The sequence below is a fragment of the Triturus cristatus genome, chromosome 6, assembly GCF_964204655.1.
Source record: "Triturus cristatus chromosome 6, aTriCri1.1, whole genome shotgun sequence".
NCBI classification, from domain to species: domain Eukaryota; kingdom Metazoa; phylum Chordata; class Amphibia; order Caudata; family Salamandridae; genus Triturus; species Triturus cristatus.
The window spans coordinates 1,206,298,231-1,206,442,409 of record NC_140589.1 but is presented as its reverse complement, the minus strand read 5'-3'; positions in this window follow the sequence as shown (position 1 = coordinate 1,206,442,409).

Genomic DNA, 144,179 nt, shown 5'->3' with positions numbered 1-144,179 from the left:
CAGCCAGACTCGACCTGGATCTCCCTAGATGAACAGACATCATCCCTTACCTCAGGGAACTCGACTGGCTCTCTCTACAGAAAAGGTGCTTGGTATCAAGCTCCTGGCCCAAGGCCCTACACAACTGCGGACCTGTCTACTTGTACCACCACCTGAATTTCCATCAGCCCACCAGACATCTCAGCTCCGTTTCCGTCTCTAACCTTCAACCCCACAACTGACATTGCAGATGCAGAGCTTGCTTCTTTTCTTACCTAGCAATAATGACATGGAATGAGCTACCTCTTTATCTCTGGACATTCCCATCTCTTCCAGAGTTCTGAAAGTCCCTGAAGACTTGGCTATTCGTCTACTCAACTGGACCCTGCCATTGCCTGTATACCCTCACAGGTGACAACAAGTGCTCTACAAATCTACTGATTGATTGATGCTGAGAGGCAGTATGGAGTGAATGCCTGTTGTTCTTGGCAACACATTTGAAGGGAATCTATGTCTAGCTAATACGAGGAACATCAAAGTCAAGATTTTTGTACACCTCTATGAATATTTGTTGTTTTTGTTATATAGTAGTCAGTGAAAGAGTGTTCTTAGAAATAAACATCACCCAAAAAATATCTTCTATGGATGGTATCAAATTCTCAAGATTTTCATATTCAGCTGTTGTTCAAGTGGATGGACACTTTTTTTGATTAATATAATTATTATAATTCTCTCTGAAATACTGAAAGTGGATCAGCTAGTCCAAGGCAGTAGAATGGTCACAATACGTATTCTTATTTACCTGTGTTCCATGTTCAGTGAAGGTGTGGAAGCCAGCAATTGCAATAGGCTATTTGGCCTTCCTATAGTGGTGAGATAGGAGGTCTAGTGCTAATAGATGAATTCCCCACATGCTCAGTGGTAAAAGCTCTTATTTGCCTGTTCTTCTTGTCATATCCCCTCACATACACAATAGTCAATTAATGTGCTATGCTCTCAGCACATTTCATTAACTAAAGTCAACACACTTTGCAGTGGGCAACAGTGGATAATACCTTACAATCAGCTCTAGATGAGCACTCTCGGGACACTCTTAATCTTTAGTGAAAACATGCATATGGGCAGTGAGATCAGAGTGCAATTACAAAAAAGTATAAAGATGCAGGAGTGTAGTGCCAATAAATAGCACACACTGACTAGCCAGGCTGATGTTTAGGAAAAGGTGCCTCATTCTGCACATGTCAAGATAATCTTCACCTTTCTCTGCAAAAGTATGTGACTTTCATTAATCTTACAAGTTTACATTTGTTGTTTTGAATTAGTGCATTTCACTAGGATCCACCTCTTTCCATTGGCTATTAACCTGTCCACTCCCTTACATCCTATCAAGGTGAACATGCATCCTCGCTGTTATTTTACTTTACACATATTTGCGTGTATTATTTGTCTGACAGAAAAATACTTCATGCAGTTTATTTATACTCATGGAATGCAAACTAGCCAAATACACTGCTCTGACATTGGAGATCTTTAAAGCCTTTGAACTTATAGAGGATACCATGGCAGAAGATATGACTTTACAGCTAAATAATACTGTCATCTCCTACTTCACATGATTTACTAGGCACTAGGTTGCTGGCAACACACTCTGAGTGATCATGGTCCTACTTAAAGTTGGGTGGCACTGAAAAGTTTGTTGAGAGTCTTTCATTGTGGTCATGGAAGGAGAGTTTGGTGTGGATAGTGAAAGTGGGCCTGAAAGTATGTTTTGTCTAATGCACTTTTTACCTTTACAGGAGCCACAGTCGTTCCCCACAGACACAAGAATGAGAGAGAGCCGAAGCCTCCTACCTTATTCTGGCGAAAGGGTGAGACAGGACATCAAAGGCCACCATGTTTTGAGCATTTCCTTCACCATGTGTTTGAGCATTTCCTTCACCATGTGTTTGAGCATTTCCTTCACCATGTGTTTGAGCATTTCCTTTCTCTCAGTACTTTTGATCTGTTGGTTTCTATCAATGTGTTGTCGACAAAACCAGACATTTCTTGCCACCTCTCCCTCTCTAGAACTAGGTACACAAGCTTCTCTGTCATACATTGTCTTATCTTACTGCCTCATCCTTCAATGGATTTTACCCAACAGTGCTTTTGACAATAAAGTTTCCTAACGTTTGTTAATTTCAAATGAATGCTGTTTCATCAAGACTAATAAAGGCTAATAATTGATTCTTTAAATAGATTACTATTTACAATGTATATTTATCAAGACAGTGTAGTTTATGCCACAGTGCTATACACATAGCCAAAATGTATGAGGAAGATTTTGTGTGAATCACTGCTGTTGCACGATCTTCTGAATATCTTAAAAATTCTAAGCAAACCTATGAAACGGTTTATCTCATCACCACCAGAAAGCAAGCTTTCTCTTATTGAAGTAGACCCAGACTGATGGCTTGTACAAACTGTGCAAAAGTAAATATGGGCTTTCCCTGGCTTTGTATAAATGCATATTTAATGACGGCACACATCTTAATATCATTCACAAGTGGAAATATTGAGTCTTTTACATATATTTTGCAAATAATTCTAGAAGAATTATGATGCCTTTTATGATACAAAATTTGCAATACAACATTTTCAGGAGTCCAAGCAGTTACTTCGATGGCCTCTGCCAGAGCCACCAAACTCTTTGGACTCCTTAATGTTAACACCAGGACATGGTATTGAAAGACTAGAAAAATGTGCCATGGACTAGATTGGTAGGAAATTCGAGAATCAAGATTGCATTGAAGTACCAGAGAAGAAGCTCATACCAGTGTTGAAGCTTAGCACCCAAAGCTGCTATGGCACTTTATGTCAAGAATACCCAGCATTCTCCAAGGACTATCGTAATGCCAGAGATCACGGATGCCCAAAACATGCCAGGATTTATTGTCCCAGGGCCGTCATGTTACTAGGGGAAGGCATTGTACCGTATCTGACCAAAAGTTGACAAGAAAAAGTACCATTATGGGAGAGAGTATTTTACCGTGGGTGGGCAATATGAATCCTCTAATGGAAGTAACAAATTGTCAAGAATCATCAACACCAGTGCCTCCGACAGATCGTTTTTTCCCCCATGCTATAAATTCTAGCTGTAGAAACACTTTTTTAACGATTTGCTATTCAGGCAGCATGTTTCTTTCATCTACTGAAAAAGAACCCAGAAAAAGGCAAATGTAAATAAGCAGAATTAATTTGCAAAAAATAAAAACACATATTCATACACAAGCATGCACACTCACACACATGCACACTATAATGTGCAATGAAATCCACAAGGAAAACAAGTAGAAAATATAATATATAACTTATTCTCCAGTTGTGGGCATCTTTCTCCAGCACTGGAGCATCGCCCTACTGACATAGAAAGTACAATGGTCCTTTGAAGGTTCTTGAACTGTTCAGCACCACATTTGAATTGCTCATCCATTCTGTAGATTAGGGTCTTGTAAATGGTTGACAAAAATTGGTCCACTAAACTATAAAGAAAATAAGCAAAACCCTTAATTTCCTCCAGCATTCCTTGCATCTCTCTGAATGGCATATACCAAAATACTTAAATCTGCCACCATGGATTGATTGATCTCATGGGTCAAAAGAAAGATTCGACCAGGAGTAATACCAGATCACTTTCTCCATAGACTTATTGGTCTATTTGAACTGCCTTTAATGGCTTCTCCATCTAATGCATACAGAATGCTCCATTCCATTGATATTCAACAAAAGAATATGAAGATGCTGGTCAGGACCACACCCCTGGCAAAACCTGGACATTCTTGATCGAACAACCAGCACACCCTGAAAGAGAACAACAGCACAGAATCATTCTTAGTCCCAACTTTACCATCCACAACCATAAGGCCTCATTTTTTTCCAACAACCTGAACAAAAATTGCAACGAAAAAGTCAGTATAACGACAAAAGTGACCCACAGCTTTCCCCCAACCCTATCCCTTACATGCAAGGCCCAGAAAAAGGGATGACCACCCCCTTGCCAAAAGAATACCACTAGCACTGCAGTAGACATGAGTACATAAACTCCCCACCCCCTGGAGCACCCCAGACCAAGGATGGATGTGGGAAAAAGAACAAAAGGGGCAGGGCAGGCCAGAGACCACCCGAGACACCCGCCCAAAGGACCCAAAATATTTCCCCCAACAGCCATAATCAATAAATAAAGAACCCTCATGAAACCTTCATGAAATCAAATCTAGGTGTCAGCTGACCCTGCAGACCTAAAGCTTCCATTAGCAAATAGAAATAAAAAAAAGAAAAGAGGGAAGGCATACCCAAGAGACTGAATAAACCACTCTATAACAACCGATAAGGAAAAAGAATCATGAAGAAAACGACAAAACAGAATCAGCCAGATCCATTAGTCTCCTTATTTCCCCCACTGACTTGGTCAAGAACTCCTCAACCTCAGGCTGTTCAAAACATGAATACATTTGCTCCTCATATTGGATGCACAGGATTGCAGGTTCCAGTAATGAAACCGAAGCTCTAAGCTTTTGTAGTGCTGTGATATGCGCTCTCAGCTGCCAACGCCAAACTACAGTCTAAAGAGAGAAATCTGATCAAACAAAAAAGTCCACTACAGCTGCTTTCACTGGTAATCTTGGCTGAGCAACCCTGTTTATCTCCTAACTCTTCTCTTTGTGCTGCTGCGAGCTCCTTCATCTATTGTAGTGCACAGGCTACCAGCGCCATAGGCATTGGTTGTGCCTGATCAAGATGCCTCCACTTTTGGGAAGCCTTACCCTCTTACAAGTATTAGAGGTAGAAGGGGAATCCTTCTCACTCAAGAAAAAGCACTTTTCCACTGAAAGGGTGTCCCTCTTCCTCTTTGCAAGTGCAGCGCCAACTGCTTCTCTCACCAAAGACCCAAGTTCCTCCTCCAGAAATTTCTTCATCGAATCCCCCACTAGATCAAAAGTAGGGTGAACCTGGGTGTTGGAGGCCTCCTTTATAATCCCTTATGTTAAAACCAGGCTGACAACAATATAAAACTTGTGGGCAATATAAAAGGGATGTACCCTTTAGGGTCAATATAAATATAAGTTGTTAGCCAAAATCTCTACTTCTTTCAGCTTTCCAGAAAACTGTATCTTAATCAGGCCAATAGGGGGAGCTCAGGCACTGCTGTGGCTTCGGTTGACAAATTGAGCTCCCTAGGGGCTCTAAATCAACACAATTATACTACAGGAAAGAGGACAAAAAAGCACTGCTGATTGCTTGTTACAATGTATTCTCTTAAAATACGAGTGGTTGTCTGGCAACACGCCGTGCTTGCGCGTGCTGCCAAGCAACTTCAAAGTCAAACAAATGAAGACTTTTAGATGAGCTTCAACATGGTTGCCTGGCAATGTGTTCTTGCTGTTGGGTCGCTGCAAGGCAACCTGCTCAAAATCTCCAATTGAGGATGTCTAGGCTTCTTTCCTATTCAAATACTTGTGCAATGGCTGACCCATAGCTACTGCAATCGCACCCTTCCCAAAGCAGGGGAAAGCGAAGGTGTGAGATCGCTGTGGGCCGGTGATTGCGCTGAGGAGCAAGTTGGTGTTACCACTTGAATGCCCGCACTGAAATAGAAGCAGTCTGACTACCGGTGTAGAAGCCAATTGGGGACCAAGAAGCTGAATGTTGCAGGATGGGCACTCATGTTACACTAATATACCTATCCAAAGGACCAGTGGTCTTTCCAGCAGGTATTGACACAAGTCAAGCATGTAATGACACAATATTTAAAAAAGGTTAAACTCAATTCCCTAAAAACTTACCAGGACCAACTATAAATTGAACGGCAATCCCACGCTATGACTAAAGACTAGATATGATGTTTAACAACAATCAATAAGTAGCAACAGACAAAGAAATAGCAGAAGTACTTATCTGTAATGAAGCAGCGAATAAAAGAGGATGGTGACTGTGTCTCCTTGACATACATATTGTCTGACCATTCTATTGCTTTATGATGTATTATTGTCCTTTAAAGGGCTGAATGTTGGGGATGCAATAAAACGTTATTGCATAATGGTATCTGTCGGTCTTGTAATGACATCAGCCACCTGCACGCTCCCCTATTTAACACCTCAATTGCCACAGCCACCTTCCGCAAAGACTAACAACATGCAAAAGTCAACCCCCTACTAAAGAAACCATTGGCAGATCCTTTTGAATTCCACAACTGACAACCGATCTCCCTGCACACATTCCCAGCCTAAGTATTAGAAAAAGCCATCAACCAGCAACTCTACTCACATCTGGAATGGAACCAAATACTCGACTCCACCCAATCTGGATTCAGCAGCAACCACAACACCAAGACAGCCCTCATGGTGGCTATTGAAGACGTACGAGCCCTAGTTGACTGAGGAGAGACTTTGGCTCTGATCCTTCCGGACCTCTCGGCAGCTTATGAGATGGCTCCCACCGCACATTCATCACAAGGCTGCACACCAGAGGCATCCAAGGAGCTGCTCTCAGATGGATCGCCTCTCCTCAACGGAAGAATGCAAAAAGTAATTCTACCTTTCTCCTTCGAACCCAAGGAAATCATCTGTGGAGTACCATTAGGATCCTTGCCCATCCCCACCCTCTTTTTTATTTTTTTTACTTTTCATTGTAAATATAAACTGGCACAAGTGCAGCAAACAGTACACAGAAACATTATATCCAGACTTCTGTGGTTTTTCAGTAATTGGCACAGTGTGATCACATATATCGTAGCAGTAGACAACTTCCCATCCATTAAGTTCCCGCCTCCCCGTCATCTCCATCTTCAGGTTCCCCCTCCGCCCGCATCTCAGGAGGCTTGCAGATATATCCCCTGAATTTATTCCAGACCCCCCAAACTCTGCTCCACTTCTTAGGACATCCTCGATGGATGAAAACTGCCTTTTCGGCCATCATAGCAGTATCTAGATCCCCACACCATGCAGTGAGTGTTGGTGATTCTCCCGCACACCACTTTTGTGCGATGTTGCGCTTCGCTATCATTATCCCCAGTGTGGCCCACTCCTGTGTTGGGCGCGTAAGATCGTTTGGCTCCCACACATTTAGCAAGGATCTCTTGGGTTCCGGCGTTAATGACACCTCTACCGTCTGTGATATGGTCCTCATTACTTTTACCCAGTACTCCCTGATCTTTGCACACTCCCACACCATATGAAAGAATTTACCTTCCTCCCCACAGCGTCTCAGGCAGTACGGGTGCGGCGCTGACCCTATTTTGTGAAGAGTGTGTCTCGTGTAGTAGGTTCTGTGTAGAATTTTAAGCTGTACTAATTTAAGTCTAGAGGGTATTCCCACCACCCGCGGGGAGGCCAGTGCCTTCCGCCATTCAGAATTATCGAAGTCGCCCAAGTCCCGGGACCACTTTTCCCTGAGCGCCACATGTGGTTTGGGTAAATTGTTTACTAATTTTCGGTAGGTAAAGGAGGTCGCCCGCTTCGGCATGTAGTCTGTCAGCAGCCTATCCTCCAGGGGGGTAGCCTCCGGAACCTCAGTGCCAGACGGCAAGACCGCCTGCAATGCATGTTTTATTTGCAGGTACCGAAAGAGTTCTGATGGTGCTAATTCACACTGCGTTTGAAGGCGCTCAAAGGGTATCACCTCCCCCTTGTGCCACATGTCCCCCACCGTGGATATACCAATTGCGTCCTATTTGTCAAAGCCTTTGTACTGACTTAGGCTGCCCAAACGTTGTGTATCCCACAGAGGGGTAAGTTGGGTTATCGTTCCCTTCCAGCCCAGTTTAGCGTGAGCTTCATGCCATTGGTCGACCGTCTGTTTGGTGGTCCAATCACCGCCGGTTTACGCCTTCTGTTATATAGTGCGGACACCATGCCCTCAATCCCCAGTCCATGCCTATCTGCCTTGAAAGCGGGATTTGCCTGCGGAGCGTGCATCCACTGATAAATTACTTTCAGTTGGGCCGCCCAGTACTATAGTTTTATGTCGGGGAGTGCAATGCCTCCGTCATACCACCCTTTAGTCAGTTTGCGCTGTGCTATGCACGCCGGCTTGTTCCCCCATAACAGACCAGAGACCTGGGCCGCTATCTTTTTGAAATAGTCAGATGGCACGGGGTATGGTGTATTTTCCAAAGCGTACAGGAACCGAGGCAGCGCCATCATTTTAAATAGCGCCGCCTTCCCTAGCAGCGTCAAAGGCAATATCCCCCAATGAGTTGCATCCCTTTTTAAACGCTCCAGGGGAGGCAAAAGATTTATTTTTATAAAGTCACCCGGGTCAGTCGTGACATAAATACCCAGATACTTAAAGGCGTCACCAGAGATCTGTAGAGGGCAATCCCCTGGGAGTTGCGGCGGTGGGCCCCGAAGCACAAAGAGTATCGATTTGGACCAGTTTATAGTGTACCCAGACGCTCGACCGAACTGGTCACATATATTCAGGAGCACTAGAATGGATCGTCAGGGGGAGGTCAGTTACAATAGAACATTGTCCGCATATAACGAGATGCGGTCTTCCCAGCCGTCCGTCCACCTAAAACCCCAGATCATTGGTTCCCACCCGACCCATGCTGCTATCGGCTCCAAGACAAGAGCAAATAACAACGGTGACAGGGGGCAGCACTGGCGTGTGCCCCGGGACAGCTGGAAGTCATGGGATATGTGACCATTAGCCGTCACGTGTGCCAGTGGTTTTGCATACAGGAGACGCACCCATGCGCAGAACTTTGGGCCAAAGCCCAAGTGTGTCAGCACAGCGAACAAGAAAGGCCACTCCACCATATCAAACGCCATACGGGCGTCCAGTGATAGAAGAACGGCTGGCTCTTGAAGATATGGTATGCAGGCTATCACTCCGTGCAGGCGCCTCAGGTTCAATGCCGTGTTTCTACTGGGCATAAAGCCGGACTGGTCCAGGTGAATTAGGTTTGTGAGGTGCGGGGTCAGCCTGATCGCGAGAAGCTTTGCAAGAATTTTGGCCTCAGCATTGATTAAAGAAATGGGACGATAGGAGGTGCAGTCTTCCGGGGGCTTCCCAGGCTTTGGGATCGCCACCACCGTGGCCAAACGCTGATCCGGCGGGAGCTCACCTATTTGTAAGCAGTCACAGTACATATTGAGCAGGTGTGGGGCCACCGTCCCCGCCAGCCTTTTATAAAGCTCTATGGGTATACCATTTGGCCCCAATGCTTTCCCGGATTGTAAGGCACCAATTTCCACCTGCAGCTCATCAGTGGTAAGGTCCGCATACAGTGTAAGGGCCGCCTCCGGTGTAAGCTTGGGCATTGCTATATCTTTTATATAAGTCAGCGCCTCTTCCACGGACATATCAGAGAGCGACGCGTAAACCTGTTGAAAGTGTTGCGATAACATTTGCACTATAGCGAGCGGATCGGTCACTGTTAGATTATCCCTTGTGCAAAGCTGTGCTATCCACTTTCTGTCTAGCTCCCTTTTATCGAGCCATCTCAGAAGCTTCCCGGCTTTATCGCCGGTCTCATATATCTTATGTCTCGTAGCCGTGAGTCGGAGATGAGTCATCTCCGTGAGATACTCCCTATGCTGTTTTTGTTGAAGGTGCAAGCGCCGGGCTGCGGCCGGAGTTGGGTTGTGCGAGTGTTGGGTGTCAGCCTTCTGCAATTCTAATTCAATAGTAGTGAGCTCTTGCTGCCGTTCACGCCTATATCCCGTAATAGAGGCGATGGCCTGCACCCTCAGCACGGTCTTATATGCCTCCCACAGGTTGGTCAGGGAGTGGACCGACGAGACATTTTCCTGGAAGTAATGTTGTGTTGTGGTGACCACAGTTTTCAGGATCCTGGGAACCTCCAGGTATCCAGGGAGTATGGGGAAAATTCTCTTCCGCCCCTTTTGATAGTATGTGTATGTTAAAAAAATTGGGGAGTGGTCAGAAATGCCCCTAGGTCTAATTTCAATCTTGTCCACATTTTTCAAACTATCTGGGGATGCAAGAAAGTAGTCTATTCTGGATAAGCTGTTATGCACCCCAGAGTGAAAAGTGAATTGTCGCGCCATGGGGTGGCGGTACCGCCATACGTCCCCCAGCCTCAATGCATCCATAAAGCTCCCTAGTTGGATACCCTCCTAGTCTGCTCCCTCGCAGGGTGTCTGTCTAGTGTCCCATCCACCGTGGCATTGAAGTCTCCCCCTATTAATAGCTCTCCCGCCGGGAGGCCGAGGAGGAAATCGCTGAGTGCTGGGAGTGTGACTGCATGCAATGCCGGGGGAACGTAAACTGACACAATATTGATAGGGTGTACTTCCCACTGACCGATGGTAGCCGCAAAGCGACCGCCCCTGTCCGTTGTCGTTCTATGTATTATGAGTGGTGACTCTTTTCGCACTAGAATACCCACTCCTCTGGAGCCTGTTGTGAATTCTGAGTGGGCTACCATCCTGAACCCCCACCTGTCCAATGCCCGACAGGCGGTACCAGTGAGGTGCGTCTCCTGCAATAGGACCACCGCCGGGGAGCATCGCTTAAGATATTGTAGGACTAAACCTCTTTTAATTTTGTCCCCCAGGTCATGTACGTTCCACGTAACTAGCGACAGGGTGGCCATCTGTGTGTTGGGGACCTGCTCTCGCTCAGAGGTCTGTGAATTTGGTGTTGCCACTACTGATAGCGTGTGTATTGAGGGTATCGAGTTCACCTGAACTGTGCCACTGCCACCCCGTGTCTGGGAAAGTGTTGCATACTAGTGCCTGCGTGGTGCATGCTAACAAAAAAAAACAGAACCAGAACAACAATCCCATTCCCTCCGCCCCCTCTCTGCCTCCCTGCTCGACGGATTTAAAACTACTCGCCACCCCAACATTGCAGAGCGCTTAGTACCCAATCCCTGTAACAGTACTTGCGGTTCGGGGGTGAGAAGTCCGGGGAACACTGCAGCCTCCCCCCTCCTTGAAGAACATTATTCACTTGAGTCTCGCCGCAGCCTCACAGCTAGTCCCATGGCTGCAGGCCTCGGCCGACCCCCCTGCTGTTAAAGGCAGTCCCGGCAAACGTGTGCCGCCTGGCAGCGCGTCTTTTTCTTCCTTATTGGTAGCCCTTGGATACATCCCGGAAGGCCGGCGTCGTCAATTAGTGCCTTGCCCCATTTGGTCAGTCTTTAGCATCCGACTCTTGTGCGCTGTCGTCGTCCTGTTCTTGACTGTGTTCCCCGGGGTTCTCCTCCGTCCGGATCCGTCCCTCCGTCACCATCCCTCGAGCCAGTCATGGGCCTTGTCCGGAGTATCAAAAAAACAGGTTTTTCCCTCCGCCATCACATGCAGCTTTGCCGGAAATATCATGGAGTAAGGAACTTCTCTGCTCCGAAGTTCATTTTTTACCTCTAGGAAGCTCCTGCGGCGTTTGGTAACCACCGCTGGTGCCCACCGTCGACTGTACGTCACTTTAGCCGTCCTTTCTGCCTCCGGGGCTTTATCCAGCGCCTCCCTGCGGTCCGGTAAATCTTTTGCGTAGGCATACTTGTCCAGTTTGCCCTGGGCGGCCGTGCGCGGGCCCCTGCCCCCCATTTATGGCTGGCCGGTAATCGCCGCCGCCAGTCACTGGAGGTTCCCTCCACGCGCGGCCTGTCGGTTTTCACACCGCGCAAGTTTTGTGATTAATATAATTATTATAATTTTATCTGGAATACGGAAAATGGATCAGCTAGTCCAAGGCAGTAGAATAGTCACAATAAGTATTCTTATTTACCTGTGTTCCATGTTCAGGGAAGGTGTGGAAGCCAGCAGTTGCAATAGGCTATTTGGCCTTCCTATAGTGGTGAGATAGGAGGTCTAGTGCTAATAGATGAATTCCCCACATGCTCAGTGGTAAAAGCTCTTATTTGCCTGTTCTCCTTGTCATATCCCCTCACATACACAATAGCCAATTAATGTGCTATGCTCTCAGCACATTGCATTAACTAATGTCAACACACTTTGCAGTGGGCACCGGTGGATAATACCTTACAATCAGCTCTAGATGAGAACTCTCGGGACACTCTTAATCATTAGTGAAAACACGTAGTTGGGCAGTGAGTTCAGAGTGCAATTCCAAAAAAGTATAAAGATGCAGGAGTGCAGTGCCAATAAATAGCACACACTGCATTTCCAGGCTGATATTTAGGAAAACGTGCCTCATTCTGCACATGTCAAGATAATCTTCACCTTTCTCTGCAAAATGATGTGACTTTCATTAATCTTACAAGTTTACGTTTGTTGTTTTTTATTAGTGCATTTCACTAGGATCCACCTCTTTCCATTGGCTATTAACCTGTCCACTCCCATACATCCTAACAAGGTGAACATGCATCCTCGCTGGTATTTCACTTTAAACATATTTGCATGTATTATTTGTCTGCCAGAACAATACCTCATGCAGTCTATTTATACTCATGGAATGTCTATAGGCAAACTAGTCAAATACACTGCTCTGACATTGGAGATCTTTAAAGCCTTTGAACTTATATAGGATACCAACGCTAAAGATATGACTTTACAGCTAAATAATACTGTCATATCCTACTTCACATGATTAACTAGGCACTAAGTTGCTGGCAACAAACTCTGTGTGATCATGGTCCTACTTAAAGCTGGGTGCCACTGAAATGTTTGTTGAGAGTCTATCATTGTGCTCATGGAAGTTGAGTTTGGTGTAGATAGTGAAAGTGGGCCTGAAAGTATGTTTTGTCTAATGCACATTTTACCTTTACAGCAGTCACAGTGGTTCCCCACAGACACAATAATGAGAGAGAGCCGAAGCCTTCTACCTTATTCTGGCGAAAGGGTGAGACATGACATCAAAGGCCACCATGTTTTGAGCATTTCCTTCACCATGTGTTTGAGCATTTCCTTCACCATTTGTTTCAGCACTTCCTTTCTCTCAGTGCTTTTGATCTTTTGGTTTCTATAAATGTGTTGTCGACAAAACCAGTCATTTCTTGCCACCTCTCCCTCTCTAGAACTAGCTACACAAGCTGCTCTATCATACATTGTCTTATCTTACTGCCTCATCCTTCAATGGATTTTACCCAACAGTGATTACAGCTTTGAGTTTTGACAATAAAGTTTCCGAACGTTTGTTAATTTCAAATGAATGCTGTTTCATCAAGACTAATAAAGGCTAATAATTGATTCTTTAAATAGATGACTATTTGCAATGTATATTTCCCAAGAAAGCGTAGCTTATGTCACATATGTCCTCATTAGTGGAGGATGGAGTTGGCCTTAATCTTTGCTGAAGTCATTTTTTGATTCTTTGCAGCTTCCTGTAAGCCTTTCTAGAGACTACATGAGACAGATGAGTTTTACATTGATTTTGAACATCCCACATCATTTTGCTGGAAGAGCATGGGTAAGTGAAAAAGTATTTGGGTCTTTCAGAACCCTCCATGCATGTTCTCTAACATTGGATCCACTATACATTTTATTTCCAACACCCTGTTTCCAATCCATAACTAACCTGACAAAGCCTCTAAACAAACCTTTTCCTAGTATTTCTCACCAACCAATAAGACCTCTAAACCTTAGACCATCTTCTTAGTATCTCCACTTGTTGCATTGTCATTAAGCCCACGTCACTAGTCCCCTATGCTTCTTTTCTGGCAAATTCTTCCCCTTTCCTCTTCTTCCCCTTATGTCTGGATTAGGCGTCAATCTTCTTTCAGCATCCCCATTTCATTCTCTGGCACTTCCTCCCTTACCTACCCAACCTACAAATAAAGTGTAAATAAGATCAATAGCTATAGATCTTCATACACATTGGATATATTTTGGCTCTCTAGTTTCAACCACATCCATGTTTCTACATTTATAATGCACATGTCTCCCATACAATTCATGAGATTGCATCAGGTTGATAAACTTGGCATTTAAAGGAGCATGTGATCACCTTCTAAAACGCGAGAGCTGCTAAACACTTTGATGAAGGTTTTTTATTTTGGGCATGGTGTTTTGTGAATAATGGAAGAGGGCCCTTGGAGTACGTTTTGCCTCATGCCATTTTTACCACTTCACAAAATTCACCGGTGTTTGTACTGAGGAAGCCCGTTTTGAGAGCACCATTAGGAGTGTTAAAATTGAAAACAAAGATTAAATCAGTTGTTAGTCATCGTCTGTTTCCACCTTTCAACCTGGTTTTATGACGGAGGTCATTGTAGAGAAAACCACTCGCCAACTAATAGGAATATGAAGGCACACCGCACGAATAATCGATCTGCAATGCAGGTTGTGCATTGTCCAAAAAATCACATTTAAAATGAACAACAATCCTTCATTTATCTAAAGAGCAACTAACTCAAAGAATTCCAGTCACGGCCCTGAGGAGAAGCCCCTGATTAAAAGGGCTTTCGAAACGCGTTGGCACCTTGTTCACCAACAGGGGACTATGGGTTTGAAATAATGCAGCAACTGAAGAAAGTAATTTAGAATAGGTTGTATATAAAATATATCCCCTTTGGGTGGTTGCCCTGAACCATAGGCTTGGGCAGCTGTTGTTGATCTCTGCTTACGACTGGTAGCAGTGTATATTTGTATATATTTGTGATTACATGTCAATGTTGAACAGTCATTGGATGTTTTTTCTGTGTAATGTGGATTTTTGTTGACATAACAAAAATATTTAAAAATTGATATGATTAAATCATTGGATCATTATATTTAATAGTTTGGTCTTGCAGTGATTGATAGTGTTTGAATGTCCAGCTAGCTTTTTTCTCTTTTGTGAGTCTTAATATTGACCAAGTCTAGCTGAATGGTATAGGGTCCACCCCGTTCCTGATATATTTTTGCCACTTCAGCAGCCACGCTGGCCCACCCCAGAGGCAATGATGAGGCAGAATAATAATTTGCTTCTTTGCTCTGGCGAAAGGGTACGTAAGACAGGATTTTAAAAGTCCACCACGTTTTTGAGTATTTTATTTTGTCTCAGTACATTTGATCTATTTGGCTTCTGCAATGGTGGATGGTCTACAAAGCCAATCTCATCCCTTGCCCTATCCCCCCGTCTAAAGCAAAACTCTGCAATCTCTTCTTTACAGCATCCAAATCTTAATGGTCTAGGGGTTTTGTAATGACTTTTTGTGAAGGTTTATCAATGGCAAATGAATGCTGTTTTTGCAAGGATTAATAAAGGCCACCAATTAATTTGTTACTTAAATTAATATTTACAATGCACAATTTGCAAGACCGTCCGCCTCTCATCCTTTCTTTCACTCCTCCAGACTATCCCATACTCCCTTCACATCCCTTTTCTGCACCTACGTAAACATATTTATCAAATCATAACCACTTTTCAAGGTGAGCTTGCAACTATTCTGCCATTGATACACAGATTATATTTACTTTTACTTCCTAAATCTGCAGAATGTGTATACACACAGCCCCATTTACAAGTGCCTAAGACCTCATCTGACACTTGTACTGTTTACAATTCATTACAAAATAGTGGTAAAAGCACTTATTTGCCTGTTCTCCTTGTCATATCCCCTCAAATACACAATAGTCAATTAATGTGCTATGCTCTCAGCACATTTCATTAACTAATTTCAACACACTTTGCAGTGGGCAACGGTGGATAATACCTTACAATCAGCTCTAGATGAGAACTCTCGGGACACTCTTAATCATTAGTGAAAACAGGTATATGGGCAGTGAGTTCAGAGTGCAATTGCAAAAAAGTATAAAGATGCAGGAGTGTAGTGCCAATAAATAGCACACACTGCATAGCCAGGCTGGTATTTAGGAAAACGTGCCTCATTCTGCACATGTCAAGATAATCTTCACCATTCACTGCAAATTGATGTGACTTTCATTAATCTTACAAGTTTACGTTTGTTGGTTTGAATTAGTGCATTTCACTAGGATCCACCTCTTTCCATTGGCTATTAACCTGTCCACTCCCATACATCCTAACAAGGTGAACATGCATCCTCGCTGGTATTTTACTTTAAACATATTTGCGTGTAATATTTGTCTGCCAGAAAAATACCTCATGCAGTCTATTTAAACTTATGGAATGTCAATAGGCAAACTAGTCAAATACACTGCTCTGACATTGGAGATCTTTAAAGCCTTTGAACTTATATAGGATACCAACGCTGAAGATATGACTTTACAGCTAAATAATACTGTCATCTCCTACTTCACATGATTTACTAGGCACTAGGTTGCTGGCAACAAACTCTGTGTGATCATGGTCCTACTTAAAGCTGGGTGCCACTGAAATGTTTGTTGAGAGTCTTTCATTGTGGTCATGGAAGGAGAGTTTGGTGTAGATAGTGAAAGTGGGCCTGAAAGTATGTTTTGTCTAATGCACATTTTACCTTTACAGCAGCCACAGTGGTTCCCCACAGACACAATAATGAGAGAGAGCCGAAGCCTTCTACCTTATTCTGGCGAAAGGGTGAGACAGGGCATCAAAGGCCACCATGTTTTGAGCATTTCCTTCACCATGTGTTTGAGCATTTCCTTCACCATGTGCATTTCCTTCACCATGTGTTTGAGTATTTCCTTTCTCTCAGTACTTTTGATCTTTTGGTTTCTATCAATGTGTTGTCGACAAAACCAGTCATTTCTTGGCACCTCTCCCTCTCTAGAACTAGCTACACAAGCTGCTCGATAATGCATTGTCTTATCTTACTGCCTCATCGTTCAATGGATTTTACCCAACAGTGATTACAGCTTTGAGTTTTGACAATAAAGTTTCCGAACGTTTGTTAATTTCAAATGAATGCTGTTTCATCAAGACTAATAAAGGCTAATAATTGATTCTTTAAATAGATGACTATTTACAATGTATATTTCCCAAGAAAGCGTAGTTTATGTCACATATGTCCTCATTAGTGGAGGATGGAGTTGGCCTTAATCTTTGCTGAAGTCATTTTTTGATTCTTTGCAGCTTCCTGTAAGCCTTTCTAGAGACTACATGAGACAGATGAGTTTTACATTGATTTTGAACATCCCACATCATATTGCTGGAAGAGCATGGGTAAGTGAAAAATTATTTGGGTCTTTCAGTACCCTCCATGCATGTTCTCTAACATTGGATCCACTATACATTTTATTTCCAACACCCTGTTCCCAATCCATAACTAACCTGACAAAGACTCTAAACAAACCTTTTCCTAGCATTTCTCACCAACCAATAAGACCTCTAAACCTTAGACCATCTTCTTAGTATCTCCACGTGTTGCATTGTCATTAAGCCCACGTCACTAGTCCCCTATGCTTCTTTCTGGCAAATTCTTTCCCTTTCCTCTTCTTCCCCTTATGTCTGGATTAGGCGTCAATCCTCTTTCAGCATCCCCATTTCATTCTCTGGCACTTCCTGCCTTACCTACCCAACCTTCAAATAAAGTGTAAATAAGTTCAATAGCTATAGATCTTCATACACATTGGATATATTTTGGCTCTCTAGTTTCAACCACATCCATGTTTCTACATTTATATGCACATGTCTCCCATACAATTCACGAGATTGCATCAGGTTGATAAACTTGGCATTTAAAGGAGCATGTGGTCCCCTTCTAAAACGTGAGAGCTGCTAAACACTTTGATGAAGGTTTTTTTTATGGTCAGGGTGTTTTGTGGATAATGGAAGAGGCCCTTGGAGTACGTTTTGCCTCATGCCATTTTTACCACTTCACAAAATTCACCGGTGTTGGTACTGACGAAGCCCGTTTTGAGAGCACCATTAGGAGTGTTAAAATTGAAAACAAAGATTAAATCAGTTGTTAGTTATCGTCTGTTTCCGCCTTTCAACCTGGTTTTATGACGGAGGTCATTGTAAAGAAAACCACTCGCCAACTAATAGGAATATGAAGGCACACCGCACAAGTAATCGATCTGCAATGCAGGTTGTGCTTTGTCCAAAAAATCACATTTAAAATGAACAACAATCCTTCATTTATCTAAAGAGCTTCTAACTCAAAGAATTCCAGTCACGGCCCTGAGGAGAAGCCCCTGATTAAAAGGGCTTTCGAAACGCGTTGGCACCTTGTTCACCAACAGGGGACTATGTGTTTGAAATAATGCAGCAACTGAAGAAATTAATTTAGAATAGGTTGTATATAAACTATATCCCCTTTGGGTGGTTGCCCTGAACCATAGGCTTGGGCAGCTGTTGTTGATCTCTGCTTACGACTGGTAGCAGTGTATATTTGTATATATTTGTGATTACATGTCAATGTTGAACAGTCATTGGATGTTTTTTTCTGTGTAATGTGGATATTTGTTGACATAACAAAAATATTTAAATATTGATATGATTAAATCATTGGATCATTATATTTAATAGTTTGGTCTTGCAGTGATTGATAGTGTTTGAATGTCCAGCTAGCTTTTTTCTCTTTTGTGAATCTTTATATTGACCAAGTCTAGCTGGATGGTATAGGGTCCACCCCGTTCCTTATATATTTTTACCACTTCAGCAGCCACGCTGGCCCAGTCCAGAGGCAATGATGAGGCAGAATAATAGATTGCTGCTTTGCTCTGGTGAAAGGGGACGTAAGACAGGATTTTAAAAGTCCACCACGTTTTTGAGTATTTTCTTTGTCTCAGTACATTTTATCTAGTTGGCTTCTGCAATGGTGGATGGTCTACAAAGCCAATCTCATCCCTTGCCCTATCCCCCCGTCTAAAGCAAAACTCTGCAATCTCTTCTTTACAGCATCCAAATCTTAATGGTCTAGGGGTTTTGTAATTACTTTTTGTGAAGGTTTATTAATGGCAAATGAATGCTGTTTTTGCAAGGATTAATAAAGGCCACCAATTAATTCTTTACATAAATGAATATTTACAATGCACAATTTGCAAGACCGTCCGCCTCCCATTAGGTCTCGCTGGTGTTGCAGCGCGAAGCGCTGCCGCCAACGAGAACTATTGTTGCCGTGATGCCTCTCAAGGGAGACAGACCAGGGCACGCGCAGTGATCGGAGTCTGTGGACGTGCTTGTGCAGACGCGCTCACACAGACACACGCGCGCGCACACACCCCGCCGCTGCCGACCCCCCTCACCGCAACCTCCGATCGGCTGTTTTATCAAATTTTCCTTTTGTCACTTTTAAGATTTCTTCCATCAGCTGTTTCCCCGTCAAACGACTGCGTTAACAGGGCACGCGTAACAAAATTATTGGCGGACTAATGGCACTCTCTCAGGCAAAGGCTGTGCCTACGGCGCATGCGCACGACTTTGTTACATGCACCTCGGTTCCCGTGATCAATTACAGTAATGCCGCTTGGATCTCGGTACTCACGGAGAATCTCCCTGTTTGGCCCACTCATCTTCCACTCGCGATCACTGCCGCCACGATCGGGGCACGCTACCCTAGATAGGGCACACCACTGCTGCCTGCTTCGCTGTCAATACTCCCATGAAGAACCAACTACTCCATCCCGCTCGCCGTTTGTACACACCCCGCCCACACTGCACATTCATTGGTCGGATGAAAACCAGTGGACGCATTTTCGGCTGTTCTATTGGACATGGCCTTTGACAAGCACATCTTTACTGCCAATCAAAGCGATAACCTCATTGCACACGGAAAAACAAGCAAACTACATCCTTATTGGTAGTGCAGCAAAACAAATCACATGCGCATTCCCCAAAGAGTGTCCTTTTGGCTCACTACTGCAGTGATTAGTCACAAGCAGCCACGAGCTGTGAGATGTCATTAGTGAGGGCTAATGACGTACACGGAAGCAGATGGATCCTCTCTTAGCAGCAGTCGCGTTAAGAACAGAAAGCACACCGGCTAGGAAAGGTGACATTCCAAATGCGGGAATTGGTAAATAATAGAACACGAGGGTGCAATTTTGAGGTCTCCCCGATCTGCTCCTTTCAAACCTCCAAGGTAAACGTTCCATGTAGCCAGTATGGTTTTCCCTTTAGACTCCTCACGGTAGCTCCCATTTTCGTGTATTCTAGTTCCATTTATGTAGCGCTTACTACCCTTTATGCGACGTTAAAGCATTTGCTTTTCTTCATTTCCTTATATTTCTTGCTGTCGTTACTATCTTGTTGGTTACCCTCTCTTCATCCGTCCACTGGTTGGGGGTGATTTTTACCATGTTGTCACTTGTTTATTTTACCCAGCTACCAAAAAAGCTACTAGTAAACCAATCTGTCCCACAGTCACCAATGAGCGTTCACCCTAACAGCCGACTGGTTTGGGACCGGCTGACGAAGGCCCTACAGCCTTTGGAATTCGAAGGGAAATAAAATGACGCTAGAGATGTTGGAAGGATAAAAAGGCAATAGGTCTCGCAATTATCCGAGTTTGAGCTATTGGCATTGTAAATGACAATGCCTTTTTTGTTTTGTTATGCTTTTTAAAACCTAAATAAAATGCGTTGTCATTTACAAAGCCAATAACCTAAGCTTGCATAAATGCGAGACCTATTGCATTGCAAATGCTTGTCCTTTCTTTCACTCCTCCAGACTATCCCATACTCCCTTCATATCCCGTTTCTGCACCTACGTAAACATATTTATCAAATCATAACCACTTTTCAAGGTGAGCTTGCAACTCTTCTGCCATTGATACACAGATTATATTTACTTTTACTTGCTAAATCTGCAGAATGTGTATACCCACAGCCCCATTTACAAGTGCCTAAGACGTCATCTGACACTTGTACTGTTTACAATCCATTACAAAATAGTGGTAACAGCTCTTATTTGCCTATTCTCCTTGTCATATCCCCTCACATACACAATAGTCAATTAATGTGCTATGCTCTCAGCACATTGCATTAACTAATGTCAACACACGTTGCAGTGGGCAACAGTGGATAATACCTTACAATCAGCTCTAGATGAGAACTCTCGGGACACTCTTAATCATTAGTGAAAACACGCATATGGGCAGTGAGTTCAGAGTGCAATTGCAAAAAAGTATAAAGATGCAGGAGTGTAGTGCCAATAAATAGCACACACTGCATAGCCAGGCTGATATTTAGGAAAACGTGCCTCATTCTGCACATGTCAAGATAATCTTCACCTTTCTCTGCAAAATGATGTGACTTTCATTAATCTTACAAGTTTACGTTTGTTGTTTTGAATTAGTGCATTTCACTAGGATCCACCTCTTTCCATTGGCTATTAACCTGTCCACTCCCATACATCCTAACAAGGTAAACATGCATCCTCGCTGGTATTTTACTTTAAACATATTTGCGTGTAATATTTGTCTGCCAGAAAAATACCTCATGCAGTCTATTTATACTCATGGAATGTCAATAGGCAAATTAGTCAAATACAGTGCTCTGACATTGGAGATCTTTAAAGCCTTTGAACTTATATAGGATACCAACGCTGAAGATATGACTTTACAGCTTAATAATACTATCATCTCCTACTTCACATGATTTACTAGGCACTAGGTTGCTGGCAACAAACTCTGTGTGATCATGGTCCTACTTAAAGCTGGGTGCCACTTAAATGTTTGTTGAGAGTCTTTCATTGTGGTCATGGAAGGAGAGTTTGGTGTAGATAGTGAAAGTGGGCCTGAAAGTATGTTTTGTCTAATGCACTTTTTACCTTTCCAGCAGTCACAGTGGTTCCCCACAGACACAATAATGAGAGAGAGCCGAAGCCTTCTACCTTATTCTGGCGAAAGGGTGAGACATGACATCAAAGGCCACCATGTTTTGAGCATTTCCTTCACCATGTGTTTGAGCATTTCCTTCACCATTTGTTTCAGCACTTCCTTTCTCTCAGTGCTTTTGATCTTTTGGTTTCTATAAATGTGTTGTCGACAAAACCAGTCATTTCTTGCCACCTCTCCCTCTCTAGGACTAGCTACACAAGCTGCTCGATCATACATTGTCTTATCTTACTGCCTCATCGTTCAATGGATTTTACCCAACAGTGATTACAGCTTTAAGTTTTGACAATAAAGTTTCCGAACGTTTGTTAATTTCAAATGAATGCTGTTTCATCAAGACTAATAAAGGCTAATAATTGATTCTTTAAATAGATGACTATTTACAATGTATATTTCCCAAGAAAGCGTAGTTTATGTCTCATATGTCCTCATTAGTGGAGGATGGAGTTGGCCTTAATCTTTGCTGAAGTCATGTTTTGATTCTTTGCAGCTTCCTGTAAGCCTTTCTAGAGACTACATGAGACAGACGAGTTTTACATTGATTTTGAACATCCCACATCATATTGCTGGAAGAGCATGGGTAAGTGAAAAAGTATTTGGGTCTTTCAGTAGCCTCCATGCATGTTCTCTAACATTGGATCCACTATACATTTTATTTCCAACACCCTGTTCCCAATCCATAACTAACCTGACAAAGCCTCTAAACAAACCTTTTCCTAGCATTTCTCACCAACCAATAAGACCTCTAAACCTTAGACCATCTTCTTAGTATCTCCACTTGTTGCATTGTCATTAAGCCCACGTCACTAGTCCCCTATGCTTCTTTTCTGGCAAATTCTTCCCCTTTCCTCTTCTTCCCCTTATGTCTGGATTAGGCGTCAATCTTCTTTCAGCATCCCCATTTCATTCTCTGGCACTTCCTCCCTTACCTACCCAACCTACAAATAAAGTTTAAATAAGTTCAATAGCTATAGATCTTCATACACATTGGACATATTTTGGCTCTCTAGTTTCAACCACATCCAGGTTTCTACATTTATATGCACATGTCTCCCATACAATTCATGAGATTGCATCAGGTTGATAAACTTGGCATTTAAAGGAGCATGTGATCACCTTCTAAAACGCGAGAGCTGCTAAACACTTTGATGAAGGTTTTTTATTTTGGGCATGGTGTTTTGTGGATAATGGAAGAGGCCCTTGGAGTACGTTTTGCCTCATGCCATTTTTACCACTTCACAAAATTCACCGGTGTTGGTACTGACGAAGCCCGTTTTGAGAGCACCATTAGGAGTGTTAAAATTGAAAACAAAGATTAAATCAGTTGTTAGTCATCGTCTGTTTCCGCCTTTCAACCTGGTTTTATGACGGAGGTCATTGTAAAGAAAACCACTTGCCAACTAATAGGAATATGAAGGCCCACCGCACGAGTAATCGATCTGCAATGCAGGTTGTGCATTGTCCAAAAAATCACATTTAAAATGAACAACAATCCTTCATTTATCTTAAGAGCTTCTAACTCAAAGTATTCCAGTCACGGCCCTGAGGAGAAGCCCCTGATTAAAAGGGCTTTCGAAACGCGTTGGCACCTTGTTCACCAACAGGGGACTATGTGTTTGAAATAATGCAGCAACTGAAGAAATTAATTTAGAATAGGTTGTATATAAAATATATCCCCTTTGGGTGGTTGCCCTGAACCATAGGCTTGGGCAGCTGTTGTTGATCTCTGCTTACGACTGGTAGCAGTGATTATTTGTATATATTTGTGATTACATGTCAATGTTGAACAGTCATTGGATGTTATTTTCTGTGTAATATGGATTTTTGTTGACATAACAAAAATATTTAAATATTGATATGATTAAATCATTGGATCATTATATTTAATAGTTTGGTCTTGCAGTGATTGATAGTGTTTGAATGTCCAGCTAGCTTTTTTCTCTTTTGTGAATCTTAATATTGACCAAGTCTAGCTGGATGGTATAGGGTCCACCCCGTTCCTTATACATTTTTACCACTTCAGCAGCCAGGCTGGCCCACCCCAGAGGCAATGATGAGGCAGAATAGCAGATTGTTGCTTTGCTCTGGCGAAAGGGTACGTAAGACAGGATTTTAAAAGTCCACCACGTTTTTGAGTATTTTATTTTGTCTCAGTACATTTGATCTAGTTGGCTTCTGCAATGGTGGATGGTCTACAAAGCCAATCTCATCCCTTGCCCTATCCCCCCGTCTAAAGCAAAACTGTGCAATCTCTTCTTTACAGCATCCAAATCTAAATGGTCTAGGGGTTTTGTAATTATCAAATCATAACCACTTTTCAAGGTGAGCTTGCAACTATTTTATAGCGATTTATTGGATTTAGAATATTTACTTTTTTCGACTCTCCTCTTAACTTTTTTCCCCTGTACAGAACTGTACACAGTTTGGCGTGGAGGACCGTACCTTGCCAAATTTGTTGCAGGGTTTAAGGTCTTTGTGAAATCTGAAAAAGCCTTTTCAATGGAGCATTTGTCTAAACCATAACCACATAGTGGTGACTGCATTGTGTGCTATAGATGTGTGTTATATATATATATATATTCACTGAAAAAACCATAGGTTTCACACATGTTATAGTTAGCGGAAATTTTACTGATAAAAAACCAATGAAATTCCCCCGTTATAGTTAGTGCAGGCAACTATAACTCACGCGACCGCAATCCTCTGCTGATGCTAATACTGTATTTAGACACTTATTTGCCCATGTCTTCTTCCATACATTTTTACCTATACATATATTACAAATATTTTTTTTTCATAAAGACACATATGTCATCAGCAGAAGATTGCGGTCGCGTGAGTTATAGTTGCCTGCACTAACTATAACGGGGGAATTTCATTGGTTTTTTATCAGTAAAATTTCCGCTAACTATAACATGTGTGAAACCTATGGTTTTTTCAGTGAATTTGCAAGGTTTTTTAAATGCTAATTCCTAACTATAACGTGTGTTTAACCTATGGTTTTTTCAGTGAATTTGTACGGTTTTTTAAATGCTATGTTACTTTACGCCATTCGTGGCGTGCGCGCCCACTTAACGCAGTTCGTTCCGTGCGCGCACGGTGCGCTTCGCGCACCGTGCGCGCACTTTACGCAGTTAGTGCCGTGCACGCACGGTGGGCACGCGGTGCGATGACAAAGCAAGAAAGCACGTCAACAAATCTGTTTCTGCTTTCCTCCGTGACTATGGTATGGGTGCCATTTACCACAACAACTTGCGTTATGACATGCAAGACATTTATAGAGGAGATGGTGTGCACTTCAATGATGAAGGGAACAGAGTCTTCCTCTTGAACCTTAGACTCTGCATCGGTACTTACTTGTAGGTACCACTAAAAAATCATTTCATAAACACAACGGCTCTTTTTAGAGCCCCCTAATATCTAAACACTTAAATCTGATTTTCATTTTTTTTTTTTTTTTTTTCTACCGTACGCTTACCGTAAGCTTACCGTACGCGTACCCCGTGATTTTTTTTAAAATCAATAAATGTTTTTTTTGTACTTTTCTGTCCTTCTTTGACCCCCTTACAAATGTTAGGGGGTCTGTAACTCTCCTCATTGCCCCCTTTCCTTGTTTTCACTCTTTTTTTTCAGAGTGAAATACACAAAATGGCAGCCGCCGCTTCCTGGTTTCGGCCGATTCGAATGTTTACTAAGATCTAAGAGCCAATCAGAATCGCGCTCGCGCACGCCACCGTACGCTTACGGTAAGCGTACGGTAAGCGTACCGTAAGCGGGCTCAGATATATATATTGATTTAAAGGCTATTTTCTCAGAATCTACTGAACAGATTTACACCAAACCTACAAAAGGCACTTCCTTGACCTAGGGACTACCTCTCTGCCAAATTTTGAGTAATTCTGTTCAGCCGTTCGGGCTGTAGCTCGTTCTAAAGGTCCTATGGAAAAATGCATGGGAAAAACGCGTTTTGGGACCCCCCTTTTATCTCAGCCCCCGCTTGACGGATCCCCCCGAGACTTTCAGGGTAGGAGCGGAGCGTAGCGCCCCACCTATTTTGAGAAATTCGCGAGGATTCGTCGACCGGCGCCAAAGTTATTCAAAATAGAATGTTGAGGTTTTCCTATGGAAACGTGGTCCTAACTATAACTACCTACTGGCGACCGCCAGTAGGTAATATATATATATATATTACCTACTGGCGACCGCCAGTAGGTAATATATATATATATATTACCTACTGGCGGTCGCCAGTAGGTAGTTATAGTTAGGACCACGTTTCCATAGGAAAACCTCAACATTCTATTTTGAATAACTTTGGCGCCGGTCGACGAATCCTCGCGAATTTCTCAAAATAGGTGGGGCGCTACGCTCCGCTCCTACCCTGAAAGTCTCGGGGGGATCCGTCAAGCGGGGGCTGAGATAAAAGGGGGGTCCCAAAACGCGTTTTTCCCATGCATTTTTCCATAGGACCTTTAGAACGAGCTACAGCCCGAACGGCTGAACAGAATTACTCAAAATTTGGCAGAGAGGTAGTCCCTAGGTCAAGGAAGTGCTTTTTGTAGGTTTGGTGTAAATCTGTTCAGTAGAGTCTGAGAAAATAGCCTTTAAATCAATATATATATCTGAGCCCGCTTACGGTACGCTTACCGTACGCTTACGGTAAGCGTACGGTGGCGTGCGCGAGCGCGATTCTGATTGGCTCTTAGATCTTAGTAAACATTCGAATCGGCCGAAACCAGGAAGCGGCGGCTGCCATTTTGTGTATTTCACTCAGAAAAAAAAGAGTGAAAACAAGAAAAGGGGGCAATGAGGAGAGTTACAGACCCCCTTACATTTGTGAGGGGGTCAAAGAAGGACTGTAAAGTACAAAGAAAACATTTATTGATTTTAAAAAAAAACACGGGGTACGCGTACGGTAAGCTTACGGTAAGCGTACGGTAGAAAAAAAAAAAAAAAAAAAAAATTAAAATCAGATTTAAGTGTTTAGATATTAGGGGGCTCTAAAAAGAGCCGTTGTGTTTATGAAATGATTTTTTTCTGTTCCCTTCATCATTGAAGTGCACACCATCTCCTCTATAAATGTCTTGCATGTCATAACGCAAGTTGTTGTGGTAAATGGCACCCATACCATAGTCACGGAGGAAAGCAGAAACAGATTTGTTGACGTGCTTTCTTGCTTTGTCATCGCACCGCGTGCCCACCGTGCGTGCACGGCACTAACTGCGTAAAGTGGGCGCGCGGTGCGCGAAGCGCACCGCGTGCTCACTGTGCGCGCACGGTGCGCAAAGCGCACCGTGCGCGCACGGAACGAACTGCGTTAAGTGAGCGCGCACGCCACGAATGGCGTAAAGTAACTTAGCATTTAAAAAACCGTACAAATTCACAGAAAAAACCATAGGTTTCACACACGTTATAGTTAGGAATTAGCATTTAAAAAACCTTGCAAATTCACTGAAAAAACCATAGGTTTCACACATGTTATAGTTAGCGGAAATTTTACTGATAAAAAACCAATGAAATTCCCCCGTTATAGTTAGTGCAGGCAACTATAACTCACGCGACCGCAATCTTCTGCTGATGACATATGTGTCTTTATGAAAAAAAAATATTTGTAATATATGTATAGCTAAAAATGTATGGAAGAAGACATGGGCAAATAAGTGTCTAAATACAGTATTAGCATCAGCAGAGGATTGCGGTCGCGTGAGTTATAGTTGCCTGCACTAACTATAACGGGGGAATTTCATTGGTTTTTTATCAGTAAAATTTCCGCTAACTATAACATGTGTGAAACCTATGGTTTTTTCAGTGAATATATATATATATACAGGTAAAAACAATTTCCTATTCTAACGTCATGTTATTATCTTACTACTTATCCAAGATCATCCAATATTGGGGTCTATAGACTGATCCGAGAGGGGTTGTAATAATGTTTAGTGCGGTCAGCTTCTGAAGTCTTTTTTGCCTAATGACTGTTTTTGGTATCTTTCGCAGCTACCCAATTGTCCTGCCACTGGTGTAATGGTGCATGAGATCATCCAAATGGTTACACTTATACATCAAACTGCTGGTAGAGAAATGGTAGGTGAGACGGGAGGCTACTAATTGAGTTGGAACCATGTCTCGAATGTTTCCCTTGTCCTCCCATGCTAGCTATGAAGAAATGGCCACTAGTGTAGTTATTTAGCATGACACCCAACATTCACCTCTTCCTTGTCTTTCTAATAATGCCTTATTATGGGACACATTTTTCAAACAACAATCTTTCCAGTGACCTTGCAGTACTTTCTACCTGAACATAATATTTGGTACTTGATTGCTTGTTTATTCAACAACATAGTTATTTCCATTTCACCTGCAGCAGTGCCCCAAACGATAGAAATCTGTGTTGGATACGATACGCTTCTAAGAATTCCATTTTCCCTTGAACTCCATGTTGGCTGTTTTAAATGTTCCTGTCCCTAGTGACACCACATATAAGGGGACAAATGGGATGCCATGTTTGGCCTGGTGATATCTTACCCTCTAGGATACTCTGACAACATGGCAATACCTTGAAAGTCCTAGTCCTACCTTTAGCATCTACGTTATAGATATCTCAACAAACATAAATAGAATTATTTAAGAATATCCTAAAGAACATGTTTAGCCAATCCCTCTCAGCCACATTCTGGTTTTATTTTATATGGCAGACCCATCAGACCGTGCCACTTTTCAATATGTCAAGGATACCCAGAATTCTCCAAGGACTATCGTAATGCCATAGATCACGGATGCCAAAAACATGCCAGGATTTATTTTCCCAGGGCCGTGATGTTACTAGGGGAAGGCATTATACCATATCTGACCAAAATTTAGCAAGAAAAATTACCATTATGGGAGAGACAGTATTTTACCGTGGGTGGGCAATATGAATCTTCTAATGGAAGTAACAAATTGCCAAGAATCATCAACACCAGTGCCTCCGACAGATCGTTTTTTTCCCCCATGCTATAAAGTCTAGCTGTGGAAACACATTTTTTAACGATATGCTATTCAGGCACAATGTTTCTTTCATCTACTGAAAAAGAACCCCAAAAAAGGCAAATGTAAGTAAGCAGAATTAATTTGCAAAAAACTAAAAACACATATTCATACACAAACATGCACACTCACACACATGCACACTATAATGTACAATGAAATCCACAAGTAGAAAAAATATAATTCATTCTCCATTTGCGGACATCTTTCTCCAGCAATGGAGCATCACCCTACTGACATAGATAGTACAATGGTCATTTGAAGGTTCTTGAACTGTTCAGCACCACATTTGAATTGCTCATCTATTCTGTAGATTAGGGTCTTGTAAATGGTTGACAAAAGTTGGTCCACTAAACTATAAAGAAAATAAGCAAAACCCTTCATTCCCTCCAGCATTCCTTGCATCTCTTTGAATGGCATATACCAAAATACTTAAATCTGCCGCCATGGATTGATTGATCTCATGGGTCAAAAGAAAGGTTCATCCAGGAGTAATACCAGATCACTTTCTTCATAGACTTATTGGTCTATTTGAACTGCCTTTAATGGCTTCTCCATCTAATGCATACTGAATGCTCCATTCCATTGATATTCCACAAAAGAATATGAAGATGCTGGTCAGGACCACACTCCCTGACAAAACCTGGACATTCTTGATCGAACAACCAGCACACCCTGAATGAGAACAACAGCACACAATCGTTCTTAGTCCCAACTTTACCCTCCACAACCGTAAGGCCTCATTTTTTTCCAGCAACCTGAACGAAAATTGCAACGGAAAAGTCAGTATAACGACAAAAGTGACCCACAGCTTTCCTCCAATCCTACCCTTCCATGCAAGGCCCAGAAAAAGGGATGACCACCCCCTTGCCAAAAGAATACCACCAGCACTGCAGTAGACATGAGTACATAAACTCCCCTCCTCCTGCAGCACCCCAGACTGAGGATGGATGTGGGAAAAAGAACAAAAGGGGCAGGGCAGGCCGGAGACCACCTGAGACACCCGCCCAAAAGACCCAAAATATTTCCCCCCACAGCCATAATCAATAAATAAAGAACCCTCATGAAACCTTCATGAAATCAAATCTAGGTGTCAGCTGACCCTGCAGACCTAAAGCTTCCATTAGCAAAGAGAAATAAAAAAAGAAATGAGGGAAGGCATACCCAAGAGACTGAATAAAACACTCTATAACAACCTATAAGGAAAAAGAATCAAGAAGAAAAAGTCAAAACAGAATCAGCCAGATCCATTAGTCTCCTTATTTCCCCCCACTATCTTGGTCAAGAGCTCCTCCACCTCAGGCTGTTCAAAACATGAATACATTTGCTCCTCATATTGGATGCACAGGATTGCAGGCTCCAGTAATGAAACCGAAGCTCTAAGCCTTTGTAGTGGCGGGATATGCTCTCTCAGCTGCCAACGCCGAACTACAGTCTAATGAGAGAAATCTGATAAAACAAAACAGTCCACTACAGCTGCTTTCACTGGTAATCTTGGATGAGCAACCCTGTTTATCTCCTAACTCTTCTCTTTGTGCTGCTGCAAGCTCCTTCATCTATTGTAGTGCACAGGCTACCAGCGCCATAGGCATTGGTTGTGCCTGATCAAGATGCCTCCACTTTTGGGAAACCTTACCCCTCTTACAAGTATTAGAGGTAGAAGGGGAATCCTCCTCACAAAAGAAAATGTACTTTTCCTCTGATACAGTGTCCCTCTTCCTCTTTACAAGTGCAGCGCCAAATGCTTCTCTCACCAAAGACCTAATTTCCTCCTCCAGAAATTTCTTAATTGAATCCCCCACTAGATCAAAATCAGGGCGAACCTGGGTGTTGGAGGCCTCCTTTATAATCCCTTATGTTAAAACCAGGCTGACAACAATATAAAACCTGTGGGCAATATAAAAGGGATGTACCCGTTAGGGTCAATATGAATATAAGTTGTTAACCAAAATCTCTACTTCAGTCAGCTTTCCAGAAAAATGTACCTTAATCAGGCCAATAGGGGGAGCTCAGGCACTGCTGTGGCTTTGTTTGACAAAATGAGCTCTCTAGAAGGGCTCTAAATCAATATAATTATACTACAGGAAAAAGGAGAAAAAAGCACTGCTGATTACTTGTTACAATGTATACTCTTAAAATACGAGTGGTTTTCTGGAGACACGCCGTGCTTGCGCATGCTGCCAAGCAACTTCAAAGTCAAACAAAAGAGGACTTTTAGATGAGGTTCAACATGGTTGCCTGGCAATGTGTTCTCGCTGATGGGTCGCTGCAAGGCAACCTGCCCCAAATCTCCAATTGAGGATGTCTAGGCCTCTTTCCTATTCAAATACTTGTGCAATGGCAGACCCGCAGCTACTGCAATTGCACCCTTCCCAAAGCAGGGGAAAGCAAAGGTGTGAGATCGCTGTGGGCCGGTGATCGCACTGAGGAGCAAGTGGGTGTTGCCACTTGAAAGCCTGCACTGAAATAGAAGCAGTCTGACTATTGGTGTAGAAGCCGATCGGATACCAAGAAGCTGGATGTTGCAGAGTGGGCACTCGTGTTACACTAATATAACCATCCAAAGGACCAGTGGTCTTTCCAGAAGGTATTGACACAAGTCAAGCAGGTAATGACACAATATTAAACAAAGGTTAAACTCAATTCCCTAAAAACTTACCAGGACCAAATATAAATTGGAATGGCAATCCCGTGATATGACTAAAGACTAGATATGATCTTTAACAACAATCAATAAGTAGAAACAGACAAAGAAATAGCAGAAGTACTTCTCTGTAATGGAGCAGCGAATGAAAGAGGATGATGACTGTGTCTCCTGGACATACATATTGTCTGACCATTCTATTGCTTTATGATGTATTATTGTTCTTTAAAGGGCTGAATGTTGGGGAAGCAATAAAACGTTATTGCTTAATGGTATCTGTCGGTCTTGTAATGACATCAGCCACCTACACGCTCCCTTATTTAACACCTCAATTGCCACAGCCACCTTCCGCAAAGACTAAAAACATGCAAAAGTCAACCCCCTACTAAAGAAACCATTGGCAGATCCTAGTGAATTCCACAACTGACAACCGATCTCCCTGCACACATTCCTAGCCTAAGTATTAGTAAAAGCCATCAACCAATAACTCTCCTCACATCTTGAATGGAACCTTATACTCGACTCCACGCAATCTGGATTCAGCAGCAACCACAACACCAAGACAGCCCTCATGGCGGCTACTGACTACATCAGAGCCCTACTTGACTGAGGAGAGACTGCGGCTCTGATCCTCCTGGCCCTCTCGGCAGCCTACGAGGAGGCTCCCACCACACACTCATCACAAAGCTGCACACCAGAGGCATCCAAGGAGCTGCTCTCAGATGGTGCCTCTCCTTACCAGAAGAAAGCAAAAAGTAATTCTACCCTTCTCCTTCGAACCCAAGGAAATCATCTGTGGAGTACCCATAGGATCCTTGCTCATCCCCACCCTCTTTAACACTTATATGACACCTCTGTCCAGCATCACCCAAACCCATGGACTGGCAGCATATCCTGCACCGATGACACACAACTCATCCTCTCCCTGGCAGAAGACACCACCAAGACCAACTTCCACAACTGTGTTACAGATTTTGCCAGTTGGATGAAAGACAACGGCCTGAAGCTCAACACGGCGCGACAGAGGTACTCTTAACTCAGACCCCCACCAAGCAACAAACCCACTACAGACAATTACAGAACACAGCAGCCAGATTCGCCATGGATCTCCCTTGATGAACAGACATCATCCCTTAGAACTCGACTGGCTCTCTCTACAGGAAATATGCTGGGTATCAAGCTCCTGGCCCAACCATACAAGGCCCTACACAACTGCAGAGCTGCCTACTTGAACCACCGCCTGAACTTCCATCAGCCCACCAGACATCTCAGCTCCGCTTCCGTCTCTAACCTTCACCCCCGCAACTGACATTGCAAATGCAGACGTTGCTCCTTCTCTCACCTAGCAATGATGGCATGGAATGAGATACCTCTATATCTCTGGACATTCCCATCTCTTCCAGAGTTCTGAAAGTCCCTGCAGACTTGGCTATTTGTCTACTCACTGGACCCTGCCATTGCCTGTATACCTTCAAAGGTACCAAGAAGTGCTCTACAAATCCTCTGATTGATTGATCCTGAGAGGCAGTATGGAGTGAATGCCTGTTGTTCGTGGCAACACATTTGAAGGGAATCTATGTCTAGCTAATATGAGGAACATCAAAGTAAAGATTTTTGGACACCCTGTATGAATGTTTGTTGTTTTTGTTATTTAGTATAGTCAGTGAAAGAGTGTTCTTAGAAATAAACTTCACCAAAAATATATTTTCTATGCATGGTTTCAAATTCTCAAGATTTTCATATTCAGCTATTGTTCCAGTGGATGGACACTTTTTTGATTAATATAATTATTATAATTTTCTCTGGAATACTGAAAGTGGATCAGCTAGTCCAAGGCAGTAGAATGGTCACAATAAGTATTCTTATTTACTTGTGTTCCATGTTCAGTGAAGGTGTGGAAGCCAGCAGTCGCAATAGGCTATTTGGCCTTCCTATAGTGGTGAGATAGGAGGTCTAGTGCTAATAGATGAATTCCCCACATGCTCAGTGGTAAAAGCTCTTATTTGCCTGTTCTCCTTGTCATATCCCCTCACATACACAATAGTCAATTAATGTGCTATGCTCTCAGCACATTGCATTAACTAATGCCAACACACTTTGCAGTGGGCAACAGTAGATAATACCTTACAATCAGCTCTAGATGAGAACTCTCAGGACACTCTTAATCATTAGTGAAAACACGCATATGGGCAGTGAGTTCAGAGTGCAATTGCAAAAAAGTATAAAGATGCAGGAGCGTAGTGCCAATAAATAGCACACACTGAATAGCCAGGCTGATGTTTAGGAAAACGTGTCTCACTTTGCACATGTCAAGATAATCTTAACCTTTCTCTGGAAAATTATGTGTCTTTCATTAATCTTGCAAGTTTAAGTTTGTTGTTTAGAATTAGTGCATTTCACTAGGATCCACCTCTTTCCATTGGCTATTAACCTGTCCACTCTCCTACATCCTATCAAGGTGAACATGCATCCTCGTTGGTATTTCACTTTAAACATATTTGCGTGTATTATTTGTCTGCCAGAAAAATACTTCATGCAGTCTATTTATACTCATGGAATGTCTATGGGCAAACTAGTCAAATACACTGCTCTAACATTGGAGATCTTTAAAGCCTCTGAACTTATAAAGGATACCATGGCTGAAGATATGACTTCACAGCTAAATAATACTGTCATCTCCTAGACACTAGGTTTGCTGGCAACAAACTCTGTGTGATCATGGTCCTATTTAAGTTGGGTGCCACTGAAAAGTTTGTTGAGAGTCTTTCATTGTGGTCATGGAAGGAGAGTTTGGTGCGGATAGTGAAAGTGGGCCTGAAAGTATGTTTTGTCTAATGCACTTTTTACATTTCATCATCATCATCATTAAACTTTATTTCGGCTCCAAAGGCCATAAAAGCAACATAAATTATCACAATCCACAGTTAAAAGTATTAAAATAACCAAATCAGTTCACAGTTATACGATGTTACATAGACGTTCATGCAAAAACATAAGGGGAAAAAAAAAAATATATATATTTTTTTTCCCCTTTCCTTTTTTTTCTTTTTAGACCAGGAGGTTAATTACAAAATTTCCTACGTTTTGTCCACATAGCATTAAAAAACCGGGAAACTGCAAAAACTATTGTGGGTTGGGTGTCGTACTTCAAAATTCTCATAGCTTTTTCGCACTCTCTAAATCCCAGGTTGTTGCATATGGGCTTAACCCAACGTTTTCTTTGCAGGTGGTATGTGGGTAAGTAGAAGAAGAAAACATGCTTTTCATCCTCCAGTCTATAGCCACAGGCCGGGCAGGCAATAGTGTTATTAGCAGCCCACCTAGAGGTGAGCGATCTGAGCGGTAGACTGCCCATTCTCAGTTGGCAGTAGAGCTTCCTAGCAGCCGGGGGACTAACCAGATCTAGAAATTCCTCTCTCCTATAGGTATCTTTGATTAGTAGGAATTCAGCCGTCAGCCTACCCATATCAGAACATTCATGGAGACGCGAGAGATGATAGTTTCTGAACTGTTCGGCCAGATTTGCTTTTGATAAGGCCGGACAAGAGACCTCCGGAGAGGTCCATAATTCAGGAAGGCCAATCTTGGTACAGGTGTCCCTAACAAATCTCAACCAAGGAATATTCTTACTCTTCATTTGGGGCCAAACCCCCTGGAATTCCTCCCGATAAAAACCCAGCTCTTCGTTAGACCAAAGTCTCTTCCAATATATCAGTGGGCGCAATGTTACCACCTGTTCCATGGGCAACAGCCCACAGTCCAATCTAATAGGGATCAACGGGGAGCTAGAGGGTAAACCCAACAAATTCCTCACAAAAGAGTTTTCAGTTCCTATCATACTGTTTATTCTGGAGTGACCCCATAATTCTGCTCCATAGGTGGAGGCCACTCTTGCTTGGGTCCTGTAGATTTCTATTGCTGGTGCCACTGGTTTTGATACCGAGCCTCTAAATACTTGGGAAATTCCCCCAGTGGTTTGGGCAAGTTTTAGCAGAGAGTTAGCAATTTGTCCCCCACAAACGAAATTTTCTTGTACTATAATCCCCAGATATCCGAACGTTGACACCCGCTCAAGGTGGACGCCATTCAGAACTGGGTTTGGCCTTGTGTGCTTGGGGGGGTTGAGGATCATGAATTTAGTTTTAGCTAAATTGATCTCCAAACCTCTTTCCGCACAAAAATCCACAAAGCCATCCAGGATGCGCTGGATGCCAGTTGACGTTCGCGACAACAACAAAGTGTCGTCGGCGAACATCAATGCTGGCACCATACCCGTTGCAAGTATTGGCGCGTCTGTATCCCTGATACCTTTCAGATGTTTGATGAGCCCATTGATGTATAAACAGAAAAGCGTGGGTGCCAACACGCATCCCTGACGGACTCCACGATTAACAGGGAAGCGGGGGGACAGCTCTCCATGCTTTCCACATCTGACCTGGGCGAAGTTTTTCGTATGGAGTCTACTCACAATGCCCAGAAGATATGAGGGGACGTTAAGCGCCCGGAGAACCTTCCACAGATTTTCTCGCGGTACCAGATCAAATGCCGACCTCAGGTCGACGAAGATGAGATAGAGGCTGCCACCCTCTAACTTCGCAGTCTTCCAATATATAACCTGAAGTCGGAAAATCTGGTCGACAGTGGAAGTTCCCTTCCTAAAACCCGCTTGTAGGGGACTTAAGATGTTGTTGTCTGACTCCCAGGTCTGTAGTCTATCCAGTATTATACGTCCAAACAGCTTCTGTGTGATATCAATTAAGCTGATGGGCCTATAATTCGAGGGTTGTAGGGGACATCCTTTCTTGAATATTGGTACGATCTCCGCACCTAACCAAGACTCTGGGAGTTCCGCGCCCACCAGAATTGAATTAAATAGGGCGCATAGATACGGGGCCCAGATCTTTGGTTCCGAACGATAAAGATCGCCAGGGATTCTATCCAGTCCCGGTGCTTTGTTAGGTGACAACAGTTGTATGGCAGTTTCCACCTCCTTTATCGTTACCGCCGTAACATCTACGGCTCGACAACCAAGATTAGAATGTGAGGTGTATATAGGTAATGCGTTAACATTAGAGCTGGAGTAGAGGCCCCCAAAATGGGCTTCCCATGCCGCTGGGGCTATGTTAGGGAATAAGATCGGTCCTGCATCTTTTCTACCCTTACTGACGATGGTCCAGAAGCCCTTAAAATCCTTGGCCTGCAGGGTTAATCTTAGCTCCTCCCATGTGTCAGCCTCCCAAGCCTTTCTGGCCCTTTCTAAGGTTTGTTTGTACCGTACCCTCAATATTTTGATCCTGTCTTTGTCCAGGGCCTTAATGGCCGTTAGCAGGTCACTCTTCGACTTCCTGCACTCAGCAGAATACCACAATTGCTTTTTCGGCAGATGGGGCCTCTCATTCCCAGTTGAGCAAAACACCTTCGAGAGATCAGTTACTAACTGTAGGTGGATACCCGTGGGCCCGATTTCCTGTTCTGTGTAAGTTCGATTAGGGCCTGCCTCAGACATTCCAATGATATGGGGTAGGGCCAGGCTATAAATCTCTGACAATTTGCTTGGGCTGACTGCAATGCGGAGCCATCTTACCCTTCGTCCATTATTGTGCAGGATGAGAGGTTCTGCTATGGGAGATATCGATGTATCGTAGCTGCTCATGTCCCAGCTACCTGATTTGAATGTCACAACCAAAGCGTTGTGATCGCTATCAGCCCGTTCTGACACCCTGAAATCGAGCACCTTGTCCCATGATCTAGTTTCAATAAGAATGTAATCTAAAATAGAAGTTTGTCCAACTCTATTAAAGGTAGCTCGTCCTGGTCTATCAGAATCAAATCTCCCATTGCATGCCCTTAAGGATAAGGAAAGAGTAAGTGCGGAAATCTGAAGAACCAGAGGGGTCCAGGCTTTGACCTTGGGAATCATAGGGTTAGGAATGTTTCGATGTTCATTTTCGGCGGTTGGATCGTCTAGGACCGACACGCTAAGTGGTTCATATTGACAATTAAAATCGCCACCCACTATCAAAGAATGTCCGGGATCCAAAGACAAAATGAATTTATTTAACTGCTCAAGGACATTGGATTCCCGGCCACCCATAGAAGGTCTGGAATAAACATTCAAGAGAGCCAGATGGATGTTATTGGGCAACTCAAGTAAGATACATTGAATGTCATCTGAGTTGGTCTGGAGTTGCCTTGCAGAGGCACCCAGGTGAATAGCAACCCAGGTAGAAAGACCCCCAGATGGTCTGCCCCTGCCACTAGTTACTGCTAGTGTGTTAAATGATACAAAGCCTACCCTTCTAGGGCCCATGTCTCTTGCATTAGGCAGACGTCAAAATTATCTTTGAAGGTGCCCCAGTCTTCACATATCAATTTACTCTTGAGGCCTGCCACATTCCATGAAAGCAAGGTGGGACTCGGCTTTGGTTTGCTAGTAGCCTTTGAACTTATATAGGATACCAACGCTGAAGATATGACTTTACAGCTAAATAATACTGTCATCTCCTACTTCACATGATTTACTAGGCACTAGGTTGCTGGCAACAAACTCTGTGTGATCATGGTCCTACTTAAAGCTGGGTGCCACTGAAATGTTTGTTGAGAGACTTTCATTGTGGACATGGAAGGAGAGTTTGGTGTAGATAGTGAAAGTGGGACTGGAAGTATGTTTTGTCTAATGCACTTTTTACATTTACAGCAGCCACAGTGGTTCCCCACAGACACAAGAATGAGAGAGAGCCGAAGCCTCCGACCTTATTCTGGAGAAAGGGTGAGACAGGACATAAAAGGCCACCATGTTTTGAGCATTTCCTTCACCATGTGTTTGAGCATTTCCTTCACCATGTGCTTGAGTATTTCCTTCACCATGTGTTTCTGCATTTCCTTCACCATGTGCTTGAGCATTTCCTTCGCCATGTGTTTCAGCATTTCCTTTCTCTCAGTGCTTTTGATCTATTGGTTTCTATCAATGTGTTGTCGACAAAACCAGTCATTTCTTGCCACCTGTCCCTCTCTAGAACTAGCTACACAAGCTGCTCATACATTGTATTATCTTATTGTCTTATCTTACTGCCTCATCCTTCAGTGGCTTTTACCCAACAGAGATTACATCTTTGAGTTTTGACAATAAAGTTTCCCAACGTTTGCTAATTTCAAATGAATGCTGTTTCATCAAGACTAATAAAGGCTAATAATTGATTCTTTAAATAGATGACTATTTACAGTGTACATTTATCAAGACAGCGTAGTTTATGCCACAGTACTATATACACATAGCCAAAATGTATGAGGAAGATTTTGTGTGAATCACTGCTGTTGCACGATCTTCTGAATAACTTATAAATTCTAAGCAAACCTGTTTATCTCATCACCACCAGAAAGCAAGCTTTCTCTTATTGAAGTAGACCCAGACTGATGGCTTGTACAAAATGTGCAAAAGTAAATATGGACTTTCCCTGGCTTTGTAAATGCATATTTAATGACGGCACACATCCTAATGTCATTCACAAGGGGAAATATTGAGTCTTTTACATATATTTTGCAAATAAGTCTAGGAGAATTATGATGCCTTTTACGATACAAAATTTGCAATACAACGTTTTCAAGAATCCACGCAGTTACTTCGATGGCCCCTGCCAGAGCCACCAAACTTTTTGGACTCCTTAATGTTAACACCAGGACATGGTATTAAAAAAACCAGAAAAATGTGCCATGGACTAGATTGGTAGGAAGTTCAAGAATCAAGATTGCATTGAAATACCAGAGAAGAAGCTCATACCAGTGGTGAAGCTTAGCACCCAAAGCTGCAATGTAAATAGGACTACTCTGCCAGAGTAACTTTTAATGCATGATAAATATTCCTCTGTACATAGGAAGCCTCCTCCAGCTGTGCTGACCTAGGCCCAGTCACTCCATGAACTTGTGGAATCCTGCAAACTTCATAAGATGTCGCTGGACTACCAAAGTTTTACGGGAGTACTAGAGACCTGTTAGGAAACAAGACCCATGGGCACAGCATGCAATGTGCATCTAGTCTGTCATCTTTTGAAAACATTTAGATTATCATACTCAGAAGACTCTAGTGACTGTTGCAACTTCACACATTCTAGATAAACATTCCAGTGCAAGTGAACACCTGACATTAGATTCTTTCTGCCTCCTTAGATCACACCTCTAGGATTCCCAAGACGGGATGTTGACTCATCAAAACCGTCAAAACTAAAAAGGTTTACATGGCCTTCATTATTTCCCAGGGAAGTTTTCCAAAGATGTATTTTGAACAGAGGGATACACAACCCAAAAGAAAGGGCCATATTCTGTGAATATTTGTCTTGCCGCTGTACCCCATGTACCCAGGCATTTACAAATATATCTATATATACATATCAATATATACATATATAAATGTGTGCATGTGTATAACTTGATGATATACACATATTACACATATATATATTCAAGGACTGCAGATGTGCAGAATAAAAACGCTATACTTATTTATATATACTTACATTCTCAATATTTGGTTAATGTTTATTTTATAACATGGTAGTACAATATTAATAATTTTATATCCTCACATACAAAGCTGTGGGCAGAGCGGGAATGTGAGCCTCATTAGTGGAGGATGGAGTTGGCCTTAATCTTTGCTGAAGTCATTTTTTGATTCTTTGCAGCTTCCTGTATGCCTTTCTAGAGACTACATGAGACAGATGAGTTTTACATTGATTTTGAACATCCCACATCATATTGCTGGAAGAGCATGGGTAAGTGAAAAAGTATTTGGGTCTTTCAGTACCCTACATATATGTTCTCTAACATTGGATCCACTATAAATTTCATTTCTAACAACCTGTTCCCAATCCATTACTAACTTGACCAGCCTCTAAACAAACCTTTCCTAGCATTTCTCATCCACTAATAAGACCTCTAAACATTAGACAATCTTCTTAGTATCTCCACTTGTTGCATTGTCATTAATCCCACGTCACTAGTCCCCTAAGCTTCTTTTCTGGCAAATTCTTCCCCCTTTCCTCTTCTTTCCCTTATATCTGGATTAGACGTCACTCTTCTTTCAGCATCCCCATTTCATTCTCTTGCACTTCCTCCCTTACCTACCCAACCTACAAATAAAGTGTAAATAAGTTCAATAGCAATAGATCTTCATACACATTGGATATATTTTGGCTTTCTAGTTTCAACCACATCCATATTCCTACATTTACATGCACATGCCTCCCATACAATTCATGAGATTGCATCAGGTTGATAAACTTGGCATTTAAAGGCACATTTGATCACCTTCTAATTCGCGGGAGCTGCTAAACACTTTGATGAAGCTTTTTTATTTTGGGCATGGTGTTGTGTGGATAATGGAAGTGGCCCTTAGAGTACGTTTTGCCTCATGCCATTTTTTACCTCTTCAGCAGCCACGGTGGCCCACCACAGAGGTGATACTCATCCAAGATCATCCAAGATTGGGGTCTGTAGACTGATCCGAGAGGAGAGGGGTTGTAATAATGTTTAGTGCGGTCAGCTTCTGAAGTCTTTTTTGACTAATGACTATTTTTGGTATCTTTCGCAGCTACCCAATTGTCCTGCCACAGGTGTAATGGTACATGGGATCATCCAAATGGTTACACTTATACATCATACTACTGGGAGAGAAATGGTAGGTGAGAGGGGATGCTAGTATATGAATTGGAACCATGTCTTCAATGTTTCCCTTGTCCGCCCATGCTAGCTATGAAGAAATGGCCTCTAGTGTAGTTATTTAGCATGACACCTAACATTCACCTCTTCCTTGTCTTTCTAATAATGCCTTATTATGGGACACATTTTTCAAACAACATTTTATTTCCAGTGACCTTGCAGTACTTTCTACCTGAAAAATAATATTTGGCTTGATTGCTTGATTATTCAACAACATAGTTATTGTCATATCACCTGCAGCAGTGCCCCAAACTATAGAAATTTGCGTTGGATACGATAAGCTTCTAAGAATTCCGTTTTCCCTTGAACTCCATGCTGGCTGTTTTAAAAGTTCCTGTCCCTAGTGACACCACATTTAAGGGGACAAATGGGATGCCATGTTTGTCCTGGTAATATTTCACTCTCTAGGTTAACAAACATAAAATAGAAATATTTAAGAATATCCTAAAGAACATGTTTAGCCAATCCCTCTCAGCCACATTCTGGTTTCATTTTCTATGGCAGACCCATCAGACCATGGCACATTTTAATATGCCAAGAATACCCAGCATTCTCTAAGGACTATCGTAATGCCAGAGATCACGGATGACCAAAACATGCCAGGATTTATTGTCCCAAGGCCGTCATGTTACTAGGGGAAGGCATTATACCATGTCTGACCACAAGTTGACAAGAAATATTTCCATTATGGGAGAGACAGTATTTTACCGTGGGTGGGCAATGGGAATCCTCTAATGGAAATAACAAATTGCCAAGAATCATCAACACCAGTGCCTCCAGCCGATTGGTTTTTTCCTCCATGCTATAAATTCTAGCTGTAGAAACACTTTTTTAACCATTTGCTATTCAGGCAGCATGTTTCTTTCATCTACTGAAAAAGAACCCAAAAAAAGGCAAATGTAAATAAGCAGAATTAATTTGCAAATAAAAACACATATTTAATACACAAGAATGCACACTCATACACATGCACACATTAAAGTACAATGAAAACTACAAGGAAAACAAGTAGAAAATATATAACTTATTCTCCAGTTGTGGGCATCTGTCTCCAACAATGGAGCATCGCCCTACTGACATAGAAAGTACAATGGTCCTTTGAAGGTTCATGAACTGTTCAGCACCACATTTGAATTTCTCATCTATTCTGTAGATTAGGGTCTTGTAAATGGTTGACAAAAATTGGTCCACTATACTATAAAGAAAATAAGCAAACCCCTTCATTCCCTCCAGCATACCGTGCATCTCTCTGAATGGCATGTACCAAAATACTAAAATCTACCGCCATGGATTGGTTGATCTCAAGGGTCAAAAAAAAGATTCGACCAAGAGTAATACCAGATCACTTTCTCCATAGACGTATTGATCTATTTGAACTGCCTTTAATGGCTTCTCCATCTAATGCATACTAAATGCTCCATTCCATTGATATTCCACAAAAGAATATGAAGATGCTGGCCAGGACCACACCCCTGGCAAAACCAGGACATTCTTGATCAAACAACCATCCCACCCTGAAAGAGAACAACAGCATAGAATCATTCTTAGTCCCAACTTTACTGTCCACAACCATAAGGCCTCATTTTTTTCCAGCAACCTGACCAAAAATTGCAACGAAAACGTCAGTATAAAGACAAAAGTGACCCACAGCTTTCCCCCAACCCTATCCCTTCCATGCAAGGCTCAGAAACAGGGCTGACGACCCCATTGCCAAAAGAATACCACTAGCACTGTAGTAGACATGAGTACATAAACTCCCCTCCCCCTGGAGCACCCCAGACTGAGGATGGATGTGGGAAAAAGAACAAAAGGGGCAGGGCAGGCCAGAGACCACCCGAGACATCCGCCCAAAGGCCCAAAATGTTTTCCCCCCACAGCCATAATCAATAAATAAAGAACCCTCATGAAACCTTCATGAAATCAAATCTAGGTGTCAGCTGACCCTGCAGACCTAAAGCTTCCATTAGCAAGGAGAAATTAAAAAAAACTCTATACTTATTTATATATACTTATATTCTAAATATTTGGTTAATGTTTATTTTATAACATGGTAGTACAATATTAATAATTTTATATCCTCACATACAAAGCTGTGGGCAGAGCGGGAATGTGAGCCTCATTAGCGGAGGATGGAGTTGGCCTTAATCTTTGCTGAAGTCCTTTTTTGATTCTTTGCAGCTTCCTGTATGCCTTTCTAGAGACTACATGAGACAGATGAGTTTGACCTTGATTTTGAACATCCCACATCATATTGCTGGAAGAGCATGGGTGAGTGAAAAGTCCCCTAAGCTTCTTTTCTGTCAATTTCTTCCCCCTTTCCTCTTCTTTCCCTTATGTCTGGATTAGACGTCAATCGTCTTTCAGCATCCCCATTTCATTCTCTGGCACTTCCTCCCTTACCTACCCAACCTACAAATAAAGTGTAAATAAGTTCAATAGCTATAGATCTTCATACACATTGGATATATTTTGGCTGTCTAGTTTCAACCACATCCATATTCCTACATTTATATGCACATGCCTCCCATACAATTCATGAGATTGCATCAGGTTGATAAACTTGGCATTTAAAGGAGCATGTGATCACCTTCTAAAACGCGGGAGCTGCTAAACACTTTAATGAAGGTTTTTTATTTTGGGCATGGTGTTGTGTGGATAATGGAAGTGGGCCTTGGAGTACATTTTGCCTCATGCCATTTCTACCACTTCAGCAGCCACGCTGGCCCACCACAGAGGCAATGATGAGGCAGAACAACAGACTGCTACTTTCCTCTGGCGAAACAGGATTTTAACGTCCACCACGTTTTTGAATATTTTCTTTGTCTCAGTACATTTTATCTAGTTGGCTTCTGCAATGGTGGATGGTCTACAAAGCCAATCTCATCCCTTGCCCTATCCCCCCGTCTAAAGCAAAACTGTGCAATTTCTTCTTTACAGCATCCAAATCTTAATGGTCTAGGGGTTTTGTAATTACTTTTCTGGAAGGTTTATCAATGGCAAATGAATGCTGTTTTTGCACGGATTAATAAAGGCCACCAATCAACTCTTTACATAAATGAATATTTACAATGCACAATTTGCAAGACCATCCGCCTCTCATCCTTTCTTTCACTCCTCCAGACTATCCTATACTCCTTTAAAATCCCTTTTTTGCACCTACGCAGAGTAAACGTATTTGTCAAATCATAACCACTTTTCAAGGTGAGCTTGCAACTATTCTGCCATTGATACACAGAATATATTTACTTTTACCTGCAAGATCTGCAGAATGTGTATACCCACAGCCCCATTTACAAGTGCCTAAGACCTCATCTGACACTTGTACTGTTCGCAATCCATTACAAAATAAAAGTAGTCCCTTTTTGCCCTGCAGATGCCTCTTAACTTTTTGCTGTTTTCAGTAAATATTGACGTCACATTTGACAAAACAGGCACACCATAGCTGTCAGTCCAGTGGGCAGAGGCAATCCTATTTCAGATGCAAACTCATTGTTTGATGTTTGCAGAGGACTTGCCCACTCACCCTTTTTGGTATATGACATCACCAGAACCCCTCTATAGCATATTGGACCATATTATATGTTACCTTTTATGTATTGCTTATTTTACATATTTACGTTGGGGTAATTAACTTGAAAGACATGGATTTCAAACAGACAAATGTTTATTTGCAATATTAAGTACAATATTGGATTATACTGTTTAGTTTCCTGCAGTGAAATAAAAAGTAATGCTTGATCATGCTGAACCACAAATTGTAGAAAAAACACTGTTAGTAAACACATTCTTCTTGTATGAGTAAGCTGTTCTCTCAAAGGGTCAGCTAACAATGACATTTATTGGATTTAGAATATTTACTTTTTTCGACTCTCCTCTTAACTTTTTTCCCCTATACAGAACTGTACACAGTTTGGCGTTTTGGACCGTACCTTGCCAATTTTGTTGCAGGGTTTAAGGTCTTGGTGAGATCCGAAAAAGCCTTTTCAATGGAGCATTTGTCTAAACCATAACTACATAATGGTGACTCCATTGTGTGCTATAGATCTGTGTGAGTGTATATATTTATATACAGGTAAACACAATTCCCTATTCTAACGTCCTGTTATTATCTTTTTACTCATCCAAGATCATCCAAGATTGGGGTCTGTAGACTGATCCGAGAGGAGAGGGTTTGTAATAATGTTTAGTGCGGTCAGCTTCTGAAGTCTTTTTTGCCTAATGACAATTTTAGGTATCTTTCGCAGCTACCCAATTGGCCTGCCACAGGTGTAATGGTGCATGGGATCATCCAAATGGTTACACTTATACATCATATTGCTGGGAGAGAAATGGTAGGTGAGAGAGGATGCTAGTATTTGAATTGGAATCATATCTTGAATGTTTTCCTTGTGCTCCCATGCTAGCTATGAAGAAATGGCCTCTAGTGTAGTTATTTAGCATGACACCTAACATTCACCTCTTCCTTGTCTTTCTAATAATGTCTTATTATGGGACACATTTTTCAAACAACATTTTTTCCAGTGACCTTGCAGTACTTTCTACCTGAAACATAATATTTGGCTTGACTGCTTGATTATTCAACAAGATAGTTATTGTCATATCACCTGCAGCAGTGCCCCAAACGATAGAAATTTGCGTTGGATACGATAAGCTTCTAAGAATTCCGTGTTGCCTTGAACTCCGTGTTGGCTGTTTTAAGTGTTCCTGTCCCTAGTGACACCACATATAAGGGGACAAATGGGATGCCATGTTTGTCCTGGTAATATTTTACCCTCTAGGAAACTCTGACAACATGGCAATACCTGCAAAGTCCTAGTTCTACCTTTAATATCTACGTTATAGATATCTTAACAAACATGAAATGGAAATATTTAAGAATATCCTAAAGAACATGTTTAGCCAATCCCTCTCAGCCACATTCTGGTTTCATTTTTTGTGGCAGACCCATCAGACCATGGCACTTTTTAATATGTCAAGAATACCCATCATTCTCTAAGGACTATCGTAATGCCAGAGATCACGGATTCCCAAAACATGCCAGGATTTGTTGTCCCAAGCCCGTCATGTTATTAGGGAAAGGCATTAAACCATGTCTGACCACAAGTTGACAAGAAATATTACCATTGTCAGAGAGACAGTAATTTACCGTGGGTGGGCAATGTGAATCCTCTAATAGAAGTAACAAATTGCCAAGAATCATCAACACCAGTGCCTCCGACAGATTGGTCTTTTCACCATGCTATAAATTCTAGCTGTAGAAACACTTTTTTAACCAGTTGCTATTCAGGCAGCATGTGTCTTTCCTCTACTGAAAAAGAACCCAAAAAAGGCAAATGTAAATAAGCAGAATTAATTTGCAAAAAATAAAAACACATATTCATACACAAGCATGCACACTAACACACATTAAAGTACAATGAAATCCACAAGAAAAACAAGTAGAAAATATATAACTTATTCTCCAGTTGTGGGCATCTTTCTCCAACAATGGAGCATCGCCCTACTGACATAAAAAGTACAATGGTCCTTTGAAGGTTCTTGAACTGTTCAGCGCCACATTTGATTTGCTCATCTATTCTGTAGATTAGGGTCTTGTAAATGGCTGACAAAAATCTATAAAGAAATAAGCAAAACCCTTAATTCCCTCCAGCATTCCTTGCATCTCTCTGAATGGCATGTACCAAAATACTTGAATCTGCTGCCATGGATTGGTTGATCTCATGGGTCAAAAGAAAAATTCGACCAGGGGTAATACCAGATCACTTTCTCCATAGACTTATTGGTCTATTTGAACTGCCTTTAAGGGCTTCTCCAGCTAATGCATACAGAATGCTCCATGAAGAATCCTTAAGGATAACAGTAATTGTACTGGGGGTTCTGATTCTGCATTCTGGGACTGCAAAGTGATAACCTTTGCCCTCTGCATGATTTGCAACTTGTAGCTTTAGTAACATCTCCCTTGAAGGTACTGCTTTGAAGGGCAAAGGTCAACATTGGTGTGTTATATCTAGATGATATGGGATTCTCTTCTAATGTTAAGATCTATTCAAAGTGAGTGACTCCATAAATATTAGTGATGCCAATAGCATTCCAAGTAAATGCTATTCTATCTGCTATTCCACATAATGTCATTAAGACTACTTTGATGATTATGTAGCCATTCCTTACTTAAGTTGAGTGATTTGGGAAGTATGGTCTAGTGATAGGAGAGGGATCATTTGTGGAGGGCAGAGATGGCGGTTACTGAAGGTGGGCCTTGTACTGGGTTGTGCCTGGCTCTCTTTTTTGTGGATTTACAGCTAACAGCCTGGCCATTCCAAAACTGGAATATACAGTGGAGCAGCTCTCTGATGTTCAGTGCCATACTGTACAATGCTGAGGGAGACTGGGTAAGTAAGAGGGGATGTCAGTGGAGGGAATATTCATCCATTTTTGTGTTTCCTTTATCCTCCATGGATGTATTTCTCTTACATGGTATTTGTGTGAGACACATTTAAAGCTGAAATCTGAAGGAAAGTTGTCCAATTTAGAATATGCAATTCAGGATGCTGAGCTCCGCTATGATGACATTTCTTCATGTTAAGCATTCAGGAAGTAAAGTGCTGCCACAACAATTTAGAGAAACGCAGAAATAATGAGATGCTTTGATGAGCGAAAAGTCCTGTAGCAGAATAGCCATTCACATCTTTACTATGCATATGCGAAGAGTGGCAAGATGCATGCTCTTCATAAATTAAAAAACAAGCAGGAATTAACTATTTTAACTCAAAATAAATATATATTATTCTCATGTGAAAAAACATGTCTTCTAAGCCGGGCAAAGAGGCCTAGGATGACCAGTTTACAGAGCTTCTTTTTTGGGCAGCGCATCTGTATTCTGTCTGATTACTGGTGATACCACATCAGTTGTAAGTAAAAAAACTCTGAATAACTATGAAAAGCAACTGATCCATCGTAAACAAAAGCAAGAAATGTCAATTTTATTCTCTAAAATACTTCAACCTAATTATATTTAAAATTATTAAGATGATCTGTCATAACTGGCAGGCTATAAGGAGCACTTTCAACTTTCCTTGCTTCTCTAAAAATACAATGTGAGCCAATCATAATCTACCAACACATGTGCCATAATTGTCCATTTTAGCATTTCATTTTAAGTCAGGATGTGTTTTTACAGAATTTCAAAATGGATTACAATGCTATTTTCATTTCTCAACCACTAGATACTGACATTTTTTTCAAATAGATGAGAAATCCATTATTGTCCTTCTTTAACAAATTAACTGGGTGTCACTGACTTTGAAGTTTCCAACACTGACCCTCAAAATATTGGCATTAACTGGTCTACAGAAAGGAGCACATTTAGGAATGGCAGCAAAGCTAACCAACTTATATCTTCGATGTTCAATTTCCTATGCTGGACATGCTTAATTTTTTTTATATCCCAATTTGTCAGGATAAACAAAAGAGTGAAGAGACAAAGAATTGTGATCCGATATAACCCTAGGGTTAAAGGAGATACCAAGGGGCTTATTAAGAGTCTGGCAATCTAAGGGCCGCCAATCTCCGGGGGTGCAGCAGTCTTCCGACCGCCCTATTACAATTAGGATGGTCGGACCGCCAATGCCCCGCAGCAGCCACCAGCTGTTCCCTGGCAGCGTTCCGTGATCCTGAGGCCGCAATATAGGTGGTTCTCGAAGAGGAGTTTAGCCCACGACTACTAAAAGAGGAGTCTATCCATGGGTTAGGGACGATGTTGAAGTCCCCGCAAATAATCAATAGTTCTGACCATTGATGTACCTCAGAAAGCAGACTATTAGAGATGACAGGATCATCAGTATTGGCCCCATAGAGTACACATGGCATAATGCATAATTGGCCCCCATTGACTGTTGCTATGAACTATCGTCCACCCACATCTGTACAGTGGTTGATGAGTGTCTAGTTATGATACTGAACCAGTAGGGCAATCCCTCTCTGAGATAAGTGAAACAAGCTGAGCATAGTACTTGATACTAGATATCATCCAGAAGAGAGGCCTGTTTTTTCAAGGTAGTGTAGCACTTCTTTAATTAATGTTCGCTTATAAGATAGCTACATTCCATTGATATTTCACGAAAGAATATGAAGATGCTGGTCAGGACCACGCCCCTTGCAAAACCTGGACATTCGTGATCGAACAACCAGTACACCCTGAAAGAGAACAGTGGTTCATATCAGCCTACTAAGAATTTTGGTATTTTTCGAGGGTGGAAGACGTTAATTGTTCTGCTAACGCCTTTTTAGAATACTTGAAGCAGGGCCCACCTAAGAAGAGTCTTAGTCAGATGTATCAAATGATCCTGACAGCACAGATCAAACAGTGGCCTGATATTTTTCAGACATTGACTGATAAGTGAAGCCGACATCTTGGGGTTCAAGTTATTCCTGATGAAATAAGACAAAAATATATTTTATTAAATACAGTCCTGAATGTCTCCCGGGTTAAAACTCATCACTTTAAATTTATCAATGACTCCTCATCGTTTATTTATTATTAATTTGAGGCAGGACTCTAAGTGTTTTCGATGTTCTGGCGATTGGACAGAGTCAGTTCATATCTTCGTCATTTGTCCCATTATTTTTCAGAAGTGGCAGACCATATTTGTTAAGCTGAATATGCTTTGCATAACTATAATGAGGTGACACCCTAAATTCATTATATTTGGTCATTCACCTTGTGTATCAGTCCACCTAAGTGGTATTTTTTTCTGAACTATCTCTCTAGCTCGATTGATTCTGGTTTGATATTGGTTGCTGGCCCAGGCTCCCAACATTATGCTCTGGTGGCATGAATTATCAATATAGGCCTATTGGATAGCCTGATTATCGATAATGATGACCAGCAGTCTTGGCTTAGGAAGATATGGGCACCGTTTAGGGGATGTTTGGTGCATTTGCAGGCAGTTCATTACCACCCATCTCCAAAATGTATACTTTCCTTGGGATTTTTTTCCTTGATCTTATTCCTCGTTTTTTATGCATCCAGCTACGTTGTCTCTATGATTGTTCGATTGTTATGTCTTACAACTGTCGTACCACCAACTGAGGGATTTGTTTTGTAATATGTTATTTTGTGTCTTACTTACGACCACAGTAAAAATATCTAAAAAAAAAAAAGACCAAAGAGTGTGCTTGGGTTTAGTTGCTGGTAAATGAGTGACAACACATTAAATGCTGCTTTGAAAATAATGGCAGAAGCATCTTTGCTTTAAGGAATGTAGCCTGATAAATCATTGCAAGAGCCCAAAATTTTTTTCCGGCCCCAATAATAATGGAATGGGTGTATGAAATAGATACAGTGGGACAGTTGGAGTACTCTATTGCCATGAACATAGAAAAATCAAAATGCTAGAATAAGCAGGTATATTTTTGGGAATGTCTGAGCTCAACAACATAATTGTTAACTCTTTCTTTCAATCGTAACTTCACAACTGGGAGTACACTCTCTAGATTATCAGTTACAACATTTCAAGTAGGTTCATTCCATCCTTGTTCAACACATCAACTCTGTGAGAAGTTGGCCTGGTATATGCTGTCCATTAATTAAAGTGGGAACCTTGCACCAGTCCAAAAGACACTTATGATGTATGAGGTCAAAGAGAACCTTTAGAAAGCTATCCTAGTGGTAGCTGTGGAGAGCAGTCTTCAGGCTTAATCTTGAAGGAATGTAAAGCAGCTAGTTTTACCAGAATATCACCTCCTGAATGACTAAATGAAGATGAACCACACAGTAGGTATATAAAAATATGTATTTATTAATATAACACTCTCTAATATCCTCTACACAAGGCTAGAACACAAAGGACACAATATGTAATCAATAGAACAATTGAAAGTAGCACAATACACAGTGGGCTCCAGGGGGAGACCAAACCATATACTAAAATAGTGGTATAACAGTCACGACTGATATCAAGACAAGGTCTAGAGCACGTAGAATCACTGGGAACCCAAGGAACCACCCAAGGTGAGTAGACAGGGACCCCACGGAGGCCGGGTGCAGTGTGGGAACACGACAACGGGCTCTGTACAATTCTATGGGGAAGTCGCGGTTACACTTTTAAAGTTTAAGGACCCTTCTAGGAGGACTTCGAGCGAACCCTTTGGAACTTAAGAATTTGAAGAGCAACCCCACCCGTGAATACCCTAGTACCCGAGTTACCTATCACAGGGGAGCCGGGTGCATAGGTTTGAAGTGGCGTTGGAAACTACTGTTGTTCTCAATGAAGAGCTGCAAGAAAGTACTGCTGCCGTGAAGGTGAAAAGGGTCCAGTGGAATCCAAGCCTGGATTCTGGAAGAAAGGAACCTGAAAGCAGAGGGGACAAAGTCTGGGTCACTTCAGAGTGACCAGGGGCTCGAAAGACGAATGCTTACCGATGTCAGGTGCTTCAGGTGAGAAGAAGGGATGGTTGACTCGGCAGCTACGAGGACCAGGAGATGTTAAGGATGACCAGGAGCCAGAGGTGAGCTGTCCTACATAGGATGTTGAGTGCTAAAGGCCTCAGTGTCCGGCGGGAACACCCACAAGCCTTGGCAAAAGCAACCCACACAGGAAGGTCAAACAGGTTATGGTGTGGACCAGCAAGGTCCAGGGGACTCACCAAGCAATGGGAAGTCAGGACACATCTACAGCAAACAGGAAAGCCCATGAACAATCAAGATGACCCTCAGGCCGAATGACCAGGAGTCGCAAGGGAATCCCGAGCAAGATTGCGAAGCCCCAGCCCACAGAGCACTCGGTGCGGGGAGGCCGGAGTTCTTTGTTGCAAATACTGCTCAGGGTTAGGCCTACACAGAGTCCAATGCACAAGCTCGGGAATTGCCAACAAGCATATGCACTTGCAAATTAACGCAGTGCACAGGGGTTCAGGTTATACAGTCCCCATAAGTGATATTGGCCTCAAACTCGGTGAGAGGGCAGATCGACCTCAGGGACCTTCGGAAACGCACCTCCTGTGTTGCTGAAATCTTCAGAGTCAGCAGGAGCTTAGGAGCAGCAGACCAGTCAGTTGCGGTTAGGTGCCTGCGAATCCGGGGAGTGACTCCTTCACTCCTAGGGAGATTCTTCTGTTGTCTTAAGTGCACCACAGGTCCTGCATGGAGCCTGTATGGAGCAAAGGCACAAACTAAGCTTCAGATGGAAAGTGGGACGACGACGAGCCCAGTCTAGGTCCAGCGAAGTCCAAGGGGTCCAGATGATCAAAGGTCAGTGGGTTCTTCTTGTAGAATCTTGTCCACATAAAATCCAAATTCTTACAGCCAGGTAAGCCCTATTGTACCCATAGGAGAGGGTTTGACAGATTCAGGGGACCCTCCTAGGGGAGGGGCAGGACAGAGGGGTGGCTACACCCATGTCCTTTGTCCAGTTTCACACCAGAGCAGGACCCAATGGCTCCCAGAACTGGTTTGAGCTGGACTATGCATAGGGACACCAAGGGGCATATTATCAAGAAGAGGCGATAATTATCGTTAACCCAGGTTAGCAGCATTTTTTTTATCGCTGTCGATCCCTGATAGTTATCGCCATGTTAGCGACGTATTACCAACACGCCGCTAACAGGCGATAGCTTCAGGGATCACAGCGAAAACTGCTGCTAACCACAGAGCGATGGCAATAGGGAAATAGGCGATAGTGGGCAGAATCTAGCAATGAAGCCAATCAGCGATAAGAAAACGCACGCTAAGCAGCAAGTGTGGAAAAAATAGCCAATCAGTCCACCCCCATACAAAAGACGCACACAAAAAAAGTTCAATGCAGTTTCCAGGGCCAAGTGCAGCACACATCAACAACCCACCCAAGCCACCCAACATCCAGGATGACCTGGATGACCACCTGAATGCCTCGCTGGACTTGTGTCAGGTGCCTGGATGCCTTGCTGGACCTGCGTCTGGTGCCTGGATGCCTTGCTGGACCTGCGTCTGGTGCCTGGATGCCTCGCTCGACCTGCGTCGGGTGCCTGGAAGCCTCGCTGGACTTGCGTCTGTTGCCTGGATGCCTCGCTGGACATGCGTTTGGTGCCTGGATGCCTCGCTGGACCTGTGTATGGTGCCTGGATGCCTCGCTGGACCTGCGTCTAGTGCCTGGATGCCTCGCTGGACCTGTGTATGGTGCCTGGATGCCTTGCTGGACCTGCATCTGGTGCCTGGATGCCTCGCTGGACCTGCGTCTGGTGCCTGGATGCCTTGCTGGACCTGCGTCTGGTGCCTGGAGTGGGATGTGGAGTAGCCGTGGAGTTGATAAGCCGTGGTTGGAGACATTGATGTGTGACGATGACCCATACCTGGTGGTGAAGTCTGGCAGGTCGCATGGAGACACGTTGCTGACCTGTGTGAGAAATCCACCTTGTTCACCTTGGAGTAGTTAATGGTAGAGGCGCCAATGTGCACCAATGTAGTGGGGTCTGCATCGAAAACTACAATACACCACTACACCGGGGTGTACGGAGGGGATCACCAGTGGTGGGTGCCGTCTCCCTGCATCACAGGACGGATGATGCTGGGCTTGCTGGATGCTCTGTGTGGTCTGAGCGCTGCAACTACACGCCTAAGGGAGCCCTGCTGCATCAACTGCATCGGGTGGCCCACCAGCGGACAACGCTGTGACTGCTGTACCCAGCCCAGTGAAAGCACACCTGGCTGAGGCTCCTGCTGGCTGAGTCACAGGTTTGGAGAGAGTGCAGTGGACAGCGCCACTGTAAAGGTAAGGAGACGGTGGGACACGTAGCGCAGGAGGGCCGGGGGGGGAGTTGCTCATGCCTATCACATGTAGATGATGCATCCCCAGTGGCGGTTCTACCGCTATGTTGGAAGAGTGTTGCCCCACCACCTCAACCATTGCAGAAGAGGAACAATCACCACATGATGATAACACAATCAATCAACCGCTCAGGGGAATTGTAAGCACGCTACTCACCCGTGAGGGTCTCAATGCACTCAGTTGGGTGCCGCTGATCTGTTAGCTGAAGAGCCAGGTCTTAAGGGTCTTCATGAAGGTGTACAGGGAGGGGGCACCTCTGATGTCTGCCAGTAGCTCGTTCCCGGTATTGGATGCAATGTGGGAGAAGGATCTCCCGCCGGCTCTGGCTCTGTGGATGTGCGGGGTTGGAAGATAGATGTCTCATTTGTGTACGTGGAATTTGATTCTGTTGTTGAGGTATTTGTTTACGTTGATGTGTAGTCATTTGTAGGCGTGAGTGATGATTTTGAAGGTCACTCTTTATACCACGGGGAGACAGTGGAGTCTATGTAGGCATTGGCTGATGTGTTAGTGCCGAGAATGCCGAGGACGAGTCATGGTGGCGGTGCACTGTAATGTCGGTACTCTGCGGAGTAGGGACTTGTAAATGGTGGCGTAGAGTGCATGGGTGACTGTCTTCCATGACTCTGGGGGCATCCATTTGAAGGGCTGGCGGAGGATGCGGAGGGTGTTGAAGCAGCTGGAGGTGACGGCCTAGACCTGTCTGCTCATGGTGAGGGATGGGTCGAGTAGGAGGCCAAGGTTTCTGGCGTGGTCCGAGTGGGTAGGTGGGCTTACGAGGGCGAAGGCCATGAGGTGTAGTCCATGCTGAAGGGGTGGTTCCAAGGAAAAGGACTTCCGTCTTCACAGCATTGAGCTTCAGGCAGCTGTTGGTCATCCAGACTGTGACGTCCTGCATTCCTTCCTGGAAGTTGAGTCTGGCGGCAGTGGGGTCTATGGTGAGGGAGAGGATGAGCTGGGTGTCATCAGCATAGGAAATGATGTTGGGGCCGTGTTGTCGGACGCTGGCGGCGAGGGGGGCCATGTAGATGTCAAATAGGGTCGGGCTCAGAGATGACCCCTGTGGGAGTCCGCATGTGATTTACGTGGGAAAGAAGAGGAAGGGTGGCAGTCGGATCCTTTGGCTTCTTCCTGAGGGGAAGGATCGGAACAAGTCTAGGGCTGTACCTTGTATGCCGGCGTCGTGAATTCTTGCAACAGGTGTGCGGTGGGAGACGGTATAGAAGGCCGCTGAAAGCTCGAGTGGGATGAGGTCTGTGGAGTGGCCTTGGTCCAGGAGGGTGCGGATGTCGTCTGTGGCAGTGAGTAGGACGGCCTTGTTGCTGTGGTTGGTTCGCAGTCTGGATTGTGACGGGTCGAGGATGGCATTGCCATCAATAACTCATGTTAGTTTCCTGCTGACAGTTCACTTTGCAACTTTGTGCGCGAATGGGAGGTGCGAGATGGGCCGGTATTTCTTGAGGTCGGTGGGGTCAGCTGTGTTGGAGTCCGGGGTGGTGATTACCCTCTGGCGGCAGTAGAGGCAGGATAACTGGCCGCGGGTTGGGTTAGCCGAGGCTTGTTGTCAGTCTCTGACTTTTCCATGGTTGAGTGCATGGAGGGTGGCTGTGCTGTAGCAGTGGGTGGCACGTGATCCAGGGTCCCTGGTGCTGATCGTGGTTGTGTTGTGGATGGGCACAGACGGGCTTGTAGTAGGCGTGCCATCTGTGCATCAGTGGTGCATGTCCGCTGCGCAATCGTGCAGCGTATGCCATGTATAAGGGGAGGGTGGAGGATCGATCAGCTGGGAGGCGGGAATGGGCCAGGACAAGGGTGGGGGGCCAGAGGGGCAGCAGCGGCAGGAAGTGAGGAGTGCGGGCTCAGAGAAGCCAAAAAATCATTTATAAAGGGGGAACACAAGGGCTAACTAACTGATGTAATCATGCTATGTATCCTCGGGGGGAAGGTGGGTAGGACTGCTCCAAACACGGAGCAGGGCATGGGCGAATTGTCATGCCCACTCAAGTGCGCAACAACTGTTTGTTCGGCCCACTCAGGCTGCCCAATGCAGTCATGCATTACAGCCTGCATGGAGAACATGCCCACCCCTCCTGTCCCGGGCTGCATGACTTGTCCCATTGCCAATTACCAATTCCACCACTGCATTGCAGCGTTGTGATTGACTCCGGGGAGGGAGCCTGGCTGACTACTTCCTATTCCTGGAAGCAGACGCAAGAGAGCAGGAGCTAAGAAGACACGGGACCTGGCTTGGAGGTATGACTTCCCTCAATAAATGTTCTCAACACCCGCTCACACACACATCCCCGCGTCCATGTACCATCCAGTGTTCTTTCTGGCATTTACACCCCACAGCTGTCCAGACACCCCTGCACTTCTCACTGTTGTCTGCTGTGCACCCATGCAATGCGGGCGTACCACTCGTGTGCCAAAGGCACATACGTAGTTGCGATGCATGCCATGACCTCACATTCCATTCCAATGCATACTGATACTAGGCACATTGCAACAGTAAGGTAGGTGTTGCATGGCGGAGACATCAAGATCACTATTCCCACTTCAAGTGCAACCCAACACTAACCTTTGCACACAAAAAACCTAACATGAACCCTTGAATCCCTTTTTAGAACCCCCAGAACACACCGGAAAATCACATTTGAGACAAATGCCCCCCCAATTTTGCATATTTCATCCCACAACACATATTTCATATTTTACCCCCAAATGCACCCCAAATTTCATATTTTACCCCCAAATACACCCCAAATTTCATATTTTACCCCGAAAGCACACCCCATTCTTCAAATCTGACCCCCAGAAAAACAACAATTTTTATTTCTAACATCTAAAACACATTCACACATGGAAAAGTTAAAATTACCCCATAACTGACCTCACAATGCGCTGTAATCGAATGCAATGTTAAGGCACCCGCGTTGTCGGAGTTGCATTGTTAACGATGTACTGCCTGCATTGTAATGGTCATCTCCGTACCTAAGGCAACCCATAAGCTACGCCGTTTACGTCCATCAGCCCATGGGCCGCGCTCAGCACAAAGGAGCATTCCTATTGGCCACTCCACCGCTACGATGCCTGCACCCTCCTTGCCATCAACCCTGGACTCCAGCTCACCTGCCAGGACTTACCTCTGCTCCATACCGGGCTTCCCCTTCGCCATCACAGACGGCTGCAGTATCACCCGCAAGGAGCATCCCAACAGTCAAGGAGGAGGCATTGCTGTCACCTACAGGGCACTCTCCGACTGATCACGCACTCTAATGTGCCAAGGGTGACTATGGACCAAGGCAACTCCAAAATCCTGACCAAGCCCAAGAACATTCTCTCCGGCACCCTCATGTGCAGGTCCCCCAGGCCGTGGCCCCCCATTCTCCAATCCTATTTAGGACCTCATTGCACCCCAGGGTCTCTCATCCACCAACGACATCCAACTTGGTGTACTCAATTTCCACCTGGGCAACCCCAGTGACCAGAGCACAACCCCCTCCTGTGGAAGGTCACCAACATCAGACGCAAGCAGCAAGTCACCTCAACAGGCCACAAAGCAGGACACACGGTCGGGCACGTCACCTCCGCCAGTCGGTACTTGAACTATAGCCACAACACCAGACTCTCTTGCACTGCCATCATTGGATGAATGACGTCTTCACCTTGCCCACCGGACGCCAGTGCCAACATCGTCAACTCCCTCCGCACCAACACTCCACCAATGCTTCCAGACGATGACACCACAGTGCGCAACCACCACCGATGGATCTCCAACATCACAGACATTCGGGCACCCCTCATGAACGGCACTGCGTTAGTACCTTCCGCCTGCCTGATGGCAGGCATGAGGGTGATGCTGTGCCACAGGGATGGCAAAACACACAAGATGATGGACGGAATGTTGCACATTGGCAAAACATTCACCCCCAGTCACAGATCTGGGTTTAATCCATCGTTATTTTGCTCACCATGCCACCCCAGTTCCGACATGGCCATATGCAAATCAGTCTTGACCCTGTGCCTCATGGGAACAGTCCAGCCCGAACTACCAAGCCATATCTTCCCTTGACCGGAATCAAGCATCCTAGGACCGGTTTCGGGGTTTCACCCCTCTTCAGCCAGGATAGCTTGAATCCAGTGGCATAGTGAGCACAGGACCCACATCTGGGCATACCCTTCCCACATAGGGCGAACAGCAAAACACACAAGATGATGGACGGAATGTTGCACATTGACAAAACATTCACCCCCAGTCACAGATCTGGGTTTAATCCATCCTATGTGGGAAGGGTATGCCCAGACGTGGGTCCCGTGCTCACTACACCACTGGAGTCAAGCTATCCTGGCTGATGATGGCTGATAGCCAGAAACCGGTCCTAGGATGCTTGATTCCGGTCCAGGGAAGACATGGCTTGGCAGTTCGGGCTGGACTGTTCCCATGAGGCACAGGGTCAAGACTGATTTGCATATGGCCATGTCTGAACTGGGGTGGCGTGGTGAGCAAAATAACGATGGATTAAACCCAGATCTGTGACTGGGGGTGAATGTTTTGCCATTGTGCAACATTCCGTCCATCATCTTGTGTGTTTTGCTGTGCCACAGGGATGGGCTGGCCCCATGCATTGCTGGAGTTGCGTCATGGTTGTGCCACAACTGCACAATGCATGACTTTAGCGCAGACAGATACGTCAAGACTCCTGACGTTTCTGTCGTTACTTGCGTCATGGAGCGCTGTCCAGTGAGTACAGCGCATCTATGCTGTTGCAAGGAGGGCGTGATGAGAATTGTTGCATCCCTGTCTTGTCATAGCGCACAAACACTTTTCATGACTGGGGCACAGGAATGTGCACTATCTTAGTGATGGTGCGCATTTCTGCACTATGGGCCAGATTTACAATAACTGGCGCATCCCTGCAGATCAGCAGGGATGCGCCAGTTATTTTGCGTGACGTTAGGAACCCCTTGCGCCACCATGGGTGCACTGCATTTAGAATGCAGGGCACCGTGGCGCAAGGAGAGACAGATGTGTGATGCACCTGTCAGCGTATAGGTGACGCAGTGCTGGAGTCGTGTCGCAAGCGCAAATCTACTCCAGGACTGTTTAGGGGCATCCTATACTTGAAATGTTGCTTCCCTCCTTACGCCTGCTACAAGCAGGCATAAGGTTTTGACGCAGCAGGGACATAAAAGTGACTCCGTGAAATCTTGTAGATTTCACGGCGTCACTTTTACGGGGCTTCCCTGTGATGGAACGCCCACCCTGCATACATTATACCTGACGCAGGTATAATGTAGCGCAGCGCTTTACAACGTGACTCATCTCACTAGATGCATCAAGTTGTACATCTGTCGCATAGTGGCGCTTTGTTTGCGACACCGCTGCATCACATAAGTGGCGCAACGGTGTCGTAAAGATGTCGCAAGGGAATTGTAAATTGGACCCTATAATTTTGTCGCAGGGCAGCGCTGCAACATTGCTTGCAGTGCAGCACCAAAAACATGCATAAGTGTGGGCCCATGTCTGATCCACATTTTTAAGACCTGCTTTTTTCTGGTCTTAAATTCCTGCAGCTAACAGGCCTTAGCAACACTTTTTTTATCGCTTTGCGGGTCCGGGTCACCCTTGCTAATAGGGCGAAGTGCGGTTAGCGGGTGTTTTTGTGAAGTTTAGAGACAGAACGCCAACCTTGCATGTCATTAGCGATAAATATCACTGGCATGCAAGGCGATAATAAAAACGGCTGCTATCGCCAGTAAGCTGTCGCTAACGGCTGTTAGCGACAGCTTGCTAATAGGGTGATAAAAATATCGCCGCTTTAGCGGCAAAAAAGTGCAGCTAAAGAGGCGATGGGCCCTTGATAATATGCCCCCAAATGTGGCCCAAGTACAGACTTTCAGGCACTCTCAGAGTGCACACACCCAGCCCCAATTCACTAAATCCTGTCTGGGAGGTGGTCACACCTCCCCGTGGCAGGATGCCTATTGTGCTACCTTCCTCTGCTCAAGCTTAGCTCAGCAGCAGGCGGGCAGAAAAGTGTCTCTGGTCGGCAGGATCCATTTTGTGCTGTCTGGGTCGAGAAGGCTGGTACCTGTAAGAACAGTGACCCCACAAAGCTCACTTCTGAAGGGTGGAATCCTACCTCCCACACCAGTTACTGGTGTGGCGGTATGATTCCAAGGTGTTTGATACCAAACACGATATGATTCTATGCAGCCGTTTTCGAGATAGCATATACCACAAGGTTATAATGCACCTCTACCTGTATGTCCGACTGAGCCACAGACAACAGGGGAGAATGGTCTCCAAAGGCTGCAGAGGGGCTCTGCTCATGCAGGGGCACCCTCTCACATAAAACCCAGCACCCTGCCTTCAGGATTGTTAAGGCCTGCTATAGGGGTGATTTATAAGTTTTAAGCATAGCGACCAATAGATATAGTGAACCTATATATAAAGTAAGTGGTGCAAGCACCATCTTACCCAGGCTGCAATAGCAGACCTAGAGTTCCATTTTGCATAGCCTCTCATGGGTGGCATAATACATGCTTCAGCCCATGTGAGGTCTCTGGGGTAGCTATGCCCAGGGTACATGGATACCATATACTAGGGACTTATAAGGGTACCCCAGTATCCAATCTGGAGTGTACCAAAGTACATATATGTCAATTTTAAGGGAGAAAGCAGATATACTGGTGTCCTGATCAGCAGGATCCCAGTTAGACTAGTCAAAAACAGTGAGACATCAAGCAAAAAATGGGGGTAACCATAAGAAGCAGATACCACTTTCCTACACAACCCCTCCCCCCAAACGAAAGAACGTGAGACTAACCTAGACCAGATGAGTCTTAATTTTCTAACTGGAAATATCTGGAGAGTCCATCTGTATTGACATGGTTACTCCCAGGTCTAAGTTCCACTGTATAGTACATCCCCTGTACGGAAATGGACCACCTCAAAAGTTTGGGGTTTTGTCCTTCATCTGTTTAAGCCATTAGAGGGGCTTATGGTCTGACTGAACAATTAAGTGAGTGCCAAACAAGTATGGCCTCAGCTTTTTCAGAGCCCAAACCATAGCAAAGGCTTCCCTCTCAGTAGCTGACCAACGATTCTCCCTGGGGGTCAGCCTTCTGCTTATAAAAACTACTGGCTGATCCTGACCCTCTTCATTCAGTTGTGATAACACAGCCCCTACCCCCAACTCAGATGCATCATTTTTAACAATGATTTGTTTGGAATAGTCAGGACTTTGCATTATGGGAGCAGTGCACATGGCCTGCTTCATGTCATCAATTGCCTTTTGACAGCTAACTGTCCACTGAACTTTCTTAGGCATTCTTTTTGTAGTACCCAGTCAGGCCCAAGAAAGCTCTGACCTGAGTCTGGGTAGTTGGAGCAACCCATTCCGTGATGGTCTGGATTTTGCTCTGCAATGGTTGAACCTGACCTCTACCCACAAGGTGGCCCAGGTACACAACCTTACTCTGCCCTATCTGGCACTTAGTGGCCTTGATAGTGAGGCCTGCCTTTTGCAGGGCCTCCAGAATATTTCTCAGGTGGACCAGGTGATCCTCCCAGGTGGAACTAAATACAGCAATATCATCAAGAAAAGCTGCACTATAGGCTTCCAGGCCTGTGAGAACTTTATTCACCAACCTCTAAAATGTGGCAGGTGCATTCTTCAAACCAAAAGGCATTACAATAAACTGATAGTGTCCACTAGGGGTAGAGAATGCTGTTTTGGGTTTGGCATCCTCAGCTAGTCTGATTTGCCACTATCCAGCAGTGAGGTCAAATGTACTCAGAAATGTGGCTGAGGCCAAAGTATCTATAAGTTCATCTGCCCTGGGAATAGGATGAACATCAGTCCTAGTGGCTGCATTGAGCCCCCTGTAGTCTACGCAAAACCTCATCTCTCTCTTACCACCCTAGGTGTGAGGTTTGGGTACTAGGACTACTGGACTAGCCCAAGTGCAATATGAGTGTTCAATTACTCCCAATTCCGGCATCTTTTGGACCTCAGTCCTGATGCAGTCCCTTACATTGTCAGATTGCCTGTAAATCTTATTTTTAATAGGCATAATTTCACTTGTATCAACTTCATGGGTACACCAAATGGTATGACTAGGAGTCAGGGAAAACATATGTCTGTACTGATTGAGGACCTTCCTGCGATCAGTCCGTTGCTGTTCATTGAGGCTGCCTGCCAAGGCTACACCATCAACTGAACCATCATCAGGGTTCTGTGAGAGGAGGTCAGGGAGTTGGTCACTCTCTTCCTCCTGTCCTTCATCAGTAGACATGAGCAAGCCCATGTCTGCCCTGTGAACATATGGCTTGAGCCTGTTCACGTGGAGCGCCCTGTGGGGGCTCCTGGGAGTTCCAAGGTCAACCAGGTAGGTAACCTCTCCCTTCTGCTCAAGAATGGTATGGGGTCCACTCTACTTATCCTGGAGAGCTGCTAGGGCCACAGGCTCCAACACCCATACCTTCTGTCCTGGGTCGTACATAGTCAGAACAGCCTTTTGCTCATGCCGAGCTTTCTGTAATTCTTGGCTAGCCTCAAGGTTTTTGGATGCCTTCTTCTTGTATTAAGCCATGCTGGAGCAGAGACCAAGTACATAGTCCACTATGTCTTGCTTAGGTGGTTTGAGAGGGAACTCCCACCCCTCCTTCACTAGACACAAGGGACACCTAACTGGATGTCCAAACAGAAGTTCAAAAGGGCTGTAGCCAACCTCTTCTGAGGAACCTCTCTGCAGGCAAAGAGAAGGCAGGACACCAGGACATTCCATTTTTGCCTAAGCTTTTCTGGGAGGCCCATGATCATGCCCTTCAGGGTTTTGTTGAATCTCTCAACTAACCCATTGCCTTGTGGGTGATAGGGTGTGGTGAATTTGTAATTCATTTCACACTCCTTCCACATAGCAGTTATGTAACTTGACATGAAGTTTGCACCACTGTCAGTTAAGACCTCCTTAGGGAAACCCACTCTGGAAAAAATCCAGGGGGGCATTGGCCACCACAGGAGCTGTGGTGGTTCTAAGGGGTATGGCCTCTGGGTACCTAGTGGCATTGTCCACCACCACTAGAATATATCTGTGCCCAGATGCAGTTGGATGTTCCTAGGGACCAATTATGTCAATCCCAACCTTCTCAAAGGGAGCCCCACGACAGGTAGTGGTAACAGAGGGGTCTTTGTAGTATCACCTGCCTTACCACTGGCTTGGCAGGTGGTACATGAGCGACAAAACTCCTTTGTGTCCTCTGACATGTGAGGCCAGTGAAAGTGAGGGACAAGCCTGTCCCAGGTCTTACTTTGGCCTAAGTGTCCTGCTAATGGGATGTCATGTGCCAGTGTTAGTAGGCAGCCCCTAAACTTCAGAGGTATAACCAACCTCTTGGTTTGCACCAGGCTTGGGGTCTCTGCCCTCTGAGTAAAGGAGTCCTTCATCCCAGTAGATCCTGTGGGACCCACTGGCTCTCTCAGCAGCAACTTGCTGTCTGGGGGGTTCAAGAGAGGGGCAGCTGTGCAGCTCCTGACTCAGCTCTGCCCTGGAAGGGCCCCCTGTCCTGAAGAACTCAACCTGATCAGGTTCAAGTTCCTCTGAGACAGTTCTTTCACAGGGACTTGGATTATCTTCCTCAGGAGACTGATTGTCACTCTAAGTCTGGGAAGGAAGACACTGCCATACCCCTACTGCCCCTTCTCTTGGAGGGCCCCTGGTCCATTTTTCCAGGATTCAGGGCCTGTTTAGTGGAAGACATTTTTGCCTGTGACCTGGTCACAGCAAACACATCTGCAGCGATGCCCAAAATTGCTGCATGTGTCCTGAGTTCCACCTTAGCCCAAGCTGAAGTTTCTAAATCATTGCCCAACAAGCATTCCACAGGGAGGTCTGAGCTAACCACAATCTTTTTAGGGCCAGTTACCCCTCCCCAGCTGAACTTAACAACTGCCAAGTAATGGTCTGTCTTGACATTGCTAGCATTGGTCACTTGGTACATCTCACCAAGTATGATCTGGTCAGGGCTCACAAGATCCTTAGTCACCATTGTGACACTGACTCCTGTGTCCCTACATGCCATGGCCTCCTTACCATTGATTAAGGGCTGTTGTCTGTATTTGCCCAGATTACTGGGACTGACAAATAGGGAGGCAATATTTATGCCTCCATCCCAGACTAAAACAGCCTGAGCTGGAGTTCTGACTAGGCCAGACCCCATCTCAGAACCCAGGGTTAACCCTACTATACCCTTGTTCCCTGTACCACTACTTGGAGCTGAACTAGGGGGAACAGTTGCCTTAGGGGCAGTGGTGGTAGTAGGAGGATCCTTGGCTTTGGCACAATTGACATCCCTAGTTCAATGTGTATTTTCCTTAACCAAAAAGCACCAAGGCTTCTTTCTGCCTTTCCCCTTGTTGGATTGTGACCCACCCTCAGATGTAGGTTTTTGGGGCCCTGAAGAAGACTTCTGGTCTTTACCCTTCTTCCCACCCTTATCTGTAGGTTTAGCATCTTGCTCCTTTTGGTCACCACCTTGGTTCCGATTTTTCTGCTTCACCCTGGTTTTGACCAATCTATCTGCCTTCTTTCCCAATTCTTGGGGCAAAGTCAGATCGGAGTCAACCAGGTATTGATGCAACAACTGGTTTTGACAACTATTAAAGATCTACTCCCTCATAATCAAATTGTACATTCCATTGAAATCATTCACTTTGCTGCCAAGTAACCTGCCTTCCAGAGCCTTAGTAGAACAATCTACAAAGTCTACCCAGTCCTGAGTCTGTGCCTTCTGGGTGTCTCTGAACTTAATCCCGTATTGTTCAGTGGTTAAGCCAAACCCATCAATGAGAGCACTCTTCAAAACTGAATAATTGTCAGCATCCTCTTCTCTAACAGTGAGGAGCTCATCTCTACCTTTGTCAGCAAAGGACAGCCACAATATAGCTGCCCACTGCTCCTGAGGGACCTTCTGTACTTTACAGGCCCTGTCCAAAGCAGTTCTCCATTTGTGGATGTCATCCCCACTATGGTAGGGAGGGACTATCTTGCTCAGGTTCCTATGGTCATAAGTGTACTCCTTAACCCTAGGGACACTGTTGCTGCCACCATGGGACTCTAGTCCCAATCTCTTTCTTGCCTGCTTTAGTTCTAAGGATTCCTTATCTAGTGTTGATTGCTCTTGCCTAAGTCTAAGCTTGACTTTCTCAAGCTCTAGGAATTAGCACTCTCTATCATAAGAGCTATCTCTCTTATTGGATATGGAGGTCCCTACAGAAGTTCCTGAATGGTGAGATTCTATAGAGGGAGATCTAGATCTCCTGGGTAAACTCTGTACTCTTCATGGAGGAGTGAAGAAAGGGCCACTGGGGCCTTCTCCCCCACCTACTGGAAGATCTAGTTTGTACAGGGGGGATTCATTTTGATCCTCCTGGTCAGGGTTTGGTTCCAGGTCAAAGAAGGTTTCACTTCCTGGCCTGTCCTCATTCCCTGTCCCACCCACTATATCTACCTAATCAGACCCTGGGGTCTTCCTAAGGTCATCTAAGAATAACACCTCAATGAGGCGTTGGGTTTTTGCATCTCTCCCTGTCTTCAGCTTCCTAGAAGCACACATGGCTTTCAAATCCTGAACTGAGAGACCATTATATCTAGAAGGCAGAGAGCCACTGGCTTCTCCTTTAGAAGACATACTAAATGTGGTGTGGTGTATCCACCTACCTAACCTAGTGGGAACTAAACTCTCTTAGGTTGGAGAAAGGGTGTGCTAGACCCTTAACTTACCCAACCCCAAGTTCGGTAGAACTTACTTATTCTAATCCTGAAGTATTATATGTGCCTAATACTTTAGTGGTTTTCAGTTAATCACTCAGTGAGATTTATCTTGTAAAACAATAGAAAGCTTGAATCCCAACCGCTGTACACCACTGTGAGAAGTTGGCTTGGTATATGCTGGTCACTAATTAAAGCGGGCACCGTGCACCAGTCCATACAACCCTTATGATGTATGAGGTCAAAGATAACTTTTAGAAAGCTATCCTAGTGGTAGCTGCAACCTTCAGGCTTAATCTTGAAGGAATGTAAAGCAGCTTGTTTTACCAGAATATCAAATCCTGAATGACTAAATGAAGGAGAACCACACAGTAGTTATATAAAAATATGTATTTATTAATATAACACTCTCTACTATCCTCTACATGAGGCTAGAACACAAAGGACACAATATGTAATCAATAGAACAATTGTAAGTAGCACAATACACAGTGGGCTCCAGGGGGAGACCAAACCATATATTAAAATAGTGGTATGACAATCACAACTGAGATCAAGGCAAGGTCTAGAGCACGTAGAATCGCTTGGACCCCAAGGAACCACCCAAGGTGAGTAGACAGGGACCCCACAGAGGCCAGGTGCAGTGTGGGAACATGACAGCGGGCTCCGTACAATTCTATGGGGATGTCGCGGTTACACTTTTAAAGTTTAAGGACTCTTCTAGGAGGACTTCGAGCGAACCCTTCGGAGCTTAAGAGTTTGAAGAGCCACCCAACCCACGGAAACCGCAGTACCCGAGTTACCTATCCCCGGGGAGCCGGGTGCATAGGTCTGAAGTGGCGTCGGAAACTGCCATCGTTCTCAATGGAGAGCTGCAAGAAAGTACTGCTTCCGTGAAGGTGAAAAGGGTCCGGTGGAATCCAAGCCTGGCCTGGATTCTAGAAGGAAGGAACCTGAAAGCAGAGGGGACAGAGTCTAGGTCACTTTAGAGTGATCAGGGGCTCGGAAGTTGAATGACCACCGATGTCGGGTGCTTCAGGTGCGAAGAAGGGATGCTTGACTCTGCAGCCACGAGGACCAGGAGACGTCGTGGATGACCAGGAGCCGGAGGTGAGCTGTCCCACAAAGGATGTCGAGTGCTGAGGGGTTGGTGTTTGGAAGGAGCACTAACAAGCCTTGGCAAAAGAAACCCACGCAGGAAGGTCAAACAGGTTATGGTGTGGACCAGCAAGGTCCAGGGAACTCACCAAGCAATGGCGAGTCAGGGCACGTCTGGAGCAACCAGGAAAGCCCAAGAACAATCAAGATGACCCTCAAGAGGACCCACAGGCTGAATGACCAGGAGTCGTGAGGGGACCTCGAGCCAGATTGCGAAGTACTCGGTGTGAGGAGGCCGGAGTTCTTTGATGCAAATACTGCTCAGGGTCAGGACTACATGGAGTCCAATGCACAAGCTCGGGAATCGCCAACAAGCAAATGCACTTGCAAATGGACACCGTGCACAGGGGGTTATACAGTCCCCATGAGGGATACTGGCCTCAAACTCAGTGAGAGGGCAGATTAACCTCAAGGACCTTCATAAACCCAACTCCTGTGTTGCTGAAATCTTCGGAGTCCGCTGGAGCTCAGGAGCAGCAGACCGGTCAGTTGCGGTTAGGTTCCTGCGAAGCAGGGGAGTTACTCCTTCACTCTAAGGGAGATTCTTCTGTTGTCTTAAGTGCATCACAGGTCCTGCACAGAGCCTGTATGGAGCAAAGGCACAAACTAAGCTTCGGACGGAAAGGGGGACAAAGTTGAGCCCAGTCTAGGTCCAGCAAAGTCCAAGGTGTCCGGACGGTGGAAGGTCAGTGGTTTCTTCTCGTTGACTCTTGTCCACGTAAAATCTAAAGTCTTACAGTCAGGTAAGAGAGGGTTGGACAGATTCAGGGGACTCTCCTAGGAGAGGGGCAGGACAGAGGGGTGGCTACACCCATGTCCTTTGTCCAGTTTCGTGCCAGAGCAGGAGCCAATGGCTCCCAGAACTGGTTGGAGCTGGACTATGCACAGGGACACCAAATGAGGCCCAAGTGCAGACTGTCAGGCACTCTCAGAGTGCACCCACCCAGCCCCAATACACTAAATCCTGTCTGGGAGGTGGTCACACCTCCCCATGACAGGATGCCTACTGTGCTGCCTCCCTCTGCTCCAGCTTGGCTCAGCAACAGGAGGGCGGAAGTGTGTCTCTGGTCGGCAGTATCCGTTTTGTGCTGTCCGGGTCGAGAAGGGTGGCACCGGTAAGACCAGTGACCCCACAAAGCTCTCTTCTGAAGGGTGGAATCATACCTCCCACACCAGTTACCAGTGTGGAGGTATGATTCCAAGGTGTTTGATACCAAACACAATATGTTTCTAAGCAGCCGTTTTCGAGATAGCATTTACCACGAGATTATAATGCACCTCTACCCATATGACCGGGTGAGTCACAGACAACCCGGGAGAATGGTCACTGTAAGCTGCAGAGGGGCTCTGCTCATTCAGGGGCACTCTCTCACATAAAACCCAGCACCTGCCTTCGGGACTGTCAAGGCCTACTATAGGGGTGAATTATAAGTTTTAAGTGTAGTGACCGAATATATATAGTGAACCTATATCTGAAGTAAGTGGTGCAAGCACCATCTTACCCATGCTGCAGTAGCAGACCTAGACTTCCATTTTGCATGGCCTTTCATGGGTGGCATAATACATGCTTCAGCCCATGGGAGGCCTCTGGGGTACCTATGCCCTGGGTACATGGGTACCATATACTAGGGACTTATAAGAGTACCCCAGTATCCAATCTGGAGTGTACTAAAGTACATGTATGTCAATTTTAAGAGAGAAAGCAGATAGACTGAGGTCCTGATTAGCAGGATTCCAGTCAGACTAGTCAAAAACAGTGAGAGATCAAGCAAAAAGTGGGGTTAACCATAAGAAGCAGATACCACTTTCCTACAAACTCCTTTAAAAATGGTCTAGTTATTTTTTACTTTATTCATTATTTGTTTAATTCTTTTTAAATTCTGTTGGAGATAGCAAGTTGGAGCTCACTGAGTGAATTAAAGAAAGGAAGATAAAACAAATCATGGGTGCTCAATGATGGTATCAAATGTCAACAGTTTGGATATTTGCATTACCTGATTCATAAGACCGAGTTATTCTGTGCAAATTAAAAGTCCTCTCCTCAGGTGTCAGCCCATTTTCAGATAAATTGAGGAGTGACAGCACATTTGAATGACCAAGAATGTCTGCCCATATTAAGATGGCTGACTGTTTTATTTAAGTAACCAGCAGAAATTATCAGTCAGACTGATTTTCTATACACTGTATCGAGTTGCCAAGAACTGTGTATTCTCTGTTGTTTGAACAAGTAGATATCTTTCTGCAGAACGGTCAATCGAGGATAATGACAGGTACTACAAACAGTAAGACAGTTTGTCACCCTACAGGAGGTGTTCAGGTACTGTATTACATTAATATTATACCATTGAGTCTGAACAAAATCTCTGAAGGAAGTTTGAACCTTCAATTGACAAAAGGACCTGCTAAGCAGGGCGAAAAATTAACACTCACACAACATTCCAAAGATGCGTTAAAGTGTAGTGTACTAGCAATAGATTTGTGCTGGTGGTGAACACCAGCATATCTGGGACCCAAGACTCTGTTTTTTCATGATCAGACTTTAGCTCAGAGTGAGAGAGAGAGAAATCAGGAAGAGAACAATAAGAAACTGAAACAAGGGGAGAAATATTAGATGGAAAAAGACCAGCAGAGTGATGTAAAGAGGCATGAAGAGAAATGAAGATGAGGCAGCTATAGATAGAGCAACTAAAAATAGAGGTGTATATATAGTCAAGTTAAGTAAATATGCAGTTAATAATAGTAATTTTAGCCAGACCAGGTGGAAGCGCTTGATGGGAAGATCACGGAGGGTGAGATGGCTGCAGCTATCTCCCAACTGAGCAATGGCAAAACCCACAGCCCTAACGGCTTCCCTGCAGAATTATTTAACAATGTAATGTCTAAAGTGGCAAAGCCAATCTACTCTATGGTTAGCACAGCCAAGGAGATGGGCACCTTGCCGCGTGACCTTATAGAAGCAACAACTGTTCTGATCCATAGGGATAGGAAACCCATAAATGATTGTGCCTCTTATAGGCTAATCTCATTGATTAACATAGAAACAAAAATCCGGATCAAGATTCTAGCAAACTACCTCATGCAGGTGGTTGACTCACTTGTTAATTTATGCCAGACAGGGCCATGAGTCATAATCTGCAGAAATTGATGGACTGCTTGGCACATAGTAGAGTCAGGGGTCCTTCTGACGTTGGAAGCCGAGAAGTCCTTTGACTCCGTAACATGACCATACTTTGCAATTAGGGATTTGAACCCTATATCTTATACTGGGTCAGCCTACTATATAAAGACCCGGTGGTAAGAGTCCGAGACAACGGGAACCTCTCAGAAAGTTTTGGACTATCCAGGTGCACTCAACACGGCTGTCTGGTCTCACCTCTACATTTTGCGGTCGCTCTTGAACCTCTGGCATCGTGGATCCAAATAGATGCACAAATATGGGACCTCCGAAGGGACCTGGGCTGTGAGGATGATATTTCACTATATGCTGATGATAACCTCCTCTAACTTGCGGACCCCGTGCTCTGTGCTGAGAATTCTGCGCATCCTGGAGATTTGGGATGTATGCGGTGTTCTGCATTAATTGGCAAACGTCAGTGGCCTTCTCTATGGGAGTGGGAGACTCGTACTGGGCTCTGGATTGCCCATTGCGATGGACGTCCCAGGGGTTATGACACTTGGGTATTTTTGTGACACCAAACCGGAACTTGTACCTGCAGCGAAACCTGGTGAAAATCCTAGAGGCCTATCAGAGGGATGTGGAGAGATGGAGGAATCTTACTCCTGGGTCAAGTGGCCCTTTATAAGATGATCTATTTACCAACATTTTGTACAATCTGCTGAATACCCCTTCCCAGTCCCGGATGCCTTCTTCTACAGGGTGGACAATGCCACAAGGGTGCTGCTGTGGGATGGTGGGATACCAAGAATTGCCTTCTTGCTACTGACAAGACGCCAGATGGAGGAGGGCATTGCCCTCCCACACCTCTGGCTCTATTACTGGGCCTCACTGCTGCTGACTATTATTGATTGGGCCTTTTTATTCCAACAAGACCCCTCCTTGAGGCAGGACCATACTGCCATGACCCCAGAGGGATACCTCTGTCAACTCTACGGAGCGGGAGGGCTACTCCATCCCCTTTAGCACAGAGACAGTGGTCAACATATGGAAGGGGGGCGATGCATACACTGGGGTGGCGGGGCAGATTGACATTAGCGACCACGCAAGATAGAGGGACATCAAAAATGGGACCGGCTGGGTCCAAACTGGGTGGCATATGGAGGGAAGATGCGGTGACTCCGTTTACTGATTTGCACGCTGAATATGAGCTGTCAGGGAGTCAATTTCTGAAGTTACAACAGATGCGATTCATATGAGGTAAATGGGAGGTGGAAAAGGAGTCGTCCATGGAATACAGGGTGCTGCGTGCCCCCAGACAGAGCATGCAGTGTTCCAGCTCTACTCCACACTCTTGAGTAACAGCCTTCCATCGCTTGAATCTTTGAGAGAAAGATGAGAGTGGGATCTGGGTAGACTGGAGGATTATGAATGGGGGCAGGCATGTGGGTATCCCAGAGAGGTCGAGATGCAGGCGGAATTCTGCATGATCCAATTGAAAATCCTGCATAGGGCATACTACACTTGGACCCGTCTGTTCCGTAGGGGTCGGGCAACAGATGAACAATGCCTGAGGGTTTACCGCAAGAAGAGCACCCTGATGCACACACTGAGGCAATGTCCAAAACTGGGGCCTGGTGGAAATGGGTGGGTGATAGAATATTGGATGTTTTGGGCTAAGAAGTGAGGCTGACACCTCAAGTGGGCTCATTAGGCATTTGGGGTGAAAAAACCCTGGACCGCTGTGCCCTATGTTTTTTGCAGCTTGGTCCTGACGGTGGCTCGTAGAGATATCATGAAGTGTTGGGGGTCACCCTCTCTGCCTACTGTAGGAAGCTGGCTCTGTATATACTATACCAAAGTAAGGTATAATGTGCACAGAGTCCAGTGGATCCCCAAAGGCTTACAGAAGTAAAAATAGATAATGCCTTACTCTCTATTTGTGGTAGTGTGGGTGAGCAGTAAGGCTTTATCAGAGGGTAGTATTAAGCATTTACTCTAAACACTCAGCCAAGAAATTATGTCACACACTCAAAGACTAAACTCAGACCAATTGTTTGTATAAAAAATATTTTATTAGTTGTATTTCATTTTTAGAGCCAAGCAGGACTTGGTACAGGTAAGTAAAATTGTACCTTTCAAAACAGGTTGATATGAATATGAAAGCTCTATGAAATTGAATTTGTTACAGGCTTGTAAAACATTTAAAGACAATAGATATTTGTAATCACTTTATGATTAATATTTAGATTACTCTTGAGAGTACATTATAGATTACTTTTTGTACTCAATGTAGTATGCCTAGATATCACACTGGGAACGTTTTAATGAAGAACAAGGGGACCCAAACGAGTAAGCAAGGACCTTGGGTAACAATTTTTAAGGAGGACAGTGGTCCTTGGTAAAAAGGTTCAAAAGGGAAATGAATATAGAGCAGAGTCAACTCTATATAGTTCCTATCCAGCCGGATAGTACGATTTAATCAAAGATAATAGTAAGTTTCAAGAGCGCAAAAAAATATACAGTGGGATACAATCCTGTATCCGGTGACATAAAGCAAGTAGTGACAAAGTGTACAAATACAGTAAAACGAAAGACAATTTTCAGGCAAAACAACGAAATTGCTTGTAACGTAATCAGAGTAATAAAACAAGCGTGATAATTGACACAACCGTTACACATGAATTAAAAATAAATTGTGTGCACGGTGTTTGAGCAGGGTGCTGATTTTGGTTTTCAATGCGAGATCTCTGGTTGGTGCCGGGATTCAGCTGGAGCAGGTCGAGGTCGGGGAAAGGCAGGAAGGACTGGGGTCAAGGCAGTTGGTGTTCCCCTCTTCTTCCTTCAGCATGGTTCTTCAGTCATTCTTCTCCTTCACCTGAGGGGTGGAGTTGGCAAAGGTAGGCACACCTCTCCTTCTATCTTGGTTTTCCTGCCAATTCTCCCTCCCAAGGTTGGGGTTGGAATCGGTAGGGGCCAGTTGTTGTGAGCAGCAAAAGACAGGCTTATCTAACAAGGTGGCAAGCCTTTGAAGCTTCCCCTTCGTGGACCCTGGCCAGCCTGGGAGAGGAAGCTTGGCACCTCTTCCCAGGATGTGCTTTGTTTCAGGACCCCAAGGGTGAGAGGCTCTCGACTCAGGGGTCCAGAAACATGTCTGGGGGTGGCAGCTGGTGAGCAGTCACTTAGCCAGGTCACTAGAGTTAGGTCATTTTTCAGGGGGTGGCATCTCTAAGACGCTCTCTGAGTGCATTTTATATTAAATCCAACACTAGCATCAGTGTGAGTTTAATGGGCTGAGATGGTTGATAGCAAACTTCTCAGTCTTCAGCAAAGCCGTCATGGTGTACCAAACTCCCAGACCATGGTCTAAAATGGCATAACTGCACTTACAATACCTGTGAATGGCTCACGTTCTGTAGGGGCCCAGGGCTCATGCCAATGTGCCTTCACCTGTGGCATAGTGCACCTTGCCTTGGGGCTGTAAAAGCTACTAGAGGGATGACTACTCCATGCCACAGGCAGTGTTTTGGTGGGCATGGCACACAGGGATGTGTGCCATGATGACTTGTAGTTTTAGGGTCTCCCCCTGGCACACACACTGCAATGGAAGTGTATAAGGGTCAGGGGAGGAGTCTCTGAGGGTGGCAAAATATATGCTTCAGCCTCAGAATTTCTCTGGGTACAAGGCCCTTGATGCCTCTGGAACCTTTTACTTGGGACTTAAATGTAGGCCAGAGGTGTGCCAATGAGGGAGCAAAGGTACAGTTTTGGGGAAAGAGCACAGGCCCTGGGTACCTGATTAGTAGGAGCCCAGGGTACACTTAGTCAAGAAGGATCAAACATCAGGCACAAAGTGGGGTTAACCATGCAAAAAGAGGCACTTTCCTACATAACCCCCCCCACCCCCAATTAAAGAGGATGAGACTAACCTTTCCCTAGAGACTCTTAGTTGTCTAAGTGTAAGAACCTGCAATGTTCATCTGCATTGGCATGGGCAGTCCCAGGTCTGTGTTCCACTGTAAAGTCAGTTCCCTGTAGGAAGACGGACCACCGCAAACATTTGGGATTCTCACCTTTCATTTGCATTACCCATTTGAGAGGTCTGTGGTCAGTTTGAACTGTGAAGTGAATACCAAACCGGTATGGATTCAACTTCTTCATGGACCAAACCAGAGGAAAGGCCTCCCTCTCAATGGCACTCCAACGCTGCTCCCTGGGGAGTAACCTCCTGCTTATAAAAGACACAGGCTGGTCTTGGCCATCATTATTGTGAAAGGACCACTCTTATCCCTAGCTGAGAGGCATCAGTCTGCGCAATTAACTGCTTGGTTTAGTCTGGAGCTTTGAGAATGGGAATTGAGTACATTGCCTCTTTCAGGATGTCAAAAGCCTTTTGACAGCTAACTGTCGAGTTTACTTTCTTGGGTATTTTCTTGGAGGTGAGCTCTGTGAGGTGTGTCACAATGGATCCATACCTCCTTCACAAAGCTCCTATATTACACAGTCAAGCCAAGGAATGCCATTACTTGGATCAAGGAAGGTTGTTAGACCCTCCCAGTCCAGATTAGCCTGGATCTTGGCTTCTTAGTGTTGCACTTGGCCTCCACCAACGCTGCCAGGCAACCTGCCCCAAATCTCCAATTGAGGATGTATAGTCCTCTTTCATATTCAAATACTTGCACATCGCAGACCCAAAGCTTCCACAATCACACCATTCCCAAAGCAGGGGAAAGCGAAGGTGTGAGATTGCTGTGGGCCTGTGATCGCACTGAGGAGCAAGTGGGTGTTACCACTTGAAAGCTGCCACTGAAATAGAAGCAGTCTGACCATCGGCAAAGAAGCCGATCAGGAACCAAGAGGCTGGATGTTAAGGCTGGGCCCTCGTGTTACACGAATATAGTCAGCCAAATGAGCAGCGGTCTTTCAAGCAGGTATTAACACAAGTCAAGCAGGTATTGATACAATATTAAACAAAGGTTAAAATCAATTCCCTAAAAATGTACCAGGCCCAATTATGAATTGGAAGGGCAGTTCCACGCTATGAACTAAAGATTAGATATGATCTTTAACAACAATAAATAAGTGGCAACAGACAACGAAATAGTAGAAGTACTTCTCTGTAATGAAGCAGTGAATGAAAGAGAATGATGACTGTGTCCCCTGGACATACATAGTGTCTAGAGATTATATTTTTTATGATGTATTATTGTTCTTTAAAGGGCTGAATTTTGGGGCAGCAATAAAATGTTATTGCATCATGGTAGCCTCCCGTCTTGTAATGAAATCAGCCACCTACTCACTACCTTGTTCAACACCTCAATTGCCACAGCCACCTTCCCCAAAGACTGGAAACACGCAAAAGCCAACCCCTTACTAAAGAAACCATTAGCAGATCCAAGTGGATTCCACAGCTGACAACAGATCTCCCTGCTGCCAGTCCCGGCCAAAGTATTTGAAAAATTAATCAAACAACAACTCTCCTCACATCTGGAATGGGACCTCCTACTCGACTCCTTCCAATCTGGATCCCGCAGCAACCACAACACCAAGCCAGTCCTCATTATGGCTACCGACGACATCCAAGCCATACACGATTGAGGAGAGACTGTGGCTCTGGTCCTCCTAGACCTCTTGGCAGCCTGCGATACGGCTCCCAATACACACTCATCGCAAGGCTGCACAACAGAGGCATCCAAGGAGCTGCTCTCAGACGTACCGCCTCTCCTCACCAGAAGAATGCAAAAAGTAATTCTGCCCTTCACCTTCGAACCAAAGGAAATAATCAGTGGAGTATCCATAGGATCCTTGCTCATTTCCACCCTCTTTAACACTTACATAACACCTCTGTCCATCATCATCAAAACTCATGGACTGGCATCAAATCATACGTTGATGACACACAGCTCATCCTCTCGCTCTCTGAAGATACCTCCAACACCAAGACCAGCTTCCACAACTGCATTACAGACATTGCCAACTGGATGAAGGACAACTACCTGAAGCTCAACGCAGACAGGACAGAGGTTACATATCTTCGGAAACAAAAGCTCCCCCATGGACTCATCTTGGTGGCCCTCTTAACTCAGACTCCCACTGACCATGCTACCGAGCGACCACACATCATACAGAACACAGTAGCCAGACTCCTGGCCTGGATCTCCCTGGACGAACCCACATCCCCCCCTACCTCAGGGAAATCAACTGGCTCCCTGTACAGAAAAGATGCTGGATATCAAGCTCCTGGCCCACGCATACAAGGCCCTACTCAACTGCGGACTCACCTACTTCAACCATCACCTGAACTTCCAACATCCCCGCCACACTTCTGTCTCTAACCTTCACCCCCGCATCTGATGTAGCAGATGCAGAGGCCGCTCTTTCTCTTACCTTGCAACGAAGACATGGAAAGAGCTACCCCTTTATCTCTGGACCTCCCTATTTTCTTCCAGAGTTCTGAAAGTCCCTTAAGACCTGGCTATTTAGCTAATCAACTGGACCCTGCCATAGTCTGTATACCCTCACATGTGACAAGAAGTGCTCTACAAATCTATTGATTGATTGATGCTGAGAGGCCATATGGAGTGAATGCCTGTTGTTCGTGACAACACATTTGAAGGGACTTTATGTCTAGCTAATTTGAGGAACATCAAAGTGAAGATTTTTCTGCACCCTGTATGAATGTTTGTTCTTGCTTTTATTCCTTACTATAGAAAGTTACATTACCCAAAAATATATTTTCTATGCATAGTATCAAATTCTCAAGATTTTCATATTCAGTTATTGTTCCAGTGGATGGACACTTTTTAAAATAATATAATTATTATAATTCTCTCTGGAATACTGAACCTGGCTCAGCTAGTCCAAGGCAGTAGAAGGTCACACTAAGTATTCTTATTTGCCTGTGTTCCATGTTCAGTGAAGGTGTGGAAGCCAGCAGTTGCAATTGGCTTTTGGCCTACCTATAGTGGTGAGATAGGGGGTTTAATGCTAATAGATGAATTCCCCACATGCTCAGTGGTAAAAGCTCTTATTTGCCTGTTCTCCTTGTCATATCCCCTCACATACACAATAGTCAATTAATGTGCTATGCTCTCAGCACATTGCATTAACTAATGTCAACACACTTTGCAGTGGGCAACAGTGGATAATACCTTACAATCAGCTCTAGATGAGAACTCTCAGGACACTCTTAATCATTACTGAAAACACGCATATGGGCAGTTCAGAGTGCAATTACAAAAAAGTATAAAGATGCAGGAGTGTAGTGCCAATAAATAGCACACACTGACTAGCCAGGCTGATATTTAGAAAAACATGCCTCATCCTGCACATGTCAAGATAATCTAACCTTTCTCTGCAAAATTATGTGACTTTCATTAATCTTACAAGTTTTCCTTTGTTGTTTTGAATTAGTGCATTTCACTAGGATCCGCCTCTTTCCATTGACTATTCACCTATCCAGTCCCTTACATCCGAACAAGGTGAACATGCATCCTCGCTGTTAATTCACTTTAAACATATTTGCGTGTATTATTTGTCTGCCAGAAAAATACTTCATGTAGTCTATTTATACTCATGGAATTTCAATAGGCAAACTAGCCAAATACGCTGCTCTGACACTGGAGATCTTTAAAGCCTTTGAACCTATATAGGATACCATGGTTGAAGATATGACTTTACAGATAAATAATATTGTAATCTCCTTTTTCACATGATTTACTAGACACTAGGTTGCTGGCAACAAACTCTGTGTGATCATGGTCCTACTTAACGTTGGGTGCCACTGAAATGTTTGATGAGAATCTTTCATTGTGGTCATGAAAGGAGAGTTTGGTGTAGATAGTGAAAGTGGGCCAGAAAGTATGTTTTGTCTAATGCACTTTTTACCTCTACAGCAGCCACAGTGGTTCCCCACAGACACAATAATGAGAGAGAGCCGAAGCCTCCTACCTTATTCTGGCGAAAGGGTGAGACAGGACATCAAAGGCCACCATGTGTTTGAGCATTTCCTTCACCATGTGTTTGAGTATTTCCTTTCTCTCAGTACTTTTGATCTTTTGGTTTCTAGCAATGTGTTGTCGACAAAACCAGACATTTCTTGCCACCTTTCCCTCTCTATAACTAGCTACACAAGCTGCTCTGTCATACATTGTCTTATCTTACTGCCTCATCCTTCAATGGATTTTACCCAGCAGTGATTACAGCTTTATGTTATTTGAGTTTTGACAATAACGTTTCTGAAAGTATCTTAACTTGATATGAATGCTATTTCATCAAGGGTAATAAAGGCTACTAATTAACTCATTAAATAGATTACTTTTTACAATGTATATTTCACAAGACAGCTTAGTGTATGCAATACTACTATATACACATAACCAAAATGTATGAGGAAGATTTTGTGTGAATCACTGCTGTTGCACAATCTTCTGAATAACTAAATTCTAAGCAAAACTGTTTATCTCAACACTACCAGAAAGAAAGCTTTTTGTTAATGAAGTAGACCCAGACTGAGGGCTTGTACAAACTGTGCAAAAGTAAATATGGACTTTCCCTGGCTTTGTAAATGGAAATATGGTGTCCTTTGCATATATTTTGCAAACAAGTCTAGGAGAATTATGATGCCTTTTATGATAAAAGATTTGGAATACTAAGTTTTTCAGGACTCCATGCAGTTACTTCGATGCCCTCTGCCAGAGCCATCAAACTCTACCATCACTCTTACAAAGATCTACTGACTTCATTTTATTCTTTGGATTCCTTAATATTAAGACCTGTACACGGTATTAAAAGACCAGAAAAATGTGTCATGGACTAAATTGGCAGGAACCTTGAGATAGCAGATTGCTTTGAAGTACTAGAGAAGAAGCTCATACCAGTGTTGAAGCTTAGCACCCAAAGCTGCCAAAATAACTGGGACTACTCTGCCAGAGTAACTTTTAATGCATGATAAATATTCCTTGGTACATAGGAAGCCTCCTCCAGCTGTGCTGACCAAGGCCCAGTCACTCGAGGAGCGTGTGGAATCCTGCAAGCTTCATAAGATGTCGCTGAACTACTAAGGTCTTACAGCAATACTAGAGACATCTTAGGAAAAACACACATGGACACAGCATGCAATGTGAATCTAGTCTGTCGTCTTTTGAAAACTCTTAACTTATCATACTCAGAAGACTCTAGTGACTGTTGTAACTTCACACATTCTGGATAAACATTCCAGTGCATGAGAACACCTGACATTAGATTCTGTTAGGTTCCTTAGATCACACCTCTGAGATTCCTCAGACGCGATGTTGACTCATCAAAATCTGCAAAACTAAAAAGGTTTACCTGGACTTCATAGAGGGATACACAACCCAAAAGAAAGAAAGAAAGGGCCATACTGAGTGAATATTTGTCTACCCGCTGTATCCGCATGTAACCAGACATATATAAATATATCTATATATCGATATATACATATATATATGTGCATGAGTGTGAGTATAACTTGATGATATCACATAATACACACACACATATATATATATATATATTTCCCCACGTCGGTTCAGGTTCACCAAGGATTTTCAGCGCTCACCACCGGTGCGGTTCCCTGCGGCAGAACCATGCCGCTCCAACATTTCACCACAATTCCTCACTTCGAAGAAAAACGGGACACACTCCTGCAGTCTTCACAGCATATGTTATTTAATTATCACCATGTTTTCATTTAACAGGTCAAAAGTGCGATGATCTATGCATTTCGGTATCCCTGATCGTGAGGATACCGAAACGCATAGATCATCGCACTTTTGACCTGTTAAATGAAAACATGGTGATAATTAAATAACGTATGCTGTGAAGACTGCAGGAGTGCGTCCCATTTTTCTTCGAAGTGAGGAATTGTGGTGAAATATATATATATATATATATATATATATATATATATATATATATATATATATATATATATATATATATATTTTTTTTCAAGGACCGCAGATGTGCAGAATTATAACTCTATACTTATTTGTATATACTTACATCCTCAATATTTTGATTAATGTTTGTTTTATAATATGGTAGTACAATATTAATAATTTGATATCCTCACATACAAAGTTGAGGGCAGAGCGGGTAGTAAAGCCTCATTGGTAGGGGCTGGAGTTGGCCTTAATCTTTGCTGAAGTCATTTTTGGATTCTTTGCAGCTTCCTGTATGCTTTTCTAGAGACCACATGAGACAGAGGAGGTTTTCATTGATTTTGAGCATCCCAAATCGTATTGCTGGAAGAGTATGGGTACGTGAAAAAGTATTTTAATGGAGGAATAGGAGCCAGGTATTTGGGTCTTTCAGTGGCTCTCCATGCATGTTCTCTAACATTGGATCCACTATAAATTGTATTTCCCACACACTGTTCTCAATCCATAACTAACCTGACCAGCCTCTAAACAAACCTTTTCATAGCATTTATCACCAACCGATTATATCTCAAAACCTTAGACCATCTTCTTAGTATCCCCACTTGTTGCATTGTCATTAAGCCTACTTCACTAGTCCACTAAGCTTCTTTTCTGGCAAATTCTTCCCCCTTTCCTCTCTCTTCCCCTTAAGTCTAGATTAGACGTCACTTTTCTTTCACTCTTCTTTCAGCACCCACATTTCATTCTCTGGCACTTCCCCCTTACCTACCCAACCTACAAATAAAGTGTAAATAAGTTCAATAGCTATAGATCTTCATACACCTTAGATATTTTTTGGCTCCCTAGTTTTAACCACATCTGTATTTCTACATTTATATGCACATGCCTCCCATACAATTCATGAGATTGCATCAGGTAGATAAACTTGGCATTGAAAGGTGCATGTGATCACCTTCTTAAACGCAGGCACTGCTAAACACTTTGATGAGGGTTTTTTATTATGGGCATGGTGTTGTGTGGATGATGTAAGTGGGCCTTGGAGTACGTTTAGCCTCATACTATTTTTTACCTCTTCAGCAGTCACGCTGGCCCACCACAGAGGCAATGATAAGGCAGAATAACAGATTCATACTTTGCTCTGGCGAAAGGGTAAGTGAGACAGGATTTAAAGTCCACCACGTTTTTAATATTTTCTTTGTCTCAGTACCTTTTATCCAGTTGGCTTCTGCAATGGTGGATGGTCTACAAAGCCAATCTCATCCATTGCCCTATCTCCCCGTCTAAAGCAAAACTGTGCAATCTCTTCTTTACAGCATCCAAATCTTAATGGTCTAGGCGTTTTGTAATTACTTTTCTGGAAGGTTTATCAATGGCAAATGAATGCTGTTTTTGCAAGGATTAATAAAGGCTACCAATCAACTCTTGACATCAATGAATATTTACAATTCACAATTTGCAAGATAGTCTGCCTCGCATCCTTTCTTTCAATCTTCCAGACTATCCCATACTCCCTCCACATCCCTTTTCTGCACCTACGCACATTAAACATATTTATCAAATCATAACCACTTTTCAAGGTGAGCTTGCAAGTATCTGCCATTGATACACAGATTATATTTATTTTTACTTGCAAGATCTGCAGAATGTGTATACCCGCATCCGCGTTTACAAGTGCCTAAGACCTCATCTGACACTTGTACTGTTCGCAATCCATTACAAAATAAAAGTAGACCCTTTTTGCTCTGCAGTTGGCTCATAATATTTTGCAGTTTTCTGTAAATAGTGACGGCACTTTTGACATAACAGGGCCACCATAGCTGTCACGCCAATGGGCAGTGGCAATCCTATTTCAGATACAAACTCATTGTTTGATGTATGCAGAGCACTTCCCCTCCCACCTTTCTTAGTATATGACATCACCAGAACACCTCTATATCATATAAGGACCATATTACATGTTACCTTTTATGTATTTTTTATTTTCCATATTTACTTTGGGGTAATTAACTTGAAAAAGATGGATTTCAAACAGAAAAATGTTTATTGACAATAGTAATTAAAATATTGATTTATACTGCTTAGTTGCCTGCAGTGAAATAAAAAGAAATGCTTGATTATGCTGAATAACGAATTTTAGAAAAAAAACACTGTCTGTTAGTAGCACATTCTTCTTCAACGCGTAAGGGATTGTCCGGGCTGTTCTCTCAAAGGGTCAGCTAACAATGACATTTATATGATTTAAAATATCTCTGTTTTTCAACTCTCCTCTGAACGTTTTTCCCCTGTATATAGGTAATCACAATTCCCTTTTCTACCGTCCTTTGATTATCTTTCTACTTATCCAAGATTGGGGATCTGTAGATTGATCTCAGAGGAGAGGGGTTGTAATGATGTTTAGTGCGGTCAGCTTCTGAAGTCTTTTTTGCCTAATACCTTTTTTTGGTATCTTTCGCAGCGACTTATTTGGCCTGCTACAGGTGCAATGGTACATGGGATTATCCAAATTTTTACACTTATATATCATGCTGCTGGGAGAGAAATGGTAGGTGAGAGGGGATGAATTGGAACCATGTCTTGAATGTTTCCCTTTTCCTCCCATGTTAGCGATGAAGACATGGCCTCTAGTGTAGTTATTCAGCATGACACCTAACATTCACCTCTTCCTTGTCTTTCTAAAAATGTCTTGACCAAAAGTCACTCATTGCTATTCATACTCACTTATATTGGTACACATTTTTCGAACAACATTTTTTCCAGTGACCTTGCAGTCCTTTCTACCTGAAACATAATATTTGGCTTGATTGCTTGATTGTTCAATAACATAGTTATTTTCATATCACCTGCAGCAGTGCCCCAAACGATAGAAATGTGCGTTTAATACGATAAGCTTCTAAGATTTCCATTTTCCCTTGATCTCCATGTTGGCTGTTTTAAACATTTCAGACCCTAATGACACCACATATAAGGGGACAAATGGAATGCCATGTTTGTACTGGTAAGATCTATACCCTCTAGGATACTCACACAACATGGCAATTCCTGGAAAGTCCTAGTCCTACCTTTAGCATCTACATACTAGACATCTTAACAAACATAAAATAGAAATATTTAGGAATATCCTCAAGAACATGTTTAGCCAATCACTCTCAGCCACATTCTGGTTTCATTTTCTATGGCAGACCTATAAGACCATGGCACTTCTCAATATGTCTAGAATACCCAGCATACTCCAATGACTATCGTAATGCCAGAGATCACGGGTGACCCAGGGCCTGTTACTAGAGGAAGGCATTAAACCATGTCTGACTACAAGTTGGCAAGAAATATACCAATATGGGAAAGGCAGTATTTTCCCATGGGTGGGCAATGTAAATCCTCTAATGGAAGTAACAGGTTGCCAAGAATCATCAACACCAATGTCTCCGACAGATTGATTTTTTACCCATGCTATAAATGCTAGCTGTAGAAACACTTGCTTAACCATTTGCTGTTCAGGCAGCATGTTTCTCTCATCTACCTAAAAAGAACCCCAAAAAGAGGCAAATGTAAATAAGCAGAATTAATTTGCAAAAAATAAAAACATATTCATACACAAGCATGTACACTCACACACATGCACACATTAAAGTACAAAGAAATCCACAAGGAAAACAAGTAGAAAACATTTTTTAAACTAAAAAGCCATAGTTACTGTCCACTTGTGGGCGTCTTTTTCCAACAATGTAGCATCGCCCTACTGACATAGAAAGTACAATGGTCCTCTGAAGGTTCATGAACTGTTTAGCACCACATTTGAATTGCCCATCTATTCTGTAGATTAGTGTCTTGTAAACGGCTGACAAAAATTGGTCCACTAAACTATAAAGAAATAAGCAAAACCCTTTATCCCTCCGGCATTCCTTGCATCTCTCTGAATTATGCATGTCATGTACCAAAATACTTGAATCTACCTCCGTGGATTGGTTGCTCTTATGGGACAAAAGAAGAATTAGACCGGAAGTTAGTCAATAGACTTATTGGTCTATTTGAACTGACTTTAAGGGCTTCCCCATCTAATGCATACTGAATGCTCCATTAAGAATCCTTAAGGATAACAGTAATTGTACTGGGGGTTCTGATACCTGCCAGTGTGTACAGAGAAGAGGGTACCTCAGAATGTTGCAGAACTGAAGATATGACTTCAAAGTGATAACCTTGTGCCCTCTGCATGTTTTGAATCTTGTAGCTTCAGTAACATCTCCCTTGAAGGTACTGTTATGAAGGGCAAAGGTCAACATTGATGTGTTATATCTAGATGGTATGGGATTCTATTCAAAGTGAGTGAATCTATAACGATTACTGATACCAATAGCATTCCCAGTAAATGCTATCTGCTGTTTCACATGATATCATAAAGAGTACTTTGATGATCATGTAGCCATTCCTTACTTAAGCTGAGTGTTTTGGGAAGTGTGGTCTAGTGATAGGTGATGTGGAGGGCAGAGATGACGGTTACTGAAGGTGGGCCTTGTACTGAGTTGTGCCTAGCTCTCTTTTTTCTGTATTTACAGCTATCAGCCTGGCCATTCCAAGACAGAATTACACAGGGGAGCAGCTCTGTGATGTTCAGTGTCATGCTGTGCAATGCGGAGGGAGACTGGGTAAGTAAGAGGCGGTGTCAGTTGGATGGTTTAATCATACATTTTAGTATTTCCTTTATGCTACATGGATGTATTCCTGTTACATGTTATTTGTGTGAGACACATTTAAAGCTGAAATCTGAAGGAAAATCGTCCAATTTAGATTATGCAATTCAGGATGCTGCGCGATGAAATATCTTCAAGCTAAACATTCACGAAGTAAAGTGCTGCCACAACAATTTAGAGAAACGCAGAAATAATGAGATGCTTTGATGAGCAAAAAGTCCTGTAGCAGAATAGCCATTCACATCTTTGCTATGATTATGCAGAAGAGTGGCAAGATGCTTGCTCTTCATAAGTTAAAAAACAAGCATGAATTAACCATTTTAACTCAAAAAAATATATAAAATTCTCTTGTGAAAAAACATATCCTCTAAGCCGGGCAAAGAGGCCTAGCATGACCAGTTTACAGAGCTTTTTTTTTGGGCAGCACATCTGTATTCTGTTTGATTACTGGTGATACCACATCAGTTGTAAGTAAACAACTCTGATTAACTATGAAACACAACTGATCCATCATAAACAAAAGCAATATATTTCAATTTTATTCTCTAAAATACTTCAACATGATTAGATTTAAATTTAGCCAGATGATCTGTCATAACTGACAGGCTATAAGGAGTTATTTCAACGTTCCTTGTTTCTCTAAAAATACAATATTAGCCAATCATAATCTTCCAACACATGAACCATAAATGTTCATTTTAGCATTTCATTTTATGTAAGTCAGGATGTGTTTTTAAAGAATTTCAAAATGGATTACAATGCTATTTTCATTCCTCAACCACTAGATACTGAAAAATGTTCAAATAGATGAGGAATCCATTATCATCCTTCTGTAACAAATTATGGCAACACTAATGGCTAATTAGGTGTCACTGACTTTGAAATTTCCAACACTGACCATAAAAATATTGGCATTAACTGGTCTACACTAAGGAGCACTTTTAGGAATGACAGCAAAGCTCACCAACTAATATCTTCAATGTCTAATTTCCAATGCTGGACATACTTACATTGTTTTGTGTCCGAATTTGTGAGGATGGACAAAAAGAGTGAAGAGACAAAGAATTGTGATCCGATATAACCATGGAGTTAAAGGAGATACCAAGGGGCTTATTAAGAGTTCCTTGGCGGTGTTGCAGTGATCCAGAGGCCGCAATATGCTTGGGGGAACCACTTCAGGCCCGCCAAGCATATTGGAAGTTTCCGCTCTGACACATTTTTCATGGTGGTTCCTCCTCCATGTAAACCGTGGTGAAGAGGAAACAAAGGGGGCCCTATATAGGGCCTCTTTGTGACGCAGAGCCATAGAGGTGCATGCAGGGGGCACTACATGTGTCCCCCTGTGTGCATACACACGTTCCTGCACGGCATGGTCATTACATGCTATATCGTGCAGGAACTGTTTCTGCCGTTCCCAATGTGGTGCCCATTTTCTGAGGCACTGCCGTGAGAACATCAAATAAAAGCCTGCCAGACACAAAAAATACTCATAATCTGGCAGGGGGCCTGACCACAGGTTTGGTGGTGCGGCTGCGGGAACCGGCGCCACACTGCCAAACTCATAATCAGACCCCAAGATGGCACATAAGAGCTTGACTAGCAAGGAACATATCTATCCGAGAAAAAGATTTAAGTGAGGCTGGAAAATATGTAAACCTATGTTCTGTCATCTGAGAATATCGCCAGACATCAACCAGAGCATAAGATTCTATTACTTGCAGCAAAGCAGCCCTAGCCATTTCCTTTGAGCTATAGGTAATTCTCAAAAAAGAGTTTAGCCCTCAACTACTAAAAGAGGAGTCTATCCATGGGTTAGGGACGATGTTGAAGTCCCCGCAAATAATCAATGGTTCCGACCATTGATGTATCTCAGAAAGCAGACTATTAGAGACCACAGGATCATGAGTGTTGGCCCCATAGAATACGCATGGCATAATGCGTAATTGGCCCTCTTGACTGTTGCTATAAACTATCGTCCACCCACATCTATACAGTGGTGATGAGTGTCTAGCTATGATCCCGAGCCAGTAGGGCAATCCCACTCTGATAGAAGTGAAACAAACTTAGGATAGTACTTGACACCAGAAATCATCCAGAAGAGAGGCCTGTTTATTCAAGAGATGGGTTTTCTGTAGGCCAACTAAATGTGAATGAAGATAGTGTAGCACCTCTTTAAGCAATTTTCGCTTATAAGATGCCTACATTCAATTGATTCCACGAAAGAATATGAAGATGTCAGGACCACACCCCTGGCAAAACCTTGACATTCTTGATCGAACAACCAGCACAATCTGAAAGAGAACAACAGCACAGAATCATTCTTGGTCCCAGCTTTACCGTCCACACACATAAGGCCTCATTTTTTTTTCCAGCAACCTGACCAAACATTGGAACCAAAAAAATCAGTATAAAGACAAAAGTGGCCCTAAAGCCTGGCCCCGCCACCCGCCCTGACTCCCAGACTTCCCCCAACCTTATCCCTTCCATGCAAAATCCAGAAAAAGGGTTGACCAACCCTCGGCCAAAAGAATACCACTAGCACTGAGGTAGATATGAGTATATAAACTCCCCTTCCCCTGGAGCACCCCAGACCGAGGATGGACGTGGGAAAAAGAACAAAAGGGGCAGAGCAGGGCAGAGACCACCCGAGACACCCACCCAAAGGACCCAAAATGTTTTCCCCCACAGCCATAATTAAGAAATAAAGGACCCTCATGAAACCTTCATAAAATCAAAGCTAGTTGTCAGCTGACCTTGCAGACCTAAAGCTTCCATTAGTAAAGAAAAATAAAAAAAGGAAAGAGGGAAGGCATATCCAAGAGACTTAATAAACCACTCTGTAACAACCTATAAGGAAAAAGAATCAAGTAGGAAAAGACAAAACAGAATCAGCCAGATCCATTAGTCTCCTTATTTCCCCCTACTCACTTAGTCAAGAGCTCCTCAACCTCAGGCTGTCCAAAACATGAATACATTTGCTCCTCATATTGGATGCACCGGATTGCGGGCTCCAGTAATGAAACTGAAGCTTTAAGCTTTTGTAGTGCCGGGATATGCTCTCTCAGCTGCCAATGCTGAACTACAGTCTAATGAGAGAAATCAGATCGAACAAAAAAGTCCACTCTAGCCGCTTTCACTGGTGGTCTTGAACGAGTAGCCCTGTTTATCTCCTAACGGAGGAGGAAGTTACCCAAATATATCAGGATGGCCCGTGAATAACGAGGATGTGAGAATTGATAGTGATGGGCTCTCTGAATCATACTGTCCATGTCCCAGGCCCCCAGTGTAGGAAAGGCTTCCTTATACAACCAAACTATATAGCCTCTAGGATTGTTCCTCTGACCCCTCGTTGATCCCCAATATCCTCAGGTTATTCCACCAAAAGCTATTCTCCAAATCTTAGACCCTTGATGAGAGCATGGTCATCTGAACTTCCTGTCATGAGATCTGGGTCTTGACTGCTCCCACAACAGTTGGAAGGCTTTCTTGAACCACCTCGACTTGCACAAGTTGTCATTTCAGGGTGTCCATATTTGTAGACAGCTTCCTTGAATCCTAGGGTTATATCAGATCACAATTATTTATTGAAGAAATGGGCAGAGTGTTATCTTTCCGGGTCTGTGATAGAGCTAATGCATCTGCTATTTCTGGGATTAAGAACTCTCAAGGGGCTACTGTGACCAATCCTGCCCTTACACAAGAGGAGTTCCACAGCTTTTATCAGAAGTTGTATGAATATGAATTGGTCCCTTCCACGGAGCAGATCGTTCATTTTGTTCGGGTCCACCATCACCGGAAACTGTCTACTACACAATAGCATAAGCTAGAAGGACAAATATCAACCTCCAAAGTGTAAGATGCTATTGGCTAGCTGGCACGAGCAAGGTCTGTGGCACCGATCAACTTCCATTGGATTTCTGTGTTAGTTTGTCGCATCCTGTAGTGCTGGTTCTCCATGATCTGTTCAACTCTTTTGAATTACTTGGGCAGGTTCCTGTGTCATGGACTGAGACCAACATTGTCATCTTGCCTAAGAAAGGGAAAGATCCTTTTCTCAGTGGTTCATATCAGCCTATTTCTTTGATAAATGCTGATTCCAAGATTTATAATTAGATTTTTGCAAACAGGAGTGCTTCGGTTATTTCTGATCTTGATGACGAGAATCAACATGGTTTTGTTCCAGGGCGGTATAACACTGCCCATGTCTATATTGATATCACTGCTTTCGAGGCAGTCTGTGCTCATGGAAATCCAGTCGGAGCAATAATGCTAGATGCTGAAAAGGCTTTCGACTGGGACTCATGGCCTTATCTTAGTGCGACACCTTAAGATGCATCCTCCTCAAAGTACGCTCCGTACACAAATATGCCATGGAAATCTGGAACCTACTCGACTCTCTCTCACCCGACATCACCTTCTTCACGGAGACCTGGACCAACGCCTCCTCCACCCCCGACATCACCACCATCCCTACAGATTCAAGATCCAGAGGAAGGACCGTCCCAACCACCCAGGAAGGGGCCTCGCCATCGCCCACAAGAGCACCCTCCACCTCACCTCCTCCAGCGAAGCCTTCCCCTCTGCCGAACAACTGCACTTTCAGATCCGGACCAGCCCCAACGCCTTACTCTGATGAACCCTCATCTACAGACCCCACGGCCCCCGGACACCCTTCGCCACCACCATCACCGACTTCATCGCACCCCACGCCATCGCATCAATGAACTACATACTCATTGGAGACCTGAACTTCCACCTCGACAACCCCAGCAACCGCAACTCTACCACCCTCCATGACAACCTTGCCAACATCGGACTTAAACAACTCGTCACCACACCAACCCACAGAGCAGGATACACTCTTGACCCCATCTTTGCGGCAGGAAACAGGGATCACTTCAGCCACACAACGCAACCACCATGGACCAACCACCAATGCGTACACTTCACCTTCGACAAACCCAAGCCACCCAAACCAGCCCCATGCCCATCTTGAAGGAATTGAAGCAAGGTTACCGACGAACAGCTTAACTACACCCTCTCCCGAGACAACTGCACCTGGGCATCCGACGCAAGCATTGCAGCCAGAGAACTCCACACCTGGATCACCAACTGCGCAAACGAGCTCGCCCGCTATGCACCCCCGACATACAGCCCCCCAGGAAAGCAGACTGGTTCACCACCGACCTCCAAGAAGCAGATGCTTGGAGAAGAACTGGAAAAACACCAAGGCAAGCGAAAACTACTCCACCTACAAGGACGCCACAACAGACTACCACAACCAAATCAGAACCACCAAAGGAAACTTAATCCGCAACAAAATCCTCGCCAACTCCACCAACTCCAAGGAACTCTTCAGTGTAATTCAGGAATTCACCAACCCACGCATCGAAGCCACAGACATCACCCATCCCAAGACCTCTACGACAAGCTTGGAACCTACTTCCACCTCAATATCAAAACCCTCTACGACAACTTCTTCGACCATCCAACAGACGACACAGCCGACCTCCCACCCCCAAAAGACGCCAACCTGCCCACCATCTCCACCTGGACACCGATCACGACTGAAGACCCTGCCTCGACCATGAAAGGCATCCACTCAGGGGCCCCCACCGACCCTTGTCCTCCTCACATCTACCACAGAGCCGCGGCCCCCATCGCACCCGAACTGTAATGCACCATCAACACCACCTTCAAAACAGGCACCTTCCCAGAATACTGGAAGCGCACAGAAGTTAGGCCCCTGCTCAAGAATCCCACAGATGACCCCACCGACCTCAAGAACTACCGGCCCATCTGGCTCCTCCCCTTCGCAGCCAAAGCTGCAGAGAAAACAGTCAACAGGGAACTGGCATGATTCATCGAAGAAAACGCCATCGTCAACCCGTCCCAATCCGGATTCCGAAGCAACCACAGCACAGAGACTGCCCTACTAACCGACACAGACGACATCCGCACCCTCCTGGACCAAGGCCACTCCGCAGCCCTCATCCTACTTGACCTGTCAACAGCCTTCCACACCGTCTGTCATCGCACACTAATCGCCAGACTGCATGACGCCAGCATACAAGGAACAGCCCTGGCCTGGACCCGATCGTTCCTCACCGGAAGAAGCCAAAGAATTAGACTACCACCCTTCCTCCCCGATCCCACGAAAACCACATGCAGAGTCCCACAGGGATCATCACTGAGCCCAACCCTCTTTGACATCTACATGGCCCCCTCGCAGCCATCGTCCGACAACACGGCCTCAACATCTTATTCTGCGCTGATGACACCCAGCTCATCCTCTACCTCACCAGAGACCCCACCACCGCCAAACTCAACTTCCAGAAAGGAATGCAAGACGTCACAGTCTGGATGACCAACAGCTGCCTGAAGCTCAACACTGGGAAGACAGAAGTCCTCATCCTTGGAACCACCCCTTCAGCATGGGACAACACTCATCACCAGCAGAATGGACTATGGAAACGCACTCTACGCCGGCATCAACAAGTCCCTACTCCACAAACACCAGACAATACAGAACACCGCTGCCAGACTCGTCCACTGCATCCCCCGGCACAAACACATCAGCCAACACCTATGAAGTCTCCACTGGATTTCTGTGGAGAAAAGAATCATCTTCAAAATCCTCACTCCCACCTACAAATGCCTATACAACCACAAACCCAAATACCTCAACGACAGAATCAACTTCCATGTACCCAAAGAAACCTCCGATCTTCCAACCTCGCACTGGTCGAAACCCCACCCATCCACAGAGCCAGAGCAGACGGAAGATCCTTCTCTCAACTTGAAGCCAAGACCTGGAACGAGCTACCGGCACACATCAGACACACCCCTCCCTGAACACCTTCAGGAAGACTCTCAAGACCTGGCTCTTCGGCTACCAGATCTGCGGACCACCCCCCTCCCCCCCCCAAGTGCCTTGAGACCCTCATGGGTGAGAAGCGGGCTTACAATGACCCTGATTGATTGATTGATTAGGGCCATTATGGCAGTGTAAGGGTTTTGGCCGTGCTTTATTGCTTTGATTCAACAGCTTTACCAGAATCCTAAGGCTACGGTTTTATGCTCAGGGTCTTCTACCGACCTCATTCAGATAAATTGTGGCACCTGTAAAGGGATGTCCACTTTAACCTTTGCTCTTTGCACTCTATATAGAACCTTAAATTGAAGCCCGCAAGAGCTTGAGGGATATTGCTTTGCTCCGGATCCATCAACTTGAGCTCAAAGTGCTTAGCTATGCAGACAACATTACCATCATGACCTCTGCCTCAGAGGATTCTCTGGCAGCTAATGAGTGTGGGGTTATCTCTGGCTACAAACTAAACCTTGATAATTCCCTGGTCCTCACCAGCTGTCCCTTCTTGGGATGATAGGTGATAGGTGATTGGTCAAGTCGAGGACCTACCTGTGGTCAAGTCGAGGACCTACCTGTGGATCGAAGTCTCTGAGAAAATGGAGGATGTAAGGGAATCTAATTATGGCGTACTCTCCGGCAAAACACAGCAGATATTGAGTAAGTTGCATAATTTTCACATTGGTCTAATCTCTCAATGCAACTTAATCAAGATGATTGTTCTCCCTTGCTACCTATACCTCTTTCGGGCATACCTTTGTATTTAGCCAAAGGCTTTTTTACAGCGACAGAGGCTAACTGGCAGATGAACTCCTTTTTAAAAAAAAAAAATTGTTCTAGTTATTTCTTGTGTTTATTCGTATCCTGTTATTTGTTTAATTCTTTTTAAACTCTTTTGGAGATAGCAAGTTGGAACTTATTGAGTGAATTAAAGAAAGGAAGATAAAACAAATCATGGGTGCTCAATGATGTTATCAAATGTCAAGTTTGGATGCTTGCATTTCCTGTTTCATAAGACCTAGTTATTCTGTGCAAATCAAAAGTCCTCTCCTCAGACCTTCAGCCCACATTCAGAGAAATTGAGAAGTGACAGCACATTTGAATGACCAAGAATGTCTGCCCATATGAAGATGGCTGACTGTTTTATTTACGTGACCATCAGAAATTATCAGTCAGACTGATTTTTTATGCACTGTATCGAGGGCCCAAGAACTGTGTATTCTCTGTTCTTTGGACAAGTAGATATCTTTATGCAGAGGGCCCAATCGGGGTTAATGACAGATACTACAAACAGTAAGACAGCTTGTCACCCTACAGGAGGCATTCAGGTATTGTATTACATTAATATTATACCATTGAGTCTGAAGAAAATCCCTGCAGGAAGTTGAACCTTTAATTGACATAAGGACATGGTGAGTAGGGCGAGAAATTAACACTCACACAACATTCCAAAGATGCATTAAAGTGTAGTGTACTAGCAATAGATTTGTGCTGGTGGTGATCACCAGTATTTCTGGGAGCCAGGACTCTGTTTGTTCATGTTCATACTATAGCTCAGAGTGAGTGAGGGATACAGGAGGAAGAGAACGATAAGAAACTGAAACATTGACAGAAATAATAGATGGAAAAAGACCTGCAGAGTGATGTACAGAGGCATGAAGTGGAATGAAGATGAGGCAGCAATAGATACAGCAACTAAAAATAGAGGTGTATATATAGTCAAGTTAAGTAAATATGCAGTTAAGAATAGTAATTTTAGCCTGACCAGGTTGAAGCGCTGGATGGGAAGATCACGGAGGGTGAGATGGCTGCAGCTTTCTCCCAATTGGGCAATACCAAAACCCACAGCCTTTACAGCTTCCCGGCAGAATTTTTAAATAATGTAACGTTTAAAGTGGCAAAGCCAATCCTCTCTATGCTTAGGACAGCCAAGGAGAAGGGCACCTTGCTGCATCACCTTATAGAAGCCATAACTGTTCTGATGCATAGGGATAGGAAACCCGTAGATAATTGTGCCTCTTATAGGCTGATCTCATTGATTGAAACAGAAACGAAAATCCTGGCCAAGATTCTATCAAACCACCTCATGAAGGTGGTTGACTCACTTGTTAATTTATGCTATACCGGGCCATGAGTCATAATCTGCAGAGATTGATGGGCTGTTTGGCACCCAGTAGAGTCAGGGGGCCTTCTGGCCTTGGAAGCCGACAAGTCCTTTGACTCCCTAACATGGCCATATATGATGGCCATACTCCACAATTATGGATTTGAACCTTATATCTTATCCTGGGTTGGCCTACTATATAAAGACCCAGTGGCAAGAATCCGAGTCAACGGGGACATCTCAGAAAGTTTTGGACTATCCAGGTGCACCCATCAGGGCTGTCTGCTCTCACCCCTACATTTTACTGTTGCTCTTGAACCTCTGGCATCATGGATCTGAATAGATGCACAAATATGGGACCTCCAAATGGACCCGGGCTGTGAGGATGATGCCTCACTATATACTGATGGTATCCTCCTCTACCTTGCGGACCTTCGCGCTCAGTGCTGAGAATACTGCGCATCCTGGAGATTTGGGACCTATGTGGTGATCTGAATTAAGAGGCAAAAGTCAGTGGCCTTCTCTATGGAAGTGGGAGACCCGAAATGGGCTCTGGATTGCCAATTCCTATGGACGTCGCAGGGGTTACGATACTTGGTTATTTTTGTGACACAAAACCAGGACTTGTATCTGCAGGGAAACCTGTGAAAATGCTAGAGGCCTATCAGAAGGGTGTGGAGAGATGGAGGAATCTCACTCCTGGGGGCAGTGGCCCTTTATAAGATGATCTATTTACCAACATATTCTACAGGGTGCTGAAAACCCCCTTCCCAGTCTCGGAAGCCTTCTTTCACAGGGTAGACAATGTGACAAGGGTACAGCTGTGGGATGGTGGGATACCAAGAATTGCCCTCTTGCTACTGACAAGATACCAGATGGAGGAGGGTATTGCCCTCCCAAACCTCTGGCTCTAATACTGGGGCTCACAGCTGCTGACTGTTAAGGATTGAGCGGCCTTTTTAACCCAAGAAGATTCCTCCTTGAGGGCAGACCATACTGCGATGGCCCCAGAGGGATACCTCCGTCGACTCTACGGAGAAGGGGGGCTACTCCATCCCCTTTACCACGGAGACAGTGCTCAATATATGGAAGAGGGCGATGCATACAATGGGGTGGCGGGGCAGATTGACTTTAGCGACTACGCTTTGGGCCTCAGACCTTCTCCGTGGTTTCCTCGAGATAGAGGGACATCAAAAATGGGAGCTGTTGTGGATCTCCAAACTGGGTGGCATATGGAGGGAAGATGCAATTATCCCGTTTACTGATTTGCATGCTGAATATGAGCTGCCAGGGAGTCAATTTCTGACGTACCAACAGATGCAATTCATACTAGGTAAATGGGAGGCCATACAGGAAGAGGTGGAAAAGGAGTCTCCCATTGAATACAGGGTGCTGGGTGCCCCCGACAGAGCCTTCGGTGTCCCAGCTCTACTCCACACTCTAGAGTAACAGCCTTCCATCGCTTGAATCTGTAAGAGAAAGATGGCAGGGGGATTTGGGTAGACTGGAGGATGATGGCTGGGGGCAGGCGTGTGGATATCCCATAGAAGTCGCGAAGCAGGCTGAAATCTGCTTGATCCAGTTAAAAATCCTGTGTAGAGTATACTACACTTGGACACGCCTGTTCCGTATGGGTCGGGCAACAGATGAACAATGCCTGAGGGTTTGCCGCAAGAAGAGCACCCTGATGCACTCACTGAGGCAATGTCCAAAATCTGGGGCCTGGTGGAAATGGGTGGATGATAGAATATTGGATGTTTTGATACCAAACTTCTCAGTCTTCAGCAAAGCCATCATGGAGCTGTGGAGTTTGGGGTGCCAAACTCCCAGCCCATGGTCTAAAATGGCATAACTGCACTTACAATACCTGTTAAAGGCACATGTACTGTAGAGGCCCAGGGCTCATGCCAATGTGCCTTCACCTGTGGTAGAGTGCACCTTGCCTTAGGGCTGTAAAACCTGCTAGAGGGGTGACTAACCTATGCCACAGGCAGTGTTTTGGTGGGCATGGCACACAGTTTTAAGGTCTTCCCCTCGCACTGGAAGTGCGTATGGGTCCGGAGAGGAGACTCTGTGGGTGGCAAAATATATGCTTCAGGCCTCAGAGACTTTCTCTGCCTACAAGGTTCCATGGGACTTATTTGTAGGCCAGAGGAGTGCCAATGAGTGAGCAAAGGTACAGTTTTGGGGAAAGAAAACAGGCCCTGGGTACCTGATTAGCAGGAGCCCAGGGCGCATTTAGTCAAGAAGCATCAAACATCAGGCAAAAATGGGGGGGTTAACCATGCAAAAAGAGGCACTTTCCTACACAACCCCCCCCCCCCAATTAAAGAGGAAGAGACTAACCTTTGCCTAGTGCGTCTTAGGGGCATATTATCAAGGGCTGGCGATAATTATATAATTATATAATTATCGCCACTTTAGCGTCCGTTTTTGGGCAAAAAGCGGCGATAATTATATCGCAATATAATCAAGGACACACTAGCGCCTGTTTTCCTTACTTAACACCTGTTTCCAGCACGCCTACCATTGCATCGCTAATGAGATGCAAAGTAGGCGTGGCTGTCGAAACAACATGGGTAAATATCACAAAGGCAGCTTCACGATATTACCGAGTTGCAGCGATAATTTTAATCGTGCTCACTCTGCCTTAACGCAGGAATTTAATGTCTGTTAAATTCCTGACTAAGACATACCCAACATGGGGGTGGATTGTGCGGCTAAAGCCACAGGGCCTTATTATCAAGCCTATTGCCGTTTTCCATGGAAAATCACTGGAAAATCAGCTATGTTCCATGGAAAACCCCGCAATCGCTGGATTTCTTATCGCCTTTGAGATAAGCATTGATAATACAACGCTATCTCGGCGATTAAATCCAGCGATAGCCGGCGATAAAAATAACAGCGCCAAGCACGCGTTGCGATATTTATCGCAACTCCTTGGTAATATGCCCCTTAGTTGTCTAAATGTAAGAACCTAGAATGTCCATCTGCATTGGCATGGGCAGGCCCAGGTCTGTGTTCCACTGTAAAGTCAGTTTTCTGTAGGAAGAAGGACGACCGCAAAAGTTTGGGATTCTCACCTTTCATTTGCCTTACACATTTGAGAGGTCTGTGGTCAGTTTGTTTTTATTGTCCTATACTCTAACAAAAAGCTTCTAGATTTATATATTCTTGTAATAATTGTGGATAAATTGTTACTATGTCTTTTTATTTGTTTTATTATAGTAGTATTTATAATTGTTAAATTGGGTATTGATTTTTAAGGAAAACTACTATAGCATATAATCTGTATGATTTCATGTTGTTGATTAATTCTGTCTTTTATGATTACCACAATCGAAATAAAGACAATACTGAACTGAACTGAACAGTTTGAACTGTGAAGTGAATACCAAACCGGTATGGACTCTTCAGGGACCATACCAGAGGAAAGGCCTCCCTCTCAATGGCACTCCAACGCTGCTCCCTGGGGAGTAACCTCCTACTTATAAAAGACACAGGCTGGTCTTGGCCATCATCATTGGGATAGGACCACTCCTATCCCTAGCTGAGAGGCATCAGTCTGCACAATGAACTGCTTGGAGTAATCTGGAGATTTGAGAATGGGAGCTGAGCACATTGCCTCTTTCAGGGTGTCAAAAGCCTTTTGACAGCTAACTGTAGAGTATACTTTCTTGGGCATTTTCTTGCAGGTGAGTTCTGTGAGGGGTGTCACAATGGATCCATACCCATCTTCACAAACCTCCTATAATACACAGTCAAGCCAAGGAATGCCCTGACTTGGGTCAAAGTTGTTGGACCCTCCTAGTCCAGATTAGCCTGGATCTTGGGTTGTAAGGGTTGCACTTGGCCTCCACCAACGCTGCCAGGCAACCTTCCCCAAATTTCCAATTGAGGATGTCTAGTCCTCTTTCATATTCAAATAATTGCCCCATCGCAGTCCCGAAGCTTCCGCAATTGCACCCTTCCCAAAGCAGGGAGAAGCGAAGATGTGAGATCGCTGTGGGCCGGTGATTGCACTGAGGAGCAAGTGGGTGTTACCGCTTGAAAGCTGGGCACTCAAATATTAGCAAACTGACTATCGGCGAAGAAGCCGATCAGGAACCAAGAGGCCGGATGTTGCAGGCTGGGCCCTCGTGTTACACAAATATACTTAGCCAAATGACCAACAGTCTTTCAAGCAGTTATTGATACAAGTCAAGCAGGTATTGACACAATATTAATAAAGGTTAAACTCAATTCCCTAAAAACTTACCAGGCCGACCTATGAATTGGAAGGGCAGTCCCACGCTATGACTAAAGACCTGATGTGATCTTTAACAACAATCAATAAGTAGCTACAGACAAAGTAATAGCAGAAGTACTTATCTGCAATAAAGCAGTGAATAAAAGAGAATGATGACTGTGACCCCTGGACATACATATGGTCTGGAGATTCTATTGGTTTATGATGTATTATTGTTCTTTAAATGGCTGAATTTTGGGGCAGCAATAAAATATTATTGTAATGAAATCAGCCACCTACTCACTACCTTGTTCAACATCTCAATTGCCAAAGCCACCTTCAGCAAAGACAGGAAGCATGCAAAAGCCAACCCCCTACTAAAGAGACCATTAGCAGATCCAAGTGAATTCCACAGCTGTCAACCAATCTCCTGGTTTCCATTCCTGGCCAAAGTATTAGAAAAACTCGTCAAACAACAAGTCTCCTCACATCTGGAATGGAACCTCCTACTCGACTCCTCCAAATCTGGATTCCGCAGCAATCACAACACCAAGCCAGTCTTCATTGCAGCTACCGACGACATCCAAGCCCTACTCGACTGAGGAGAGATTGTGGCTCTGGTCTTCCTAGACCTCTTGGCAGCCTACGATACGGCCCCCACTGCACACTCATCACAAGGCTGCACTATAGAGGCATCCAAGGAGCTGCTCTCAGATGTATCGCCTCTCCCCACCAAAAGAATGCAAAACTTAATTCTACCCTTCACCTTCAAACCAAAGGACATCATCTTTGGAGTACCCATAGGATCCTCGCTCAACCCCACCCCTTTAACACTTACATGACCTTTCCGTCCAACATCATCAAAACTCATGGACTGGCATCCTATCCTACGCAGATGACACACAACTCATCATGTGCCTCTCCGAAGACACCGCCAACACCAAGACCAACTTCCAAAACTGCAATACAGACATTGCTAACTGGATGAAGAACAACTGCCTGAAGCGCAATACAGACAAGACAGAGGTACAGATCTTTGGAAACAAAAGCTTCCCCTTGGATGCATCCTGGTGGCCCTCTTAACTCAGACACCCACTGACCACGCTACCATCCGACTACAAACCATACAGAACACAGCAGCCAGACTCATGTCCTGGATCTCTCTAGATGAACACACATTACCCCCTACCTAGGGGAAATCAACTGGCTCCCTGTACAGAAAAGATTCTGTGTATCAAGCTCCTGGCCCACGCATTCAAGGCCCTACACAACTGCGAACCCACATATTTGAACTATCACCTGAACTTCCATCAGCCCACCAGATATCTCCACTACACTTCCGTCTCTAACCTTTACCCTCGCATCTGACGTAGCAGATGCAGAGGTCGCTCCTTCTCCTACCTAGCAAAGAAGACATGGAATGAGCTACCCCTTTATCTCCGGACCTCCCTATCTCTTCCAGAGTTCTGAAAGTCCCTGAAGACCTGTCTATTCGGCTAATCAACTGGACCCTGCCATCACCTGTATACCCTCACACGGGACAAGAAGTGCTCTACAAATCTATTGATTGATTGAAGTTGAGTGGAGCGAATGCCTGTTGTTCATGACAACACATTTGAAGGGAATTTATGTCTTTGTAATTTGTGGAACATCAAAGTAAAGATTTTTATGCACCCTGTATGAATGTTTGCTGTTTTTATTCCTTAGTATAGAAAATGAAAGAGCTTTCTTAGAAATAAACATTACCAAAAATATATTTTCTATGCATGGTATCAAATTCTCAAGATTTCCATATTCAGTTATTGTTACAGTGGATGGACACTTTTTTGATTAATATAATTATTAGAATTCTCTCTGTAATTCTGAAACTGGCTCAGCTAGTCGAAGGCAGTAGAATGGTCACACTAAGCATTCCGATTTGCCCGTGTTCCATGTTCAGTGAAGGTCTGGAAGCCAGCAGTTGCAATAAGCTTTTATGGCATTCCTATAGGGGTGCTAATAGGTGTATTCTCCACATGCTCAGTAGTAAAAGCTCTTAATTGCCTGTTCTTCTTTTCTTATCCCCTCACATACATAGTAGTCAATTATTGGGTTATGCTCTCAGCAGATGGTATTAACTAATGTTAACACACTTTGCAGTGGGCAATAGTGGATAATACCTTACAATCAGCTCTAGATGAGAACTCTTAGGACACTCTTAATCATTAGTGAACACACGCATCTGGGCAGTGAGATCGGAGTGCAATTACAAAAAAGTATAAAGATGCATGAAGGTAGTACCAATAAATAGCACACACTGCATAGCCAGGCTAATGTTTAGGAAAACGTGTCTCACTCTACACGTCAAAATAATCTTCACCTTTCTCTGCAAAATATTGTGACTTTCATTAATCTTACAAATTTATGTTTGTTGTTTTGAATTGTTATATTTCACTAGGATCCACCTCTTTCCACTGGATATGAACCTATCCTCTCCCTTACATCCTAACAAGGTGAACATGCTACCTCGCTCTTCTTTCACTTTAAACATATTTGCGTGTATTATTTGTCTGACAGAAAAATACTTAATGCAGTCAGTCTATTTATACTCATGGAATGTCTATAGGCAAACTAGCCAAATACACTGCTCTGACACTGGAGATCTTTAAAACCTTTAAAACCCGAAGGGTACCATGGCTGAAGATATGACTTTACAGCTAAATAATATTGTCATCTCCTACTTCACATGATTTACTGGAAACTAAGTTGCTGGCAACAAACTTGGCGTGATCATGGTCCTACTTACAGTTGGGTGCCACTGAAAAGTTTGATGAGAGTCTTTCATTGTTGTCCTGGAGGGAGAGTTTGGTGTGGAAAGTGAAAGTGGGCCTGAAAGTATGTTTTGTCTAATGCACTTTTTACCTCTACAGCAGCCACGGCGGCTCCCCACAGACACAATAATGAGAGAGAGACGAAGCCTCCTACCTTATTCTGGCGAAAGGGTGAGAAAGGACATCAAAGGCCACCATGTGTTTGAGCATTTCCTTCACCATGTGTTTGAGTATTTCCTTTCTCTCAGTACTTTTGATCTTTTACTTTCTATCAATGTGTTATCGACAAAACCAGTCATTTCTTGCCACCTCTCCCTCTCTAGAACTAGCTACACAAGCTGCTCTGTCATACATTGTCTTATCTTACTGCCTCATCCTTCAATGGATTTTACCCAACAGTGATTACATCTTTATGTTATTTGAGTTTTGACAATAAAGTTGCCAAAGGTTTGTTAACTTCAAATGAATGCTGTTTCATCAAGGTTAATAAAGGCTACTAATTGATTTTTTAAATAGATCAAGACAGCGTAGTTTATGAAATACTAACATATACACATAGCCAAAATGTAAGAGGAAGATTTTATGTGAATCACTTCTGCTTCTTTCTTTTTTGATTCCAATATTACCAGCTGAACTAGCCATACACACTCTCAATGTAAAAGACACCGCGATCTTCTGAATAAATTATACATTCCAAACAAACCTTTGAAACTGTTTATCTCATCACCTCCAGAAAGAAAGCTTTCTCTTGATGAAGTATATCCACACTGATGCCTTGTACAAACTTCAACTGTGCAAAAGTAAATTAATGGCAGCATCCATCTTAATGTCATTTACAAGTAGAATTATGGTGTCCTTTACATATATTTTACAAACAAGTCTAGAAGAATTATGATGCCTTTTATGATACAAGATTTGGAATACGTTTTCAGACATATATGCAGTTAATTCAATGTCCTCTGCCAGAGCCACCAAGCTATACCATCACTCTTACCAAGATCTACTCACTTCCTTTTATCCTTTGGACTCCTTAATGATAAAACCAGGACATGGTATTGAAAGACGAAAGAAATGTGTCATGGACTAGATTGGTAGGAACCTCGAGAATCAAGATTGCTTTGAAGTTCCAGTGAAGAAGCTCATACCAGTGTTGAAGCTTAGCACCCAAAGCTGCCAAAATAAATGGGACTACTCTGCAAGAGTAACTTTTAATGCATGATAAATATTCCTTAGTACATAAGAAGCCTCCTCCAGCTCTGCTGACCTAGGTCCAGTCACTCGAGGAGCTTGTGGAATCCTGCAAACTTCATAAGATGTTGCTGAACTACCAAGGTCTTTCCAAGAGAACTAGAGACATCTTAGGAAAAAACACACATGCGCACACCATGCAATGTGTATTTTGTCTGTCATCTTTTGAAAACTTTTGGATTATCATATTCAGAAGAGTTTAGTGACTGCTGCAAGTTCACACATTCTGGATACACATTCAGGTGCACGAGAACTCCTGACATGAGATTCAATAAGCTTTATTAGATCACTACCTCTGGCATTCCCCAGAAGAGACGTCGACTCATCAAAACTCGTAAAACTAAAAAGGTTTCCATGGACTTCAATATGTTTTTTGAACAGAGGGATACACAACACAAAAAAACGACCTTATTGAATTAATATTTGGCTAGCCGCTGTATCCGCATGTACCCAGGCATATATATATATTTCTATATTTATCTATATATATGTATATAAACATATATATGTGTATGAGGGAGATACTTTCCCAAATTCTAATGGCAAGAAGGGTGGGCTAGTGGGGGACTCAACGACATCTATCCAGGGGGACTATGGGGAGGTTCATTTTAACTCGCACCACCCGGATCAGCAATTGCTCAACCTGTTGCAGACAGTGCCATCACTGAATACCCAAATGTTTGTGTTACTGCTTGGCTTTTTCTGTAAACCGGCTTGGACCAGTCCCTGGGGGCAAGACCCTGTGGCCCTCACAGTCTCCCCAACCTTGAGCCCCAATACCTTCCATCAGGACAACCCTTCATCCCCTTCCCCACTCTCAATCGATTCAGTGTTTTAACAGACCTAGAAGGTTGCGATTGACAGAGGAAGAACAGGAGAACTCCAACTCCTGTTCCAAGCCGCAATATATCAGGGTTCGTAAATCCCTCACAACTTATGGCAACACACAATCATATCGAGCATGCCAAATTAATCATCTCACATATCGCTGGCTTGAGTTCCAAACTGTCCGATCCTGATTGGTTAACAATTGTTACCACCTATGACCTGATATGTTTCAAAGAAACATGGGAAACCGGTCCTATTAATCTAGGTGGCTGTCGCTCTTTCCATACTTCTGCCCTTCCGTCGAACTCAGGTCGTGCCGGAGTGGGGATTCTGACCCTGTGGAAAAGTACCTTAAAGCTGGAAGTCTTGTCATTTCACAACGATTCTCCTTATTATCACCTTTTACACCTAAAAGGCCCCAATGGTAATACAGTTCTTTTTTAAAAAAATGATTATAATAATTTTACTGGTGACATGAAGAAGGCTGTTGACCTACTGGAAGGGGAAATCAATATACTTTTTAATACCCTTAAACAGTATCCGAATATTCTATGGGTGGGTGATTTTAACGCACACAGTTGCTCTTTTTTAAATAAAGCAGTATGTGGCATAACCAATAGGATAGACGAGCCTATATCCCATTTTACACACAACCCTTATGGAGATGCTCTGAATAGATTTCTTGTTATCAACGATTTAGAAATCCGGGACCTGATCAATTCTAGCTCAGCCATGCTACACAATACATTTGGCTTATCTACTCAGGGTTCAACCATAGATCATTTTGGTTCCTTTAAAAAAATGTATTTGTAATGTTCAAATTGCGGGCCATATGTATCAAGCCTTTTTCCCGTTTGCAAACGGGCAGATTCTCAGAATTGGCCCATTTGCGAATTGGAAAAAGCCTATTGGGATGTATCAACTCAAAAAGCCATCGCAAAATAGAGTATTGAAAAATTAGCGATTCTCTATTTTGCGAATGCAATTAAGGAAGTGCAAATTGCGATTCCTTAAATGCAATTCTGGAAGCACCAGAAATTTGCTATTTGGCCTTAAGGAATTGCAAATTACCACCAACTTCAAGTTGGTGGTAATTTGCGATTTTCTTTAAAAAAGCACTTTTTTGATTTTTTAAAAGTGCCATATGTTGCACATAGATGCCCTTAGGGCATGTATGTGCGTAAAATGTGCTCACATGAATATTTCAGGGGTGCAACAGGGTGTCCTTTTGGCACCCTTGCAACCTTTAAATTGCATCCTCAATTTGCAATTCTCTAATTGGTAATCACAAATTGAGAATGTCTTCCCATTCATTCCTATGGGCCTCCTAGCCCATAGGAATGGATGGGAAGGCATTCTCAATTTGTGATATGTATCAAAAAAGAGTTTTGATTCCTATAGGCTAGGAGGCCCATAGGAATGAATGGGAAGACATTCTCAATTTGCGATTAGAAATTAGAAAATCGCAAATTGAGAATGGAATTTCAAGGGTGCCAAGTTGTCAAAAGGACACCCTGTTGCACCCCTGAAATGTGCATGTGTGCACATGTGGCACACATACATGCCCTAAGGGCATGTATGTGCACCACATGGCACTTTACAAATATGCAAAATAGTGCATTTTTAAGTGAAATCGCAATTTACTACCAACTTGAAGTTGGTGGTAATTTCCGATTCCTTGAAGCCAACTCGCACTTTCTTTTGTGCTTCTTACATTGCATTTAAGGAATGTCAATTTGCGATTCCTTAAATGCAATCGCAAGATAGGGAATCGCAAAATTTGCGATTCCTTATTTTGCGAGGGGGTGTTTGTGTGATACATTGCACACTGCTAATTTGCAATCACAAATTGGCTTCATACATATGGTCCTAAGTCTCTTAATTATAGTGATCATGCTGCCATTATTGGTAACCTGGAATGGGAAGGAGTCCATTTGAAGCAGACGATGTATGTCAAACCCATGATAGCAATAAATAATGTGATTATCCTTAAATGGGCTACAATAGACGAAGCAAAAATTGTTTCCTTCATGGTCAGAAACAGGATAACTGACATCATGATCTGATTAGAAGTAGAATCTGATCCCACTCAGGTAACCACGGCCTTTGAACAGATATTACTCGAGATTAAAAACGTCATAACTAGAAAAACTCCTACTGCCAACACGTTAGGCCCAAGATGGTTTGACCAAGCCTGCGCTAAGTCCCTATCAAATTTACATCAGGCCCTTAGATCCACCCCTAGAGATGTGGAACTGGTTAAGCTTTTCGTCTATAAAGAGGCAAGGAGGATTAGGAATAAAACTCTTAAGGAAGAAGCAATTGTATCAATCCGCCACCTCAAATAACGCTAGGGACTTTTGTTGAGTTATTAACGCTCCCTTTCTCAAACCATCCACTGTTTCGAATCTTGCATTGCATTCTTCTTCTCAATATTTGACTCAAAAACTGAGAGAGCGATTATACAGAGGGCAGCCATTACCTCCCATACCAAACCTTTCCTCATTTTTAACCATCGGTTTAGAAGGTCCTTATGGAGTGCTCCAGTAACAGAGCCTCCGGCCCGGATGGTACTCCAATAATTTTCTTCTTTGATGAGCCGGATTTATGGGGACCCATGAAGACAAATGTTTTTAACACATTCGCCATTGTGGGCCTACCAGACTCATGGTCGAAATCTATTTTAATTCCAATCTATAAGAAAGGAGATAAATCCGAGGCCGAAAAAAACAAACCGATCTCCCTCCTGGACAGCACTGCTAAACTCATGGGTCACGTCCCAATGAACAGATTAGAGGAATGGGCTACCCACAATAATGTCCTGATGCCGGTGCAATACGATTTTAAAAAGGGGAAAGGTACCCAGGATCAATGCCTTAACTTAAGTCTGTTAATTGGCAAGTATATTCAAGCCAAGCAAGGCAAGTTATACTTGGTGTTTATGGACTTATCCACAGATTTTGACTGTGTTGCCGATCACCACTTATGGAGGATTATGAAAGAAATGGGCATTGATGAGGCAATTATCCTTTTTATCAGGCAGCTCTATTCTTTGGCCTTGACCAGCGTCCGCTAGTGGTCGCAGAGAGAGTGCATAAGGTCGTTCCCAATGAACAGGGTAGTCCTACAGGGTCGTGTACTTGCCTCATTTATTTTTTCCATCCATACCAATCGGGTGGATACACCTCTGTCGGATTCAACCCCAGATGTTCCTAAAATCAATAAAGTGCGCTCCCCAATTCTCCTTTATGCAGATAATGCAGTGTTAATTGCCTGTACAGGCCAAGCCTTACTGGAATTATTAGAGGTTTACGTGAATTGTATGTGAAATCTGGATCTAAAAACTTATGAGGCAAAGTCCTTTATCTTAATTACCAGCCGTAAAGATAGGAAAGTTCCATATTTTTACATAGCCGGTCTAGAAGTAGTCCAAATTGATACTTCTCTTATATAGGGGTAACATTCGACAGACAACTAAATTGGTCCAATATGTGTACCCCAAGGGGCTTATTGCTAGAAAAACGTATTATCGCCCTACACTCTTTTACAGAAAAACTGGGACCGAAACCCCTTGATATGGTTAGAAAAGTTTACACTGTTAAATCTGTCTCAGTATCAACTTATGGGGCAGGTATCTAGGGTACTCTAACCCCTCAGCTCTCCAGACTATGGAGGACATTTTCTGAAAAAAACTAGTAGGCCTCCCTGTAAGCTGCTCCAATTTCATCTGTCACGCAGAACTGGATGTTCCATACATTAATGATACAACTTAGCCTGGCTCCAATCATTCTATGGCATTCTATCTGGAGAATAGAATCTATCAACCTCACTCAGAAACTAATAGAAGACTGTCTCTCTCTAGAATATGTCCATAGGATCTCCGTGGTTTCCTCGAGATAGAGGGACATCAAAAATGGGAGCTGTTGTGGATCTCCAAACTGGGTGGCATATGGAGGGAAGATGCAATTATCCCGTTTACTGATTTGCATGCTGAATATGAGCTGCCAGGGAGTCAATTTCTGACGTACCAACAGATGCAATTCATACTAGGTAAATGGGAGGCCATACAGGAAGAGGTGGAAAAGGAGTCTCCCATTGAATACAGGGTGCTGGGTGCCCCCGACAGAGCCTTCGGTGTCCCAGCTCTACTCCACACTCTAGAGTAACAGCCTTCCATCGCTTGAATCTGTAAGAGAAAGATGGCAGGGGGAATTGGGTAGACTGGAGCATGATGACTGGGGGCAGGCGTGTGGATATCCCATAGAAGTCGCGAAGCAGGCTGAAATCTGCTTGATCCAGTTAAAAATCCTGTGTAGAGCATACTACACTTGGACACGCCTGTTCCGTATGGGTTGGGCAACAGATGAACAATGCCTGAGGGTTTGCCGCAAGAAGAGCACCCTGATGCACTCACTGAGGCAATGTCCAAAATCTGGGGCCTGGTGGAAATGGGTGGATGATAGAATATTGGATGTTTTGATACCAAACTTCTCAGTCTTCAGCAAAGCCATCATGGAGCTGTGGAGTTTGGGGTGACAAACTCCCAGCCCATGGTCTAAAATGGCATAACTGCACTTACAATACCTGTTAAAGTCACATGTACTGTAGAGGCCCAGGGCTCATGCCAATGTGCCTTCACCTGTGGTAGAGTGCACCTTGCCTTAGGGCTGTAAAACCTGCTAGAGGGGTGACTAACCTATGCCACAGGCAGTGTTTTGGTGGGCATGGCACACAGTGATGTGTGCCATGACGACTTGTAGTTTTAAGGTCTTCCCCTCGCACTGGAAGTGCGTATGGGTCCAGGGAGGAGACTCTGTGGGTGGCAAAATATATGCTTCAGGCCTCAGAGACTTTCTCTGCCTACAAGGTTCCATGGGACTTATTTGTAGGCCAGAGGAGTGCCAATGAGTGAGCAAAGGTACAGTTTTGGGGAAAGAAAACAGGCCCTGGGTACCTGATTAGCAGGAACCCAGGGCGCATTTAGTCAAGAAGCATCAAACATCAGGCAAAAATGGGGGGTTAACCATGCAAAAAGAGGCACTTTCCTACACAACCCCCCCCCCCAATTAAAGAGGAAGAGACTAACCTTTGCCTAGTGCGTCTTAGGGGCATATTATCAAGGGCTGGCGATAATTATATAATTATATAATTATCGCCACTTTAGCGTCCGTTTTTGGGCAAAAAGCGGCGATAATTATATCGCAATATAATCAAGGACACACTAGCACCTGTTTTCCTTACTTAGCGCCTGTTTCCAGCACGACTACCATTGCATCGCTAATGAGATGCAAAGTAGGCGTGGCTGTCGAAACAACATGGGTAAATATCACAAAGGCAGCTTCACGATATTACCGAGTTGCAGCGATAATTTTAATCGTGCTCACTCTGCCTTAACGCAGGAATTTAATGTCTGTTAAATTCCTGACTAAGACATACCCAACATGGGGGTGGATTCTGCGGCTAAAGCCACAGGGCCTTATTATCAAGCCTATTGCTGTTTTCCATGGAAAATCACTGGAATACCAGCTATGTTCCATGGAAAACCCCGCAATCGCTGGATTTCTTATCGCCTTTGAGATAAGCATTGATAATACAACGCTATCTCGGCGATTAAATCCAGCATTAGCCGGCGATAAAAATAACAGCGCCAAGCACGCGTTGCGATATTTATCGCAACTCCTTGGTAATATGCCCCTTAGTTGTCTAAATGTAAGAACCTAGAATGTCCATCTGCATTGGCATGGGCAGGCCCAGGTCTGTGTTCCACTGTAAAGTCAGTTTCCTGTAGGAAGAAGGACGACCGCAAAAGTTTGGGATTCTCACCTTTCATTTGCATTACACATTTGAGAGGTGTGTGGTCAGTTTGTTTTTATTGTCCTATACTCTAACAAAAAGCTTCTAGATTTATATATTCTTGTAATAATTGTGGATAAATTGTTACTATGTCTTTTTATTTGTTTTATTATAGTAGTATTTATAATTGTTAAATTGGGTATTGATTTTTAAGGAAAACTACTATAGCATATAATCTGTATGATTTCATGTTGTTGATTAATTCTGTCTTTTATGATTACCACAATCGAAATAAAGACAATACTGAACTGAACTGAACAGTTTGAACTGTGAAGTGAATACCAAACCGGTATGGACTCGTCAGGGACCATACCAGAGGAAAGGCCTCCCTCTCAATGGCACTCCAACGCTGCTCCCTGGGGAGTAACCTCCTACTTATAAAAGACACAGGCTGGTCTTGGCCATCATCATTGGGATAGGACCACTCCTATCCCTAGCTGAGAGGCATCAGTCTGCACAATGAACTGCTTGGAGTAATCTGGAGATTTGAGAATGGGAGCTGAGCACATTGCCTCTTTCAGGGTGTCAAAAGCCTTTTGACAGCTAACTGTAGAGTATACTTTCTTGGGCATTTTCTTGCAGGTGAGTTCTGTGAGGGGTGTCACAATGGATCCATACCCATCTTCACAAACCTCCTATAATACACAGTCAAGCCAAGGAATGCCCTGACTTGGGTCAAAGTTGTTGGACCCTCCTAGTCCAGATTAGCCTGGATCTTGGGTTGTAAGGGTTGCACTTGGCCTCCACCAACGCTGCCAGGCAACCTTCCCCAAATTTCCAATTGAGGATGTCTAGTCCTCTTTCATATTCAAATAATTGCCCCATCGCAGTCCCGAAGCTTCCGCAATTGCACCCTTCCCAAAGCAGGGAGAAGCGAAGATGTGAGATCGCTGTGGGCCGGTGATTGCACTGAGGAGCAAGTGGGTGTTACCGCTTGAAAGCTGGGCACTCAAATATTAGCAAACTGACTATCGGCGAAGAAGCCGATCAGGAACCAAGAGGCCGGATGTTGCAGGCTGGGCCCTCGTGTTACACAAATATACTTAGCCAAATGACCAACAGTCTTTCAAGCAGTTATTGATACAAGTCAAGCAGGTATTGACACAATATTAATAAAGGTTAAACTCAATTCCCTAAAAACTTACCAGGCCGACCTATGAATTGGAAGGGCAGTCCCTCGCTATGACTAAAGACTAATGTGATCTTTAACAACAATCAATAAGTAGCTACAGACAAAGAAATAGCAGAAGTACTTATCCGCAATAAAGCAGTGAATAAAAGAGAATGATGACTGTGTCCCCTGGACATACATATGGTCTGGAGATTCTATTGGTTTATGATGTATTATTGTTCTTTAAAGGGCTGAATTTTGGGGCAGCAATAAAATATTATTGTAATGAAATCAGCCACCTACTCACTACCTTGTTCAACATCTCAATTGCCAAAGCCACCTTCAGCAAAGACAGGAAGCATGCAAAAGCCAACCCCCTACTAAAGAGACCATTAGCAGATCCAAGTGAATTCCACAGCTGTCAACCAATCTCCTGGTTTCCATTCCTGGCCAAAGTATTAGAAAAAGTCGTCAAACAACAACTCTCCTCACATCTGGAATGGAACCTCCTACTCGACTCCTCCAAATCTGGATTCCGCAGCAATCACAACATCAAGCCAGTCCTCATTGCAGCTACCGACGACATCCAAGCCCTACTCGACTGAGGAGAGATTGTGGCTCTGGTCTTCCTAGACCTCTTGGCAGCCTACAATACGGCCCCCACTGCACACTCATCACAAGGCTGCACTATAGAGGCATCCAAGGAGCTGCTCTCAGATGTATCGCCTCTCCCCACCAAAAGAATGCAAAACTTAATTCTACCCTTCACCTTCAAACCAAAGGACATCATCTTTGGAGTACCCATAGGATCCTCGCTCAACCCCACCCCTTTAACACTTACATGACCTTTCCGTCCAACATCATCAAAACTCATGGACTGGCATCCTATCCTACGCAGATGACACACAACTCATCATGTGCCTCTCCGAAGACACCGCCAACACCAAGACCAACTTCCAAAACTGCAATACAGACATTGCTAACTGGATGAAGAACAACTGCCTGAAGCGCAATACAGACAAGACAGAGGTACAGATCTTTGGAAACAAAAGCTTCCCCTTGGATGCATCCTGGTGGCCCTCTTAACTCAGACACCCACTGACCACGCTACCATCCGACTACAAACCATACAGAACACAGCAGCCAGACTCATGTCCTGGATCTCTCTAGATGAACACACATTACCCCCTACCTAGGGGAAATCAACTGGCTCCCTGTACAGAAAAGATTCTGTGTATCAAGCTCCTGGCCCACGCATTCAAGGCCCTACACAACTGCGAACCCACATATTTGAACTATCACCTGAACTTCCATCAGCCCACCAGATATCTCCACTACACTTCCGTCTCTAACCTTTACCCTCGCATCTGACGTAGCAGATGCAGAGGTCGCTCCTTCTCCTACCTAGCAAAGAAGACATGGAATGAGCTACCCCTTTATCTCCGGACCTCCCTATCTCTTCCAGAGTTCTGAAAGTCCCTAAAGACTTGTCTATTCGGCTAATCAACTGGACCCTGCAATCACCTGTATACCCTCACACGGGACAAGAAGTGCTCTACAAATCTATTGATTGATTGAAGTTGAGTGGAGCGAATGCCTGTTGTTCATGACAACACATTTGAAGGGAATTTATGTCTTTGTAATTTGTGGAACATCAAAGTAAAGATTTTTATGCACCCTGTATGAATGTTTGTTGTTTTTATTCCTTAGTATAGAAAATGAAAGAGCTTTCTTAGAAATAAACATTACCAAAAATATATTTTCTATGCATGGTATCAAATTCTCAAGATTTCCATATTCAGTTATTGTTACAGTGGATGGACACTTTTTTGATTAATATAATTATTAGAATTCTCTCTGTAATACTGAAACTGGCTCAGCTAGTCGAAGGCAGTAGAATGGTCACACTAAGCATTCCGATTTGCCCGTGTTCCATGTTCAGTGAAGGTCTGGAATCCAGCAGTTGCAATGAGCTTTTATGGCATTCCTATAGGGGTGCTAATAGGTGTATTCTCCACATGCTCAGTAGTAAAAGCTCTTAATTGCCTGTTCTTCTTTTCTTATCCCCTCACATACATAGTGGTCAATTATTGGATTATGCTCTCAGCAGATGGTATTAACTAATGTTAACACACTTTGCAGTGGGCAATAGTGGATAATACCTTACAATCAGCTCTAGATGAGAACTCTTAGGACACTCTTAATCATTAGTGAACACACGCATCTGGGCAGTGAGATCGGAGTGCAATTACAAAAAAGTATAAAGATGCATGAAGGTAGTACCAATAAATAGCACACACTGCATAGCCAGGCTAATGTTCAGGAAAACGTGTCTCACTCTACACGTCAAAATAATCTTCACCTTTCTCTGCAAAATATTGTGACTTTCATTAATCTTACAAATGTATGTTTGTTGTTTTGAATTAGTATATTTCACTAGGATCCACCTCTTTCCACTGGATATGAACCTATCCTCTCCCTTACATCCTAACAAGGTGAACATGCATCCTCGCTCTTCTTTCACTTTAAACATATTTGCGTGTATTATTTGTCTGACAGAAAAATACTTAATGCAGTCAGTCTATTTATACTCATGGAATGTCTATAGGCAAACTAGCCAAATACACTGCTCTGACACTGGAGATCTTTAAAGCCTTTAAAACCCGAAGGGTACCATGGCTGAAGATATGACTTTACAGCTAAATAATATTGTCATCTCCTACTTCACATGATTTACTGGAAACTAAGTTGCTGGCAACAAACTCGGCGTGATCATGGTCCTACTTACAGTTGGGTGCCACTGAAAAGTTTGATGAGAGTCTTTCATTGTTGTCCTGGAGGGAGAGTTTGGTGTGAAAAGTGAAAGTGGGCCTGTAAGTATGTTTTGTCTAATGCACTTTTTACCTCTACAGCAGCCACGGCGGCTCCCCACAGACACAATAATGAGAGAGAGACGAAGCCTCCTACCTTATTCTGGCGAAAGGGTGAGAAAGGACATCAAAGGCCACCATGTGTTTGAGCATTTCCTTCACCATGTGTTTGAGTATTTCCTTTCTCTCAGTACTTTTGATCTTTTACTTTCTATCAATGTGTTATCGACAAAACCAGTCATTTCTTGCCACCTCTCCCTCTCTAGAACTAGCTACACAAGCTGCTCTGTCATACATTGTCTTATCTTACTGCCTCATCCTTCAATGGATTTTACCCAACAGTGATTACATCTTTATGTTATTTGAGTTTTGACAATAAAGTTGCCAAAGGTTTGTTAACTTCAAATGAATGCTGTTTCATCAAGGTTAATAAAGGCTACTAATTGATTTTTTAAATAGATCAAGACAGCGTAGTTTATGAAATACTAACATATACACATAGCCAAAATGTATGAGGAAGATTTTATGTGAATCACTTCTGCTTCTTGCTTTTTTGATTCCAATATTACCAGCTGAACTAGCCATACACACTCTCAATGTAAAAGACACCGCGATCTTCTGAATAAATTATACATTCCAAACAAACCTTTGAAACTGTTTATCTCATCACCTCCAGAAAGAAAGCTTTCTCTTGATGAAGTATATCCACACTGATGCCTTGTACAAACTTCAACTGTGCAAAAGTAAATTAATGGCAGCATCCATCTTAATGTCATTTACAAGTAGAATTATGGTGTCCTTTACATATATTTTACAAACAAGTCTAGAAGAATTATGATGCCTTTTATGATACAAGATTTGGAATACGTTTTCAGACATATATGCAGTTAATTCAATGTCCTCTGCCAGAGCCACCAAGCTATACCATCACTCTTACCAAGATCTACTCACTTCCTTTTATCCTTTGGACTCCTTAATGATAAAACCAGGACATGGTATTGAAAGACGAAAGAAATGTGTCATGGACTAGATTGGTAGGAACCTCGAGAATCAAGATTGCTTTGAAGTTCCAGTGAAGAAGCTCATACCAGTGTTGAAGCTTAGCACCCAAAGCTGCCAAAATAAATGGGACTACTCTGCAAGAGTAACTTTTAATGCATGATAAATATTCCTTAGTACATAAGAAGCCTCCTCCAGCTCTGCTGACCTAGGTCCAGTCACTCGAGGAGCTTGTGGAATCCTGCAAACTTCATAAGATGTTGCTGAACTACCAAGGTCTTTCCAAGAGAACTAGAGACATCTTAGGAAAAAACACACATGCGCACACCATGCAATGTGTATTTTGTCTGTCATCTTTTGAAAACTTTTGGATTATCATATTCAGAAGAGTTTAGTGACTGCTGCAAGTTCACACATTCTGGATACACATTCAGGTGCACGAGAACTCCTGACATGAGATTCAATAAGCTTTATTAGATCACTACCTCTGGCATTCCCCAGAAGAGACGTCGACTCATCAAAACTCGTAAAACTAAAAAGGTTTCCATGGACTTCAATATGTTTTTTGAACAGAGGGATACACAACACAAAAAAACGACCTTATTGAATTAATATTTGGCTAGCCGCTGTATCCGCATGTACCCAGGCATATATATATATTTCTATATTTATCTATATATATGTATATAAACATATATATGTGTATGAGGGAGATACTTTCCCAAATTCTAATGGCAAGAAGGGTGGGCTAGTGGGGGACTCAACGACATCTATCCAGGGGGACTATGGGGAGGTTCATTTTAACTCGCACCACCCGGATCAGCAATTGCTCAACCTGTTGCAGACAGTGCCATCACTGAATACCCAAATGTTTGTGTTACTGCTTGGCTTTTTCTGTAAACCGGCTTGGACCAGTCCCTGGGGGCAAGACCCTGTGGCCCTCACAGTCTCCCCAACCTTGAGCCCCAATACCTTCCATCAGGACAACCCTTCATCCCCTTCCCCACTCTCAATCGATTCAGTGTTTTAACAGACCTAGAAGGTTGCGATTGACAGAGGAAGAACAGGAGAACTCCAACTCCTGTTCCAAGCCGCAATATATCAGGGTTCGTAAATCCCTCGCAACTTATGGCAACACACAATCATATCGAGCATGCCAAATTAATCATCTCACATATCGCTGGCTTGAGTTCCAAACTGTCCGATCCTGATTGGTTAACAATTGTTACCACCTATGACCTGATATGTTTCAAAGAAACATGGGAAACCGGTCCTATTAATCTAGGTGGCTGTCGCTCTTTCCATACTTCTGCCCTTCCGTCGAACTCAGGTCGTGCCGGAGTGGGGATTCTGACCCTGTGGAAAAGTACCTTAAAGCTGGAAGTCTTGTCATTTCACAACGATTCTCCTTATTATCACCTTTTACACCTAAAAGGCCCCAATGGTAATACAGTTCTTTTTAAAAAAAATGATTATAATAATTTTACTGGTGACATGAAGAAGGCTGTTGACCTACTGGAAGGGGAAATCAATATACTTTTTAATACCCTTAAACAGTATCCGAATATTCTATGGGTGGGTGATTTTAACGCACACAGTTGCTCTTTTTTAAATAAAGCAGTATGTGGCATAACCAATAGGATAGACGAGCCTATATCCCATTTTACACACAACCCTTATGGAGATGCTCTGAATAGATTTCTTGTTATCAACGATTTAGAAATCCGGGACCTGATCAATTCTAGCTCAGGCATGCTACACAATACATTTGGCTTATCTACTCAGGGTTCAACCATAGATCATTTTGGTTCCTTTAAAAAAATGTATTTGTAATGTTCAAATTGCGGGCCATATGTATCAAGCCTTTTTCCCGTTTGCAAACGGGCAGATTCTCAGAATTGGCCCATTTGCGAATTGGAAAAAGCCTATTGGGATGTATCAACTCAAAAAGCCATCGCAAAATAGAGTATTGAAAAATTAGCGATTCTCTATTTTGCGAATGCAATTAAGGAAGTGCAAATTGCGATTCCTTAAATGCAATTCTGGAAGCACCAGAAATTTGCTATTTGGCCTTAAGGAATTGCAAATTACCACCAACTTCAAGTTGGTGGTAATTTGCGATTTTCTTTAAAAAAGCACTTTTTTGATTTTTTAAAAGTGCCATATGTTGCACATAGATGCCCTTAGGGCATGTATGTGCGTAAAATGTGCTCACATGAATATTTCAGGGGTGCAACAGGGTGTCCTTTTGGCACCCTTGCAACCTTTAAATTGCATCCTCAATTTGCAATTCTCTAATTGGTAATCACAAATTGAGAATGTCTTCCCATTCATTCCTATGGGCCTCCTAGCCCATAGGAATGGATGGGAAGGCATTCTCAATTTGTGATATGTATCAAAAAAGAGTTTTGATTCCTATAGGCTAGGAGGCCCATAGGAATGAATGGGAAGACATTCTCAATTTGCGATTAGAAATTAGAAAATCGCAAATTGAGAATGGAATTTCAAGGGTGCCAAGTTGTCAAAAGGACACCCTGTTGCACCCCTGAAATGTGCATGTGTGCACATGTGGCACACATACATGCCCTAAGGGCATGTATGTGCACCACATGGCACTTTACAAATATGCAAAATAGTGCATTTTTAAGTGAAATCGCAATTTACTACCAACTTGAAGTTGGTGGTAATTTCCGATTCCTTGAAGCCAACTCGCACTTTCTTTTGTGCTTCTTACATTGCATTTAAGGAATGTCAATTTGCGATTCCTTAAATGCAATCGCAAGATAGGGAATCGCAAAATTTGCGATTCCTTATTTTGCGAGGGGGTGTTTGTGTGATACATTGCACACTGCTAATTTGCAATCACAAATTGGCTTCATACATATGGTCCTAAGTCTCTTAATTATAGTGATCATGCTGCCATTATTGGTAACCTGGAATGGGAAGGAGTCCATTTGAAGCAGACGATGTATGTCAAACCCATGATAGCAATAAATAATGTGATTATCCTTAAATGGGCTACAATAGACGAAGCAAAAATTGTTTCCTTCATGGTCAGAAACAGGATAACTGACATCATGATCTGATTAGAAGTAGAATCTGATCCCACTCAGGTAACCACGGCCTTTGAACAGATATTACTCGAGATTAAAAACGTCATAACTAGAAAAACTCCTACTGCCAACACGTTAGGCCCAAGATGGTTTGACCAAGCCTGCGCTAAGTCCCTATCAAATTTACATCAGGCCCTTAGATCCACCCCTAGAGATGTGGAACTGGTTAAGCTTTTCGTCTATAAAGAGGCAAGGAGGATTAGGAATAAAACTCTTAAGGAAGAAGCAATTGTATCAATCCGCCACCTCAAATAACGCTAGGGACTTTTGTTGAGTTATTAACGCTCCCTTTCTCAAACCATCCACTGTTTCGAATCTTGCATTGCATTCTTCTTCTCAATATTTGACTCAAAAACTGAGAGAGCGATTATACAGAGGGCAGCCATTACCTCCCATACCAAACCTTTCCTCATTTTTAACCATCGGTTTAGAAGGTCCTTATGGAGTGCTCCAGTAACAGAGCCTCCGGCCCGGATGGTACTCCAATAATTTTCTTCTTTGATGAGCCGGATTTATGGGGACCCATGAAGACAAATGTTTTTAACACATTCGCCATTGTGGGCCTACCAGACTCATGGTCGAAATCTATTTTAATTCCAATCTATAAGAAAGGAGATAAATCCGAGGCCGAAAAAAACAAACCGATCTCCCTCCTGGACAGCACTGCTAAACTCATGGGTCACGTCCCAATGAACAGATTAGAGGAATGGGCTACCCACAATAATGTCCTGATGCCGGTGCAATACGATTTTAAAAAGGGGAAAGGTACCCAGGATCAATGCCTTAACTTAAGTCTGTTAATTGGCAAGTATATTCAAGCCAAGCAAGGCAAGTTATACTTGGTGTTTATGGACTTATCCACAGATTTTGACTGTGTTGCCGATCACCACTTATGGAGGATTATGAAAGAAATGGGCATTGATGAGGCAATTATCCTTTTTATCAGGCAGCTCTATTCTTTGGCCTTGACCAGCGTCCGCTAGTGGTCGCAGAGAGAGTGCATAAGGTCGTTCCCAATGAACAGGGTAGTCCTACAGGGTCGTGTACTTGCCTCATTTATTTTTTCCATCCATACCAATCGGGTGGATACACCTCTGTCGGATTCAACCCCAGATGTTCCTAAAATCAATAAAGTGCGCTCCCCAATTCTCCTTTATGCAGATAATGCAGTGTTAATTGCCTGTACAGGCCAAGCCTTACTGGAATTATTAGAGGTTTACGTGAATTGTATGTGAAATCTGGATCTAAAAACTTATGAGGCAAAGTCCTTTATCTTAATTACCAGCCGTAAAGATAGGAAAGTTCCATATTTTTACATAGCCGGTCTAGAAGTAGTCCAAATTGATACTTCTCTTATATAGGGGTAACATTCGACAGACAACTAAATTGGTCCAATATGTGTACCCCAAGGGGCTTATTGCTAGAAAAACGTATTATCGCCCTACACTCTTTTACAGAAAAACTGGGACCGAAACCCCTTGATATGGTTAGAAAAGTTTACACTGTTAAATCTGTCTCAGTATCAACTTATGGGGCAGGTATCTAGGGTACTCTAACCCCTCAGCTCTCCAGACTATGGAGGACATTTTCTGAAAAAAACTAGTAGGCCTCCCTGTAAGCTGCTCCAATTTCATCTGTCACGCAGAACTGGATGTTCCATACATTAATGATACAACTTAGCCTGGCTCCAATCATTCTATGGCATTCTATCTGGAGAATAGAATCTATCAACCTCACTCAGAAACTAATAGAAGACTGTCTCTCTCTAGAATATGTCCATAGGATCTCCGTGGTTTCCTCGAGATAGAGGGACATCAAAAATGGGAGCTGTTGTGGATCTCCAAACTGGGTGGCATATGGAGGGAAGATGCAATTATCCCGTTTACTGATTTGCATGCTGAATATGAGCTGCCAGGGAGTCAATTTCTGACGTACCAACAGATGCAATTCATACTAGGTAAATGGGAGGCCATACAGGAAGAGGTGGAAAAGGAGTCTCCCATTGAATACAGGGTGCTGGGTGCCCCCGACAGAGCCTTCGGTGTCCCAGCTCTACTCCACACTCTAGAGTAACAGCCTTCCATCGCTTGAATCTGTAAGAGAAAGATGGCAGGGGGAATTGGGTAGACTGGAGCATGATGACTGGGGGCAGGCGTGTGGATATCCCATAGAAGTCGCGAAGCAGGCTGAAATCTGCTTGATCCAGTTAAAAATCCTGTGTAGAGCATACTACACTTGGACACGCCTGTTCCGTATGGGTTGGGCAACAGATGAACAATGCCTGAGGGTTTGCCGCAAGAAGAGCACCCTGATGCACTCACTGAGGCAATGTCCAAAATCTGGGGCCTGGTGGAAATGGGTGGATGATAGAATATTGGATGTTTTGATACCAAACTTCTCAGTCTTCAGCAAAGCCATCATGGAGCTGTGGAGTTTGGGGTGACAAACTCCCAGCCCATGGTCTAAAATGGCATAACTGCACTTACAATACCTGTTAAAGGCACATGTACTGTAGAGGCCCAGGGCTCATGCCAATGTGCCTTCACCTGTGGTAGAGTGCACCTTGCCTTAGGGCTGTAAAACCTGCTAGAGGGGTGACTAACCTATGCCACAGGCAGTGTTTTGGTGGGCATGGCACACAGTGATGTGTGCCATGACGACTTGTAGTTTTAAGGTCTTCCCCTCGCACTGGAAGTGCGTATGGGTCCAGGGAGGAGACTCTGTGGGTGGCAAAATATATGCTTCAGGCCTCAGAGACTTTCTCTGCCTACAAGGTTCCATGGGACTTATTTGTAGGCCAGAGGAGTGCCAATGAGTGAGCAAAGGTACAGTTTTGGGGAAAGAAAACAGGCCCTGGGTACCTGATTAGCAGGAACCCAGGGCGCATTTAGTCAAGAAGCATCAAACATCAGGCAAAAATGGGGGGTTAACCATGCAAAAAGAGGCACTTTCCTACACAACCCCCCCCCCCAATTAAAGAGGAAGAGACTAACCTTTGCCTAGTGCGTCTTAGGGGCATATTATCAAGGGCTGGCGATAATTATATAATTATATAATTATCGCCACTTTAGCGTCCGTTTTTGGGCAAAAAGCGGCGATAATTATATCGCAATATAATCAAGGACACACTAGCACCTGTTTTCCTTACTTAGCGCCTGTTTCCAGCACGACTACCATTGCATCGCTAATGAGATGCAAAGTAGGCGTGGCTGTCGAAACAACATGGGTAAATATCACAAAGGCAGCTTCACGATATTACCGAGTTGCAGCGATAATTTTAATCGTGCTCACTCTGCCTTAACGCAGGAATTTAATGTCTGTTAAATTCCTGACTAAGACATACCCAACATGGGGGTGGATTCTGCGGCTAAAGCCACAGGGCCTTATTATCAAGCCTATTGCTGTTTTCCATGGAAAATCACTAGAATACCAGCTATGTTCCATGGAAAACCCCGCAATCGCTGGATTTCTTATCGCCTTTGAGATAAGCATTGATAATACAACGCTATCTCGGCGATTAAATCCAGCATTAGCCGGCGATAAAAATAACAGCGCCAAGCACGCGTTGCGATATTTATCGCAACTCCTTGGTAATATGCCCCTTAGTTGTCTAAATGTAAGAACCTAGAATGTCCATCTGCATTGGCATGGGCAGGCCCAGGTCTGTGTTCCACTGTAAAGTCAGTTTCCTGTAGGAAGAAGGACGACCGCAAAAGTTTGGGATTCTCACCTTTCATTTGCATTACACATTTGAGAGGTGTGTGGTCAGTTTGTTTTTATTGTCCTATACTCTAACAAAAAGCTTCTAGATTTATATATTCTTGTAATAATTGTGGATAAATTGTTACTATGTCTTTTTATTTGTTTTATTATAGTAGTATTTATAATTGTTAAATTGGGTATTGATTTTTAAGGAAAACTACTATAGCATATAATCTGTATGATTTCATGTTGTTGATTAATTCTGTCTTTTATGATTACCACAATCGAAATAAAGACAATACTGAACTGAACTGAACAGTTTGAACTGTGAAGTGAATACCAAACCGGTATGGACTCGTCAGGGACCATACCAGAGGAAAGGCCTCCCTCTCAATGGCACTCCAACGCTGCTCCCTGGGGAGTAACCTCCTACTTATAAAAGACACAGGCTGGTCTTGGCCATCATCATTGGGATAGGACCACTCCTATCCCTAGCTGAGAGGCATCAGTCTGCACAATGAACTGCTTGGAGTAATCTGGAGATTTGAGAATGGGAGCTGAGCACATTGCCTCTTTCAGGGTGTCAAAAGCCTTTTGACAGCTAACTGTAGAGTATACTTTCTTGGGCATTTTCTTGCAGGTGAGTTCTGTGAGGGGTGTCACAATGGATCCATACCCATCTTCACAAACCTCCTATAATACACAGTCAAGCCAAGGAATGCCCTGACTTGGGTCAAAGTTGTTGGACCCTCCTAGTCCAGATTAGCCTGGATCTTGGGTTGTAAGGGTTGCACTTGGCCTCCACCAACGCTGCCAGGCAACCTTCCCCAAATTTCCAATTGAGGATGTCTAGTCCTCTTTCATATTCAAATAATTGCCCCATCGCAGTCCCGAAGCTTCCGCAATTGCACCCTTCCCAAAGCAGGGAGAAGCGAAGATGTGAGATCGCTGTGGGCCGGTGATTGCACTGAGGAGCAAGTGGGTGTTACCGCTTGAAAGCTGGGCACTCAAATATTAGCAAACTGACTATCGGCGAAGAAGCCGATCAGGAACCAAGAGGCCGGATGTTGCAGGCTGGGCCCTCGTGTTACACAAATATACTTAGCCAAATGACCAACAGTCTTTCAAGCAGTTATTGATACAAGTCAAGCAGGTATTGACACAATATTAATAAAGGTTAAACTCAATTCCCTAAAAACTTACCAGGCCGACCTATGAATTAGAAGGGCAGTCCCTCGCTATGACTAAAGACTAATGTGATCTTTAACAACAATCAATAAGTAGGTACAGACAAAGAAATAGCAGAAGTACTTATCCGCAATAAAGCAGTGAATAAAAGAGAATGATGACTGTGTCCCCTGGACATACATATGGTCTGGAGATTCTATTGGTTTATGATGTATTATTGTTCTTTAAAGGGCTGAATTTTGGGGCAGCAATAAAATATTATTGTAATGAAATCAGCCACCTACTCACTACCTTGTTCAACATCTCAATTGCCAAAGCCACCTTCAGCAAAGACAGGAAGCATGCAAAAGCCAACCCCCTACTAAAGAGACCATTAGCAGATCCAAGTGAATTCCACAGCTGTCAACCAATCTCCTGGTTTCCATTCCTGGCCAAAGTATTAGAAAAAGTCGTCAAACAACAACTCTCCTCACATCTGGAATGGAACCTCCTACTCGACTCCTCCAAATCTGGATTCCGCAGCAATCACAACATCAAGCCAGTCCTCATTGCAGCTACCGACGACATCCAAGCCCTACTCGACTGAGGAGAGATTGTGGCTCTGGTCTTCCTAGACCTCTTGGCAGCCTACAATACGGCCCCCACTGCACACTCATCACAAGGCTGCACTATAGAGGCATCCAAGGAGCTGCTCTCAGATGTATCGCCTCTCCCCACCAAAAGAATGCAAAACTTAATTCTACCCTTCACCTTCAAACCAAAGGACATCATCTTTGGAGTACCCATAGGATCCTCGCTCAACCCCACCCCTTTAACACTTACATGACCTTTCCGTCCAACATCATCAAAACTCATGGACTGGCATCCTATCCTACGCAGATGACACACAACTCATCATGTGCCTCTCCGAAGACACCGCCAACACCAAGACCAACTTCCAAAACTGCAATACAGACATTGCTAACTGGATGAAGAACAACTGCCTGAAGCGCAATACAGACAAGACAGAGGTACAGATCTTTGGAAACAAAAGCTTCCCCTTGGATGCATCCTGGTGGCCCTCTTAACTCAGACACCCACTGACCACGCTACCATCCGACTACAAACCATACAGAACACAGCAGCCAGACTCATGTCCTGGATCTCTCTAGATGAACACACATTACCCCCTACCTAGGGGAAATCAACTGGCTCCCTGTACAGAAAAGATTCTGTGTATCAAGCTCCTGGCCCACGCATTCAAGGCCCTACACAACTGCGAACCCACATATTTGAACTATCACCTGAACTTCCATCAGCCCACCAGATATCTCCACTACACTTCCGTCTCTAACCTTTACCCTCGCATCTGACGTAGCAGATGCAGAGGTCGCTCCTTCTCCTACCTAGCAAAGAAGACATGGAATGAGCTACCCCTTTATCTCCGGACCTCCCTATCTCTTCCAGAGTTCTGAAAGTCCCTAAAGACTTGTCTATTCGGCTAATCAACTGGACCCTGCAATCACCTGTATACCCTCACACGGGACAAGAAGTGCTCTACAAATCTATTGATTGATTGAAGTTGAGTGGAGCGAATGCCTGTTGTTCATGACAACACATTTGAAGGGAATTTATGTCTTTGTAATTTGTGGAACATCAAAGTAAAGATTTTTATGCACCCTGTATGAATGTTTGTTGTTTTTATTCCTTAGTATAGAAAATGAAAGAGCTTTCTTAGAAATAAACATTACCAAAAATATATTTTCTATGCATGGTATCAAATTCTCAAGATTTCCATATTCAGTTATTGTTACAGTGGATGGACACTTTTTTGATTAATATAATTATTAGAATTCTCTCTGTAATACTGAAACTGGCTCAGCTAGTCGAAGGCAGTAGAATGGTCACACTAAGCATTCCGATTTGCCCGTGTTCCATGTTCAGTGAAGGTCTGGAATCCAGCAGTTGCAATGAGCTTTTATGGCATTCCTATAGGGGTGCTAATAGGTGTATTCTCCACATGCTCAGTAGTAAAAGCTCTTAATTGCCTGTTCTTCTTTTCTTATCCCCTCACATACATAGTGGTCAATTATTGGGTTATGCTCTCAGCAGATGGTATTAACTAATGTTAACACACTTTGCAGTGGGCAATAGTGGATAATACCTTACAATCAGCTCTAGATGAGAACTCTTAGGACACTCTTAATCATTAGTGAACACACGCATCTGGGCAGTGAGATCGGAGTGCAATTACAAAAAAGTATAAAGATGCATGAAGGTAGTACCAATAAATAGCACACACTGCATAGCCAGGCTAATGTTCAGGAAAACGTGTCTCACTCTACACGTCAAAATAATCTTCACCTTTCTCTGCAAAATATTGTGACTTTCATTAATCTTACAAATGTATGTTTGTTGTTTTGAATTAGTATATTTCACTAGGATCCACCTCTTTCCACTGGATATGAACCTATCCTCTCCCTTACATCCTAACAAGGTGAACATGCATCCTCGCTCTTCTTTCACTTTAAACATATTTGCGTGTATTATTTGTCTGACAGAAAAATACTTAATGCAGTCAGTCTATTTATACTCATGGAATGTCTATAGGCAAACTAGCCAAATACACTGCTCTGACACTGGAGATCTTTAAAGCCTTTAAAACCCGAAGGGTACCATGGCTGAAGATATGACTTTACAGCTAAATAATATTGTCATCTCCTACTTCACATGATTTACTGGAAACTAAGTTGCTGGCAACAAACTCGGCGTGATCATGGTCCTACTTACAGTTGGGTGCCACTGAAAAGTTTGATGAGAGTCTTTCATTGTTGTCCTGGAGGGAGAGTTTGGTGTGGAAAGTGAAAGTGGGCCTGAAAGTATGTTTTGTCTAATGCACTTTTTACCTCTACAGCAGCCACGGCGGCTCCCCACAGACACAATAATGAGAGAGAGACGAAGCCTCCTACCTTATTCTGGCGAAAGGGTGAGAAAGGACATCAAAGGCCACCATGTGTTTGAGCATTTCCTTCACCATGTGTTTGAGTATTTCCTTTCTCTCAGTACTTTTGATCTTTTACTTTCTATCAATGTGTTATCGACAAAACCAGTCATTTCTTGCCACCTCTCCCTCTCTAGAACTAGCTACACAAGCTGCTCTGTCATACATTGTCTTATCTTACTGCCTCATCCTTCAATGGATTTTACCCAACAGTGATTACATCTTTATGTTATTTGAGTTTTGACAATAAAGTTGCCAAAGGTTTGTTAACTTCAAATGAATGCTGTTTCATCAAGGTTAATAAAGGCTACTAATTGATTTTTTAAATAGATCAAGACAGCGTAGTTTATGAAATACTAACATATACACATAGCCAAAATGTATGAGGAAGATTTTATGTGAATCACTTCTGCTTCTTGCTTTTTTGATTCCAATATTACCAGCTGAACTAGCCATACACACTCTCAATGTAAAAGACACCGCGATCTTCTGAATAAATTATACATTCCAAACAAACCTTTGAAACTGTTTATCTCATCACCTCCAGAAAGAAAGCTTTCTCTTGATGAAGTATATCCACACTGATGGCTTGTACAAACTTCAACTGTGCAAAAGTAAATTAATGGCAGCATCCATCTTAATGTCATTTACAAGTAGAATTATGGTGTCCTTTACATATATTTTACAAACAAGTCTAGAAGAATTATGATGCCTTTTATGATACAAGATTTGGAATACGTTTTCAGACATATATGCAGTTAATTCAATGTCCTCTGCCAGAGCCACCAAACTATACCATCACTCTTACCAAGATCTACTCACTTCCTTTTATCCTTTGGACTCCTTAATGATAAGACCAGGACATGGTATTGAAAGACGAAAGAAATGTGTCATGGACTAGATTGGTAGGAACCTCGAGAATCAAGATTGCTTTGAAGTACCAGTGAAGAAGCTCATACCAGTGTTGAAGCTTAGCACCCAAAGCTGCCAAAATAAATGGGACTACTCTGCAAGAGTAACTTTTAATGCATGATAAATATTCCTTAGTACATAAGAAGCCTCCTCCAGCTCTGCTGACCTAGGTCCAGTCACTCGAGGAGCTTGTGGAATCCTGCAAACTTCATAAGATGTTGCTGAACTACCAAGGTCTTTCCAAGAGAACTAGAGACATCTTAGGAAAAGACACACATGTGCACACCATGCAATGTGTATTTTGTCTGTCATCTTTTGAAAACTTTTGGATTATCATATTCAGAAGAGTTTAGTGACTGCTGCAAGTTCACACATTCTGGATACACATTCAGGTGCACGAGAACTCCTGACATGAGATTCAATAAGCTTTATTAGATCACTACCTCTGGCATTCCCCAGAAGAGACGTCGACTCATCAAAACTCGTAAAACTAAAAAGGTTTACATGGACTTCAATATGTTTTTTGAACAGAGGGATACACAACCCAAAAAAACGACCTTATTGAATTAATATTTGGCTAGCCGCTGTATCCGCATGTACCCAGGCATATATATATATTTCTATATTTATCTATATATATGTATATAAACATATATATGTGTATGAGGGAGATACTTTCCCAAATTCTAATGGCAAGAAGGGTGGGCTAGTGGGGGACTCAACGACATCAATCCAGGGGGACTATGGGGAGGTTCATTTTAACTCGCACCACCCGGATCAGCAATTGCTCAACCTGTTGCCGACAGTGCCATCACTGAAGACCCAAATGTTTGTGTTACTGCTTGGCTTTTTCTGTAAACCGGCTTGGACCAGTCCCTGGGGGCAAGACCCTGTGGCCCTCACAGTCTCCCCAACCTTGAGCCCCAATACCTTCCATCAGGACAACCCTTCATCCCCTTCCCCACTCTCAATCGATTCAGTGTTTTAACAGACCTAGAAGGTTGCGATTGACAGAGGAAGAACAGGAGAACTCCAACTCCTGTTCCAAGCTGCAATATATCAGGGTTCGTAAATCCCTCGCAACTTATGGCAACACACAATCATATCGAGCATGCCAAATTAATCATCTCGCATATCGCTGGCTTGAGTTCCAAACTGTCCGATCCTGATTGGTTAACAATTGTTACCACCTATGACCTGATATGTTTCAAAGAAACATGGGAAACCGGTCCTATTAATCTAGGTGGCTATCGCTCTTTCCATACTTCTGCCCTTCCGTCGAACTCAGGTTGTGCCGGAGTGGGGATTCTGACCCTGTGGAAAAGTACCTTAAAGCTGGAAGTCTTGTCATTTCACAACGATTCTCCTTATTATCACCTTTTACACCTAAAAGGCCCCAATGGTAATACAGTTCTTTTTAAAAAAAATGATTATAATAATTTTACTGGTGACATGAAGAAGGCTGTTGACCTACTGGAAGGGGAAATCAATATACTTTTTAATACCCTTAAACAGTATCCGAATATTCTATGGGTGGGTGATTTTAACGCACACAGTTGCTCCTTTTTAAATAAAGCAGCATGTGGCATAACCAATAGGATAGACGAGCCTATATCCCATTTTACACACAACCCTTATGGAGATGCTCTGAATAGATTTCTTGTTATCAACGATTTAGAAATCCGGGACCTGATCAATTCTAGCTCAGGCATGCTACACAATACATTTGGCTTATCTACTCAGGGTTCAACCATAGATCATTTCGGTTCCTTTAAAAAAAATTATTTGTAATGTTCAAATTGCGGGCCATATGTATCAAGCCTTTTTCCCGTTTGCAAACGGGCAGATTCTCAGATTTGGCCCATTTGCGAATTGGAAAAAGCCTATTGGGATGTATCAACTCAAAAAGCCATCGCAAAATAGAGTATTGAAAAATTAGCGATTCTCTATTTTGCGAATGCAATTAAGGAAGTGCAAATTGCGATTCCTTAAATGCAATTCTGGAAGCACCAGAAATTTGCTATTTGGCCTTAAGGAATTGCAAATTACCACCAACTTCAAGTTGGTGGTAATTTGCGATTTTTTAAAAAAAGCACTTTTTTGATTTTTTAAAAGTGCCATATGTCGCACATAGATGCCCTTAGGGCATGTATGTGCGTAAAATGTGCACACATGAATATTTCAGGGGTGCAACAGGGTGTCCTTTTGGCACCCTTGCAACCTTTAAATTGCATCCTCAATTTGCAATTCTCTAATTGGTAATCGCAAATTGAGAATGTCTTCCCATTCATTCCTATGGGCCTCCTAGCCCATAGGAATGGATGGGAAGGCATTCTCAATTTGTGATATGTATCAAAAAAGAGTTTTGATTCCTATAGGCTAGGAGGCCCATAGGAATGAATGGGAAGACATTCTCAATTTGCGATTAGAAATTAGAGAATCGCAAATTGAGAATGGAATTTCAAGGGTGCCAAGTTGTCAAAAGGACACCCTGTTGCACCCCTGAAATGTGCATGTGTGCACATGTGGCACACATACATGCCCTAAGGGCATGTATGTGCACCACATGGCACTTTACAAATATGCAAAGTAGTGCATTTTTAAGTGAAATCGCAATTTACTACCAACTTGAAGTTGGTGGTAATTTCCGATTCCTTAAAGCCAACTCGCACTTTCTTTTGTGCTTCTTACATTGCATTTAAGGAATCTCAATTTGCGATTCCTTATTTTGCGAGGGGGTGTTTGTGTGATACATTGCACACTGCTAATTTGCAATCACAAATTGGCTTCATACATATGGTCCTAAGTCTCTTAATTATAGTGATCATGCTGCCATTATTGGTAACCTGGAATGGGAAGGAGTCCATTTGAAGCAGACGATGTATGTCAAACCCATGATAGCAATAAATAATGTGATTATCCTTAAATGGGCTACAATAGACGAAGCAAAAATTGTTTCCTTCATGGTCAGAAACAGGATAACTGACATCATGATCTGATTAGAAGTAGAATCTGATCCCACTCAGGTAACCACGGCCTTTGAACAGATATTACTCGAGATTAAAAACGTCATAACTAGAAAAACTCCTACTGCCAACACGTTAGGCCCAAGATGGTTTGACCAAGCCTGCGCTAAGTCCCTATCAAATTTACATCAGGCCCTTAGATCCACCCCTAGAGATGTGGAACTGGTTAAGCTTTTTGTCTATAAAGAGGCAAGGAGGATTAGGAATAAAACTCTTAAGGAAGAAGCAATTGTATCAATCCGCCACCTCAAATAACGCTAGGGACTTTTGTTGAGTTATTAACGCTCCCTTTCTCAAACCATCCACTGTTTCGAATCTTGCATTGCATTCTTCTTCTCAATATTTGACCCAAAAACTGAGAGAGCGATTATACAGAGGGCAGCCATTACCTCCCATACCAAACCTTTCCTCATTTTTAACCATCGGTTTAGAAGGTCCTTATGGAGTGCTCCAGTAACAGAGCCTCCGGCCCGGATGGTACTCCAATAATTTTCTTCTTTGATGAGCCGGATTTATGGGGACCCATGAAGACAAATGTTTTTAACACATTCGCCATTGTGGGCCCACCAGACTCATGGTCGAAATCTATTTTAATTCCAATCTATAAGAAAGGAGATAAATCCGAGGCCGAAAAAAACAAACCGATCTCCCTCCTGGACAGCACTGCTAAACTCATGGGTCACGTCCCAATGAACAGATTAGAGGAATGGGCTACCCACAATAATGTCCTGATGCCGGTGCAATACGATTTTAAAAAGGGGAAAGGTACCCAGGATCAATGCCTTAACTTAAGTCTGTTAATTGGCAAGTATATTCAAGCCAAGCAAGGCAAGTTATACTTGGCATTTATGGACTTATCCACAGATTTTGACTGTGTTGCCGATCACCACTTATGGAGGATTATGAAAGAAATGGGCATTGATGAGGCAATTATCCTTTTTATCAGGCAGCTCTATTCTTTGGCCTTGACCAGCGTCCGCTAGTGGTCGCAGAGAGAGTGCATAAGGTCGTTCCCAATGAACAGGGTAGTCCTACAGGGTCGTGTACTTGCCCCATTTATTTTTTCCATCCATACCAATCGGGTGGATACACCTCTGTCGGATTCAACCCCAGATGTTCCTAAAATCAATAAAGTGCGCTCCCGAATTCTCCTTTATGCAGATAATGCAGTGTTAATTGCCTGTACAGGCCAAGCCTTACTGGAATTATTAGAGGTTTACGTGAATTGTATGCGAAATCTGGATCTAAAAACTTATGAGGCAAAGTCCTTTATCTTAATTACCAGCCGTAAAGATAGGAAAGTTCCATATTTTTACATAGCCGGTCTAGAAGTAGTCCAAATTGATACTTCTCCTATATAGGGGTAACATTCGACAGACAACTAAATTGGTCCAATATGTGTACCCCAAGGGGCTTATTGCTAGAAAAACGTATTATCGCCCTACACTCTTTTACAGAAAAACTGGGACCGAAACCCCTTGATATGGTTAGAAAAGTTTACACTGTTAAATCTGTCTCAGTATCAACTTATGGGGCAGGTATCTAGGGTACTCTAACCCCTCAGCTCTCCAGACTATGGAGGACATTTTCTGAAAAAAACTAGTAGGCCTCCCTGTAAGCTGCTCCAATTTCATCCGTCACGCAGAACTGGATGTTCCATACATTAATGATACAACTTAGCCTGGCTCCAATCATTCTATGGCATTCTATCTGGAGAATAGAATCTATCAACCTCACTCTGAAACTAATAGAAGACTGTCTCTCTCTAGAATATGTCCATAGGATCCCATGGATCACATAATTAAAACAGTCTTTCCTCCCTTGGCCTACAGCACTTATTTGTCTCACCCATCAATTGTTCTACCATCTCTAAAAAGGAGATCAAGACCCGATTTTTAAACAATGGGCAACTGAGAGATTTAAAACGAACTTTTCAAAAGCATCAGTGAATATCCTATCTGGATGACCAATTGACCAGGAAGGGACAGCCTCGTACTTACTTACTGTGACAAACCCTCACCATAGGTTTATTTTACTAACGTTTCGTCTGAATTTTATCCCTTTTATGTTGACCTATGCATAAGGAATTTTCTCAATCCACGATCCTCCTCCTTGCCCATGTGACAGAGTTTCCTCCCAATCAAATTTGCTTATCTTTTTCTTTTGCAAATTTTACGTGTAACACCGTAAGAGATTCATATTGCCACTCATACATAAATATAATTTTACACAACGCCGCTCAGGAATGTATTTTCTACATTCACTGCCTGATCACCATGTTTGTTACTCCGTGGCATCTTTTTTACTTCTTTCCTGGAAGACCAGGCGATTGCACAATACTCATGTATGAATTGTATGTTTCATTTGTCTTTTTCAACATTTTGCACAATGATAGATGTTTTAGTTGATGTTTTTAACTGCTATTCTGTTTTTCTAACATAATGATGATTGTTTCTTCTATTCTGTACATCTCTACTTTTATAATCTTATTACATAAGAATCGAATAAAGTGATTTCATTGACTGACTGACTGATGTGTATGTGTGTGTGTTTATAAGTTGATGACATACACATAATAAATATATATATTCAAGCACCGTTGATGTGCATTTAGAATACTATTCTTATTTATATATACTTACATTCTCAATATTTTGGTTAATGTTTTTGTTATTAGATGGTAGGACAATATTAATAATTTGATATCCTCACATATAAAGTTGTGGGCAGAGCAGGAATGTGAGCCTCATTAGTGGAGGCTAGAGTTGGTCTATATCTTTGCTGAAGTCATTTTTGGATTCTTTACAGCTTCCTGAATGCTTTTCTAGACACCGAATGAGACAGAGGAGTTTTTCATTGATTTTGAGCATCCCACATCATATTGCTGGAAGAGTATTGGTAAGTGAAAAGGTATTTTAATGGGGGAATAGAAGCCAGGAATTTGGGGTCTTTCAGTTGCTCTTCATGCATGTTCTCTAACATTGTAACCACTATAACTTTTATTTCCCACACCCTGTTCCCAATCCATAACTAACCTGACCAGCCTCTAAACAAACCTTTTCCTAGCATTTCTCACCAACCAATAATACCTCTAAACCTTATACCATCTTCTTAGTATCTCGACTTGTTGCACTGTCTTTATGCCTACTTCACTAGTCCACTAAGCTTCTTTTCTGGCAAATTCTTTCCCCTTTCCTCTTCTTTCCCTTAAGTCTGGATTAGACGTCACTCTTCTTTTAGCTTCCCCATTTCATTCTCTGGCACTTCCTCCCTCACCGACCCAACCTACAAATAAAGTGTATATAGTTCAATAGGTATAGATCTTCATACACATTGGATATTTTTTGGCCCGCTAGTTTTAACCACATCTGTATTTCTATATTTCCATGCACATGCTTGTCATACAATTCATAAGATTGCATCAGATAGATAAACTTGCCATTTAAAGGCACATGTGATCACCTTCTAAAACACAGGAGCTGCTAAACACTTTGATGAGGGTGTTTTATTATGGGCATGGTGTTGTGTGGATAATGGAAGAGGCCCTTGGAGTACGTTTTGCCTCATGCCATTTTTTACCTCTTCAGCAGCCACGCTGGCCCGCCACACAGGCAATGATGAGGCAGAACAACAGCTTGCTAATTTACTCTGGCGAAAGGGTAAGTGAAACAGGATTTCAAAGGCCAAAATATTTTTGAGTATTTTCTTTGACCCAGTACATTTTATCTACTTGGATTCTAGCAATGGTGGATGGCCTACAAAGCCAATTTCATCCATTGTACTCTGCCCCGTCTAAAGCAAAACTGTATAATCTCCGCTTTACAGCATCCAAATCTTAATGGTCACTGGGTTTTGAAATCACTGTTTCAGAAGGTTTATCAATGGCAAATGAACGCTGTTTTTGCAAGGATTAATAAAGGCCACCAATCAATTATTCACATAAATGAATATTTACAATGCACAATTTGCAAAGCAGTCTGTCTCCCATCCTTTCTTTCACTCCTCCAGACTATCCCATATTCCCTTCACACCCCTTTTCTTTACCTACGCAGAGCAAACATATTTATCAAATCAAAACGATTTTTCAAGGTGAGCTTGCAACTATTCTGCCATTTATACAGAGATTATATTTATTTTTACTTGCTACATCTGCAGAATGGGTACATCCACATCACCAATTACAAGTGACTAAAACCTCATTTGACAGTTGTACTGTTCACAATCCATTACATAATAAAAGTACCCCATTTTTGCCCTGCAGTCGCCTCATAACATTTTGCAGTTTTTTGTAAATAGTGACAGCATTTTTTAAATAACAGGGACAACACTTTCGTCAGTCCAATGGGGAGTGGCAATCCTATTTCAGACAAAAACTCATTGTTTGATGTTTGCAAAGCACCTGCCCTCCCACCCTTCTTGGTATATGACGTCACCAGAACCCCTCTATAGCATATTGGACCATTTTACATGTTACCTTTTATGTATTTTTTATTTTACATATTTACTTTGGGGGTAATAAACTTTTATAAAAAGATGGATTTTAAACAAACAAATGTTTATTGACAATAGTAAGTAAAATATTGGCTTATACTGTTTAGTTGCCTGCAGTGAAATAAAAAGTAATGCTTGATAATGCTAAATATGGAATTTTAGTAAAAAACACTGTTTGGCATGGTGGACCGTATCTTGCCAGATTTGTTGCAGGGTCCAAGTTCTTGGTGATATCTGAAAAAGACTTTTCAATGGAGCATTTGGCGACACCATAACTACATAATGGTGACTGCATTGTGTGCTATGTATATGTGTATGTTTATTCACAGAAAAAAACATAGGGTTCAGAGACGTTATAGTTAGAAATTAGCATTTAAAAAAGCTTTGAAATTCACTGAAAAAAACCATAGGTTTCAGAGACGTTATAGTTAGAAATTAGCATTTAAAAACCTTAGAAATTCACAGAAAAAAACATAGGTTTCAGGGGTATTATAGTTAGCTGGCCATTTCACTCGTATAAAACCATAGAAATTCCTCCATTATAGTTAGTTCTGCTAACTATAACTCGCACTTACCTCTGCCCTACTACAGAATTATAAGATTCGCTAACAAAGCAGCGCTTCCCTCTACTTTGTCCTTCTAGCAAGCTCAGAGAACACCTGCTTCCTTTCCAGTGATAAGCGTTATCAGAATGCCATTTGGATTCCTGGTACCTAAGACCAAAATTTCACAGGTAACCCTTTGCTACCATACACACTCCTCTAATACAGGAAATGTCTCTAATGACAACACATGACGATGCTCCCGAATCGAACCCAGACAATGCGTCGTGCGACTTCACTTGTCACACGTTTCTCCCGTGTACCTACGGGCGACCACAATTCCGTCTTTCTCGAGAGCAGCGCTTACCTCTACTCTACTACGGAACCGTAACAAACTTCCGACTTCCTATCTCCCAGAAGCCGTGCACACCACATAAACTCGACGTTACTCAACATACAGTGTTAATACATAGACCAATACCAATCAATAATCAATAAGCTATTTACAAGCAATACTAACCAAACCAAAACAATAAGAAACCATATCTCTGCTACCAGAAATACTGATGCAGCGTGGAATACAAAATCCCTCTCTTCGTCACAGACCAAAATTCATTCATCATTAGTCTATTATTATAAGGAGGTGATTGTTCCAACCGCTGGAATGAAAAGAAATACCTGTTTCTCCTCGATGAATAATTGATTTTCTAGCTTTCCCTATTCATTAAGACCTACTTTCTCTTCTTGGTATCCCTCCCATAAACAGGCCATAGATCATCCTAGTTGCAGGTTTGGTTTTCTAATTCTACAATTCTTTTCACATCAATTCTTTCTATAAATAAACAACACATTTCTGTAATGAACAGGTAATATTTTATCTAAATATTGCTGAAAAGACATTAATTCAATAAGCAGCTGATTATCATATTTACCTATTCTGGCTAAATGTCCTCATCTAATGTCAGATTCAGTCGTTTGTCACTCTATGCTCATGAGAATCGTTTTTAGTTCATTAGGAATTAGAGCATCCGATCAGTCCGTCATAGATTCGGGAAACAGCTGTCCTGCAGTGTCACCGTCCTCTCCGTCAGCATAACGTCAGGAAATCAAGAAGGCGATCAAATAGCGAAGGCCCGACCCTTTCTATTCTACTCTTTTTATACTAAAATCAATGATAAAAGTTACAAAGTTTGGGCATTCAAGTTTGCTGATTGGTCAATCAGGGATCATCCTTTTGGGTTTCTCACGATAGTGTCTTTTTGGTTATAACCTTTGTCAATTCCGGTTCACATAACAGTCTTTGTTTTAAATATTTGGCGGCCATCCCAGACCGTCCTTGGAGGGTACATGTTCATCTGGGGTCAGGTCCAGGCCACAGTTGCTAGTAGTGACGCATGTGCACTTCACCCAGAGACTTGCAGAGTGTCGTTGGTCATATCGGTTATGAGAAGCAGCCATCTTAAGGCAGGCCCGAATGGCCAACTTAAGCGGAAGAAACACAAAAACGTAATTAATACATAGCAATGACTAATAAAATGTTATTCCCTCGCTAATACCCATATGTGTATGTATTTATCTAGCAAAAGCAACACTCATTGCGGATTATACTCACATTATAAAGCACGAATCACAAAATACATCACGAAAGCAACATCTAATCATGCACTATTCTAATTATCTATAATCAATATGCGTACACAATTTAATTTACGTATTAATTAGGCCATGCAAATGCAAATCCCACGTGTATTTCATATACTAGTAAGGTTGGTAAGTTCACACAGCAAATAATTAGTAAAATTACTATTAATTAATGAATCTTATTAATGTAAACATATAGAATGGAGGGGTATACAATTTTTCTAAATAAAACCCGCTCCAGCAGTATCACCAGTAATCAGACAGAATACAGATGTGCTGCTCAAAAAAGAATCAAGTAGAAAAAGACAAAACAGAATCAGCTGGATCCATTAGTCTCCTTATTTCCCCCTACTCACTTAGTCAATAGCTCCTAAACCTCAGGCTGTTAAAAACATTAATACATTTGCTCCTCATATTGGATGCACAGGATTGCGGGCTCCAGTAATGAAACCGAAGCTTTAAGATTTTGTAGTGCCGGGATATGCTCTCTCAGCTGCCAATGCCGAACTACAGTCTAATGAGAGAAATCAGATTGAACAGAAAAGTCCACTCCAGCCGCTTTCACTGGTGGTCTTGGACGAGCAGCCCTGTTTATCTCCTAACGGAGGAGGAAGTTACCCAAATATATCAGGATGGCCCGTGAATAATGAGGATGTGAGAATGGATAGCGATGGGCTCTCTGAATCATACTGTCCATGTCCCAGGCCCCCAGTGTAGGAAAGGCTTCCCTAAACAACCAAATTATATAGCCTCTAGGATTGTTCCTCTGACCCCTCGTGGATCCCCAATATCCTCAGGTTATTCCACCAAAAGCTATTCTCCAAATCTTAGACCCTTGATGAGAGCATGGTCATCTGAACTTCCTGTCATGAGATCTGGGTCTTGACTGCTCCCACAACAGTTGGAAGGCTTTCTTGAACCACCTCGACTTGCACAAGTTGTCATTTCAGGGTGTCCATATTTGTAGACAGCTTCCTTGAATCCTAGGGTTATATCAGATCACAATTCTTTATCGAAGAAATGGGCAGAGTGTTATCTTTCCGGGTCCGTGATAGAGCTAATGCATCTGCTATTTCTGGGATTAAGAACTCTCAAGGGGCTACTGTGACCAATCCTGCCCTTATGCAAGAGGAGTTCCACAGCTTTTATCAGAAGTTGTATGAATATGAATTGGTCCCTTCCACGGATCAGATCGTTCATTTTGTTTGGGTCCACCATCACCGGAAACTGTCTACTACACAATAGCATAAGCTAGGTCAAATATCAACCTCCAAAGTGTAAGACGCTATTGGCTAGCTGGCACGAGCAAGGTCTGTGGCACCGATCAACTTCCATTGGATTTCTATGTTAGTTTGTCACATCCTGTAGTGCTGGTTCTCCATGATCTGTTCAACTCTTTTGAATTACTTGGGCAGGTTCCTGTGTCATGGACTGAGACCAACATTGTCATCTTTCCTAAAAAAGCGAAAGATCTTTTTCTCAGTGGTTCATATCAGCCTATTTCGTTGATAAATGCTGATTCCAAGATTTATAATTAGATTTTCGCAAACAGGCGTGCTTCAGTTAATTCTGATCTTGTTGACGAGAATCAACATGGTTTTGTTCCAGGGCAGTATAACCCTGCCCATGTCTATATTGATATCACTGCTCTTGAGGCAGTCTGTGCTCATGGAAATCTGGTCGGAGCAATAATGCTAGATGCTAAAAAGGCCTTCGACTGGGACTCATGGCCTTATCTTAGGGCGACACCCTAAGATGCATCCTCCTCAAACTGCGCTCTGTACCCAAATACGCCATGGAAAACTGGAACCTACTTGACTCTCTCTCATCCGACATCACCTTCTTGACGGAGACCTGGACCAACATCTCCTCCCCCCCCGACATCACCACCATCCCTACGGATTCAAGATCCAGAGGAAGGACCGCCCCAACCACTCGGGAGGGGGCCTCACCATCGCCCACAAGAGCACCCTCCACCTCACCACCTCCCGTGAAGCCTTCCCCTCTGCCGAACAACTGCACTTTCAGATCCGGACCAGCCCCACCGCCTTACTCTGATGAACCCTCGTCTACAGACCCCACGGCCCCCGGACACCTTTCGCCACCACCATCACCGACTTCATCGCACCCCACGCCATCGCATCAATGTACTACATACTCATTGGAGACCTGAACTTCCACCTCGACAACCCCAGCAACTGCAACTCCACCACCCTCCATGACAACCTAGCCAACATCGGACTTAAACAACTCGTCACCACACTGACCCACAGAGCAGGACACACTCTCGACCCCATCTTAGCGGCAGGAAACAATGTTCACACAAAGCAACCACCATGGACCAACCACCACTGCGTACACTTCACCTTCGACAAACCCAAGGCACCCAAACCAGCCCGTTGCCCATCTTGAAGGAATTGAAGCAAGGTTACCGACGAACAACTTAACTACAACCCTCTCCCGAGACAACTGCACCTGGGCATCCAACGCAAGCATCGCAGCCAGAGAACTCCACACCTGGATCTCCAACTGCGCAGACGAGCTCACCCCGCTACGCAACCCCGACAAACAGTGCCCCAGGAAAGCAGACTGGTTCACCACCGACCTCCAAGAAGCCAGGTACACCTACAGATGCCTGGAGAAGAACTGGAGAAACACCAAGACAACCGAAAACTACTACACCTACAAGGACGCCACAACAGGCTACCACAACCAAATCAGAACCACCATAGGAAACTTCATCCGCAACAAAATCCTCACCAACTCCACCAACTCCAAGGAACTCTTCAGTGTAATTCAGGAATTCACCAACCCACTCATTGAAGCCACAGACATTACCCCATCCAAAGACCTCTACGACAAGCTTGGAACCTACTTCCACCTCAAGATCAAAACCCTCTACGACAAATTCGTCGACCATCCAACAGACGACACAGCCGACCTCCCACCCCCAAAGACACCAGCCAGCCCACCATCTCCAACTGGACACCGATCACAACTGAAGACCCTGCCTTGACCATGAAATGCATCCACTCGGGGGGCCCCCACCAACCCTTGCCCTCCTCACATCTAACACAGCGCCGCGGCCCCCATCGCATCCGAACTGCAACGCACCATCAACACCACCTTCAAAACAGGCACCTTCCCAGAATACTGGAAGCGCACAGAAGTTAGGCCCCTGTTCAAGAATCCCACAGCAGACCCACCGACCTCAAGAACTACCGGCCCATCTCGCTCCTCCCCTTCGCGGCCAAAGTTGCAGAGAAAACAGTCAACAGGGAACTGGCACATTTCATCGAGGAAAACGCCATCCTCAACCCGTCCCAATCCGGATTCCGAAGCAACCACAGCACAGAGACTGCCCTACTCACCGCCACAGACGACATCTGCACCCTCCTGGACCAAGGCCACTCCACAGTCCTCATTCTACTTGACCTGTCAGCAGCCTTCCACACCGTCTCTCATCGCACACTAGTCGCCAGACTGCATGACACCAGAATACAAGGAACAGCCCTGGACTGGACCAGATCGTTCCTCATCGGAAGAAGCCAAATAATTAGACTACCACCCTTCCTCTCTGATCCCATGAAAACCACCTGCGGAGTCCCACAGGGATCATCACTGAGCCCAACCCTCTTCAACATCTACATGGCCCCCCTCGCAGCCATCGTCCGACAACATGGCCTCAACATCTTATCCTGTGCCGATGACACCCAGCTCATCCTATACCTCACCAGAGACCCCACCACTGCCAAACTCAACTTCCAAAAAGAAATGCAAGACGTCGCGGTCTGGATGACCAACAGCTGCCTGAAGCTCAACGCTGAGAAGACAGAAGTCCTCATCCTTGAAATCACCCCTTCAGCATGGGACTACACTCATCACCAGCAGAATGGACTATGGAAACGCATTCTACGCCGGCATCAACAAGTCCCTACTCCACCAACTCCAGACAATACAGAACACCGCCGCCAGACTTGTCCTCGGCATCCCCCGGCACGAACACATCAGCCAACAGCTACGAAGACTCCACTGGCTTTCTGTGGAGAAAAAAATCATCTTCAAAATCCTCACTCACACCTACAAATGCCTATAAAACCACGGACCCAAATACCTCAATGACAGAATCAACTTCCATGTATCCAAAGAAACCTCCGATCTTCCAACCTCACACTGGCCGAAACCCCACCCATCCACAGAGCCAGAGCAGACGGAAGATCCTTCTCTCACATTGCAGCCAAGACCTGGAACGAGCTACTGGCACACATCAGACACGCCCCTCCCTGAACACCTTCAGGAAGACTCTCAAGACCTGGCTCTTCGGCTAACAGATCTGTGTTCCCCCCCCCCCCCCCCCCCCAAGTGCCTTGAGACCCTCATGGGTGAGAAGCAGGCTTACAAAAACCCTGATTGATTGATTGATTGATTAGGGTCATTATGGCTGTGTAAGGGTTTTGGCCGTGCTTTATTGCTTTGATTCAACAGCTTTACCAGAATCCTAAGGCTAGGGTTTTATGCTCAGGGTCTTTTACCAACCTCATTCAGATACATTCTGGCACCTGTAAAGGGATGTCCACTTTAACCTTTGCTCTTTGCACTCTATATAGAACCTTAAATTCAAGCCCTCAAGAGCTTGAGGGATATTGCTTTGCTCCAGAACCATCAACTTGAGCTCAAAGTGTTTAGCTATGCAGACAACATTACCATCATGACCTCTGCCTCAGAGGATTCTCTGGCAGCTAATGAGTGTGGGGTTATCTCTGGCTACAAACTAAACCTTGATAAGACCCTAGTCCTCATTAGAATGTCCCTTCTTGGGATGATAGGTGATTGGTCAAGTCGAGGACCTACCTGTGGATCGAAGTCTCTGAGAAAATGGAGGATGTAAGGGAATCTAATTATGGCGTACTATCCGGCAAAACACAGGAGATATTGAGTAAGTGGCATCATTTTCAAATTGGTCTAATCTCTCAATGCAACTTAATCAAGTCCTCATTAGAATGTCCCTTCTTGGGATGATAGGTGATTGGTCAAGTCGAGGACCTACCTGTGGATCGAAGTCTCTGAGAAAATGGAGGATGTAAGGGAATCTAATTATGGCGTACTATCCGGCAAAACACAGGAGATATTGAGTAAGTGGCATCATTTTCAAATTGGTCTAATCTCTCAATGCAACTTAATCAAGATGATTGTTCTCCCTTGCTACCTATACCTCTTTCGGGCATACCTTTGTATTTAGCTAAAGGCTTTTTTACAGCGACAGAGGCTAACTTGCAGATGAACTCCTTTTAAAAAAAAAGAAATTGTTCTAGTTATTTCTTGTGTTTATTCGTATCCTGTTATTTGTTTAATTCTTTTTAAACTCTGCTGGAGATAGCAAGTTGGAACTTCTTGAGTGAATAAAAGAAAGGAAGATAAAACAAATCATGGGTGCTCAATGATGTTATCAAATGTCAACAGTTTGGATGCTTGCATTGCCTGTTTCATAAGACCTAGTTATTCTGTGCAAATCAAAAGTCCTCTCCTCAGGCCTTCAGCCCACGTTCAGAGAAATTGAGAAGTGACAGCACATTTGAATGACCAAGAATGTTTGCCCATATGAAGATGGCTGACTGTTTTATTTATGTGACCATCAGAAATTATCAGTCAGACTGATTTTCTATGCACTGTATTGAGGGCCCAAGAACTGTGTATTCTCTGTTATTTGGACAAGTAGATATCTTTATGCAGAGGGCCCAATCGGGGTTAATGACAGATACTACAAACAGTAAGACAGCTTGTCACCATACAGGAGGCGTTCAGATATTGTATTACATTAATATTATACCATTGAGTCTGAAGAAAATCTCTGCAGGAAGTTGAACCTTCAATTGACATAAGGACCTGGTGAGCAGGAAGAGAAATTAACACTCACACAACATTCCAAAGATGCATTAAAGTGTAGTGTACTAGCAATAGATTTGTGCTGGTGGTGATCACCAGCATTTCTGGGAGCCAGGACTCTGTTTGTTCATGTTCAGACTTTAGCTCAGACTGAGAGAGGGAAAAAGGAGGAAGAGAATGATAAGAAATTGAAACAAGGAAAGAAATAATAGATAGAAAAAGACCTGCAGAGTGAAGTACAGAGGCATGAAGTGGAATGAAGATGAGGCAGCAATAGATAGAGCAACTAAAAATAGAGATGTATATATAGTCAAGTTAAGTAAATATGCAGTTAAGAATAGTAATTTTAGCCTGGCCAGGTTGAAGCGCTGGATGGGAAGATCACAGAGGGTGAGATGGCTGCAGCTTTCTCCCAATTGGGCAATACCAAAACCCACAGCCCTAACGGCTTCCCGGCAGAATTTTTTAACAATGTAACGTTTACAGTGGCAAAGCCAATCCTCTATATGCTTAGGACAGCCAAGGAGAAGGGCACCTTGCTGCATCACCTTATAGAAGTCATGACTGTTCTGATGCATAGGGATAGGAAACCCGTAGATGATTTTGCCTCTTATAGGCTGATCTCATTGATTGAAACAGAAACGAAAATCCTGGCCAAGATTCTAGCAAACCACCTCATGAAGGTGGTTGACTCACATGTTAATTTATGCTATACCGGGCCATGAGTCATAATCTGCAGAGATTGATGGGCTGCTTGGCACACAGTAGAGTCAGGGGTCCTTCTGGCCTTGGAAGCTGACAAATCCTTTGACTCCCTAACATGGCCATATATGATTGCCATACTCCACAATTATGAATTTGAGCCTTATATCTTATCCTGGGTTGGCCTACTATACAAAGACCCGAGTCCGAGACAATGGGGATATCTCAGAAGGTTTTGGACTATACAGGTGCACCCAGCAGGGCTGTCTGCTATCACCCCTACATTTTACAGTTGCTCTTGAAGCTCTGGCATCATGGATCTGAATAGATGCACAAATATGGGACCTCCAAAGGGACCCGGGCTGTGAGGATGATGCCTCACTATATGCTGATGATATCCTCCTCTACCTTGCGGACCCTCGCGCTCTGTGCTGAGAATACTGCACATCCTGGAGAATTGGGACCTATGTGGTGTTCTGAATTAAGTGGCAAAAGTCAGTGGCCTTCTCTATGGAAGTGGGAGACCCGAAATGGGCTCTGGATTGCCAATTCCTGTGGACGTTGCAGGGATTACGATACTTGGGTATTTTTGTGACACAAAACCGGGACTTGTATCTGTAGGGAAACCTGTGAAAATCCTAGAGGCCTTATCAGAGGGATGTGGAGAGATGGAGGAATCTCACTCCTGGGGCCAGTGGCCCTTTATAAGATGATCTATTTACCAACATTTTCTACAGTCTGCTGAAAATCCCCTTCCCAGTCCCGGAAGCCTTCTTCCACAGGGTAGACTATGTCACAAGGGTACAGCTGTGGGACGGTGGGATACCAAGAATTGCCCTCTTGCTACTGACAAGACACCAGAAGGAGGAGGGTATTGCCCTCCCAAACCTCTGGCTCTATTACTGGGACTCACAGCTGTTAAGGATTGGGCGGCCTTTTTAACCCAAGAAGAATCCTCCTTGAGTGGGGCCATACTGCGATGGCCCCAGAGGCATACCTTTGTCGACTCTACGGAGAAGGGGGGCTACTCAATCCCCTTTACCACGGAGACAGTGGTCAACATATGGAAGAGGGCTATGCATACAATGGGGTGGCGGGCAGATTGACTTTAGCGACTACGCTTTGGGCCTCAGACCTTCTCCGTGGTTATCGCGAGATAGAGGGACATCAAAAATGGGACCTGTTGTGGATCTCCAAACTGGGTGGCATATGGAGGGAAGATGCAATGATCCCGTTTACTGATTTGCATGCTGAATATGAGCTGCCAGGGAGTCAATTTCTGAAGTACCAACAGATGCAATTCATACTAGGTAAATGGGAGGCCCTACAGGAAGAGGTGGAAAAGGAGTCTCCCATTGAATACAGGGTGCTGAGTGCCCCACACAGAGCCTTCGGTGTCCCAGCTCTACTCCACACTCTAGAGTAACAGCCTTCCATCGCTTGAATCTGTAAGAGAAAGATGGTAGAGGGATCTGGGTAGACTGGAGCATGATGGTTGGGGGCAGGCATGTGGATATCCCATAGAAGTCGCGAAGCAGGTTGAAATCTGCTTGATCCAGTTAAAACTCCTGTGTAGAGCATACTATACTTGGACACGCCTGTTCCGTATGGGGCGGGCAACAGATGAAGAATGCCTGAGGGTTTGCCGCAAGAAGGGCACCCTGATGCACACACTGAGGCAATGTCCAAAATCTGGGGCCTGGTGGAAATGGGTGGGTGATAGAATATTGGATGTTTTGATACCAAACTTCTCAGTCTTCAGCAAAGCCATCATGGAGCTGTGGAGTTTGGGGTGCCAAACTCCCAGCCCATGGTCTAAAATGGCATAACTGCACTTACAATACCTGTTAAAGGCACATGTACTGTAGAGGCCCAGGGCTCATGCCAATGTGCCTTCACCTGTGGTATAGTGCACCTTGCCTTAGGGCTGTAAAACCTGCTAGAGGGGTGACTAACCTATGCCACAGGCAGTGTTTTGGTGGGCATGGCACACAGTGATGTGTGCCTTGACGACTTGTAGTTTTAAGGTCTTCCCCTGGCACACAGACTGTACTGGAAGTGTGTATGGGTCCGGGGAGGAGACTCTGTGGGTGGCAAAATATATGCTTCAGGCCTCAGAGACTTTCTCTGCCTACAAGGTTCCATGGGACTTATTTGTATGCCAGAGGAGTGCCAATAAGTGAGCAAAGTTACAGTTTTGGGGATAGAACACAGGCCCTGGGTACCTGATTAGCAGGCGCCCAGGGCGCATTTAGTCAAGAAGCATCAAACATCAGGCAAAAATGGGGGGTTAACCATGCAAAAAGAGACACTTTCCTACACAACCCCCCCCTCAATTAAAGAGGATGAGACTAACCTTTCCCTAGAGAGTCTTAGGGGCATATTATCAAGGGCTGGCGATATAATTATCGCCTCTTTAGCGTCCGTTTTCAGGCGAAAAACGGCGATAATTATATCTCAAGATCATCAAGGACACGCTAGCGCCTGTTTTCCTTACTTAGCACCCGTTTCCAGCACGCCTACCATGGCATCGCTACTGAGATGCAAAGTAGGGGTGGCTGTCGAAACAACACCGGCAAATATCGCAAAGGCAGCTTCGTGATATTAGCAAGTTGCAGCGATAATTCTAATCGCGCTAACTCTGCCTTAACGCA